This window comes from Cydia pomonella, chromosome 7 (genome assembly GCF_033807575.1).
Source record: "Cydia pomonella isolate Wapato2018A chromosome 7, ilCydPomo1, whole genome shotgun sequence".
Lineage (NCBI taxonomy): Eukaryota > Metazoa > Arthropoda > Insecta > Lepidoptera > Tortricidae > Cydia > Cydia pomonella.
The window spans coordinates 14,772,749-14,911,712 of NC_084709.1; the positions used below are offsets into that span (position 1 = coordinate 14,772,749).

Sequence of the window (138,964 nt, forward strand, 5' to 3'; positions counted from 1 at the left end):
TCCATATACCAAAAAGTATCCGAAAAAAACTATAAATAGGTAACGCTATAATACCTAGAATACTTGAGAAAAAAATCTAATCATAGACAGCGCACTTCATTCCGTCAATAACGCCTAGGTTTTTAGCTATTCTAGCGCTACTCTGGAGAGATTTGGAACTATTATTTATTGCTGACACACTTTTGCAACAATTCCGCCTAAGGAATTTCTGTTCCTTGTCTTTACCTTCCATACCTAAGTGGCTAGTCATTTCAACTGAACTTCAAAAATGTAATAATAATTCACTTTTTTTTTGAAAAATAAAAGAGTTCGAGGTAGAATGTGAGTATCAATTTTCATTGACTGTTAAATATTCATTGAGATAATTAGAATTCAATACTAAAAACAGTAAAAACATAACAAGCTCTCGAGATAAATGTGCAAGTTTTTTGCGACTAAGGCGGATTCTAGTTAAATTATGGCAGCTTGTTTGTCTAAAACTCATCACACGATACTGTCACATCTTCGAGTCGCGTTCACTTTCATTGATTTGCATGCTGAGTTTCATTAGCAGTTACTGTGCGTAAACATTTTTCTGAATCACGTGTATCATTTGAATAGTAATTGATTGAGCTGTTCGTTTTAATTTGTTACGAGAATTACCGGAGTAATAAATGAGAACGAATTGGCTTAGTATGTAATATTAAGCAGACAATATTTGCTTTCATGGAGTAGTAGCCAAAAACTCATAAAACTATTTACACGTTTTCATTTATTCAGGTTTATGTAAAACTTAGACATGCGCCTAATTTATTATTTATACTATTATTCCATCGATATGGTTTTCTACCTGAAATGATTTTATTTTGCAGATATTAAATAGATTACTATACGATATATTGTCAATGCATCCTAGCGGTGACTGCAGTTTTACGTGTGTGAGTGTATGTGCACGCTTGGGAGGTGCGAATGGATGCGTTTATATATAGGTAAGGATGGTCAATGTGGGGCGTCTTCACGCTCGCAACCTTGGATATGGACACGTTAACAAAATTACGTCATAAAATGTAAATTTAAACAAAATATATTTAAAAAATTGGTGATTTTGTTTTTGTGGTGGTGACAAGTTACCTGGATACCGAATGTCAACAATGGCGAGAGTGCTTGCATTGCTGGTAAGTAGTATTAATTAGGATAAGTGTTATTATACCTATAATATTATAATATAATTTAAAAAATGGTTAAATATTTTTAGGCCCTCTTGGCGCACCTATTAGTATTAACAAGCCAAGAAGAGAGTGTTGTCCTGGAAGAGGAAGTGAAAAAACACGATACTAATCAAGTGAGTAATTATAATGCCACACTTAATTGTTGCTTAATTACACTTACAATATCTTGCAAAGACTTAAGTATAGCAGGTTTAGATAAGATGATTTTTTCGGATACTATTCAATACAATTTTGATAGGTTTTAAAGTCACTTTTAAAACTTTACATTGTAATACATCCGGTTCCAAACTAGGCACTTTTTATGGAAAGCTTATTTGATTTCTATTATATAGAGGTAGGTAACAAACTATAACTTTAATGGAAAACTGATTTGATTTCTATTTTTTCTAAAATATTCTTATATCTTTTAATGTTCTACAGTTAATTCATTTGATCATGTAACTGATAAGTTACTATTTAATTTATAACCAACGTAATAAGAATGTTGAAATGACCATATGCCGCTAATGATAACAAGTGTGACAATTTGACACTGGCTACAAAGCCTGCAACTTAAAATGATACTTAAAATGTATGTCCATATCTATAACCTGGCTGCTCTACATAGCACTGTTTTTTTTCCTTCCCATGGTACAAAAAAAATGTAAGTTCTTCCAGCGACAGCGCGTGACAATATACTTATTTGTAAATGTTTTGCACCGAAATGCAGAGTAAATTTGCAAGCGGTGCAAAAAAATTACAAATGGCGATGGCGTAGTTTAGACAAATAGTCACAGGAAGAGCAAAGTTACCTAGTGTTTAGTACCAAGTCTCTTCCTTTCTGTCTACTTAATCAAATCAGTTTTAACTTTTTACCGTTTCAGTTCCGACAAATATGTAAATTACGAATTAACATCGATTAGTGTAATTGATTCAGGAAGCATTTTTCTTTGCTTTCATTGGATTTCGTTGATTTGGTTTTAACGAACTTATTATATAGCTTACGTAGTTGCTTCTTCGTGTTTACTCCTCGGGCGCATTGTAGTATCCTAAAAATTCCAAAAATAATTACAACATTTTGATGAAAATTTATTTGATGGTTTTTAACGTTTATTGATCTAACTTTCATTATATGAAAAAAGTTTAGAAAATATAAACATATAAGTATATATGTTCGGACCTTAACATATTATACCATAATATTTTTTCGTACACATGCGAAGGAAGTAGCACTATGAAAATAAAAGCAACTTTAACTCGTACGTCTTCATGTCCCAAAATTAAATTAGTAAGTGCTGAGTGCTCTCGTAACAGGCAAAATTAGGTTACACTCTTTCTGTTTTTGAAATTATATCACTTCAAAAAGAGATGATGCATAGAAGAGTGCGTATTTTTTTTAAAAGTACCTCTAATAAGTATACGTGTAGGTGTATATTTAAACTTTCGATCTGTATTCAAAATATCTACCTAAAATTTCAATTTTAGATTGCTTGAAGTTATGAAAATTTCATACATGTGTGCAAGTTGAAGTAGGTATGAGTTAAACTTAATCTGATATTATATTCTATGACTAAACTTGATATTAAATTATATGCCTACTCTCTAGTATGCCGCCAGGGCGTCGTCAATAAAATTAACATAAAAATTTCTTCTTTGTGCTATTTTATATTTTATTTGCATTTTTTGGGTTAACAGTATTACGCCCTTCAAACCTTCAAGAAAATAACGTACTCCCATCTTAAAGGCCGGCAACGCACTTACAAACCCTCTGGTGTTGCAAGTGTTCATTGGCGGCGGTAATCGCTTACCATCAGATGATCCGTCTGCTCGTTTGCCTCCTCTATCATAAAAAATATATATTTATCAGGAAATGTACTGGTAAACCAAGTAAATAAATCTATTAGCTACGAATAATTTCATACAACAGCATAATAACAATAACAACGCAAGTGTAGTGACCGCGCAGATAACCTCAAATTAGAGACTTTGCACATCACTGTGAAGAGATTAAATTTATCTCTTTAATTTTTAGTTGTAAAATAAAACTTATTAATGACAGGGAATCCTATACTATTCATAATGACTAAAATGAAGTACCTATTTGTATGACCGTACCTATATTTTAAACACATTTCGTCATTTTGGACCTGAGTAAGTAAATATACTTCCGATTTGTATTCCAACTTTACTTACCTGTATTTTAATAACTTATGATAACTAGTAGAAGTTAAAAATATACGTTTTTTTTCTTCATACATAAGTGACACACCCTGATGAATATTCATATTATATCCAGCAGTATATTCTTATCTGATATTGATAATTAATATAATTATAGTGAAAATATTATATATAAAACACCTGGTCTCATAATAATAATTACAATTTGCATTTCGAAGTATAAAAAAAAAAAACTGTCCAAGGTCTGATATAAAATAAATAATTCGTAATGTGATTATTGTACTCGTAGGTATGCGTCATCTTTAAAAAATTTAATAGCCCCACAAAGTATTGAGAGTTCAAATACAAGAGCATTAACATACCGGTATAACTGCAGTCTGCTGTGGCGAAACCCATAAGCGCCGTATTCGTGTAATAATTGTATTTATGCCACCGTCAGTGCTTCTCATAGGAGTTTTTTCGAAATGTCTGAATTGTGGGACAAAACACAAACACAACATAATTTAATAAGTGGTAGGTATTTTAGAAAGTAGTTTTTTTTTATTAGTTCTTCCTCTTTCTGCATCTTTGTACCTCTTTTGCGTGTATTTACTCATCGCGTTTTAAGAGTAATTTATAATGAAAATTTAATTAATTTTGCACAAAATATGCACAAACTACGAAACTACGATAACATCTTATAGTAACTTTTTGTACCTTAGATATGAAATTTTTAGCCGTTTTCTGGAAATTTCCAACGGGTTCTCTTTTACGGGTTTATTCTGTAATAAGCAAATGTCAAATAAGAAAATAAATGCATTTACTGTAATCAGTGGACACGGTTTTTTTTATTTTACTTAATTTAGGTTATTTAAGTAATCGTCTAAGTTTTAAAGTTATATTTTATTATAGGTTGAATATGATATGATATGATATATATCAATTGTTATGATATGATAGAATAACAATTGTTTTGTAGATAGAAAAAAAATCCAATAGTATTTTTCATCGATTAGTAGTTTAATTTTTTTGCGTATTTCATAATTACTGCAGCATATGCACAAACAGTTATGGAAAATGGTCATTCGTTGTCGCAACGAAAACGATCGATATTACCGCCGATGTAGCTCACCCACTTTTCTCCCACTCGACTCGACTCGGTCAGCCGCAGTAAAAGTACTCTGGCAACCAGTTTCGGCCACTTTTGATTTCTTTAAAGGTATTTGACCCTTAAATTGTAATGTGAACTATGTTTAGTTGGTCACTATGTCAAAATTCAAATGGAATTAGAAATGGAGGTTTAAAATATCGCGGAAAACATTTAATGAGCTTAATGTGTTCTTAAAAATAAAAGATGATCTTTTGTAACACACGCGTAATACGCTCTCTTTTCAACCACCTTCATCTCGGAACTTTTCATTCAATAACAAACAAAAGAAATCACGTATAACATACCTGTCAAATTAAGCCTTCAATCATTTATTTTCGATAAGCTATATATCGTATTAAGCATATTATGTAAAGATTACAAAATAGTGCGCACAGAAGAAAACGAAAGTAAAATAAACGAAAGCGATCCGTCATTGACATTGAGTAACGCGGCGCACGTGCCGCCGTCTCATCTTGAACTTGGCGAAGATGATCAAGTGACATTTAACGTCTGTTTACAAACAGAGATTGTACTAGTCGGTATGTTTAGTTAGCACTAGTTAGTTAATTAATTTGCATATTAGACTAATTATAATATCTAAGCGTGAACAGTGCGTGCCTATTTATTTTAAGGATTGGTTCTTTGACTTTAAACATTGGTTAATGACTTTATTAACAAAAAGCTGTAGAATTCATAATTCAACGAAGATAGTTTATATATAAATATCTTGTTTGCCAAAATTTTCTGTAACCTAGAATTAAAATTTAGCACATCATTAAACGGCGAAAACACAGCAAAAAAATTATCAAAAAAAGAAACCTCAAAGCTGTTAATTAATGCGCATTCTTATTAATTTATACGAACACTTAATTAGAATTTTCATATGGATGACTGTACTGACAGTGTGATTTTTGACGAATAAATATGAAAATAACAATGAACAATAACAAAAATTTCGATTTACCTAGAGGTAAATTTTGGTAGTTATCTGGAACGTAACATTCTGGTGCTTACATTTAACAGTAATATAAATAAATAAAAATATAGAATATTTGAGGACAATCTTACGCAGGTTGACCTAAGCTTAAACTAAGCACCAGTAATTTAATAAATTACTTAAATATTATTGGATAAATTATCAAAAAATAACTAAACTTAAGTACCTAATTATGAAATATCTTACTATTTTATGGTTTTATTTAGGTATTAAAAAAACCATTATGTACTAATTTGATGTATGGTTGATAGCTACCCAATGGTTCCCGCCCACAATCAATTACCTCCATTATACCACTCACATTCCACTCTTATGGAAATCATTAAACCGATCATTTATTATTCAGCATACTAAATTGTAATCGCCAAGCATGCGATGAATTGTCATAATGAGTAAAAGACGGCTCTTGCTCACGCGAGCTATCAATTCACACATTCTTTGGTTCTTTTTTTGTATTTAATAATTTAATTAACGGTATGGTAAAAACACTTTGCTTTCAGGGAAATCCTACTTATTCCTTCAGCTACGGAGTGTCCGATGCAAGCACGGGTGATGTCAAATCGGTATGGGAGTCCAAAGAAGGTGACACTGTTAAAGGTGATACATGAAACGGTATGTTTTTTTTTAAATGATTACACAATTTTAATTATAGTCATATGCCTTTTCTTTACAGGTCATTACAGTGTTGTTGAACCGGATGGTTCTATGAGATCTGTCGAGTACTCAGCCGGTCCTGATACCGGATTCACAGCCGTAGTAAAAAACGATGGGCAGTTAGTTGAAAAAAAGGGTCGTAGTTTGTTTGAAGAAAAATCTCAAAGAGATTTTGGGAAGGTTTACGACTTTTCTGAAGATTCAGAAGACGAAAGAGATTCTTATCTGCCAACTGATAGGAAAAGAGCAAAACACCCATTTGATTCACTATTCAAAGATTATTCCCTAAAAAAGCGGCCAAAGTATCCAAAAGATTTAGAAGCAAGTGACTTCACTCATAGCATTACAATAAAACATCCACTTGATGAAGCGGGAAACGAACCACATAGTCACCAAGGCATTAATTATGACCCAAATTGCAAAAACAAACATAACAAAGAAAACAGCAATTTTTATGGCAATTTAGTAGAATTTGATATAAGCAAAAGGTATCCAGTTAATAAACTTTTCCAACCAACATCGTACGATGAAGACTCGCAGAATTCTCCATCCAACTATGATGCAGAAAAACTTACCAGCCCATTTGGTTTTAATGGATACAAGTTCCCTACGTTATCAGAAGCAGATTTGAGGCTGTTAGCAAATAAATACAAGGGTCGTCCAAGTTACGAAAATGAACACTATCCTATACCTGAATTACCGTTACCGGAAAAGTATTATCCGGACGATATCCCTCCGCGACCGAAGAAGAAAAACAGGCCACCGAAAATCCCGGATTATAGCTATCCTAGCGATGACATAAACGATTACATACTTGTGCCGAAAAAGAAATTTAAGAATCCCCCGAGGATTCCTGATGATTACAGACACGAAGAGGATGATTACGAGCGTCCGCAATACTCTAACGATGATGATGATGATGACGACCGACACCGACAGCCGAACAAGGGCGAGAAAAAAATCGTCCGTAAAATAATTAAAAAGAGAAAGCCGGTCATCAACTTATTAGATATCCTTGATATTTAATTTTATATTACTAATTACAAACTAGGTAATAAAAGTGCTTGAAATAATTTCTAAGATAACAGATATTATACAGACCGAAATGCATTAAACTAACGTATATATTTTTTTAGTTCACTTTTTGCTAGCTGTGACATTAGATTAGACAATTATTTGATCTAAGTAATACAATAAAAGAAAAATAAATTCAGGTGTAGGCCGTTAATTCATTACTTTTATGAATTACCCATAATACCGCAATAATTTAAAAAAAAAAATATTTTTTGTAAATGAAAAGGTAAATTAAAATTGTGGTTTGTTAAATAAAATCAATTTCTGTTTAATTTTGTAATTGCATTTGGACGAGATACAATGTACCAAAATTCAAAATTCAAAAATTTATTCTGCAAGTAGGCCTTAAGGGCTCTTTTACAAGTCAATACCAAAGTATTAAACCTAAGTATTTAAACATTCCTTATTTATTGTGATGTTTGTTTAAATTTCATTTAACTCAGAAAGTTTAAATATAGTTTGTGAGAAGAAGGCACGATACGAAACATACGATGCTATTTTATAATTCATTAGTAGGAAGTATTAAACACCAATGTCGATGTAAATAGCATAATAAAACGAAAACTGTTCGATGGTTTTTTTTTTAATTAAGTATACCCCTACACCCTACAAAAATAATTAAAGTGGTTAAGAGTAGGTAAGTGGCAATTTTTTTTTGTTTTATTCTAATTGTGGTCTTAGTTTCAACGTCTTGAACGAAAAACGTTTTAACGAAATTTTTGTACAATCAAATTATATATGTACAATAAAACACATAAACATAGTCTCCATTGTCAAAATAAAGACATTCACGGGGCGTTTCTAAACAATTCTGTGAATGTGTTACTAATGGTTTTCGGCGAACTGTATCAGTTATGCTCTTGCGCAAGCAATCTTCAATGATAGCGAAAGTGCCAGCGCCGGCGCACGAGTGGAAGCGTTACGTCACAAGGACGTTGGGTTATTTATAACTTGTTTACTTTAAAGGGTCTTTTTTGTTTTACTGCAGACAGATAAAATGTAACTAGGTCACTACAGCAGGTTTAGGTAGGTATTTCTTATATCCACCTATTTTAATGATTTTAATTACGTAAAATCATAATAAATAGAGTCAGGTTAACTAGCTAACTAGCTCTAGCTCCCTATAATGTATTAAATAGTTTCTTAAACTAGATACGTTTGTAATTGTGAGCGATTAGTTACGTGTAAGTACAGTCAGCCTCAATAGTAGCAGATGAAACAACGCGCCAAAACCATCTGCCACTCTTTTCTTTTGAATATAGAGATATATTTCCACAGTTCGCGTTCTAAGGATTCTGTAATAGTTTTATTGTTTTACGTATACTGTATATGTTACGGGTAATGCTAGAAGATTACTTAAACTCAAGTTTACCCTGGTATCACTAGGTTTTTTAAAACTTTATTTTGTATTCTGCGTTTATCCGTATACATCCAGGACAGGTCTACCCAATACTGGGAGAGTAATGTCAGAAGTGATGATGCAACACCTAACATTACCCAGCTAATATTGGGTAGATCTAGATGTGCACGGGTAAACGCCGGATACAGATTAATGTTGTTTAAATTTTCGGACTTTACCCAAAAAGCTTATACTCAATATACTCATACACACTACATAATTATATGTACCTAGTAAAGTCAGATCAAGCTAAGTTAGCAACGATTTTGATAGCTCAACCTATGCAAGTGTTAAGTAAACGTCATAATTTCATAGACGTCGTTTAAAATAACACTTGCACTGTATGAACTATCAAAATCGCTGCCAACTTATCTTGGTCTGACTCTATAGAGATACATATCTTTATGTTAACAGGCCAATTCTAACGTGCACTGACAGATAACTGATATGATTCAAATATCATTTGAATATCAGTTTAATGTCACCGCACGTTTGACTTGGCTTGTAAGTTATAGAGAATGCCAATTCGAACATGCCGAAATTTAAATTATATTGGAATCATATCAGTTAACTGTGACCAAAACATGCACAGAGCAAAATGAACGCGCGATCGACAGCTAACTGATTTGATTCCAATATGACTTAAATATCGGTTTGAAATAAGTGCCCTTTTGAATTGGTTTGTTTGATGCGTAGCCTGGTTTTGATGCTGACTGTGGGTACCTACATATGGCCCGATTCGAAGAATGAGATACAATAACGATAAGTTCTGGTTTAGATAAGTTCTGATTTAGATATCGTTTGCATGTTGTATAATTGACAGAAGCAGCTCGATTTGTGCAACCAATGTCACTTTGGCGTTAGAAATATCGGAGATAGATCTTATTGGGATAACAGCGGAATCAAAATAAACGTCAATTTTGACAGTTATCGATCTTTTAAAGATCTTTCCAAGATCTTAAACGTGTCTTAATCATTCTTCGAATCGGGCCGTTACATACGTACATCTATATTACCTCAGTAGATTTCACACGCCAATGTGAAGGAAATCCGTAATGTATCTTACGATACAACTACGAAACAACACTAATCAATGGATCGGACAAAGCAGTTTGTGAAATGTTATTAGCACCAATCTGACTTCCAGCTAGACGGTAGATCCGGTGTATATCTAGTGCATACTTGTTATGTTTTATGAACCAAATCAACCTACTTCTGACAAATGCAAAATTACATTACGTCAAACGTAACGACACATTGTGTTTGATTTAGTATATATATCAAAATTTTATATTAATTTTAATTTTCACGGCCTCATGGCCTAGTCGGTAATGCACTACGAAGCAGGTCTTGGGTTCGAATCCTGGTAAGGGTATTTACCTATTTGTGTATGAATCACAAATAATTGTCCATGAGTTATGGATGTTTCCTTGATATATACTTAACATATATTTCTATTATTCTTGTATAAATATATGTATGTATATATTTATTATAAACAAGACATTGTAATTCCTGGCAAATAGGTCATATTTACTAACGGTCTAGTCATGTTAAATTTGGAGTTAGTATTTTGGTTATTCCCTGTCCCACCAAGTATTTGTTTACGGCCCGATTCAAACTTTAAGATACGTCAAAATTTCCTAAAGATACGATATGGATTATATATCAGTGTCATAACTGACGTATTTTAAACAAAAACGTTCGAATCGGGCCGTTAATAGATTTCATTGGCATTTAAAGGATGGCCATCCTTTAAAAAAAGTAATAAATGGATATTTGGGTTTCAGCACTATGCCTTTCTTATGAATGACTGACGAGAAAAGTGTAGCAAATAATTGCATCACGCTAGGAAATACTTGGTAGCTGACAAAGCGCCGTAAACACCTGTGTAAGTATGTAGGTTGAACTGATTCCATTTGTGATTGATGATTTTTTGCGTGCTCCGAAGGCGTTATGTAAACGTCAATAAGCTCAAAACGCATTTGTAATCATTTTAATTTATACAATCGTAAACGTGAGTGATGGCAAGATATTTATAAATTTATTGTTCCTTTAACTTTAATGGATCGCCTTTAAGTAAACATGGAGCTAATTATAACTTAGTTTTATCTCTTTTTTTAACCCTACGAAGAAAATGTTTCGAGACTAGACAGGCCAAACTATTGTTACGCTTGAAAATATGATATATTAAGGACCTATCCTGAAAACTAAATAAATTCAACTGAAGAAATATATATGTCGTGGCTAGATCATAGAATTTTATCATTTTATGAAATGCCATTAGAATTGGTCACTTCATGATATGGTTTGTTAGGTTTAACTTTTTTCATGATGTGGTCAACCGATCATTTCATGAAATGATTGCCACATCAAAAACTGGTCAATTCTAAGATCTGGCTACGACATATATGTAGGTACAACAACGTGTCCACGCCAGCTACATCAATGAAAGTCTTTCTATCAACTGTTACGTTGCCTGGCTCTGTTTGTCAAAATATACAAGTAGCGGTCTCGCTGTTGGAGAACTATAAATTGCCCGCTTTAAAGTTAGCAGAGATTTAATTGCCACATCAAAAACTGGTCAATTCTAAGATCTGGCTACGACATATATGTAGGTACAACAACGTGTCCACGCCAGCTACATCAATGAAAGTCTTTCTATCAACTGTTACGTTGCCTGGCTCTGTTTGTCAAAATATACAAGTAGCGGTCTCGCTGTTGGAGAACTATAAATTGCCCGCTTTAAAGTTAGCAGATTTAAAAAAAACTTAATTTTAAAGCCAATAAACATGCGAACTATAAAGTATGTTTTATTTAGTTAAAATTAACTAGTACTGTCACGTTCCCGTAAGCCAGCAACCCCAGTTGCGTAAGAGTAATTGGGAATTAAGTAAAAATAAGAAAGTGATCGGGTAGACGTTAATGCGGTTATTCGCGGTTATGTATACGGCGCGCGCACGCACGCTGGACATTCACCGGTGGGCGCGGCCGTGACACGGCCGGCATTGTCGCAATGCGGTGTATTCCACTCTAGTTTCAGTTTTTGCTCCAGTTTAGTTAGGTATTAATATTTATTTGCCAGTAGGGCTCATAACGACAGATATAAATCGGTGAACGTTCTGTCGTAATGAAAAAGAAGTAAACGCGAGGCCAGTAGTACTCAAAAAGGGCGTACGGGATTTTGCTATCACTGAATTTTTGTTAATTAAGTAAGTAAATGCGAATAAAAGAAGTTTAGCCGAAGTATTTCTGACTAGATAATATTTATATTGTGTATTGAAGGTTTGTATGAAATTTATTGTGGCATAATAAAATAAAGATATAATTTCAAAATTCACGACTCATTCGGACCGCCTAGTCAAAATTAATAGTCACTGTGCCCTATTCATTTTAAAATTCTGCTTGCTAGTTCCAAAATTTACATATCTACTGCGCTGCTGTCTCATTTGGAAATTCCCGAATTTGACCAGCACAATCGACTCCATCCTAAAGTCACAAATTGAATCCGTTCTTAACGTTAATTTTAGCGAGCAGGCCTGGACTCAAGCTTGTCTACCAGTAAGGTTCGGCGGCTTGGGAACCCGTAATATTTCTGGTGTTGCTTTGTCGGCTTTCCTGTCCTCCATCCACAGCACGTCTGATCTCGCAGGTAAAATCCCTAAAGCCCCAACGGCTACAAACTGCGAGATTGCGTGCTTGGATGGGGCCACTAATGCTTGGCTAGCTGGACCAAGTCCAAATTTTCCTCCCAGACCTAAAAAACAAAGGGCTTGGGACACGATAATCTCCGTTTCCACCCAAAATTCTCTTATAGCCACATCTTCAGGTAAGGACCTCTTGGCAGCATCAAAACCGGAATCAGGTCCTATCCCTCGCCCAACGCGGGTACTTTAATCGACCCTAGTACTCTGCGCATAGCTGTCGGTCTCCGTCTCGGAATCCCTATCTGCGCAGACCACAACTGTGCTTCTTGTGGGGCCCCAGTGGTTTGGTCATCACGGCCTTTCCTGCTCCTCGGGGGCCGGCCGCCTGTCTCGTCACTCCGCTCTCAACGACATCCTTAGAAGGGCTCTCATCAGCGCCGGTGTCCCCGCAGCTCTGGAGCCCCAGATCGTGCGGGACGATGGCAAGCGCCCGGACGGGATTTCGTTGATCCCTTGGAGGATGGGCCGTGCGCTGGTGTGGGACGCTACCTGCGCCGACACGTTGGCGGCGTCCTACATTTCAGCGACCAGCAGACATGCCGGGGCAGCGGCAGACACCCGAGAGCGACACAAGGCCAACAAATATAGCTGTCTCGGCGCCAACTACGAGTTCGTGGCCTTTGGCGTCGAGACACTCGGGCCGTGGGGCAAAGGTGCGCGTGGGCTTCACAAGGAGCTCGGGAAACGATTAAGGGAGGCAACAGGAGACCCTCGTGCAGGCAGCTGTCTCGCGCAAAGACTCGCTATTGCGATACAGCGCGGGAATGCTGCCTGTGTGATGGGCACTCTGCCAAGAGGCCAAGGGTTGGAGTGTACATTTTAGTTATTTTACTTTTTGAGTTAGGTTTAGTTTTATTAGTTTATTTTATAAGTAGTTATAATTCTTGTAACTTACATTTAATTTGTATATACATTATTTATATATATATGGTTTAATTATTTTCTCGTGTTACAGGAAACACCCGGTATATAAAGATGTAATTTATAAGTTAGAATATGACAAGTTCACGAATGAAAAAACTTTTATTCTATTTAAATTGACTTGATCGTCCGGAACTGGTTTTAAGTGAATGTATATTATTTTGACGCAATAACATTTATATAAAATAACATATTAGAAATGATTGGCAACAAATAGACTACCGTTAATGCTGTGTATGTGCATGTGTGTGCAGTGTAACAAAGTAAATGGTCGAATTTTACCTTATTTGATTGATTCATGTAATTTTAATTGATTACTTTCATATGATTTTGAATACCGTCGATACCTTAGCGCAGTACCACACCCAGGCTACACGCGCTCAGACCGGTGCGGCTGCAAGCGCCGCAAATACTAATCTTTACTGCAAGAATGAATTTGCGACGCTTACAGTCATATGAAATCCTTTATGAGGGCCCAGTCTACACAGCTGGTCGACGCCTCAGGAGATCGAAAGGCTGGGCGCTAACCTCTCTCAGCGTATATCGCAGGCAATACAGAACGCGGCCAGCGTTATGGGATCAAACACCTTCTGGACGAGGCAGCCCCCCACCTACTTAACATAAAGTATGGTGCTGAGGTATTTACGTACCTAATTCGAAATAAAAAAAAGAATTTACTACTTAAATCGAACCGAAATATAGATATGAAATGAAACAAACGCTTTAAAACAGCCTAGTTATATCATGTTCCTTAATTGAGAATAGATTGATATCGCTCACTTAAAATCTTAATGAACGATTGTCATGACATTTAAATGCAATTTCACAGTACCTAATTGTAGACTCGGAACTATAAGGTGAAAGGCGTTAAAAAAACGATCACAAGTGGAACACAACGGTTGCCACGCGCCATCGAAATTGTAGATTTGTGCCTCGATTTGTCCATTGCCTTACAAATCCGATACCATTATCCTAACAGCGACTGATAGACCAATTTATTCCATAACATTTAAATAATATAAACGAAACCTATAAATGTACCCGAGTGAATAGTGCCAGTCTTATTCAGCAATACGAATTCAACCTTAAACCTGGCCGAATATTTAATTTCCAGGTTTGATGATTTTCAACAGGAGCTTATTATCACAAAGTGATTAAAGTGAAATTACAGGACTTGGTTTGAAAACTAAAATTCTATTTGATGATAAAGGACGCGTTATTTTTAACTCTTTGAGCGTCTATTATCATACACACGTCACTGTCATAGTTCACAGCTGACGTGATATGCATTATATATGATTTACTTAATTATGAATAGATATCATGTTTTGTGACAGACTACTGATATCTATTTTACAAATACAAAATATAAAAAAACACATGAGTAATAAATTTTCATTTTTGGTTATAGACGGTTTAAGCAATCTCTGATATAATTTAAAATGAATAGTTTAACGACTTGCGAAATTGAGTCCTGGTTAGAGCCGTATAAGGATTTAAAATATGATGAAGAAAAGTGTTGTTTATTTTGTCCTTTATATGATGGATATTTAAAGCAGAAAAATAAAATGTTTATTGTTAACCATGTTAAAAGTATATCCCATCAAAATAACTGTGCTGAAAACAGCTTGTTGTTAGATTGGATAGAGCCTTACAACGAACTAGCAGTAAGTGAAGACAAGTCCCACATTTATTGCTCTGTGTGTGATATTAACTTGAAACCTAGAAAGTTGACATTATCGACAATAACAAAATATCTAGACTTTTCTTCATCATATTTTAACTCCTTATACGGCTCTAACCGGGACTCAATATTGCAGGTCGTTAAACTATTAATTTTAAATTATATCAGAAATTGTTTAAACCGTCTTTAATCAAAAATGACAATTTATTACTCAAGTGTTTTTTTTTATATTTTTTATTTGTAAAATAGATATCTGTAGTCTGTAACAACACAAGTATCAAAGAGGATATGCATATATATATATATATATATGCATATCGCGTCAGCTGTGAACTGTGACAGTGACTTGTTTGTATGATAATAGTATAGATTAAAGATACAATTAATTGCAGTCATAATAAAGTGTTTATTACCGATATAACAGCATAAATCGTGACATTTACTTCTTAAACGTACACTTTGACTGACTTCGAAAAAAATATTATAACATAATGGCGACTCCGTGGATTCTAGAACCACGGCGAGCATTCAAAAGTCCCAAGCCTAATGATTAGGTGAAGCCACAATTATGAGTCCAGTTATTTCCCAATATTTATCTGATCTTGTGATGAATTTATTTTGCTATTGATATTTGATGATTACTTTTGCCTTGACATTGTATATAATAAATAGTTGACGACCATAATATAAATTCGTATAGATAAGCTTAAAATAAGTTATATTGTAATTTTAATATTATGAAAGAAATAAATATAAATCTAAATCGATTAGAGTTTATAGCTAGGTAAAAAGAACCCAGCGCCAATTACATTTTTAATAATTATTATAAAATAATATTTTATTTTAAATAATAAGTACTGAAGCACCTAAACAAACCTTATAAATTAATAATGTACGAGTAGGTACCTTAGCTTGATAGCTAGTCTTATCTTAATACATTCACCGCCGAGTCACGGTCGTAGCGCTACATGCTAGCTGATTACATGCGTTTTCCGGTATGTAGCGGAAATGCTTCGTAGAGGCAAAACGACAACGTGTCGTGATTAGCGCTGAATGGGTTAAAAAATATTAATGGGAACTTAAATTTATCTTACATTGTATACATATACGACATATTTGACACTAAAACAGATCAAGGATTGCCAGTTAAAAGCCTTGTTGGTTCTAGATTAAATACTTGCGCTTACGATGGAAATAAATCCTTAGTTACAACGACAGTTACTCGCTTCCATACGTACGCCCTGAAATTATGAGTCGAAGGGGACTTGCTATAATTTATAGACATACATATTCAGTACAATTATTTTAATAGCAGCATTGGTCGAGTTTCATTCCACGGTATTTGAATATGTTCTCAAGTAGTTTAATGTCGTATGATAAAATATAAAATAAAAATATTTATAAAATAAAAAAATATAGGACGTAACCAATAAAATAATCTACTGTGTTTATACCAATTATTAGTGATTCCCCGAATAGTGGAATTGGCAAAATACCGAATATTCGGCCTCACTCTAGGCCAAAGCGCCAAATATCCGGTAACGATTGTGTACTATTGTGAGTCACATTTAGGTAGGTATTATGAACAATGAGCGGAATTCTTCATAGCAAAAATCAAACTGTCAGAGGGATTGACCTAACTGTTTTATCGACTTATCGATAAATATTTGTCACTTAACGAAACACAGGTGTCCCTAATTAGCTGACCGCCACTGTATTTTGGTATAATAGTAAAGAATAAAACAGAAAATACTTTTATGATGTAAATGAACGTAACATTTAGAGCAATACCTATATTGTGGAAGAATCTTCTTTGAAACTGAAATAAGAATCTTTCTGTATCCATTTGTTTTAGCATTAACCATTTTAGTAACACGGCACGGAAATCACTCATGAAAACTCAAGTGACATAAATGACATATGTGACGCTGACATGATTTACTTTAATACGGAGATGCAAGTTGCTTATCAAAGAGGTCAAATGTTACAGAATAATCTTTTAAGTTGATTATGGATACCTAATGCGATATTATTCCGTAACATCGATAAGTCGATAAAACAGTTAGGTAAATCCCTCTGGCAGTTTGATTTTTGCTATGAAGAATTCCGCTCATTGATTATGAAAACTGGTCGACTACTACGAGTATATGATATTTTTTGCTAAGATTAAAGTTTTCTTGCTCATTAGAAGTGTATGTAGTTTAGTCAAGCAAATCTAGCCTATGGTATGAAAGAAATCATTTGCAAGCAACAAATTCTCAAAAAATATCTTCATATAAGTACCTATGACAATTTCCTAAGAATACATTTTAAATATTAAATTTAATGGTTTGCGATATATTTAACTATGCTTCTTCATAAGTAGGTGTAATAGATATTCGGTATTCGGCCGAATAGTACTTAACATTCGGCTGAATATCGAATATTCGGCAAAGTGGCCGAATAGGCCGAATAGTTGCCGAATATTCGTGGCATCTCTACAAATTATCATAATGCAAGGGCCCACCCCTAATAAGGAGCACTTTCAATAGGCTATCAACTATCGAGGACCTACTAACTTAAAGGTTGGTCGATAATCAAATACATCTTGTAAACCACTTAATGGTAACTTACCATAGTTTTCAACTATATTTATTTTAACTACTAAAACTAGAAACTGGAATTATTATTCGTAACTTTTTATTACTACACGAGCGTAGAATAAATGTTTCTACACGTGATATTGCAGAGAATGCTGGTAACGACACAGTTTTAAAAGGCCATTCGATAAGAACTTTGTAAGCTCCAAATGGAAAGTATTTTTGACCTTTACACTTTTATAACTTTGACACTTGATATTTAAAACGATCTTGTTTTAAAATGAATCAGATTATAAAAAACAAAAAACAATTGTTTAGTGTTATCTATTATCCCGCCTGCGTAGTGCGTGTATTCTGAATTAGGTAATAAAAAAAGTATTTTTATGCTGAATATCAAATTATTATTTTATTCGTGTCAGTGAACGGTACAACGCACGAAGTTTTATAAAATTTCGGGTTAAATCTAAGTAGCCGAAACTACAAAAGCTAGAAAGTTGAATTTTGCACATCAGGTTTGGTTTATAAGGTATACGAGACATAAGAAGCGATTTTGAAAAATTCGACCCCTAAGGGGGTTAAAAAGGGGATAGCGGTTTGTACAACACAGATATAATTTGTATTATTTTTACTTACCTGTTGCACCTTGTACCGGACAAATGGCTGTCGGGCCAACTAGCAAGTATGTAAACATTAAAAGTACATACGAACATTACATTAACCCATACATTTTATTTATGAGAAAATAAGTACAGTAGGCGGCTCTGGGATCTTGCTCTATAAACACTAATCAATATGTATTATGTCAATGGGCCCTGAGGTAAGTAGACACGCTCGTAAGGGCCTTGTCTTTGGGAAATTATAGCTTAATGAAATTAACGGAGTTTAAATAACACTGTGTATATGCAGGGACAATAGATAGATACACGTATAAGTAAGTACCGCGTCAAAAGAACGCAATGTACCTATAGTAAGTAAGTAAATATTCTTTATTGCACCAACAGTTACACATTTTACATTCATGTAAAACTACAAATAAATTTTAAAGGAAAATAGAACCAGGTAACAACAGGTGGTCTTATCGCTAAAAAGCGATCTCTTCCAGACAACCTTTAGGTAGAAGGAAATGTAGAACTCATACAAAAGTTAACAGGTAGTGCAAGGAGCTAAAAATGGAGACTTAAACACAAACACACATACTACATACTACTTATATAAGTATTAAAACAATACCTAATACACTAATAAATATACAATTTAATATAATATATATTTATACTTACATATATACAATATATAAAATGGCAATAGTATATAAATAATTTCAAAAATAAACTTCTTAGCGTTAGCCCTCTTAATAAATTCCTCAGTTATAAGCAAGTTATAACTTGCGTTATTGCTTGCAGCGTTTAAAATTTAAACTCGACACTTACTCATATCCAAACGAATGCGGGCATTCAATTAGTTACTTAAAGTACCTGTTTTTATAGTATGTGTGTATAGGTGTGGCATTGCTTACTTTTGCTTGACGAATAGGTACACACAATTCTGCAACACACAATATCTTGAACCCTTTGCAAACGCTTTAAAAGGTTCGAAACGTCGGGATGTATTATAAATTAATTATCCGCAATATATTTAATCTATTTACATAGTTTTATTTCATACAAAACATACAGATTTCCATTAATTTATTGGCATGCAAACAAAACATCCGGCAACAATCGCACAAAAAACAACTCCATATGAATGGATCCTGGCTTCCTCTCGTTAGCTGCGTACACCTGGCGTTGTGTAACACGCCGTTACAAAACGTCTCAGAAAAGAATAGTCTGCGCAAGATACCTGGAGGTGTAGTGTTATTAATACTATTGATTTCCTACGTAATCTAGAATCGGATAGCCAAATACATCCGTTAGTTGATTATACTTCTCTTGTTTTCCATGTTATTGCATAGCCGTAACTCGGCATAATCCATCATTATCATCCTATTATTTATTTATTTATTAGAGCTTCGATATTCCACAGAGAATTTTATCGTTTGATATATATATTTATAAATATTAATTTTTATTTTTCTGCTGTAAAAGCCTCTGGTAAAAGCCTCCTCCAGCTGTTTCCATTTTTTTTGTCTTTTGCTACGCTTTGCCATTCCTTGCCCGCAGTAGCAACAATTTCGTCCTGCCATCTGGCTAGTGGATGTCCTCTCTTTCTAGAGCCCAAGGGGCCCTTCCATTTGGTCACCTTTCCTGTCCACCTCCCGTCATTGAGCCTTGCCACATGACCAGCCCATCTCCATTTGATGCTCTGCGCAAAGTGTAAGGCATCAGTTACTTGTGTCCTTTTTCTAATATCGGAGCATCTTATTCTGTCTTTTAGTTTTATGCCTAAACAGCTTCTTTCCATTGCTCTTTGGGTGGTCTGTATTTTATTTTTGGTTGCCTGATTTAATATCCTATCGGTATCATCCTATACCTACATATATATATTATGTTCCACCACTATTAAGGCATACATCTTATTGATTCCCTCATATTGTTTTTCTTCATTGACGAGTCATTTGTTTTTAAGTTACTGATCAATAAAATTAACAATGTATAATCAAATTTCGACTGTACAAAATTATTTTACCTACCAAATATGGTCAAAGATTTCGTGAAATCCTGTACAATAATTGTAGGTAAAATATATTATTTCATATTTCTTATCTACCTAATGTATTTACACAAATATAGAATTTAAGAAACACAGATACAAATTACCTACTTGAAGAGACTACACTGATATATTTAAATCCCTATGCACTCAATTTGACAAACCTGCTCCGCCATCATCGCGAAGCTTGTCGGAGGTTAACGACATCTCAGCATCGGAAAAGGTATCGGTTAGATGAGTCATTGCCAAGGCACAGCGAGACTTCCAACCTAGACGCCTTCTGGTTGCCTCGACATTCGGAATGGTAATGGAATTCAACGTCTGAGTTGCATAATTAACCACAGCGACTACTTAATCATATAAATCGGATAAATTATGTTTCATGGGTTCTTATAGGATGCAACCGAAAATGTGATATCACACGCATGAAACCTAACTATCCCGTAGATGAAGTGAGAAGTTGATTATTTATTTCGCAAGCTATTTAAGAACGTACGAGTGTTGTGGAGTCTGCAATACAATCTCACACAGCTTAAATCGTAATTGCATGCGGAGGCGTTGGAAATGCGTGTGCTTTGTTCCGAGGCATGCGGCATGCGCGCATTCAACCATTGTTATATTAATTACCTTGCTATCGAACCACCATAAACCACCAGACTTTTGGGATAGGCACCACTATTTTTGGAATGAGATCTTAGATAGGTCGCACATGTTATGAATACATTGTCTTAGTTAGAACATTTTCAAAATATGGATTTTGTTCAATTTTAGGTTCCTCTGTTTACAGAAATAGACATTTTTACAAGTTCCTCGTGGGCATTATCTTTTTTAAATCGATTTATTTGACATGCCTACATCGATTTATTTAACTTGGCGAAGACGAGCATTAAAACCAGCTGACTGATGTGTAGCTGCTGAAGATATTGATTCTCTTAGGGACGGTTGATGGGATAAATAAATACCTAATTAAAATATGTATACTTATCTGACTAATAAAGTCATCGTTGGCGTTTCACAATATTTGAATAAGCTTAACTGGTAGATAAAGTGCTAAGTTTTGCAGGAAATTTTATCTGGCAGTTAATTCGCTATCCAATACTTAGACATTGTGAAACAGACCCTAACTAGTGACGTTACAGTAAACGATTTACTTGTTATAGAAGACAAAAATGAAATAGTTTAGGATTGAACAGGCTTTGAAGGGATACTATTGTGCAGCAGCCTTGACACGCTTATAGAACCATAGAACAAGTAAACAGTTATAAAGCATGTTTTATTGTCTATAAAATCGATATTAATCTTAGATTATTTATAACCCATTAAAGTGAAGCAGAAATATAAATACGATTGGAATTTTAAAATGAAACTTCTTATGAGTAGATACTAGGTAATAAGAAATATCATTATTAGAAGCGAGGATATTTATGTAGACAGAATTTTACATTTGATGGTAGCTGGACGTTTCTAATAAAATAAAATAAATATCTTAAGCAACAATGACTTGATAGTGTTTATGCACCTATTGAAGGGAAACTAATTATTAGGATATTAAGTAGATTGAGTTACCTCCAAAATAAAGATTTTGAACACGGAATGAATGCTTTGTTACGCTGTATACAAATTAAAATGTAATTACAGCCAATTATATTAAACACCTTTTTCAAAATTTATCATATGTAGCTAATTGGACAATAAAACTTTGAAATCTTGGGCATCGCCCGCATTTTTTATGGTTTGTGACATGTTTATTTTGATATGCTTATTTTGGAAAAAGTTCGAATTACACGAAACCACAGTGAGGTTTGGCGTTGAGCGTATCCAGGCTAGTCTCACGATCTAGTTTCAATGCGGCCCCGCCCACAAAGCGCATACATACATTTACCTACACCAGGTATAGACATGCGGGACTTTGGGTTGTACCTATAGGACATATAGCTGCGGTATAAAAGGCTCAGTTATCTGACAATTTGGCACAAACCGAGTCCTAGCTTACAGTGAACTAACGTCCTAGACTAAGCTCCCACAATGATAGCCAAGGTAATGTGTATTTCAGTGAGGTTGTGCTAAAGGTGTGACTAGGACTAAAAAGTTAGTAGTGATAAGAAATGCAAGTGTGTTGATAACGTGTTGATTTTTTTTTTAATAACACCATTCATAATATGGAATTTCCACAAATGTTCATGCTTGAACATTATTCATAATTACAAATGAAAAGCTTGAAAGCTTTCGTGTCAGACGTTGGGTAGGTAGTACTTATACACGTATATACTTAAAACAAGATATCCACTAATGTAGTCATGTAAGGGATCAAATGAACCCGTCTCCAATTTCGGTGTAAATTTTCAATGTTATGGTTGATTTAGCTTCCAATTACTCTTTCAAAAGAGAAGGTGTTATATTACTTAAGTGTTCTTTTTTTTTGTTTATTTAATACAAGTTCATAAAAAATAGGTTGAACTATAATTAAAACGCACTTTACTATCAGTGTAATATCTGATACGGTAGATACATTTTAAAGTTTGAGATTAAACTTCATTAAAATGAAGGATTTAGGACATCAATTCAAACTAAGTACTTGCTAAACTTGATTGCGCGCGCATACTACTATTGAATGATCTTATTAGTGATACTGTTATGTTTAATTCATATTAGAATTAACTATTTTTGTTTTACGATTTTTTAAACAAAACAAAACATGATGACAGTAAAATTCGAACTCAGGATTACAATTGCATTTCGCAGTAAGAGTAACCACCGAGAGGCGGTTAGGTTGGTAAAGAGTTTTTATAGTCAGCTACGGACTGGATAAGGTCTTGCTGCAGGAAACTGATTTGTTTTATGTTAAGTAAGAAAAAATATTATGTATATTGAGTCCCAAAACTACTCTCAAAATAACCGCGCAATTTCTTAACCAACCAACTAAGATAAGTGATAGACTTACAAAGCGGCCGTTTAATGTATTCTCATGCTGTCAAACTTGCAGGTAATCCTCACATGTGCGCTGATCAGCATGGCGCGTGGAGGCCTGATCGCGGCCCCTCATGGTGCGCTGTCCTCGTCGAGCTTGGTGCTTGGAGGCCTCGGCCATGGACTGGCGGCTCCGGCACTTGGATTGGGATACGGTAAGATAGTTGGTTCAATTTGGTGGCGGTTAAAATTTTTAGTAAAAAACATATAGATTTTCTTCTGATGATTTTTTTGTCAGAGTGCCATTGCCTATGTATCCTGCCTATCTTAATCTACGGCGCCCAAGCTTGGTCATTAACAGAAGCTCAAAAGTCCCGACTCAAAATTTGCCAGCGAGCAATGGAGCGCAGCATACTCGGAGTCCGTAGAATCGATCGGATAAGGAACACAGAGCTGCGCTCCAAAACTGGTATCGCAGATGTGGGTGTGAAGGCCGCCAAACTCAAATGGGATTGGGAGGGACACATCTGTAGGATGCACCCGGACAGATGGGCTAAAATAGCAACCGAATGGGCACCACAGATCAGCCGAGGCAGAGGCAGGCCAAAAACGAGATGGCGAGGCGACCTGGACTCATTTTGTGGCGACTGGCGGGAGCATGCACAAAGCCGTGACGAGTGGCGGAAGACAGGGGAGGCCTTTGCCCAGCAGTGGGACACATTGTAGGCTAATAATAATAAAAAAAAGTGCCATTGCTATTAATATTAGATCCGATTGAATTCTAAAATAAGTAATGCGTCTAGATTTAAGAAGTAATCCGTAACGGCCCTTCATCATTAAAATTAAAGAGTTAGATTCTATGACTTTGTTAGCAAAGTCGTTTTTAAACGTCCCCTCTCTCTTTAGTACTCCCGTACTAGCTTACAACCAATTTTTCACTCTTTTAGGTTAGGAGAGAAGTTGCGGGATAAACATATCTTGTGTTATATAAATTAATTTTATAAATTTTGGCTTGTTTGAGCTAAAACACCCAATGATAACAATTTTGGAAAAGATAAATGACACTTTAAATATTTTGTTTCCAGGACACGGCGGGGTGGTCGCGCACGGAGCGCCGTTGCTGCGCGCGCCGATCGGTCTGGCGCACGCCGCAGCCCCTGTTGAGATTTATGTGAGTGCTTTTTTGTACCGGCTACATTGTGCGATCATATAATAATACAAAACCCTTAGAACACCCTACTTTTCGATGGTCTTTTTTATTAATGGCAAGAGTCTTTAGACATTTCTGCCAGCTTCACGTTAATTTCATCAGAAAAAAAATACGGAGGAATAACGAATAATTGACCATTGGCTAACTCAGATCTGGGCTGAAAAAACAAAGCTTAATGTTATTGATTAGATGATTAGTATTATTAATAATCTGTGAGTTTTAGTTAAAACACATAAAGTAGTTTAACTATATATTTTGTATTACATTTTATGTTTATTGACGTCTAGGAAAATTGCTAAAAATCTCAACACTGTTGGTTTGAACTAGAAATACCCTTTACCACAACTGTGAAATTTTTAGTTAACGTCAACGTGATCGAGTAAAAAAGATGCTTTGCGTAGCAACTAACCCCTTACTTTCATAGTAGCTAAGCGTTACTGACTGACTTACCTACAGGTCGGTTAGAACTTACATTGGTGACAAATTTATCATTCTTTGACTTCACTCAGTAGTATCATGTCAACAACAAAACCATGACGGATATCAAAAATCTGAATACCGCTCTTACTTGCCAAAGTATTGTGTGTTGAGTGTGGTCAATAAGACAACAGTATTTTAATTTAATGTCTGAGTGATGTACAGATTACTGAAGTAATGTTCGTTATTTCAAAATTTGCTTACAGTGGAACATATTTGGAGAATAGGAAAAAAATTCGTGACTAAGGAAAAAAGAAAAAGAAAATAATTGCACTCATCATATCGTCTCACTGATTCCAGGCCCACCCCCGCTACACATTCAACTACGGTGTCGCTGATGGCCACACGGGCGACCAGAAGAGCCAGTGGGAGTCCCGCGACGGCGATGTGGTGAAGGGCCAGTACTCGCTGGTGGAGCCGGACGGCACCGTGCGCACTGTCAACTATTCCGCTGATGATCATAATGGGTAGGTCTCTTAGAATGTTTGGTATACTTGAGACGTAGAATAAATGAATAGAAAATTATAGTGACGCCAATGTGGCTATTTACTATGTTAATTATGATCAGATCAGACAAGAACCATGAACATTGTAACTCAAGCTTATGGATAATAGGTAAAACTCAACCTCTCTCACTATTTTAAATATTTCAAAATCGACTTATATATCCAGAATAAGGCAAGACATTATTTTATATCAGGAACATATTAAAATCATAAACTGAAAGCTTCTACGGTGCAACCTGCACTAAAATTATTGTAAAGAAATCAGGAGGCCTAGGCAGAAGCCGTAGCCAAGATGAAAATCGTATTTTGGTTAACGCCGAATAGTAAAAACGTATTGAAATGCGAAGATATTTCACGTTAACATTTTTCATGTAAGTATTATATCAGTTTCAGACGGTTTTGTTAATAAACGATGTTACTTGTAGCCACCCTGTACAGAAATGACATTTGTTTGTTCAAAACAGCGCTCTTAAAAGTTAACATTGCTTAAGAAAACGTTCTTAAAAAAAAAACAATACATACAATCAGTGAAAAAAAAATCAACCTAAAACCAATCATCGAATTAGATAATTGTAAATCCGAATCTATTACAAGTCCGTAAAAGTGTAACGGCAGTAACAGCTCAGTTAGCCTCAAACCGTCGGCGATAATCGCTGCCCTTGACACTGTGGTTTGGTTTTCGGTTCATTGACTCTAGACTTGAAGCGTGCCAAACGGCCAGTAAAAAACTGGTGCGTGTTAAATGGTTGTTATAACAACAATGAAAATGGGTAAAATTGATAGGATTCGAAACTTAAGAGAAAAATTATGAAATGAATCATTAATAACCAATTTTTATATTTTGCCAAGGTGAACAAGCTGAATTAGCATTATATTTAGATATTCTAACTAGACTCTTTGTCTACAGATTTTAACAGTGTTTCGAGGACCTACTCTCAATATTTCCAGAAACAGTATTATTTGACTTAGTAATATTAGTTATTAATATAAATATTAGTTAAACATATTTCGAATTGACTGTACCTGCAGATGTTACTTGTATGGCCGATAGTTAAAGTTTCCTGTGGTTAAACTAACTCCGGTCTACCCTACGTAGAATTTAAAATAAGTAAATCTTAATTCGGGCTTAAAATACAACTTATAATGTTAAAATAAGCATTAACCATTTGCTGTTTCATTTTCAGATTCAACGCTGTGGTGAGCAGACAAGGGCACGCCGCGCACCCCGCCGTGCACGCCGCCCCTGCCGTCATCGCCGCCCCCGCCTACGGACATGGCCTCCTCCATGGCTAAACTCCCACCGCCTTCGACGACACCTATTTATTAATTAATACCTAGCTTAAGTACGGACGGAATGCGACAACGAAACGAGAATGCTTCACGGTTAACGTTCAAAGGCAGTCCATTGCACAGTCAGCAGCAGAAGTAGCTAACCTGGCGAGGTACTCTAAATGATCTTGCCACGACTTTGATGATAAGAGGAGAAGATTCTGAAGATTATTTGTTTTTGCTGATGACTGGACAAACATGAAAGAGGCTATGCGTTTCATAAGGTGTATCCATCCTGGGACTTGACGGCCCAAATTAGTATTATCATCATCAGTCATCCCCCAACATTAGAATTTAAACTTTTGTATTATACTTCCTTGTAGTTGTAAGTCTTTTCGTTTTCAAACTATGTAGTGTTGTACAAAACTCATCGATTTGAATACAGTTTATGAAACGTCACGACACAATGCCTATGAGGTGCTGTAAAGAACCGGTTTTTGTGACTGAAAATGACGTAAAATAAATATTACTTATACTTTCATAATATCTGCATATTTTATTGCGACGACATATCAGAATCCTGTCACACTCGCCAGTTTAAAAGTGATAGTCATTAATTAAAACTCGTTTGCACCCTTTTACAATATTCTTACGTGTCCGTTTGACATTACCTGTCGACCTAAAAGGAATTCAAGTTTTGATTTTAAAGTATAAAAACTAAAGCCACGTGCATATTCATATCATTCATTTGCTAAGTTCTCAAGACATAACACAAGCAACATGTTCAACAAAGTAAGTACGATGAATTAGTTACAAGTAATATATACACATAGTACTATATAAAATATTACTATACATAACGTAATAAAAAGCAATAAAACCGACAAATACATACTTGCTTATGCAATCTATACATACTCGTACTTGTACTTATCTGTAATTCTAAATTAACTATCTCTAAAAACAGACATCGAAATAAATGTATTATTCTAGAATAATAAATTCATACATTTTTATTAGATCGTCATCTTCGCGGCTGCGTTAGCGGCGGTGTGTGCCCAACAACACGGACATGGCCAGGAGCACCACGGTCATGCTGTTTCCTCCCAGTCCTTCGTGATCCACCAAGTGCACCACGAGCACAAGGACCACCATGCCGCCCCTGTACATCACGCTCCAGTGCACCACGCTCCCCATCACGAGCACGTCGTGGCTGTGCACCATGCTGCCCCCGCACACAGCTCTGCTCCAGTCCATCAAGCCGCTCCTTCACACCACGAACACCACAAAGAGGAACATCATGATTACTATGTAAGTTTTTATGCAATTCGATGAGTTTACCTTAACAACTACCTTAAGTACTATATTCGCTGAGTAAGATTTCTTTCATCAAAGTATTATTTATTGTTAATTATAATTGATGTTTTTTCTCCAGGCGCACCCCAAATACGAATTCTCGTACAAGGTGGAGGACCCCCATACCGGTGACCGCAAATCCCAGCAGGAGTCCCGCGACGGCGACGTCGTGAAGGGCGTCTACAGCTTGCACGAGGCCGATGGTTCCGTCCGCACTGTAGAATATAACTCTGACAAGCACACCGGGTAAGCAAAAAAACTTACTGTTTTCTGACATAGTGCCCAATTCGAACTTTAAGCTAAGTCAAATATGTGTTAGGTCTATATCCGGTCCATATCGTATCTAGACCTGATATTTGACGTATCTTAATGTAACAACCCAAAGTGGATCATGATATCCGATAAAGTTGGCGTCAGCGCGGCCTGTCTTGCACCTCTCAGTTTTCTACACGCAGACAGGTTCTCTCCAGAGCGGTACTAGAGTACTTTACTAAATGATTGTCAGCCTATACGGCGTCCTACGTTGGCTCTTTAATCCACCCTTTCTAGATGTTCAATCCGGTGGATACTAGCTTTCTAAAATAATATTGAATCTGATTGTGATTAGTCAGCAAAAATAATGATTGTTATCTTTTGTTTTCAGTTTCAACGCGTACGTGAAACACTCCGAACCTATCAAGCATGTCCAGACCCACCATCATCACCAGTAATCAAACTATGGATTATGCCGTGTGCATGTGATTGTTATGTTGTTGAACTTGTTAAATAAACACCCTAGTCCTCAAATCCACTTTGATTCTATTATCAAAACCTGGCTGTTCTTTCAACCCTTACCAATATACCTTGCGAGATAAGTGCGAGATATTAGTCAAAATAGTGAAACAGACAATTTTTTTCGCTATTCGAGATTGGTAGTATGGTAAAAGCCGTATATATTTATTCGCAAAGTATCGCTAAAGTTGGTGTAAATAACTTTGAATAGCCCTGTGGTGAAGAGCTTCTGATAAAGTTAAGTAATGGCGTTAACTTTTTTTGGCCTGAAACTATATAGGTACCTAATATAGTCACAACAAAAAATCAGCAAAATGAGATAGAAGTTGGTAAGTTCGGTAAGTATATTAAATTAAAATCAGTTTACAGTCCTTGAAAGGACTTTTTTAATACTATGTCGGTGGCAAACAAGCATACGGCCCACCTGATGGTAAGCAGTCTCCGTAGCCTATGTACGCCTACAACTCAAGAGGACTCCCCCCCCCCCCTCGTTGAGATATTGAAATATTAAATATATTAAAAACGGGTCACTCACGTATTTTAAGTCGAAAAACGCTTGACATGTTTTACTTCGTACCGAGGAGTGTCGTCAGGAGCTCGCGTTGGCGGACTGGCGCAGATTGCGAGCTGCAGCCCTCCACGCCCGATGACTCGGGGCGGGCACCGCAGCTCACTGTAGAATTTTAGTTTTCAATAATGTTTAAACTTAAAAACAATCTAATACGTTAATTAATATTTTTGTTCAGTAATTTAGTTGTGAGTGACTAAAGCATTACGAACTAGGCGCATTTCTTTAAAATATTTAAATTGATAACTCAAATAGACTAAAATTTAAAAAATATAATTTCAGCTGTCTGATATGAATAACCTCGGACAAACTCAAACAAAAGATGAAAGAGGTGAGTTGAAGGTGTTTCAATATATCTTACCTTTGTATTTTTCAGATCTTTACAATTCACACTTTGCAATTGCACTTTTGATTTACAAAACATGCACTTAGAAACATTGATAAATCCAAATATATAATAAAAAGCACTGCCAGAATACTCTAAACATATAGCAATAAAATGACAAAACTGACAAAGAAACGGCCTTGAAAACATGTCGAGGAATTTATTTTAAAATTTACTTTTAGCAGTATTTGAACCTGATTTTAACTGCTATTAAATTGACTTTTAGCAGTATTTTGGTATGCTATAAAAGCTCAACTGCTTATCTGAGGCCTAAACCATGTATTATGCAGTTGGTTAGAAGGGAAAATGAACCATTTCTTTCTCGGTGGTCATACCTCTAGCGTCTATAGTTGGCGAGATATGGACGCTGTGCCAACTTACTTTTGTGTTATTACCTCGGTCTCCCCTACTCTGAGACAGAAACACTTCTGAAAGCTTTATACTTACTTCTAAATAATTTTAAGAAAAAAAAAACGTTTTATCGCAACAACAGTCAAAAAAGCCCAGAAATTGTAATAAATATAATTTATTACAATTTCTGGGCTCAAGTTAATTATAAAGAGAGAACTATTAGAAAGTGTATAGCATTCTATCAAAAGACTTTAAAAAAATCTGAAATGGAGCTGATATGAATATTGAACGATTAATACTTGATTTTAAGATTGCTAACCAATATATGCTAGCCATAATGTTTAATTATGGTAAAAAGGAGGCACTTAATGGTAAAAGCCGGGGAAAATCCCTTCATATGAACGGATTTGCATCGGAAAAAGTTATAATTTGAAAGGTTGATCAAGCTTTTGACATGCAGTTAAGTTAATTTGTGATCGACCTGCTAAAATAAAAAAGAATAGAAAATAAGATCGGCTCCAAAAAGGTTCAAATACAAAAACGCTCTAATTACGTGCGGTATCTACTGAACTACTATTTTCTGTCAGTGGCCTTAAGTGGCATTTAGTAATAGCGGAAGACTATGATGCCAGTTGATAAAGAAACGTCCCATTAAATATTGTGTCAATAGGTAAGTATAAGAATATAAAACTTTTGCAGTCATAGGTATATTCTAACCGGCTTAACAGAAGCACAATGTTACTAATTCAACTGCACGTTTTTTGAAATATTTATTACGCGATTACTCCTCTAGTTGTATTATGAATAATTATTGTTTGTCATAACCAGACCTCGGATTCTAGGGGGCATAATTTATTGACAGATAGAGAGTTTTTATATCAATAAACTCAATTATCGATGCTTCTATCATATATTAATGATCGCTCCAAGTTTGTTTGTAAAAAATATAATTTCGTTAGATGTATTAACTTGAGACAAATTAATAACTAAATCTTGTTCATATTTATTTTAAAGGGATTTTTTAAACTTCACTCGTCATTATTTTTTATTTAGCATAGCGATCATATAAAATATGCTTTATGTAAACTTTATCGATTTTATAAAATACTTACAAATAATCAGTTACAAACAAAGCTGGGGGCGATCACCAGTATTAGAGAAAAGTACCTATAATTTAATTTGTCGATTTATGAACATCCTACTTATCAATAAAACGGTAAGCCATAAATATGTTTTGACTAAGGTGTAGCGTTGGTGAAATTAGGGCTTGTAGAGTTAGAAGCTTGGCTCTACAAGAGATCTGATAACTTTTTTGACAGTGCGAGCTCATTGTTTCATCTTGGCAACGTTTTACATGAAAATGTTTTTGATGGGATATTTTATATGAAACGACACTTATAAATACGATTATTAATGGACGGTCGCCAGTATTTGAAAATCATCGTAGACATCCAATTGTCTATTCTCAAAATCGATGGTCAAGATTAAATTTATCGACGGGTACTGTATGTATTTTAGAGTAAGTATACTATGTACCTATACATAAGATTATAACCAATCCAACCAAATTAAAATTAAACTCTTGGAATGGTAGTTAAACAATATTTTTCATATAATAAATAAAGTAATTCTTGATTCAGACAATATGCGTAGCTTTGTTGTAAGGTAGTTTCTTAGATTTTGTTGAAATTAACATCATATTACCTACACAGGTTAAGAGGATACATTAGTGGTAATTTTTTCATACAAACTTTTTGGACATTTTCCACTCTGAATTTTGGCCCTAGATGAATATTTTTTTATATGAGTTCAATATTACCAGTATATATACGTTTTGCTTTTTTTGTTATTATTGTTTATATAAGAACTAGATCAGGTACTTCAAACAGCGCTAAAAACGGCAAAAAAATGCGCCGTAATAGACGCCTAACGTACAAAATCGGCAACAATAAACGCAAAAATCAGAATGGTCAAACACAGATAATTTATTTCTCATTCCGTTCCCAAACTTTTGTTACGATTTGTTGAGCTTTGGATGAGGATAATGTCGAGAACGAAACCTCGATTTCTGAGATTTGTACGCAGGATTTTTTGCCTGGACCGCGGTAGTCCTATTCGCACTAATTTTAGGAGCCGTCCCCGTCAGCACGATGGAGATATTTACGTAATATTCACAAATTTGTAACGAGGATCAGTTGATATATCCTCTTAATTTAAAATTTCTTTCATAGATTAGTTTTCAAAAGGCACTATTTTAAGAATAAAGAAAAATGATAAAACTTTAGCACAAGTTTTTAATATCTATAGGTACCTCAATCAGCATTGAAGACAAAACCAGACATTTTCCTTTATTTTGAAAAAAAAAACTTGTATAAGTAGGTACATATGTCAATTTTCAAATGAAATACGTGCTTTACATGCTTCGAGCTTCTCTTGAATAATGAGCAATCAGTGTATTCGATCCTTTCAGTTACTCAATGGACGTAACGTTGAGTCAAAACTCGTTCCCCGCCCTCTTACATATACCAACCTGTTCATCCAGTCAAAAATTCAAGCTCAAGTTTTGACTATATAAAGCAACGGTACTTATGAGATAATATCATTCAACATCACTCAACAAGAGCATACACATCTCAAAATGATCTCTAAAGTGAGTCACATTAAAATAATAAGTGTATTTAATTAGCACAGAAGTTTTGCAAGCCAACAATTATATCATAACATAACTAGGTCGTATACCATGACCGGAAGTGTTTTAATGACAGCTAGTGATTCGCGAGTTTAACTCAGTGCTTTCTTAAAAAGTATCGTCATTTATTCCTCAGGTCCTAATCGTGGCTGTGGCGTTAGCGGCGGTGTGTGCTCAGGAGCATTACCAGCACGGACATGGTCAGCAGCAAGGGCATGGCCAGGAGCAAGGGCATAGCCACGGACACGCTGTATCCTCTCAATCCTTCGTGCTCCATCAAGTCCACCATCCTCACCACGAGCCTGTACATCAAGACTCTTACGAACACCACGCTCCCGCTCACTACGAATCGCATGAGCACCACGCTACTCCCGTCCACCATTCCGTCCAAGTGCACCATGCTCCCGTCCACCATGAACATCAAGTGCATCACGCCCAACAGGAGCAGCAAGTTCACCACGCTCCCGCCCACCACGAGCAAGTTCAAGTGCACCAAGCTCCCGCCCACCACGAGCATGTAGTCCAAGTTCACCACGCTGTGCCCGAGCACCACGCTACTTACGAGCATCATTCCGCCCCCGTCCAACAAGCTCTCGCTCAGCATGAGCACATTGTCAGAGTGCACCACGCCGCTCCCGTTCACCACTCCGCTCCCGTGCAACATGTTGCTCCCGTCCAACACGTTGCTCCCGTCCAACACGTTGCTCCCGTCTACCACACCGTCCAAGTTGCTCCCGCTCATCAGGAACATCAGAAGGAACAACACCATGAGGAGGAGCACCATGATTACTATGTAAGTCTTTAAAAATATCTGATTTAAACTTTCACGGTTGAACGTTCCAGTTAATAAACAAGACCAACTGCGGGTAGTTCTAAAAAGATGTTGAATCAACTTTTGCCAGTTTTCTCTGAGACCACGGGACAACGCCGTCCTCGAAATGTCGGAGGTAAATTTATAACTTAATACGGGATTAAGTCCGGTTTCTATAATTTAATATTGTTTAAAAATATCGTTATTGAAAATATGTGAGATATAGAATTTAAACTTCTTTCACATACTTATGTTTATCATGATTAGGTTTTTTTATGTAGCCGCCCATTGGCCACCGCCGCTGAGCAGAGTATCGCCCGGTTCTAAGTTAATCTCATCCAGAAATGATCGTGTTAAACGAAACAATATATTTTTCCAGGCTCACCCCAAATATGAGTTCTCATACAAGGTGGAAGATCCCCACACCGGTGACCGCAAGTCCCAGCACGAGTCCCGCGACGGCGACGTCGTGAAGGGCGTCTACAGCCTGCACGAGGCTGATGGCTCCATCCGCACCGTCGAATACGACTCTAACAAGCACACCGGGTAATTTTTACGGAACATCTTAACAGCAATTTTCATACAATATCCTACAGAGCTATTATTTACGTCACATATTACTGATGTCATACGATTATTTAATAGTAGTAAGTGAAAAGTAAAACAAGAAGTCTACATATCTTTATAATCTTATACTTTTTAACATGAACATTACTAAACCTACTAACTTTTCTAGACTTTTTTCCGTATAATCTAATGTTATCTTTAATTTCAGTTTCAACGCGTACGTCAAGCACTCCGAGCCCTCCAAACACATCCAGCCCCAGCAGCACCATTACCATCATTAAGTTATTGATTATTAACTTATTCTAAAGGACTGATTGTTATTAATGTTGACTTGTACATAAATAAAACTATTTCAAAAATATTTGTTGTTTTTGAAAGTTATTATTTTTTATGTTATAGGAACATTTCACATCCTCAGACAAAGACACAACACATTTTAATAAGCCTTACAATGTTATTCTAACCGTAATCCATACGTCCACACCAAAGAGTTTGAATGTTTAATACTTATTTGTTTTACAAGGGGGAAAAGTTGTTGTTAAACACGAGTGCAGCGGTTGGTTCGAGAAGTGGAATCTTTCGCTTGCTCGGGTTTCAAGGCACGAGGTTTAAACAAACTTTGCCTCCGAGTGAAACCAAAAATTTTTCACCGCACCAACGCGAGGAAAATAGTAACTATGAAATACCAAATAATTTAAACCAAATCAAATCTAAATGAACGTAATAAAAAATGTATCATTTAAAATCATAATTTTAAATTCGATTCCACCAGCTAATACGGAAACAACTCAAAATTTGCATTTGTGTGGTGAAAAAACTTTATACATTTACATATTTTTCATTTCGCCAGTAGACATTTATTACTTACATAAAATATTAATAAACTAAAGTTTATTTATTGTTATACAAATGAAATATTCTATAAATACGATATTTCAATAAAAACTGTTTTATTTATTTGGAAGAATACAAATGTCATTACCACGTTGGCTGTCGTAAGCAGAAAAAATTAAAAAGTAAAACCGGCGCCCGTTATTTTCACTCCAAACTTAATTGTATCAAAATAATTCACCTTAAATTGCAACTGTTTGAGTATTTTTGTATATAATGAGTTATTGTGTCTCTTTAACGTAACATAAAGTGCTGAATTAACAATATCATTCAAGTTCAAGGGGATATTCGTAACTGTAAGTGTAGGTAATACTCATGTGACCAATATTTATTTTATTCTGTTTTTTTTTTTTCGTAAAATGTATTCAGAAACGTTGTTCATGGTACGTGTGAAAGTGTAATTATATACTTGTCCCGCGTCTTTTATTCTTCTACGGCTAGGCCCTAGCGACATCTATCGTAAGAGTGTGTTCAAGTCCCACCCAAGCCAGTGAATTTTAACATACACACAGTTAATATTAAGGTCAATAAATGATAAATCTTGAATATAAGAAAGCATTTGAACGACAAAACGTTTCTTAATTTGAACGCTGAAAATGTCCCCTATCATTTTGTTCTACTACGCACCAGTCAATAAGATTTGGTAGAGACCAACCAATAGAAATCTTATATAATTGTTAACCGGGTCATACATATTTTATAGTATGCTTAATCCAACTTTCCTATAGATATCGCAAAGTTAAGGAAATCTAATGCTGCGCCCTCACAGGCAGGATAATTTTTTCAGTACCTGAGACTCAAGAAAAACAGGTATACCAACTTCGTTAACATTGCATGGCGGGACGATTTTCTAAAATGTATTTGATCAACCGTATTATCGCGCAAGTAATTCTAAAAGCGGACTAGTTTTCCAATGCATGAATTACGATTCTGATGCATAGAGGGGCTTAACAAGCGTGACATAACTGTTTTACACCGTTGTTTTATTACTTTAAATGAAAGCCTAACTCATGTCTTTTTAGAACAGGTTCTAAAAATCGGCAGATGCGTAAAATGAAACAAACTGGAACTGTTAACTTCGAGGTAGTAATAACTACAGACAGGTCACAGGCGTAGCTAGTATTTCATGCCGTTCATTTCACATTAAAAAGCCGGGCAAGTGTGAGTTCGTTTAAGTCGCGCACCGAGAGTTCCCTACAAAGTTAATATTATCGCATGTTACTATATACACGAAAGAATTTTAACCAGCAGTATACTAAGAATATTAAAATAGTTGTGTACAGCGCCATGTACCGGCAAATCAGCGAAATAATTTTCGCGGCCTAATATTATTACATGTATGTTGATTTTTCAGGGATAATACTTTGTGATGAGAACTGATTTCAACAATTTTTCTTTTATTTATTTCAAAGAGAAAGCGGTGGTGGCCGAGTGGATATGACGTCCGACTTTCAATCCGGAGGTCACGGGTTCAAATCCTGGCTCGTACCAATGAGTTTTTCGGAACTTATGTACGCTACGATATCATTTGATATTTACCACTAGCTTTTCGGTGAAGGAAAACATCGTGAGAAAACCTGCATACATCTGCGAAGAAATTCAAAAGGTGTATGTGAAGTCCCCAATCCGCATTGGGCTAGCGTGGGGACTATAGCCCGAGCCCTCTCGCACATGAGAGGAGGCCTGTGCCCAGCAGTGGGACGTATATAGGCTGAATTATTATTATTATTTATTTCAAAGAAGGTGTTCTTTAGTGTCCTCTCATAAATTTAAAGAATAAACAACACACCCAAAGTGGGTTAAATCGCTAACAAAACTTGAAAATGTATTTTTTTATTTAAAAAAATAGTTACCAAAACCATTGTGAAATAAGTAAGCCTAGAGTGGTCATACATCAGTTTTCTTACCAAAACGCTTATTATTTTCGTAGTTGACATCTAGCGTCAAGTGGTGGATTTATCAGTACTGTTACTGGACAATAGATGCCGTGACGAACGAAAAGTCTAAGGGTCAACAATTTTCAGTTAATATTATAACCGGAACTCTATTTTCAACTCCTGCTTGGAATATTAGTTCTAAAATTTTTAACAATACACCTTTCGTCAGTAATAGTATTTCCTACGAGTTTACATATATTTTTCATGTAATATTTATATTATTGTGTAAAAAAATTATAATTTTTCATTGGAAATAACTTTGAAAATAAGGGGTTATCAGTAAGATTTTCCTTCACAAATCTTTTTGTTTTCACTAAAAAGGAAATTGTTTTGTTATGTACTTAACTTAGTCACCACACTTTGAATTTCGAGATATTTAGCGATGTGACAAACAGACGGACGAACAGAGTCGCACCATAAGCAATCGTTTATACCTTTTTGGTACGGAACCCTATAAAGATTGTACCTGTTGTGAGAAACATGACCTGCCTCAATAGTTTATCTGTGGTAATAAGATGAAACCTGGACGACTGACCAGTTTGTTTGGAAGCTGACAAAATCGTGGTATCATACCCAAGTAACAATTTCTGGTTACCGCCTAATAGTTCAATAAAATACCTAGCTAAGCAGATTGTATTTAAGTGATATACGCCCCGATTCGAACTTCTTGAGTCCTCTTTTTATCGAATCACGCCGATAGGAGAGCTGTGGCAGTGTCAGTCGTGACCTTACAGGTCACAATATCAAATGGGATATCATTTGAAAGAGCTCAAATTGTACATTGCAAAACTATTTTTTCTTTTCGTTCATAGTGAAAAAAAATCCCCCCCCCCCATTGTCTCCGAAGTTTACCGAAGAAAAATATGAAATTTTACATAACATTAACATTTCTATAAACTTTACAGGAAACATAGAATCAGACCTCTCTCTTAATTACTTTTTTTTTATTAGCATAACACATTTCCGAATTCAGTTTGAATTTTAACCAACTTTACGTGTGTTTATTTATTGATTTAAACTTGATTGCACAAAATATATAAAACAATGTACAAATGGGGACTTAATGCCAAATGGCATTCTCTACCAGTCAACTATAGGGCCAAACAGAGATATCTAGAATTGGTGCAGAGAAAGAAAAAAATATTGAATGAATAAAAAAAAAGCAAACCATACTTATAAACTACGTAAATAAATAATAACAATAAACTGCCACATATTCATAGAATACATACTATAGATATAATTTTTTTTTAATACTACGTCGGTGACAAACAAGCATACGGCCCGCCTGATGGTAAGCAGTCTCCGTAGGCTATGTACGCCTGCAACTCCAGAGGACAATGATGGATATTATTCGAGCTCTTGTTTTAGCAAATGCTTACGTCACGCACTACTCTATACATTAATACATTTTAAAGAACAATTTTTGAAATTTTGGTTCACATGATAGAGAATTATTATCCTCGAAAAACCAACATAAGCATTACATGTATGGAAGGTAGAATTAAGGAATAGAATCTCCATGTACCAGATATGTCTGTCGAAAAACCATAAATAGGTGGCGCTACAATACCTACCTAGAACACTTGAAAAAAATCGATTAATAGACAGCGCAATTCACTCCGTCAATAATAACGCCTAGGTTCTTAGCTACTCTAGCGCTACTCTGGAGTGATTTGGAACTATTATTTATAGCTGACAGCTGGACACTTTTGCAACAGTTCTGCCTATGGAGATTCTATTCCTTGCCTCTACCTTCCATAATTACATGGCGTAAATTAGTTAGACAATTTGCCGATAGATAGCGCTGTACACACTTTCGCTGCGTATACTTAGTATATGTATATAGATACTTCTGCTCAAAAGTCTTTCGCGTTTATAGTTACACAAGATAATTCAAAGTTTGTACGGAACCCTCGGTGCGCAAGTAAATCGAACTTGTATTTGACCGATTGTTTATTATTGTATGACGTATTTGATTAATCGTTATAATCTTTGGAGTAGAAATTTGTTAGCGTAATCACATGTTTTCCTGAAAAAGGCTCTGCCTCTGAGGCCATTTAAAGTACATCGGTTGGTTAACGATAGGTACTAGTTTGGTGGCATGAAATAAAATTGTAAATATTCAAGCTGACCTTATTCTCTTATATTTATTAATAGGAAAACTTAGTAGAGTAGTAAAGGAAGGTTAATAAATTAAGTTATAATTACACATGTAACAACAAACAATAAAACAGCTTAAATTTTAGTTTTCGTGGTGTTGCTTGGTGTGCACATGATGACTCGGCGCCGTGTGCTTCACAACCGCGTTGAATCTGTAAAGACGGAATATGGTTATTCTACTGACCGATTTATTAAGATTCGGAAAATTTACGGTAGCTTTGTTTTTAAGTTAGTATGTTGGTCAATCAGTCCAAGGCGGCGAACTCCCAATTACATATGAAGTTTGAAGGCTATCTCTTGTGAATGAGCTTTAGGTACACGTTTGATATGCTACCTATATCAAACGTGCTATAAAAGACAAAAGGTATGATTTTATTGAGTAGTTGAAAGTTTTCTATCAAAGATTTAAAGCTACTATTTAAGTATAGACATGGACCATGAACATTTTATAAACAAATTTAGAATTAACCCCACTAAATTGCTCAGCTTCAATGGATCCTGATTGTATTTTTTATTTCTAGACTCTTAACACACAATATTTCTTGTCCCACAGAAATAATATGATGAATGAATGAGTAGAGCTACACCGTTATGATAGCTACTAACATTTGAATACTTAAATATATCTTGTTTGCTACAATTTTACGTTTTACAACGTTTTATAACTATTTTATGCAAACAAGCATAATACAAATATGAAGTAACGTTACCCGTTATGCTTGTCGGAAGTATATTCCACAGTCCTGATGGAGCCGTCGGCCTCTTGGAAGCTGTAGACACCCTTCACGACATCTCCGTCACGCACTTCATGCTGGAACTTGCTGTCTCCGGTATGCGGGTCCTCTACTTTGTACTCATACTGGTACTTAGGGTGAGCCTAGAAACATAAAATGTTTGGGCACGTCCTTAATCGTCCTATCTAAATGCGTACGACTAGGTAATCTTGATTAAAATGCGTGGGCACAACATTTGAGATAGAAAGCTGATTTCGAACCGGATGCTTAGTGACGAAGCACTTAACATTCTGATGTTTGTTTGTAAACTTACGTAATAGTCGATAGGCTCTTCATGGGATTCCTCGGAATGGGCTGCGTGGTGGGAAGGAGCGTGATGCTCAGGAGCAGCATGGTGCTGACCAGCGTGGTGATGGCTTAGAGCTTCGTGGCTGTAGTGCGACTCATAGTGTGACGGCTCATGGTGAGCTTGGTATTTATGAGTGGCAGGAACTTTTTGAGCAGCAGCAGCGTGCTTGTATAGCGATTGCAGAGAAATTCCATTATGGAAATGGACTGGCTGCTTTTCCTGCTGTACGTAGACGTACGCTGGCTCAGCTTCTTTTGCGCTGGTCAACTGGATTTCGTGATTAACAGCAGGTTGATGGTGAATGGCTTGTGATGACACGGCCTGTTCCTGGCTCTCTGGCACAGTTTGATATTGCACTTCGTAGATGGGGGCTGGTTCCTTGTGCGTCGAATGCTCCGGAGCCTGGTGGTGAGCATATTCCTTAGGTTCTTCATGTCGCACTAACGTTTTGAGAGCATAGTGATGCTCCTGACAGTAGGATGCCCCAACGGCAAAAGCAAGGATCAAAGCCTGAAACAAGAGTCACTGCATTAACACACATTCTATATGCACGAATATTTATGTGACCGGGCTAGATGTTACACAACGATGAACACGCACTTTAGCGAACATTTCGATCCTTCTTCTTTCACTTCCGCGGTGGAACTGTTGAATTAGCATAGTCATAAGCTCAATATATACCGCAGATGTTACAAGAGCGAATTGATTGAATTTGTTACTGCGGGCATCATGTCCGTAACGCGCCTGGCTTGCCATTGTATGACGTAATTTATAAAACCAATGTGAAGGCTGGCAGGTCATAAAACTAGTGCATAACGAATTATTTGCAAATGTCACTATGCCCAAATGCCCTTATTTAATTGAATGTTAACTTACTTAATTGTAGCCTTCAAATAACATTAAATACATAGGTACAAAAACTTGGTATAAAACTGTCGTAATTTTACAGATAATAAATATCTATCATTAGCCTGCATGTAAGCTACTTTAGCTGAATATTATAAATATATCAAATTTGAGTTTCAGAATCTTTACTGTTATGATTTATGTGAACTGTAATATTTAATTTATAAATTCGCTCTAACTAGCAAAATTTGAACAAATTCAATAACACAGCAGCAACATTGGTTAAAATTCTACTTTATTACTGAATTGACAGTAGGTATGCTGCAGTGAAAAATAATTAATTACTGTAATGTGACAGTCTGTATATATTGTTATCTCTTCCCGAATAACCTTTGAGTAATAACAATATTCCTTTAAGCTTAACTTATTTTCCGGTTGTTTCACTTAATGTTTTATTTTTGTAAATGCCATTATATTTAACGAAATTTATAATGAGTCAGACTATAAAAATCGAAAATAGAGGATATTCTGCTTTCTAATAATATACAGACAGGCTTTAACTGATGAGTGATGACGTATTTTTGAATAATTATGTAATATACATAGATCACGGTTTCCCTTCCAACACGTAAGAAAGAATATTTAATAAAAAATACCCTTTATTTAATTTTCATTTTCTATTAGTGGTACAAAATAGGATCCATGTAGGTATTGTATGTATAAAAAATAGGTACTAGGTCCCATTTTAATGCATAAACTGGTCAAAATCGTTTATGTAAACCGAGATATTTTCTGTGGACATTACAAAAGTTAATGATTTGGATACATTTTTCCAAAAAAATCATCTCACAAATTTTAAGAAGCAGAATGTTTTTATATATGCCTTTAAAGATAAAGTACGAGAGTAAATGTTATGTTTATGTTATGATGTCCACAGGACAGCCATATAACCGTAACACATAGTAATAAAGTTTGTGGCCCAAAAAAATTTTAATTAACCAATTGCATACCAATTTAGAAGATTTAGTGAAATTGACCTTTAAAACCTAGTAATATCTTTTCCATTTCCTAAAAACTTATAATATACTTACTGATAAATACCTAACAGTAGGTGTACTAAGTGCTAAAATTAGTAACACGTATTTACAATAATCCATGCACGAATACATGCCTACCACATTTTCTAGATCTAGTTAATTTTTGTAGGTACATACTTTTTATGCGATGTAGGTAATGCGGTTGTCAGCTTTCACCACTATTTATGTTTCCAGATTTCCAGCTTTGAATTTTAAACTGATATTTTAAGTGTTTTGGTCAATGTTTTTACCTATTTCTACATTTGTAAACAGATACCTATATTATATTGGCGTAACACTAAGCAGTTAATATATGTATCCATAGAAATAGTAGGTTAATTAGCTAATTTATTGATACTGTATAGGCAATTGGTTCAGCCGCGGAAATAAATTTTCATAGTTCATCATTGGAAATGTTGAAACCTTATTTATGTTTTGATATTATTATAATATTATACAATTAATAGCGGTGATATGATTCAAATTATGAGTGATAGCGAAATAACTAAGTATGAATACAGCTAGGAATACTCATAAATTTAGACAAATAAAGTAAATATTTATTTATTTAATAAAAACTTAAGGTAGGAACGACTACTTATAATAATAATAAACAAAGAGGTATTTAATCAATAGTATTGCAGGTCCAGGGCATTTAGTGATGGCTCTGGTGGTGGTCATTCTTCACGTTCGCGTTGAATCTAAAAATAGAAAATACAGTTAATTATATAATATTATGATAAGTTGCTATAGGTACTTATATCTTATTTCTTAATAACCCTTATGAATCAAAAATAATAGCTGTAGGATAAAAAACTAGGTAGGTATATACTCGTATATGCAATTGAAAATAATAATTTAAGAAAAACTATTTTAGACCGGTGCCGTTTTGGAATAGTTATTTACGATACAAGTGCAGAAAACAGGAAATTCGCAACGAGTGGTGATAAATTAAAACACGACCAAAGGGAGTGTTTTAAACTGACAGGAGTTGCGAATTACCTATTCGAAAGTGTATCGTATAACGTTGTACAGTACACATGGCTCTGAAGAGAAAGAGCCATATGTACTCTTTAAAGTTTCGACATATGCACAGAAAGTGCTCATTTCCGCACACGTGCGGGAAAGTATTAAATACATAAATGGTATCCTCGTAACCACCAAAACCACCTCGCCTTGCCTTTGTACTAATGATGAGTATTTTATTATTATTATTAATTAATCAGCCAGGCAGTTAAAACAACAGTTGCCTGCTGTATCTGAGTGATCTTCACTTAAAATGTATTCTTTGCGCTGGTTAAGTATTTGTATAGTCTATTCTTAAACTGATTGACATTCAGTGCTGAGACCACATCTTCTGGTAGTTTGCTCCACGCTTTGACCACTCTGTTGCTGAGAAAATGTCTGCGGGGGTTGTTTTTAGACAATTCAGATATTAACTTATATTGGTGGCCTCGCAGACGGGTTACTATTGCGCTTGTACAGGTCTTGAAACTGGTCTATATCGTAGTTTTGTTTTCATTTTTGTACAATAAAGGGTTTTACTACCACCAAAGGCGGCGAACAAAATTCAGCAACCATGATTGACTATTTACCGTGTAGCGAATCGTGGGCGTATCATAATAGGGAAAACACATTAGATCCTTTAATTAAGGATGATGAGGGCACTCAATAAATACGATGCGCAATTCACGGTTTTTACTGGACGAGACTGGTTGCAAATCATAGCACTCGTTACATGTCTCAAGCGTATATAGCAAACCAGTAGATCCAGGAGTCGCCACCGACGTCACCTTCTCCCGTTCCTTATCGTTATTACGATTTATATTAAAGAGTCAGGGTTACAAAAACATTTAAAAAAGATAATAGATATTTAATTGTATAAAAAAATGGATATAATATTTGTTTCGATCTGCTTAAAGAACCTTTTAAAGGCTTAGCAATAGCGTTTAGAAAATACTAGAGAACTTGTCTATTCGATCTCGTAAAGTAGATTTACATATTTTTTTTTTTAATTTTGCCTGTATTGTGTTTACACGCTTAATACTTACCTATTTAGTCGACGTATATGTTCTTGATACATACGTGTAAGTTCTTGGTCGGTTATAATAATGGCTCAGCATCCGGTTCATCAGCTTGATAATTACCTAATATAAATACTTACACGTTGTCTTCATCGTACCTCTTATGTGTTTTATTTTGGTTTTATCGATATCAAAATAGAAAGGAAAACCTTTTATTATTACACCGCCCTAAACCAGACGCTGCAAAGATTAATCTTTGACATTAGATACCTACTCCTATTGCATTTCGCTTGTATTTACAATACTGGTGTGGGCAAGATGGTCTGTGAGTGATATCAAACCAAAATAAAAGTTTCAAAGTTCAAATGCCGCGGAACGTTACGTAGTTGTTAGAGCCACATGTACCTACTCGTAAATTGGGTAGTGCGCACGTCCGCTGCTCTCCTTCGGATGTGCGTGTTTAAAATTGACGTGACGTGTGAGGCTGATATTGAACTAGTTCGACATTAAGTAGTCGATTTCTCTTGATTAGTTTACATTTAGAACCTTTTTTTGATAGTATGTCTCAATTTATAAATTTATGCAAGTACCTCATTAAATAAATACGTGAATGTACTTGCAATATATAAAAAAAAAAAAAAAATTATCATTTTGTAGCATGATTTTTTTTCTGTAATCAAAAATTATATTTCTAGAAGACTCTTGTAAGTTCATAAAGGCTACTTTTTTGTCTAGAATTTTTGTGTAATTAAGGAATTGTGTGTCATCAAAATAAAATTATTCGATTAATAATACATTTGAATTGGCATCGCATTTTTAGGGTTCCGTAGCCAAATGGCAAAAAACGGAACCCTTATAGATTCGTCATGTCCGTCTGTCTTTCCGATTCTGTCACAGCCACTTTTTTCCGAAACTATAAAAGCTATACTGTTCAAACTTGGTAAGTAGATGTATTCTATGAACCGCATTATGATGCTTACACAAAAATAGAAAAAAAAACAATAAATTTTGGGGGTTCCCCGTACTGAAACTGAAACTCAAAAAATCTTTTTTCATCAAACCCATACGTGTGGGGTATCTATGGATAGGTCTTTAAAAATGATATTGAGGTTTCTAATATCATTTTTTTCTAAACTGAATAGTTTGCGCGAGAGACACTTCCATAGTGGTAAAATGTGTCCAAAGTGGTAAAATGTTGAACAAGATCTAGTAAGTAGATTTTTTTTTAATACGTCTTAAATGGGACGGAACCCTTCATGCGCGAGTCCGACTCGCACTTGGCCGCTTTTTTTTGTAGTAACCCTAATGCAAAATTTTGCTGAAATGTGAGTATTGTTTGAACAATTTGAGATTCTTATTGAAACTTACCCGTTGTGCTTGTCAGCTGAATACTCGACTGTACGAACAGAACCATCGGCCTCGTGCAGGCTGTAGTAGCCCTTCACGACGTCACCGTCGCGGGACTCGTGCTGGGACTTCTTGTCGCCGGTGTGCGGGTCCTCCACCTTGTACTCGAACTCGTACTTAGGGTACGCCTGAAATAAACAGTAGGTATATTTTAAATATATTGTTCCATTCGTTTTTTGACAAAAATAGGAAGTAGGTAATGATTGTAGAAATAATACTGTATGTTTCCTTGCTTAAAGACAACGTCTACCCCAAATCATTTACAAGCACAAATGTGAGCTGTCCATCCACACCAACCAACAAAATTTAATCAAAATCGTAACTACAATAAAATACAAAGGTTGGAAGAGACAAAACAAGGACCTATTTCAGTTTTATAATGTTCTACGGGACATTAATTATATCATATTAATATAATCATAGTAAATTAATTAACAAAATACAATTCAATGCTTACGTAATAATCTTCATGGTGCTCTTCATGATGAGGTTGGTGCAATTCGTGTTGAAACGACGCAATATCATTATGCAAAGGAGTGGAGAAATGATGCACAGGAGATTCATAATGTAATGGATTAGACTCGTATTGAATCGTAGGTTGATGATGCAGGGATACTGTTTGGATTGCTGGGGCGGATTGATAGTGCAGGGAAACCGATTGTTCGACAGGAGCTTGGTGATGCACAGATACTGTTTGCTGAAGTACAGGAATGGGCTTAAGCGCTGGCTGGACAGGTTTGGCTTGGAAGTTGACAGGTGTAAAGTAATGTTGAACAGGAACCGGAGGTTCTTGGTTTTGGTGAACGGGAGCGGGCTCGGAAGGTATGTGGGTACGGACTACTGGAGGCGGTAGTTTTTCAACTTCTTCGGGAGTAGGAAGGATGTAATTAGGAACTTGTTCTTTAGATGAAACAGAAGATGATGAGAGTGATGAAATAGATTCGTGGTGGGTAGGTATTTCGTAGGTGGTATACGATGGGATATGATGTTCGATCTTCTTTGGCGCTTCATGTGTGATGACGGTGGAATATGAGTGTGAATGGTGCTCTTGACAATGGGCCACCGCTGTGATAGCCAAAACGGCCAATACCTACAAAAGTGTACAAAATTAATATAATAAAATACATATTTAAATATTATTAGGTAGTTTTGGATGTCCATTAGATTAAGGTGCTAGCCCGGCGTCTACATTTGAGTCATTTCATTTATTTGGTAACTGTCAAATTATGCTAAAAACTTTAATCAATTATTTTAATACGTTATTACCGGCACCCAACAATTCAAACATAACTAACACAATAAATTGATACGAATTTATTACGTACGTACCCTTGTAATCATAATGATGCTAACTAGTCTAAAGCACTTGCAAAATTAACTCTGCCTCAACAAAAGCTCTCGATTTTATACATCGCATAATTTACTATAAACTGGTTTGTTCAGTTTCGGAAGCCGACATACAATATGCATTTTTGCAATTCTGGTTTAAGTGGTGTAACCTGCATATGGATCGATTACATAATAATATGAGTAATAAATTAGGTCTCCATTATGTATTATTACTTTACTGCTTTGAAATATGAATTGATTGACGTTCAGTTTGTAAACGTTTGTCGAGATTGGTACTCTAAATTATGTTTAAGTTTACTTCTCCTTAATATATCAGAGGGGGCGTAAGACAGTTAACACAATAGCTAACCGTATATTTCCTGTTAGGTAAATAAACGGTTATTATATGTTTATAATTATGAATGAATATAAACACCTAAAACTTCCAGGATATTAGTTCATTAATATGAATAACCATTTTAATTATTTATATATTTCGTAGCAGGATATCCATAGCATGTTAGTGCGTGTATGGGTACAACTTAAAATGTAGTAATAGTTAAGTATATACTTGATAATTAACTTTTATTTGACGCTTACTGGCCACATTAAAAAAAAAACTTTGATTTTAACAGCAAACGTAGAGAGTCGTCTGTACAGTCAGCATCAAATATAATAAAGCTATAGTCACGACACAGTGACACATCAATTCACCTCGCGTGTTACAACAGTTATAACACGCGAGGTGAATTGATAGCCTGTTTTATAATATGATTTTAAATTAGCTTAATTTTATTTTTCTTAGGTATTCGGGGCTATTCCAATCGGAAATCAAAAATCGGAAGGAAGTTACCTAATTCGTAAGGCACCTGAAAATATAAGAAAATAGCTTCTCACTTCTAAGGGTCCCGTAGTCAACTACGAGTAGGAACACTTATCATTTTGTTACGTGCGTTGGTTTGTCCGCCTGTCCGTCCGCTCAGTAGTAAAATAACTATACTTTGGCATGGGTGCGCCAACAAAGTGGTCAAAAAAGGCCTAGTGGCCTAGTTGGTAGTGATGCCTATGAGCCCGATGGTACGGGTTAAAATCCCAGGGGTATCATCGTAAACAATAGGGGTGTTCAATATTAATTTTCTAATAGAGTGGATATTATATGTAAGATGTAAGTATTTTATCGTAAGTATATTATATCAATATGTATATATTAATTAGAATGTTTTTAAACAAACATATTTTAATATTAAGAATTCAATGTATCATTTATTATAAATATTTCCTAAACCTTGATTTCTGTTTGGCCCGAGGATTAACTGGTAGGGAATACTTTCTGGCATTAAGTTTCTGTGCAAATATGTTTAAATAAATAAAGAACATGATCGGTTATGCCATTTTTGAGTTTACGCAAGATTAATTTCTTACAAAATGCTGAAAACACGTAAGTGCTGCGCAGGTACTCCCGTTTTCATTGCATAATTTTCACATGTATATAATTTAAACCATAACAATAATCCAAATGATGTCATCTACAAACAAAAGAAATAGGTAAAATGAATAAATTTAAAACTAAATTAGACTTAATCTTAAAATAACGCCCGCAGGCGGAGTCTTATTTCATAATTATATCCGAAATAATTGGAAAATTGTTTTAATTTTTTTAGCCTTATTTACAGAGAAATCAATATTACCTTGATTGTCGGTTCATAAAAGAAGAATATCTGCAGATAATCTTCAGTATTCATCGTGACTTTGTTCTGTATAGGATTTAACAAAGATAATCCAAAATGTTTTCTAAGGTAAAAACTGACCTTTAAAAAAACAAGCAATAGATATATATTTTACTAATTGCTTACTTTTTTAATTAGATCTTGTGCTTCGCGGTTCTCGTAGCTGTGGCGGTCGCCCAAGAAACAGAGCATGGGCACCATGGACACGGTGTGGCTCGGTCGGAAGTACACATCAAGACGGTCCACCATGGACATGGCCCGCACCATTGGGTGGAGACGCATGGCCATACGGAGCATGGGCACCAGCATCATGGCCATGAACACCACGGGCATGCCATTTCGCATGTACAAGTCTCTCGCCACGATAGCCCCGGGCATGAACACCATGAACACGAACACCATGTAAGTTTTATGTTGATGAATGATGATGTATACGTTGCAAAAATTCTCTGCTAGTGTTACCTGTTATTAAAAAATATATTCAATAAAAAAACCGGTTATTTCTTGCAATAAAAACAGCGATCCTTATAATTAAGGAGGAATGTCTTGAAACTAAAGGAAGCGAAACAGGTATGTCAGGATCGTAGCAAGTGGAAATCCGTGGTCTTTGCCTACCCTTCCAGGAAATAGGCGTGATTATATGTATGTATTTTGTATTTTATTATAAAAAAGTGTAACCATTTCCTGTCATGCAATAATTAGTTAATTTCAACAAAAACATTACATACGTAAAAATGCATGTTTCGCAACCCACTCGTACTACAAAAAATGTTTTGATATTTTATTATAAAACCAAGTCAATAGAACGATAAATGGCTACTAAATACATAATTTATTTACCGTTTCATAGAACACAAAACTGTCATAAATTGTTACCTAATAATGATAAGTTAACTTTGTAATAACTTGTTTAACTGGCCACACCAATATTAGATTTTTTAAATAAATACTTATTAGTAGCTTTCTGTTAGCAAGAATAGGTAGCAATTAGGTAGGTTTGCTGACGACCTCCTGACGACCTATAATATTTATGTTATGGATCTGAATATATTTACAAAATATTGAGAATTTCATAGCTATCGGAAGACTTGTGAAAATAGGCTGACTCAAACAGCTACTCTGCAAGAACTGGCTCATTTTTACTTTCTATATTGAATGTGATGTTTCTGTTCTCAACCCTACTTAATAGACTCATCCCAAGTACGAATTCGAGTACCACGTAGAAGACCCGCACACCCATGACAAGAAGATGCAGCAAGAGCATCGCGACGGAGACGTCGTGAAGGGCCGCTACAGTCTGCACCAGCCCGACGGCCACGTCAGACATGTGGAATACCACGCCGACAAGCATGGGTGAGTCAAATAAAATATTAACCCTTAGGGAAACTCTGTGGGGAAACTAGTTGGGAACTCTTAGGTTTACTTTCGGATTCCAAGCGTTACTGTTGCAATGTTTGCGTTGTTGTTGTTATGTGACTTATGTGTGCCCTTACAGGGCGTCATGGTCTGACTTGTGTTTTATTGCATAACATCTTAATTACTATGCACATGACTACAACCAAGAATAAATAAAACGAAATAAAAATAAACGTTATTGATATTTATCAACGTTGAGGTATTTGACAAATTGCGTTGCTATCGTTGCCGCATTACTAACGCGATCCGACAGTCATTTAGTCAAAGAGATTGATATTGACAGTAACACCGCCCCCGTTAATAATGCAGCGGTAACGACGAAACAGTAATAGGTAATGCATCTGCAGTTTACATTCGAATATCACCTTTAAGGTATCGTTCGGATTCCTAATACAACAGCATTAGTGCTTCCGCAGTATTGCAGCGCGACATTAGTGGCGCTAATGTTAAAACCAAACGTACTGCCCGAAAGTTTGACATTTTCGGTAACAATGCAGTCTGTTGAGGTGGAGGATGTCACTGTCAAGTTGCCATCCACTTTTTTACCCAATGGCAAAAAACGGAACCCTTATAGATTCGTCATGTCCGTCTGTCTGTCCGATTATTTATTATTACAAGGGGAAAATACCTCTTTTTCATTTCATGAGAAGTGTTAGAAGCTCTATTCATAAAAGATAAAATGTAATACGGGTTGCGGGTATCATGAAGTTATTAACACAGGTCGGTATAACATTCACATAGAATCACAAGAAGAAATTTCTTTCGAGTGGATTTATAATAAGTAATAACGCTCGAAAAAGGACCAACAACATTGACAAACGTAAAAAATGGTCTTCTGGTGGTATTAGTATACTCGTATCTAACTAATTAATTATACTCGTAACTAACTAATAATTTTTAATATTTGTTTCAGATTCCACGCAGACGTAAAATACAGCCAACATCATGCTCATCATCATCATGGTCACCATTAGTGCTGATCTCACCTTCGATTTAACCCGATTTTAATACGATTTTGCTTTACTGCTATTTAAATTTCTTTGAATAAAAAATTGTATTTCATAATAGGTCATTGTTTCAATTTATTGAATTTAGTAATCTTTATTTCGTGATAGGTACAAAGTGCAAGTTTCGTAATACAAAGCATCCCACTAAAACATAGTATCGGCTTTACCTAGTTTCATGAACGGAAAAACCTATTTGAATTTAACGACCCAGATATTGTTAGATTTTGTTGGAAAAGCGGACTTCTTTTAAATTTCTTATGTTTATCTGTCTACATGAATTACTATGTAAACATCAGACACAGAGGAGAAAGATATTGCCGATATTTTTCGTCAGGGGCCTTTAATTCTAAGTATATTACAAGTGGTATTTCCCGTTTCCTAACTTTAATTCAGATACTGATCAAGCCCGATATTTTCCATTTATTATTGGCCTCATTGTATCCTGGGCCCTTATTCGACATGCTAAAAGTGACGTTTCGTGTTGATTTCCATTTGATGTGAGAAATATTGTGACTTGTCGAATTGCTATTATCACCACCTGTCAGTGAACAATATCCACACTAGAGGCGGGGCGTTGTACCGGAATAGTTTTTGGAACAGGTTATTTGTAATAGACTACTTTTAGCTTGTCGAGTATTAAAAAGTACGGACTTTGATTTCTGAAATAAAACAAATATGAAACTTTTATCACCTCGTACCTCCATTCTTACCGTTACTTTAGGTAAAATAAAATTTTGTTAACAGATGGTCGTCTCGGTGTCTGTTGTATCTAAAAATAATGTAATAATATATAACAAAAATATGACAATAGATTCATAGCCTTCACTCAAAACGTCACCATATTTCCGACCCTTACCGAAATAATAAGTCGATATTTGTATAAATAATCCTTATTTGTAAAACGCCTAAGCACGGCAAATACGTAAACTGCCTATTGGGGGTCATACTCGTAAAACTGGTATTTTAGACGTACTTTTGGTACGAGTAACAGAGACGTACTTTTGGTACGCAGTCCCAGCTCTAGTCAGGATTCTAGTTGTCAAATATAAGCGTGTCGAATACGTATTAGTTAACTGTCAAATGAAATTAGATCAACGGTAGACTTTTTTGTCGATGGGTATGGCTGCCATGTTTGAATTTATGACATTTAAAAGGGGATCCTAAGGCAGAGAGTAGTTTTACCTGTACGATTTTGATTCTTCTACTGGACGCAAGATGGAGTTAGCTGCCAAATTCCGATCAGGCTGACGCAACTAGGAAGAAAAAAGTTTTGTATGGAATTTGTTTCGCAAATCATTGCCAACGAAGAAAAAGAAAACGTCAGTGCTATTTATTCTGTCAAGTTTACGTCAAGTCTACTGTCAGCCTAATTGCTTTGTTTGTTTTGAAGGCTTCAATGTTTTGTTCGGGTATTTCGTGTAATTTCTTTATTATTTAGTGCAAAAATCGAAAATAGTCAACCGTGATCAGAGTAAAGAGCGAGTTTGTTACAATGCCAGCGAGAAAACGGTTTACTAAGTGTGAAATATGTGGCAAGCGAGCCAATCGAGAAACGAAAAAAGGGATTATTATGGCGAAATTTCCCTTGGATGAAGACTGGTAAGTATTGCTTTAGATACTTTTGACCTTATTTTGTTTGGGTCTGCAGGCTATAAACACATCGAAAATTAGATATTTTACATTATTTTTCGTTGTGAACTAGGGATGTACTATAACTATCGATAACTGTAGTTTTATTTTTATATCAGTGTAAATAATTAAATTAAATATGTGAAATTTCCTTGCAATGCAATATGACCATAATTAATTCGTCGAAGATTAATAATGCATAAATTATCTATTACTTATGCATTAATGGTCATTAGTTAACATATTTTTTTTATCTAGTGATTATTTAATATATTAACCTAAAATGTAAGAAAATTAATCTCTGTTTTTATGATAAATAAAGAAATATTATAGGACATTATTACACAAACTGACTTAGTACTAAAGTATGAATGGCATGTGTTGTGGGTACTTAGACAACGATATATATATATATATACCCACAACACATGCCATTCATACTTTAGTACTAAGTCAGTTTGTGCAATAATGTATATATATATGTACATAGACCTAATTTATAAGTATTTATAAATACATAGAAAATACCCATGTCTCAGGAACAAATATTCATGCTCATCACACTAATAAATGCCCGTTCCAGGATTTGAACCTGGGACCATCGGCTTCATAGGCAGGGTCGCTGCCAACAAGGCCAGACCCGTTCTCATGTGTGACATATAAATACATAAAAAGTTAAAGCATTGATAAAGGGTTGTTGATAACTGGATGCCGAAAAACATGATTTATAGATGCATATTAGCGCGAAATAATCAGTTGATCATCTCATTAGCAAACACATGGAATATAAACTGTAGATAAAGTCATGTTTTTCCAAGGCTGTATGTTTTCAGATGCAGGCAGTGGGCCAAATTTGTTGGGAACGAAGACCTGATACATCTTCCCATAGAAAAGTTACATTTATTCAAACATGTATGTGCACATCATTATGAAAATCAAGCATTTAATAAAATAAAAAAACACGACTTAAAAACTGTATTAAAATAATTCGGGTCCACATTAAGCCCGACCAGATAGTAGTCCAATTAAGAACTATCCACTATATAACATACAACTTAAATGTGGACTCGATGCTAACCTGATTTCGAGTACAAAATTTGTAGACAGGAGCCTATGTTTCAACCCTCCCCATTTTATCGATATCGATAAGAATCGTAAGCGTGTAGCGTACTACACTATTTAAATCGCTTATGTTGGTACTATGGTTCTTTGACAGTTCTTTGTCGTACATTTTGGTAATGATTTGCGAAACAAACTGATTCCACTCGCTAGTATAGTATGGAAGTCCCGTCTCTTAAAACGTAGTGATTATATGCTCTTTGACAATGACATGCAGTTGCGTCGATGTAGATCTATCATAAAAACGTACATGTGACGCATGTGACAATTGTCCAGGATGAAAGAAATATCTTGACAATTAACATTAAGCAATACAATACCACAAAATGTCAACAAGAAAACAGATTTATTATAAAAATACAAATTATATACAAAGCTTCATTTTAAAACCAATGGTCGTGGGTTCTAACCCCGGCTCTTAACAATGTGCATCTTGTAACATGTACCGATTGCTTTTCAGTAAAGTAAAATATATTATCATGAGGAAGATGGAGTAGCCCCAATAAGGTATATTTTCCCCTCTGGGTTAGAAGGTCAGATAGTAGTGAGACAGGGAGATATAGTGAAGAATGCGGAAAAACAAGCATTTATTGTGTTGTTAGGCTAGTTCTTTTTTTTCAAAATTTGAAAACGAACGCAACAGCATGCTCAAAGCTCCCTGTGAGTCAGAATCTGTTAAATTCAGGCGTAAGACGAAACAGGAGCTAAGCCCGTACACAAATTTGAGATTTTTAGGTAAAAGGTAAAAAATATCGCCGTCGCGCTGACGAGTGTGGCACCCCGTCCCCTAGAGACTATCCCTTGTGTGTGTACCAACAAACCAAATTTTAGACAAATATGATACGTCTTCTTCTTCTTTGTCGTTGTACTCTTTGCAGAGCGTCGTGGTCAACTGCTGATATCAGGCGCAGATGTTGCTTGCCGTACGATTTCTCGCCATTTTTCGCGGTTGGGGGCCATTCTGGCAAATGCGTTCAGGGGACCCTTCATGGCAGATTTGATTTGGTCAGTCCATCGCATAGGTGGCCTTTTGCGCGGTCTTTTTCCGTTTGCTCTACCCTGCACCACTAGACGCTCTATGGAGTCGTTGTTCCTCCTCGAGACGTGACCGAAAAAACTGAGTATGCGGGTCTTTACGAGAGTCGAAAGGCGCTGCTTGATACGGAGTTCTTTAAGGATGGAGACATTAGTCCGAAACTCGGTCCAGGATATCCCCAGCATTTTCCTTCAGCACCATATTTCTAGGGCGTCTATCGTCTTCTCCTCTGTCTTTCGGATAGTCCAGGTCTCCGCAGCGTATAAGAATATAGGAAAAACGAGGGCCCGTACAAGCCGAACCTTCGTGGTGTTTGTGACGTTTCGGTGATACGTAGCCTATACGTAAAAACTAGCCAAGACAAATCCTTTATAATTTCAGGATTTTCTACACAGCACAGAACATGGCACCCATATAGATCTCAATTCCGTTGTCGGCGAGTCAACAACGACACATATTCTTAATATTGAACTTAATTGGCTCTCATTTCACATTTATGTTTTAAATTAATTATAGGCATAGGCATACCATATCCTATTGTAAGTACAAAGTTTCAGAGCAATCTAGCAAGTCATTTTAAAATGAGAGCGTAACTACATTTGTATGGAGAACCGAATTTGCTGCGGACGTACAATGTAGCATAATCGGATTAGGACCAACCTCGAAATCTCTGTAACAGTCATGAAATGTATTATGTATATAAATTAAAGGCCCCTTTTTCATGCCCAAACCATTTAACATTTGGGGACCTCGAGGAATCCGAGCCATCTTGGAAAATGTGTACCATCAACACAACAGTCAACATTAAAACTTATTAAATTCTACACAAAAAAGTCCTCGATATCTTTGCAGAACAATACATCTTGTTATAGAGAATACTTGCTGAATCTAAGTTTAACGCTTATACACTTCCAGGGGACATTCTCTTAAAAGGAAACTCGGAGGAATATGAATTCTATTTTTAACTATACATTTGTTCGTGGTCTACCCCAATATTAACATTTTACTCTACTGTGACTAAACCAGAAAGAAGGGTTATGGGTATAAGTACTGATGATTCAGTACACCCAGTAGCTAGGTATTAGGATACTGGACGGATTTTTTTAAATGACGTATCGTTAGATCCTCTTGCCATTCACAACCTACTTTTACTTGTTCTATTAAAGAAAAATCAATACAGCCGCCTTGAGAGGACTCCGAATATTAAATCATATTTGTTCTTCTAGCGCCTAAACTATTGACCGGAGTACAGTAAAACAGACATCAGTAGATCCACAGTTAGTATACAAGTGCTATGCAATACAAAGTTACTAAAATTAACGGAAGAAAAAGGTTTAGGGCTAAATAATACGTCATTTAAAAAATCCGTCCAGTATCCTAAGCTACAGGGTGTCCTGAATCCTCAGTACTTATACCCATAACCCTACTTTCTGGTTAAGTTGCAGTCAAGTAAAATATTGATATTGGGGTAGATTATGTACAAATGTATAGTTAAAAGTGGAATTTTTATTCTTCCAAGTTTCCTATTAAGAATATCCCATGAAAGGGTATAAGGGCTAAATCTGGGTTTAGCAAGTATTTTTTAAAGCAAGATCATTTTTTTTCGCAAAGATGTCTTAAACTATTTGATGTCGAATTTTATAAGCTTGAATGTTGCCTTACACGAATATTGAATAAAGAACGTAGATTTAGAGTAAAACGCGAATTTCTCCTGGATGGTCCACATTTTCCAAGATGGCTGCGGTTCCTCGAGGTCCCCAAATGTGAAATGGTGTGGGCATGAAAAAGGGGCCTTTAAGGGGCGTATATACATACCAAATTTCATGACTGTTCAGACATTTCGAGCTTGGTCCTAATCCGACTGTGCTAATGCCACTATGTACGTAAACTGTAACTGTACTGCGGACTCAACCTTCACGTTATAATTTTTTAAGTAATAACGTTGACATAGTAACGAAAATAATAAACACGTCAATTGAAGTAAACAATATTATTATATGCAAGAAAATTTTGCAAAATAGGTACATTAATGATTAATATGTAAAACACCATTAATTATTGAATTAAAATTATGATTTTGTGTTAAAAAATATGAGACCAATTATACAGCCCGATTACACGGGCTACATATAAAAAATGATTATCATGGAAACAGTAAATATACACAGGTGAACAAAGTTATAGTAAAATAGGTGCATAATTTCAGAGCTTGCCTGGCCCACCTGTACCACCTACCATGACCACGGCCGTCTCCTACTATTATTTTTTTCTAATACCTATGGCCTTACTAGCGAATAGTATTCCATGTTCTTGATCCAGAATTTAAACCCTTAACTACATATTTGTGGCACTTGGGGTTGAATTTGAAACTCTAGGGCACTAGCGTGGCTCTATGAGAGCGCCTTATATAGGCTTCTGGTGACCAGAGGATCAGCATTGTTAACCAGCGCGGAAATGCACCCAGCCTTCTGGGCACCCTACCGAGCGACCAGAATATAGGGCAAATATTTTATGTATACGTTTTTGACTTAAGTGTTTTTATCATGTTTTATATTTAAACTTACAGATGTCGAACTACCAGCAAAGTTTTTCAAGAGGTGTAGTTTTTATATTTCCTGGTACCAAACTGATACAGGAAATTGGAACATCAGTAAATAATCTACACCGAAGACAATGAATTATAGTCACATAATACTTTAATGTTTTATTTTATTAAAGAAATCGGTAAAAAAATGTGTTAACTGAAAAAGATAAATTTTATTTTATTTGTAGTTGAATAACAAAATATGTATTTAATCTCCTTTTAACATAGGAATTCTCTTTGTGTAGGTACATATAAATAATAGGTACTTAGGTCTTGGTAAGTAATATAGACAGTACAGTAGGTCTTATCTTAATAATTTGAGATCTCATACATGCGTTCCGATATATCTGATGGCGACTGTACATACAATGGGGTCGCGTATACGAGTACAAAGAGCATTAAAATAGTTGTTAATAGACCAAGTGAGCGAGCTGCTATGGTACCTATCTTCATATCAATTTTATGCATTATGTAATAGCGCAATACAGAATTTTTTTTTGACAAATGTAGATTTATTTTTATAGTAATAAAGGTTATTCATGAACCATCTCGTAATTTAAAAAAAACGGACTTTATCTCTAAATCATATGCCTTATATTTACAGATGTGTTAGGTTACAACTTGGTTCGTGAATGTGGTTTAGAAGCAACTTGAGACTGGGTGCGGAGTAAATTGCATCAATTTTTTTTACAATTTTGAGCGTTTATAGGAGAATATGTGGAGCGAGCATTATTCGACGTGTAGGTGTGGGTTCAACTAAAAGATCGCATGTCAATAGTTCTTTATTGTCGTTAAAATTCAATTAATAATCGCCTTTATCGACCATCAACTGTGTGGTCACTTTTTAATTGATTGACGTTGTCAGGTACAGTTTCACTACTCGCCGCCGCATTGTTCATAGCGCATTACTTATCCTATCGAATACAAGATGTCGCTGATTCCTGTAAACTTATGTTTTAAAAAAAAAGACGCTTTACTCTATGCCATATATTGTAGGAAAGGAAGGGTATTCCCTGTCGTACGTCAAAAAATCCAAGATGGTGCCCAAGCCCATGGACAATAAAGTCTAGCAATAAAATCAACACTTGTCAAAATTTGACATTAGCAATCCACAGTCAGGTGACAATCAAATCAAACCGAACCACTTCGAGTTCAGAGCCATTTCAAACTATATAGTAGTAATAAACAAAGTTGATTTTTGTTTGATTATTTTTTCTATGAATGAGTTTTGATTGTTCCAAATGATAATATCCACAGTTGATAGAATCAACACTTGATACAATCAACATGCGATAGAATCAAGTGTTGATTTGATGTGGACGCGAAATTTGACAGTTGTGCATCTCGAATAAGGCCCCTGTTCTTTGCGAGGATCAAATGTAAGTATTGCATTAAAGAATATATGTGTAGTTTATTTTTTGTTAGAAATGCGCTTTAAAATAATGTCAGCAGTTTTTTAAACTTTATGTGCTTTTATTTAACTTGCAATGTACCTATGTAACTATGTTTGTACGGGTAAAATATTTCAAGCAAAGAAAGGAAGTGACCTTGGGAACTCTGTGATAAAACAACTTAACCTAATTGTTTCTGAGTTTGTTAGAATTGTTTTGACGAGTATTGTAAGTTGCCTATTGAAAGAAAATTACAGTTAGCGATATAAGCTTGCGTCAAAAATGATATTTTTTGACAAAAAACTTATTCTATAATCATTATGATAGGTTGTAATTTTTCTATCTATGTATCAAGCCTTTGGTTCTCAAAAATCTTATACCTTTAAACGAGCAATTCTTGTATATATATATATATATATATATATATATATATATATATATATATATATATATATATATATATATATTTCTGTGATCTCGGAAACGGCTCTAACGATTTCGCTGAAATTTGGTATATGGGGTTTTTTGGGAGTATACAATCTATCTAAGAAGCGGTGGTGGCCGAGTGGATATGGCGTCCGACTTTCAATCCGGAGGTCGCGGGTTCAAATCCTGGCTCGTACCAATGAGTTTTTCGGAATTTATGTACGAAATATCATTTGATATTTACCACTAGCTTTTCGGTGAAGGAAAACATCGTGAGGAAACCTGCATCCATCTGCGAAGAAATTCAAAGGTGTATGTGAAGTCCCCAATCCGCATTGGGCTAGCGTGGGGACTATAGCCCGAGCCCTCTCGCGCATGAGAGGAGGCCTGTGCCCAGCAGTGGGACGTATATAGGCTGAATTATTATTATTTATACAATCTATCTAGATTAGTCTTATGTTTGGGAAAACGCGTGTTTTCGAGTTTTCATGCGTTTTTCTTTCGACGCAGAATATGGTCGCTAATTTCGTGTTGCCGCCCACTGTCCGTCTGGTCCAGCGGGTTAAGATGCGGACTGCTAAACGAGTGTTACGGGTTCGAATCTCGCCCGGTGACTAACTTTTTTTTTTTATATATATTCAAGTTTAGATATAATTTTTTAATTTTTATTGTTTTAGACAAGTTTAATTTAGTAAAAAAATTACCCATGTAATAAGAGAAATTGACAATAAATGGCATTACTCTGTGACAAGTGCTGTAAGGTTAAAATCGATTGTAAATAATAATAATTGTCAGTTCACATTTTACTTTTTAAGTTTATGTAGATTATCACCTATACACCACCATATTACAATAAATAGTTATAACCGAGCAAAGCTCGGTCGCCCAGGTACTAAATTAATTAATCTGCCCACACATCTAATTATGTATTTTCATCATTACTTTAAAAACTAAACTATTTAAAAAACAACATACTTTAGCATTCCATCCTTCTATCACGGTAGAAGATAGATGATATTTTCATGCTGAATATTTGAGACATATTTTATACAAATGATTAACTTCCAATTACAGTACAAAAGAGTTGCATATGGTGAGTGTAGTGTAAGGACGTGGGTATTATGTTACTCAAAGGGCAAACGACCTCGTAACACTGCACTTGAAGTATTTTGAAGAAACTGGTTCTTATGATTGCTCTTAAATGAAATATATAAAAGCCGCAAGTACTAGATCTCATACATCAATTACCAATTCGTATTCGAACGTTCAACATCTTTAACTTTATTTTTAAAATGTACACTAAGGTAATCATAATTATTTCATAACATTAAAAATTATACGAAAGTTTCATAAAAAAAAAATGAATCACCTATCATTCTTATTCTTTTATAGATATTCGTGGTTGCCGCTACCCTGGCCGTAGCCCTTGCTCGACCACAAGAAGGGCACGGGCACAATGCACATGGACACGCGTATTCATCGCAGAGCATTGTCCTACACCAGAGCCACGGTCATGACCATGGACATGAGCAACTTGGTCATGTACAGCTTGGTCATGTGCAACTTGGTCATGTGCAGCACGAGCCCGTGCATCTAGTGTCATACCATGAGCCCATCCACACTGAGTCACATCATGCTCACCACCACGCCGTCTCCTCACAAAACATCCAGCGCCACGACGTGCCCGGCAAGGCGCCCGAAGGCCACCACGACTACTACGCGCACCCTAAATACGAGTTCGAGTACAAGGTGGAGGACCCGCACACCGGCGACAAGAAGTCCCAGCACGAGTCCCGCGACGGCGACGTCGTGAAGGGCTACTACAGCCTGCATGAGGCTGACGGCACTGTCAGGATTGTGCATTATACTGCTGACCACAAGACTGGGTAAGAAATAATCATAAATAATGCCATATTTAAAATATAAAAGAATTTCAATTTTATTTTTACCAATGTCCCAATGTTCACCTATTCTTTTAAATTCATAATAGTGAATAAAACGTTATCACAAAATTTGCTTTATAAATTACCGCTTGACGTTTCAATCTAACCCCAACTTCAGAATTGCTTTACTAAACCTGTATTTCGATTTTCATTAAAAAAATGTTGGGTACTTTTGATAGCGGGCAGATCTAATCCATAATTAAAGTTTCAGAAGAAATATCTAATTAAAATCAGAAACGGGCGTTGGTTTATTCGTGACGCCTTCAGGAAAATTATAATACTTCGGTACTGAATTATCTATAAGAAATATTGTTTGTAATAACAAGCCCTTTTTCCAGATTCAATGCCCAGGTCCAGCGTGAAGGTCACGCCAAGCATGTAGTGCCAGAGCACCATCACTGATTTACGTTGTGGATTCTAAACTAGTTTTGATTTGTGTTTATGCTTGTGATACTTGATTATGTAATATTATGTGTTATATTAGTTTTACAACATGTAAATAAATGCTGTTGCTTCGATAATGTTGTTTAATTACAATAGATGCCTATTCCAAACTCTTTAATATTGGTAAATTGAATTTGTTGTATTAAAATACTAATTAAGAGAATGAGTAAAGTTTAAATTTCATACATATCGGATCCAGATTGCAAACCCTACCTCCGGACAACGAAGTCGCCATTAACAAATTCATTTATTAGTAATTATGGGTGAGGATTATTGTCGATTTGGAAGTGAGTACATTTTGAAATGTTTTACATCGAATGCAAACCTTCTGTCTTAGTTCTCAAAATATTGATGTAAGGTAGAAGTACTAGTGCTCGACGCTGCACTAGTACTCGACATGGGCACTTTATGTCAAAGTGACAAGAATTAAGTTCGAATACAGAAAAATCTTCGTTGTTCAAATTTAACCTATATTTCCATGAAATAAAGTACCCATGTCGGTGACTAGTGCAGCGTCGAGCACTAGTACTTCTACCTTATAGTCAGGATGCATAGCAAAACACTTTCATTAGAGCCATCGTTTGAAATTAATATTGTTAAGTAGAACTACTCTCATATTGACGCCACCTGACTACAAACATAGATGGGAAAATTTTATTCGTATGAAGAATAATAATTAAGCAACCAAATCATTCGCGAATAACGAATACAATTTTCAAACTACTATTCTTATTCTATAAATGGCAAGTAAATTATTCGCAAATAATTTGTTTCGTTAATAAATTTCTCGCAAATAAGTATAGTCCACGAATAAATTACATATTCATAAATAATATTTGCCGCATACTTAGCTTACACTATAACTATTATGTTTTCTATCGTAATCATTTGAAAAAGCTAATCTTTTCCAATATTTAGTCGCTGGGAAAGGTCGAAAGATTTGGCTCACATTTGATATCAAGATAATGTTTTAGTAACGAGGTTTTTATCGTTTTATCATTCATCAGTCTCTTTTTAGTTGGCTACTTGTAATATAACACCTTGGCCCTAAAAAAGGCTGCAGTTGCTTATTGATGGCAAATCTGAGCGTGTAATAATATATCATTCGTGTTAACTAATAAAAACAGAGATCCTTTCAAAAACATAAATTTTAAAAGTCTTGCTAACCTGAAAGCACGCACGCGATTATTTTCTCACAGAAAAAAAAATCCGCACTGAGCCTAGTCTCACATTTTCCTCTAAAATTGAAGCCCCACGTTGTCATAGAAATTGATAAGTAATAGACGATGCTAGAGAGTATTGCGATAACGAATGTGACATTTATTTATTTATTTATATAATCCTTATTGCACAAAAGAAATACAACGTACAAAAGGGAAGATTAATGCCATAACCATAAGGCATTCTCTACTAGCTAACCTTTGGACAAAGCAGATAAGTTGTTGGCGGTAGGACGTTGGCTTTTATAAAACGAACCATATAAGATGTAATGTAAAATGTAATTTAACTAAAAGCTACTTAAACCAAATATCATTCTACCAAACGAAATTCTTTCTAAAATAATTTTACTAACTTAAACAGGTAAGGTAATGTAAAGGTCGCAAATGCAGGGTGGTCCATGAGAAGGAACTGTAAGAAGATATATGAAAGCAGAATTTACTGTAATGAAAAATGTTGGCGTTATCTGGACACTTTTACGGTCTTCCTTTAAATATCTTAGGTGGACTTTCCAACTAGGCACAATTTTTTTTTTAAAGAATGTAATCTATTTATTGACAATAACAATAACAATATAATATAATAATCATTACACAAAAACTTAAATAAAACACTACTATTACAAAAAAAAAAATAAGCACCACTATACAAACACAAACTTTTGTGTAATGATTTCTATTGATTATTAAAAGGGTTCATATTACATTTAAAAAAATATATACATAATGGATATATAGGTACAGATGATTGCTATAACTAGCTTATATCTAAAATAGACCCTTGAGGCATTGTACCAAGGATGCTGGCGGCATTTCCTCGTCGTATCGCAATACTGATACGTTGTGCGAGGAAGCCGCCAGCTCTAGGCACAATTAATTTTGTGGTTAGATATTTAGGAACTTAAAATTGTAAAGCGTTTTAAGTGCATTAAAATCGGTTATTACATTACTAAGTTATTCACTCGATACAGATAATTCAACTATATCTAATTTATTTCCCTAGCCTCGTTGAACTTGCATATGAATTCCAAAATATGAGTAGTTCATTTTCGTTCGTTGCGTTCATACTAGTGACATTTGCATATTTTAGAGACAAGGAAAGAGGACGAAAACTGCTTTTTTAGCTGTATTGTAAGCGGTAAACTTATACAAACACGAGATTTATAGTTTGTAGACGCCTGATATACGATCTTCCCAACATATTGACCTTTAACTCAATGCGGCGGTGCGTGTAACATTTTCACAAAGAACAATGATAGACAGAACTTGTATTTACAAAATTATATTTTTCATAAACAAACAACATTGTCAACAAAAATTGTCTAGGAGTATATAAAATAAGATAAACCACTCTTAATGATGATGATGTTTGGGAACAATGTGGTGGGTGCTGTGTTTCACCTCAGCGTGAAATCTGAAAAAAAAAAAAGTAATTTTTGGATATTGTAATGTTTTCAAATTTATTGCCTACAATTCCAGACTGTGTAATAAAAACCCTCACCCAGTCTTTTTGTCACTGTGGTAGTGCACGTCCCTGACGGAGCCGTCGGGCTCGTGCAGGCTGTAGAAGCCCTTGACGACGTCGCCGTCGCGGTGCTCGTGCTGCGTCTTGTGGTCGCCCGTGTGCTTGTCCTCCACCTCGTACTTGAACTCGTACTTGGGATGCGTCTGTTACACAATTAATTGTGAGTGTATAAGTCAAACAAAAAAAGGCACTAGAACAGATTTATGTTGCTTGGGGCTCACGTAGTAGTCGACGTGCTTCTCGTGACCGTGGTGGTCCTTGATGATGACTTCCTCCGCGTGACCGTCGTGCTTGGAGATGTGCTGCGAGGAGTGTGCGTGTTCATGCCCGTGCTGCGCGATCACCAACCCCACCAGAGCAGCGAGACACAAAATCTGTGTTAAAGTATTAGTAAGTGATATGCATATTTCAATTCAATACAACCTAAACTTTTAATTCCCTTAAACTGTAATTTACCTTGGGAAACATTTTTACAAAAGTATATATTAATGTTGTTCTCGGATTGAAAAACAGTTGCCAACTGATACATTTCCAATACCAGCAACTTCTTTTATAATACATGAATTACAAATCGATTGATATCGTAAGTGTAAAGAGTAATTTACTGTCATATAATAATTAAGATACTACCCAAACACAGTGTTGCATATTTAATTATCGTAAAGTGATCGAACATCTTCCATTCAATTTAATTGGAACAGTTGTTGTTTTAATTATCCATTATTTAACATAATACCTTTTTACATATTTTAAAGAAATATATTTTTAGCTACATTTAATACTGCAAGCTACTACAAGAAATACTCGCTACACATTCTATGAATATATCGCAATGCTATAATGACTCTATAATGTTTACAATTTTAGAAACCAATAGCTGAAAAGGTACCAACTTACAAATGTATAGCCATGTAAATCGCTTTGGGCCATAGAAATGTTATATTTATAATACCTTCTTCTTCCTCGCGTTGTTCCGGCATTTTGCCACGGCTCATGGGAGCCTGGGGTCCGCTTGACATTTTATCCCAAAGATTTGGCGTAGGAGCTAGTTTTTACGAAAGCGACTGCCATCTGACCTTCCAACCCAGAGGGTAAACTAGACCTTGTTGGGATTAGTCCGGTTTCCTCACGATGTTTTCCTTCACCGAAAAGCGACTGGTAAATATCAAATGATATTGCGTACATAAATTCCGAACAACTCATTGGTACGAGCCGGGGTTTGAACCCGCGACCTCCGGATTGCAAGTCACACGCTCTTACCGCTAGGCCACCAACGCCTTATAGTTATATTTATTATATATGGAAATTAAATAACGTAACTGTAGATTTAGCGGGCATTAATTAACCAATAAAATTCTAACCAATCTCTTTTGAATACGAGCAATACTATAAGTAATTGTTAATACACAGCAGTAGTTTCTTTTGAATACGAAAATTAGTTAGTAGGTTGGACTTATGAAAAATCTTCTGGACCATGAAAGCAATATATCGATAACTGAGTTCCCTACTCTCAAGTGTATCCTGCCTATCCTGAACTATGGTACTCAATCATGATGCCAAAGACAGAGAGATAAAAGGAAGATGGTACGCTAGTATTCAATCTGACTTACCTGGAAAGCCTTCGTATGAGAAGATTAAGACGGAAAGTCGTAGTTTTATTACCACCATCAATAGATTGAGGTTTGGTCACAACTGTGCACCAGCATACTTAGCCAGATTTTCGTTTATAGGCGATGGTACATGTCCTCACTGCCAGAATGGTAGCGTTGCATATGTTGAACACCTTATATTTAAATCCAAGTGTTTGCATTTGAAAGACTAATCCTTGCAAGTGAATTAAGTGAAGTGTTTAATAATAATGTCCCTCGCCGCCTCACAGATGTTCTTAAAAACGTTGACAGTTACGTTCCGTTATACAAGTATATTAAAAACACAGTGTTGAAGATTTAAAGTGAAGTGTTTTAACAAAATTACTAGTGCATTCTCTGCCATTCTTTAAATGAAGTCTTGTGAACATTACAAAACAAAGACTTGGCTTAAAGGACTCGCATCCAGGCCATAATTGTAAAAAAAAAAACAATCATGATGGTTAACTGACGATTAAAAGTCAAACTCAAGGGTTGCCAGCGAGTGATGAAGCGCAGTACACTAGTTACTTGCAGAACTGATCGAATCAGAAACACAAATATTAGATATAGGGGTCAAGACCGTAACGTGAGACTTCGCTGAGTATGTCTGCCGCATGCACCTGGGAATGTGGACCAAAATAGCTATTAAGAGCCCACACGGGACAGCACAGAATGATAGCCAACGAGTTAAAGGCAGACCGAAAAGGAGATGGCGGGACGACTTAGACGAAATGTTTATTTTTTAGCCGTTACTTCATACGTTACTAGCTATTCACATTAATAACAGTTGCAATAATTATCTTTATTAATATTCCATTAGGTTACGGATCTAAGTTGTATTTTATTAAGATCTAAAAAACGATACCTACCTTTTTCCAATTTGCTGATTTGTCAAGGACGTGAAAGTATTGAGTGCAGGTAATTAGCATAAAATAAATAAAGCAATATAAATACATTATAATGAATGAACATGGTATTGGGTAAACAACGAGAAGTTTACGAAATAGGTATTAGTATAACGCACACCTTTTATTTATACAAAGTCCTGAATATCAAAACTCAACATTTTATTAGTTATGGTTGCATTATTATCGGGTAACGGGTTATAAAAAGAGTGTGTGCTTTATAAATGAATCAGTTTAGTCTTATCTTCTCAGCAAACAACACATTTAAGCCAAATACCGATTTAAAAATGTACTTTAAGGTAAACTTATACTTATATCAATGAATGATTTTCGAAACGAAACTTCTGTAATAAAACTGTTCAACTGGCATAAAATACTTTACAATTGGCATATTATAATTATATATGAATCTCCAAAACCTTTTTTTCAATTTGAGTAGAATTGCTTATGAAGTTAAAGTTGATAGGTATATAACAATCTCATTCCCATCTGGTACAGAGAATATGCGTGCCCCACCTCGTATATATAATATTACGTATTTAAATATTTGTTAATAACGCTGTTACTACATTTATGCAAATAAGTGAAAATTCCACAAAGCAGGTAATATGTCTAGCTGCTTTTATCGGCATAGTGGTGTCACAGCACGGGCACGGGCACGCGCATTCGTCGCTGCACATTTCCAAGCACGATGGGCACGCGCAGGAAGTCATCATCAATCATCACGGACACGAGAAGCACGTCGACTACTACGTATGTCCCAAACAACATGCCTACAACTGTAATGTTCTCGTGCTTTCCGTTGTTTGACTTATGGACTGACAATTATTTGTGTTACAGACACATCCCAAGTACGAGTTCAAGTACGAGGTGGAGGACAAGCACACGGGCGACCACAAGACGCAGCACGAGCACCGCGACGGCGACGCCGTCAAGGGCTTCTACAGCCTGCACGAGCCCGACGGCTCCGTCAGGGACGTGCATTACGAGAGCGACAAAAAGACTGGGTGAGTTGTTATATTTTTTCAATTGTGACTCATGTATATATATTTTTGGGGTTGGTTAGTTTAACACTTTCAATGTCAGCGATCCGCTGGGTGCTTTTCGCTAAATACAGTTTTTCCCATGTTGCCAGCTACGCTCGTAGCGCGTAGCTCGCGCTGGCAGTGAATATCTCAATTTACATGCAAACACATAAAAATATACAAACATATTAAAATTCATCTTCTTCATACGATAGTTTCGTTTTAATCGATAATCTTCAAAGTTTACTATAAATTTATATGTTTGTCTTGTTATTTGCAGTTTTCATGCAACGGTCAAGCACAGCACCCACCACATCGTACCGGAACACCACCATCACCACTAATCGTCGGCTTCTACAATTGTTTTTTTTTTTTATATTAATCAGTATTTTACAATTTAATATTTTTGACAATAAAAGTTTGTTTTCTAAATAAAAAAACATGTTTTTTTTTTCAATAGTACGTAAGTACAAAAAAAATATTAGATACCAATTTTATGTTAAACGTAGAAACACTTTACATAAATAAACATAACAATTTTATAAAAATGAATTTCGTCAGACGATATATTATATTTATTTATTTAACCTTTATTGCACAATACAAAAAAAAGTACAAATGGCGGACTTAGTGCCTTAAGACATTCTCTACCAGTCAACCATTGGGCCAAACAGAAACTTACAATTGGTGCGGAAAAGAAAATCAGTACAAAAGTCACTATCTAAACACTACTATTATAAATAAACATGCATAAATAGAGATCGCTCTGTGGCGATAAGGCCGCCTGTTGTTTACCTCTATCTTCATGTTTTTTATGTGTTTCCATGTACATTTTTTTCAGAGGTTGTGCAATAAAGAGTATTTGTATTGTATTGTATTGTATACATACATAGTATTATAATAAATACAAGCATATACCATATATACATACATACATATTTGAAATATTGTACCCATTTAAAACCGTCATATAGTCTTACAGTTGTAATGTCTTATATTGTAGGATGCAAGATTTTTTTGTTTGACAATGCAAAAACTTGTGCGAATGTTGATTTAATTGTCTTGATAATACTTAAACTTCATGATAACGTCACTAACCATATAATCTGCTCTAATTTTATAGATAATGCCTTGATTTACATAACAAAATTAAACTACTTTCAAATTGTTAAAAGTGATAGTACACACTTAACATTTCTCAAAGGGCAAAGGACCTTGTAACACTGCAGTTGATATTGTATTACAATAAAACTGGTTTTTAAACTCGCACTTTATAGTCAAAACGTAAGTAAAAAATATAAAAGCCGAAGTATCTCATTCCATACATCATTTTCGGTTAACATTCGACCGTTCAACAGTTCTTAAAATGTATTCAAGGGTCAGTTTATTAATTCATTTGTATACTTTCAAAAAATCCTTAGAAGGTTTATATTATTTCCTTAACAGTAGGTACTTACTTATACTTTTAATAGTAAATTAATCTTGTAATCTCATTGCCGTTATTATTATAGATACTCTTGGTTGCCGCTACCCTCGCCGTAGCTCTCGCTCGACCACAACAAGGGCACGGGCACAATGAACACGGACACGCGTATTCGTCTCAGAGCATCGTTTTACACCAGAGCCACGGTCATGAGCAAGGGCATGATCAACTTGGTCATGTACAGCTTGGCCATGTGCAACTTGGTCATGTGCAGCACGAGCCCGTGCATCAAGTGTCATACCACGAGCCCATCCACACTGAGTCACATCATGCTCACCACCACGCCGTCTCCTCACAAAACATCCAGCGCCACGACGTGCCCGGCAAGGCGCCCGAAGGCCACCACGACTACTACGCGCACCCTAAATACGAGTTCGAGTACAAGGTGGAGGACCCGCACACCGGCGATAAGAAGTCCCAGCACGAGTCCCGCGATGGCGACGTCGTGAAGGGCTACTACAGCCTGCATGAGGCTGACGGCACTATCAGGATCGTACATTACACTGCTGACCACAAGACTGGGTAAGAATTTCCTCGTTTATTGTTCATCCCTTACTTTTTTTTCTAATAGTAAATGAGTGAACTGTAGTTTCATCTTAACATTAACAAAAATAGCAACGCCTCTTTATGGTGCAAGAGGTTCAGAGAAAATAGTTTATAAAAATCGTAGCGCTTTTTGGATCACAAAACGGTCGACATAAATTTAATTTGTAATCTTGACGCCTCACTCGAGGGTCTGTAACGATTAATATCCTGAATTTATGAGAAAAAAATCACGAACATAGGTCTAAGGTGCGCTTTAAAATTTTACATGTAACAAATGATAAACAAAAGCTAAAAATATGAAAATCGATTCTAAAAATCATACGAGGGAACGTATGATTTTCATTTTAACGTACAAACAATTAAAATTTGAAAAAATATTATATCCGCGCTCCCGGGCACGCACTTCCATCTCGCTCATGCTTACGCTGGCGCTAGCATAAAGGCATTATTGTTTCCAGATTTAACTTTAGTGTTGAAACAAAAGATAGTGCAGTGGAGTTACAAATATAATCATATCATCATTTAAAACAGTTTGATGTTGTCACCAAAAGTGAAAAAAGAAAATAAAGCATGTCATATCTTTCTAAAGATTTTTCGCAAGAATATCAAATATTTTATATTAATTGATTTTTCTAATAATGTTTTCTTCTCTTGCAGGTTCAATGCTCAAGTCCAGCGCGAAGGCCACGCTAAGCACGCAGTTCCCACTCATCATCATTAGTTCTGATTATGATTCCTAAATTATTATTTTTTAATTTGTCTTTGCCATTGTGATATTTGACAAGATTGTTATTTGTTTTAAATGTAATGTAATAAATGAAATATGTGTTACTGCAGAAAAAACTGTATTTTCATCACCCATATATTCAACCCTTTTTCCTTTCCATTTATGGGCCAATAAATAACAGTGGTACAATCACGGTCTTTAATCAGCTTAAACCCTAAATGGCTCAACAATTAAATACCGTTGTAGGTACATGTGTAGGTTTACTTTTTGAACCAGTAATGAATTTTAACGTTCTATGTGTGTGTGTGTGCGGCTCGACTCGATAAGTATATGTAATATTGCAGCTCGCTGTAGGGTTAATTGTCAATGCCAGGCTGTTTAGCTAAGATGCTGCAGTAGCAGCAGCTTAAAAGCGTGCTATGCCAGTCGATAACGACCTCACATCGACCCATTAAATCTAAGGAAACATTTCACCTCCTTATCTATCGCCTATTCAACGAGTTGTGTTCAGAACTGTTTAAAACGAGCCCGGTTTAGAACTTTTAATAATAGTAGTAATTAGTATTATTTATGAAATGATAACGTATGTATGAAATATAAAGTGTATCAAAAAGTATTACGTGTGTAATTTAATAAGCGAGCATACCATTCAAATTCTAATAATATTAATGATTATGTACTAACGTTGAAATCTGTGCGTGCTATGACAGTGACACTTAAGTTTATTTATAGTCTATTTTATTAATTGGAGTGTAAAATGTATCCCAATGTTTAATTATTATGCATGTACAAACTGCATCATTATTGTTATGTTGTTTAAATATGATCTCTATATCCTAACAAAATAAAATATACTTTTTTTTAAATACACTTACCTTTGGCACACAGAAATTACCTTAAAAAAACTGTGATGAAATTACATGACTGATTTACAATACAATACAATACAAATATACTTTATTGCACACCTCAATACAAATGATGATTTAATGTGCATTATTAAGGTATTTAGAGTTTTAAAATGTTTGTTAGTTTAATTATAGCGAACAAAATTATTCTCCTTTGATTTACTTGAATTTCTTTAAGAGTTATTTATTAAAACTTTACTCAAACTCTCAACGCTTATAGTGAATTTTAAACATTACTAATTTGATTTGACAATTGATTTTCTTCTTTCAGTCATATTTCAGTTTTGTTTTAAGTATGCCTTATTTTGAATAATAAAGTTAAGTTTTTTATTGAAAATGAGATGAAGATGCGACATAATTCATAAAAAATGTACACTGGAACGAGTTATGATAAATATTAATCTGTTGATTCAAACTTAAAACCTTTTTCAGATGGTATATTTAGACTAAAACAGGTCGGCAAAGTATTCAATATTCAGATAAGAATATTGAGTAATATTTATTTATTTGAAACTCTAGGTGCATGGCGTCCCAGCGCGCACAATTTTTTTGAAGAAATCGCGAAACGCCTGGTTGACGTAACTGGTGACCGAAGGTTGGCAGCTTCCTCGCACAACGTATCAGTATTGCGATACAACAAGGAAATGCCGCCAGCATTCTTGGTACAATGCCTCAAAGACCTATTTTAGATATAAGCTAAATAGTTATAGTAATCCTCTGTATATATCCATTCTGTATATTGTTATTGTAAATAAAGAATATCAATTTTTTTGATTTAATAATTAAGAAAAATATTCTGAATAAGTATTTTGATAGCTTAGTATTTTTGGGTTAAGTATACGAATTTGATATGATTTCTTAGAGTAATTTTGTGACAAAGACTTTATTTGTGTTAATTGTGTTTGTTAAAAAATAACAAGAAGAGTATGGAGTACTCGGCCGCATAATTCATGTAACATTTTCCCACCTCACTATCACTGGGTTAATTTTAACTAGTATCGTCGCCATGAGGCTGGCCGTTAAGGTTTAAAATTCCTAAATTTAAATATAAACAAGAGTTGTATTGTGTCTAGGTAATAATGTATTTCATAAAAACAAATATATAACAAAACATCTTTGAGACTAATATGCGTCATAATTAAACTTAAGGTACCCTTAATGGTGATGATGTTTAGAAACTATGTGGTGGGTGCTGTGTTTAACTTCCGCGTGGAAACTGAAAAACAGAAAGTCCTTATTTTAGTTTCATTATTTTCATGCGTACACTATTTTATTATAATGTAACAATTTAAAAACTAAATCATTACCCTGATTTTGCATGGATCAAAAGAAATTTAACAAATTCTCACCCAGTCTTTTTGTCGCTCTCGTAATGCACGTCCCTGACGGAGCCGTCGGGCTCGTGCAGGCTGTAGAAGCCCTTGACGGCGTCGCCGTCGCGGTGCTCGTGCTGCGTCTTATGGTCGCCCGTGTGCTTGTCCTCCACCTCGTACTTGAACTCGTACTTGGGATGTGTCTGTTACACAATTAATTGTTACATGTGTCAAAAAGCAGAAGGCACTAGAACAGCTGTATGTTGTTTAGGGCTTACGTAGTAGTCGACGTGCTTCTCGTGTCCGTGGTGGTCCTTGATGATGACTTCCTCCGCATGTCCGTCGTGCTTGTGGATATGCTGTGAGGAATGCGCGTGTTCATGCCCGTGCTGTGCAATCACCAACCCCACCAGAGCAGCGAGACACAAAATCTGGGTAAAAATATTTGTTTAGTAATATGCAGTTACATTTTTTGGATCTCACTCTAAGCGAAATTGTGCAATTAGGTACCTTGGGATACATTATTTTTATAGTATTTTTTATCTTGTACTCAGCTTAAGGAACAGTTGGCATCTGATACATTTCCAAAACAAACAACTTCTTTTATAACACGTGGATTACAAATCGATTGATATGATAAGTTTAAGGAGCAATTTACTGCAGATAATAATTAAGACACCGCCCAAACACGGTGTTTGAGATAAAAATATCGTAAAGTGATTGACTCAATTCCACATTCCACGACTGGAATTTAATTATGTTAATTGACCACTTTACATATCATTTCTAGGTAATATCTTTTTGCATTATATATTTAAAGGAAAAATTAGGTATATACTCGTGTATAAATAAATGTGTGCAAATATGAATGGAGGGTGGGCAAATTGGTCTATTTGACCAATAAGGGCAAGTGTGCATAAATAAATGTGTGTAAGTATGAAAGGAGGGTGGGCAAATTAATAAAAAAATGTGTGTAAATATGAAAGGAGGGTTGGCAAATTTAAAATAAATGTGTGTAATTACGAAAGGACGGTGGGCAAATTGGTCTATTTGGCCAATAACGGCAAGCTGTATGTCACCGGAAAGGTTATTCTGAGTTGTAAAACTTTTACTATGGTAGGTAGTCCCAAATCTTTGTGTGAAAAAAGTTATCGACGCAAAAACTAGTGTGAGTTAAAACGGAACTATATAGTTTTTTAACCGACTTCAAGATTTCAAAGGAGGAGGTTATCAATTCGGTATGTATGTTTTTTTTATGTTTGTTACTCCATAACTCCGTCATTTCTTAACCAATTTAATTCAAATTAGATTTTGAAGACAAATTTTTGCCAAGTTCGAGTTCTGACGATGGGGTCCATGAGGAATCGAGGGAACTCCTCAAATTTTAAAGGCATATATATAGTGATCTTAGTATTTTCATCAACATATCAAGTATTTTCATTTGTAGAAGTGACATTTGATGAAGTGGAACTGCTGATGATGAATAGAACGGAACTCTTCAACTATGCATAATTAGTTCACGTTTGGCAATTTGTTCTCTTTGCATGTTTGTCAAGCAGTTAGGTTTTCAAGGCACATTTTTATATTTCTATCCTATTTAGTTTTTTTAATAATTATCTGGTGCTTTATTTCGTGCATGGTGTGAAATAATTTATCTTAAATACAGTCGAATACCCTTTTGCGGGTATCTTACCACTCAACCATAGAGCAAATCTGAAATGTGTCAAGGTGGGTGCAGTGACAAAAAAAAAACATGTTACCTCCTTTTCTACATAAGTAGGCGTAGGACGCTGTCTTTTCAATTTCATTGTTTGAAATCCAAAATCAACAATAATCGTTGTTTCACCGGTCTCCCTCATTGAAGTCAGTGTTTTTTTCTTAAAAATTATTTACTATATTATAATAAGTTTCTGTGTGGCAGATCATGAAGGTTTTGTTATTATTGATAATTTTGTGTCATGATATTTTAGTTTTTTATTCGTTTTATTACACTTTTTTTGTTTTTTTTTCTTTAAACAGAGATTTGTCAAGTCTTGCCATAAAAAAAAGTATATAAAAAACTTTTCCGATGGTATGTCGCTTATTCTTATTAGTTCATAGGCCAGTGTAACAAACCTGCCCATCCTACTTTGAAAATTTCATGAATAGATCGCATAAATTGTTATCTCCAATTGTCTAAACTAAACCAATAGCCGTATATTTATATGATTTGCCCTATATTACTGAGAACAATACAGGTATTTTATTGTATCTTCTTCCTCGCGTTGTCCCGGCATTTTGCCACGGCTCATGGGAGCCTGGGGTCCGCTTGACAACTAATCCCAAGATTTGGCGTAGGCACTAATTTTTACGAAAGCGACTGCCATCTGACCGTCCAACCCAGAGGGTAAACTAGGCCTTGTTAGGATTAGTCCGGTTTCCTCAAGATGTTTTCCTTCACCGAAAAGCGACTGGTAAATATCAAATGATATTTCGTACTTAAGTTCCGAAAAACTCATTGGTACGAGCCGGGGTTTGAACCCGCGACCTCCGGATTGCAAGTCGCACGCTCTTACCGCTAGGCCACCAGCGCTTCACACAGGTATTTTATTGTATAATAAATATTAAAGATTTTAGCTGATTTGGCGGGCATTAATTAAAAGTCCATACATCTACGAGTACAAACGAAACATAATACTGATGACATTGTTATAATCATAATACAACCGGCAAATATTTCAAACATATTTTATTAACATTCCATGAAGTCCCAGACCTCCCTATGGCTGTATATCACTACATATTATAAAACAAAGTCCCCGCCGCGTCTGTCTGTATGTCTATATGTTCGCGATAAACTCAAAAACTTCTGAACGGATTTTCATACAGTTAGGTATATTGTTTAACTTGGTAAACGCAGGGGTAAAGCACATTATCATTATTACTGCATTCCGTGATCGAATGCGTTCCAAGCTGCGTTTATCGCATAAAATAACCACGCGCTTTATACCTACACGCTGCAACTTGAAAAAAGATTTTTCCTACTCCTCTACTGTTATCCGTCATTTATACATTCATTAACACGAATATAAGAACATACATAAAAGGTTTCAAGAAAAGTGTATATTGTCTATTCCTCATAACAGCACTTGTGCTTTAAAATTGCTATAACGTTACTGCGATTAATGGCTCCCACATAACAAATCAAAACTAATACAGTTTCAAACTAAGTATATTGCTGCCAACTTACAAAATATTCATTTGGTTGCATAGTAGAAACAATTGCTTCATAAGTCAGAAATACGCATGTAACACCCCTAATATAGCAACACCCATAGACTACGAAGACCGCTTAGCGTTGCTTGTTAGTCTCCATGTGGCCAAAATCGAGAAAAAAACTCGCTCTAAAGAAAAAAGGTGTCGCTGACCGACCGGGCCGGGGCGGGCCAGGCGCGTAACAAGGTATGCTCGCGTATCTTAGCTTTATACTTTTGCTTTGTTTACCTAAATTAAGATTTATTTTTGTTGACTCGTAGGAAAAGTATTGTATGCAACGTTGTATAAATAGGTCAAAAAACTGGATCTCACGCCACTCTCCTTTTTTGACCCTTCTTATACAACTGTTGCATAAAATACTATAATAATTTTGCAGTATTAAATTAGTTTATTTGAAAATGCTTATTATGCTGAACCGGCATGTTGGATTTTCCGGGTCATTCGTTTCGTGGACCAAAATAGTTTATTAAATGTACTATCGGTTCAAAGAAATAATATAATTGATTGACTTAAATTGACAGCGCCACTTTAACAATAAATATGGAATTGCTTTAATTTTTTTAAAGTGATAGTAGTTGTTTTGCATTTCTTAAGTAAAGGGTTAAGGACCTTGTAACATTACACTTCATATTGTATGAAACTGGTATTTTACTCGCGTTTTGTGGTCAACACGTAGGTAAAACATATAAAAGCCGTAAGTGTAAGATACCATGCATCATTTTCGGTATACCTTCGACCGTTTAACAATTCTTAAAATGTACTCAAAGGTAAGTAAAATCTACCAGTACTATTAAAATTAAGCTTAAAATAAATTCTAAGATTAATAGCATCACCCGCAGACATTTTTGCTTGGTAAAATTTACAATACATTTAGATCAAACTACTTAACTTATTGAACTAATTTTATAATTAAATTGACTTGTTTATCATTTTTGTAGATATTCGTGGTTGCCGCCACGCTGGCCGTAGCTCTTGCTCGTCCTCAAGAGGGCCATGGGCACAATTATGAACACGGGCACGCGTACTCGTCTCAAAGCATTGTTCTACACCAGGGCCACGGGCATGAGCACGGACATGAACATGGACATGAGCAACTTGGTCATGTTCAGCTGGGCCATGTGCAACTTGGCCATGTACAGCATGAGCCCGTGCATGTAGTGTCATATCAACCCATTCAAACTGAATCACACCACACTCACCACCACGCCGTTTCCTCGCAAAACATCCAGCGCCACGACGTACCCGGCAAGGCGCCCGAAGGCCACCACGACTACTACGCGCACCCTAAATACGAGTTCGAGTACAAGGTGGAGGACCCGCACACCGGCGACAAGAAGTCCCAGCACGAGTCCCGCGACGGCGACGTCGTAAAAGGCTACTACAGCCTGCATGAGGCTGACGGCACTGTTAGAATTGTGCATTACACTGCGGACCACAAGACTGGGTAAGAAGAGAATCCTTAATTTTATACGGGGTGTGTGCCTTTAGGCATGAAACATTCAGCAGCAGTTTCTTTACTTAGCACATCTCGTATTTCTAACGTATGTTTGCAAAGTAACAAACAATTTTCATTCTTGAGTTTATAAATGTGTATCTTCTTTTACAGATTCAATGCTCATGTCCAGCGCGAAGGCCACGCCAAGCATGCAGTTCCTACTCATCATCATTAATTCGATAGATACTAAATTATTCTTTATGATATAATCATAATATGACTAGATTGTTATTTGTTTTACATTTAATTTAATAAATGAAGGCTGCTTTTAGGAATATGTTGCCGTAAAACATCGGTTTTTAATCGCCCATTTAACCTTTTTAAATCACTCACCACTTAATAATAAAAGATAGTACTGGGTGTCCGTTTATCCAGTTACGCCTCCTTTACATCTAAGTTATGGTCCAATATTTCAAAACATAAGTTCGACTACATAAATATAATATTATGGGGCTAGTTAAGCGGGGTTCCATAGAAATCGCAAATAATATAAACAATCCAATTTACGTTCATTACTTCGCAATCGCGCAACCTCTTAGGAAAATCATGGTCCTTTCAACAGTTCATACCTACACTAAAATATTTTATTTATATCAATTTCTAGTTTATAATACATGATAATTATTAACAATAAACATTTTTGCTGGATTGTGAAAATAGCCTTCTTAAAAATGTTATGTTATATGTCAAGTGCTAGCAAAATCTGTCATATTTGTTAACTTACATTCATTGCCATTTCTATTGAACTCCACTGTATGGTTGGGGAGCTCAAAAGGCGATTTTTGGAGTCACTCGAGCATGTCAGATTAATATAGGAGGATACATTGCATCCTATTGAGTACCTCCACCAAGTATGAGTCCTTGAAACAGAGTCGTGAGCCCAGGACAGCCCGTCAGAATAGAAAAAAAATCGCCACCTTGAAATACTCGAGCGAGTTAGATTAAGATATAATGGATGCTGACGATTTTAGTGAGCCGTAAGCGAGTGGGAGGATCCCAAAGTTGCGAAAAAAAAAACGCGACCTTCACTTACTCGAGGGCGTTCAATTTTATTTTTGTTTTGAATAATGCCGTTTTGCGCAAGCTAAAGTGACAAAAATCGTTTATAAAGTTTAGTGCGCCCAGTGCTTTTTCCCTTTCACTTTTTGCTATCTCTGGTCCCTATTTGTAAATTAAATAAGTACACTTTTAGATATTGTCTAGGATAAGCTTGGCTTTAGCTAGAGCATACGGTTATAAAATTTAATTTTAATTTCTCTTGTAAATTAAAAACCTATTTATTGACAATAACAATATACATAATGGATATATACAGATGATTACTATAACTAGCTTATATCTAAAATAGGCCCTTGAGGCATTGTACCAAGATTTCTCTTGTTAGTTAATTGTTGGAATATTTTCTTTCCCTCTCACATTGTCCCAATATAGCCCTCCGTTGCCATAATTTTAATAATACGCTTTTAACTAAATGATTAAAGTATTGCTAATAGTAGGGGGAGTGTAAGATGCTAATATAATTGACAACATTTCATTTATATAAAACCTGAAATGTTACATATGATTTGGAAGTATTTGCTTCCTGAATACTGCAATATATTAATATAAATTTAATATCGCTTATTACGAAAAATACAAAAGAATAATAAAAATGTTGTGATTTTACCAATTCTACGGCACAACAAGTGAAGTGCCATTCATCACGAAAAAAAAAAATTTTGCTGTAAATTTTCAACAATTAGTTTTCAACAATTAGTTTTGTAAATTTTCAACAAAATCATTTAAATAAAGTTGATGAATGATTTGCCGTGGTTTGATCGTGAAACCACATTGGTGGCCCCGAATGACGATCACTTGAAGCACCATACCAAGGGCCTTTATATTGTATTACGCCACGGAGTTAAAACCTTTGACATCGGAAGTCAGTTAAGTCAACGGAAAAACGGTTACGGTTACGATAGACCGATTGCAATTGACACCAGCATACTTAGCTTGAGTTAGAACGGAAACTCAAAAAATCTTTTTTCATCAAACCCATACGTGTGAGGTATCTATGGATAGGTCTTTAAAAATGATATTGAGGTTTCTAATATCATTTTTTTCTAAACTGAATAGTCTGCGCGAGAGACACTTCCAAAGTGGTAAAATGTGTGCCCCCCCCCCCCGTAACTTCTAAAATAACAGAATAAAAAATCTAAAAAAAATATATTATATAAATTGCCATGCAAACTTCCACCGAAAATTGGTTTGAACGAGATCTAGTAAGTAGTTTTTTTAATACGTCATAAATGGTACGGAACCCTTCATGGGCGAGTCAGACTCGCACCTGGCCGCTTTTTTTTTCAATTTTGTTTACATAGTATCTAAGTATTTTTGAGGTATATTTTTTCTTCACAAACTTTGGACCCTAATGAAGTAAGTAGTGATTTTTAATATTACTGAATATGATATTGTACCTACTAATGGATCTGTGAGCTGTAGACCTCGCGAGCCGAACTTAAATCTGAGTAAATGTATGGCTCTGTCATTTTGCAAAACTAAAAAAAAACTAAAAACTGAATAGACTTAAAAGTATAATATTTATTATATATAGTTATGGTTAATATACAAGAAGAAGATACATTTATATCTGAAAATTTAATCATCAATCCGGCTGTCAATAATGATATAATAATTCAGCCTACATCCGTCCCTATACCGGGCACAGGCCAGGGGGCCTACCGCGAAAACCGAAATTCGCAAATAGCGGGGATCTTTCTCTTTTACTCTCACTAAGTCGTAGTTAGAGTGATAGAGAAAAAAGCCCGCAATTGACGAACTTCGATTTTCGCGGTTATAGCCCTGACATCATGCGCGAGAGGGCTTGGTCTTAAAGTTCCCCCGCTAGCCCAATGCGGGCTTGAGGCAAACGAGCAGACGGATCACTTGATGGTAAGCGATACCGCCGCCCATGGACACCCGCAACCCGGCATTTAAGATGAGAGTACGCTCTTTTCTTGAAGGTTTAAAGGTCATATCGGTCCGGATACTTCACAATCTTCACATACACTCTTAAATTTCTTCACCTATGTTTTCAAATGTTTTCAAATTTACCTCGATTGATCATAAATTACGCAACTAGCCATGTCAATCTTGCCGTTCATTGTTGAGAAAAAAAATTGTAAATTACTACCTACGTTTAAATTATACACAAGAGGATTTATGTAACTAAGATATGTATTTCACAAAAACAAAAGTTATAACAAAACATATCTGAAACTAACAATGCATAATAATTAAACTTAAAATACCCTTAATGATGATGATGTTTAGGAACTATGTGGTGGGTGCTGTGTTTTACTTCCGCGTGAAAACTGAAAAACAGAAATATTTTTTTACTATATTGTCATCATCGCACTATTTGATCATCATTTAACAATTTGCAAATAGTTTTTAAATTTCTTTTGCGATGATCATACGCACATTGAACAATAACACGTAGTACATAATTACCCCGATATTTAAATGGATCAAAAGTCAATTGAACAAATATCTTACCCAGTCTTTTTGTCACTGTGGTAGTGCACGTCCCTGACGGAGCCGTCGGGCTCGTGCAGGCTGTAGAAGCCCTTGAGAACGTCGCCGTCGCGGTGCTCGTGCTGCGTCTTGTGGTCGCTCGTGTGCTTGTCCTCCACCTCGTACTTGAACTCGTACTTCGGATGCGACTGTAACATTTTTCATTCTCAGTATACAAGTTAAATAGAAGAAGGCACTGGAACAGATGTATGTTTTTTGGGGCTTACGTAGTAGTCGACGTGCTTCTCGTGACCGTGGTTATCCTTGATGATGACCACCTCCGCATGACCGTCGTGCTTGGAGATGTGCTGCGACGAGTGCGCGTGCTCATGCCCGTGCTGAGCGATCACCAACCCCACCAGAGCAGCTAGACCCAAAATCTGTAATGTTGAAATCTTGATTTAGTATCCAAATTTTGTAATCCAAAGTAAAAATTCAAAGCAATTTTCGGATACCTTGCAATACATTTTAAAATTATTGTATTAATTCGTTGTATTCGAACAAAGGACAGTTGTAAACTGATAAGTTTTCAAAACTACCACTTCTTTTATATTTTAACTCGCAGATTGCAAATCGAGCGGTATCCATAAAAGAGTAAGTAATTTATTGTAATGACATATTCGTAATTAAGATACTGCCCAAACTCGAGTGCAAAATTTCGTAAAAAAATTGTTGACAACTCTCAAACTCCTTTTAACGTTGTACTAAACAGAGCCCCTAGTGTAAATTTATTCGATTGCGAAACGTGACGTACGCTTTTGCGTTAAGTCTCATCACGGGAATAACTCCCCAAAAGTAAAAAAAAAAATTGTGTTACACTGAAAGAAATGTTTGCATAACTGTAACAAAATTTTGGTTACTGTTTACACAAAAATTGGGACTTGCGAACTATGTGTTATATGTTACAAAACCGTGTTTGGCTATCAGTGTTCAGGTACTGGGTATACACTACAAAATAAGTTTGTAAATTTATGCAAAGTTTATTTTCTTATAACCGTAGTTTAGTTATTTAGTAAAGTTACAAAACCAGTTCGGCTATCTATTTTTTTCAGTGTACCCACGCCGAAAATCTTAAAAAATCATCGTACGAAAATTTTCACAAGTTAATCCGTTGAAAATGAAATAAAGAATACTTAAAATGATGCTACAATGTAAAACCAATTGATATACATATGAAACAAACTGTATCCTTCTTCTAAAGAGTTCCATTTTTATATGTTATATATACAGTATGTAAATTAACTAAAACCATTTACTCAAACCCGTTAATATTGAGGTCATACTGAGCAATTTTATTATGGGGCCAACTTCGAAATCGCGAAAAAATTATTGACTCTCCCATAGAAAATTGCAACGCCAGAGCAGACAAAATGAACGAAGTAGCCTTATTTTATTTCGTGACTTCAGGGTTGGTCCCATAGTAAAAGTTACTCAGTATGATCTAAACACTAACGGTTTTGAGTAAGTGGTTTTAGTTAATTTACATACTGTATATTTTTAATAATTCCAGTACATTCCAAATACATAAGTAGCAGCTCTCGTAAACTATACCTACTTATTAATCGTTTGTCAATACAGTCGTGCAGTTTTTTACTAAACAGTATTAATTGATCGCGACAATGAACTTGTAATAATAATTTTGTAAACGAACGTTTGCAACACATACCGCAGTTTTACGAGTACGCTCACAGAGCAAATGTTTTGCGAAACTGTACACAACAATGCCTGCATTGGGTTGTGGCTTAATTTTAATTACTAATAAATAATATGCATATCGATAATATCATGTCTTCGGTAATATAAAAGAACAGTTTTCTTTGCTACACGTATCAGTTAACAGTCAAACCTCATTGGACTAACTACAACAGAACAATGTTCTTTAAGGTGGGCGATACCAGAATAATAGTTCTACAATTGATGAAAACAATGCGTGAAGTTACTGTTAGCTTTCAATTTAAATATACCATAGAAAGTTAATTCTAAAAATAATTTTAGGTTGTGAGTCTTCTGGCTTTAGCCGCGGTGGTGGTCGCTCAATACGGTCATGAGCACGCTCACTCATCGCAGCACATCTCCAAGCACGACGGACACCCGCAAGTGGTCACCATCCACGACCACCATGGACATGAGAAGCACGTCGACTATTACGTGAGTGGCTTATTCTGACTTTTTATTTTTATTTTTGTAAAAATAAAAAGAACCGTTTGACCTAATCTCACCGGATGGATCGGCTCTTAAGCCGAATGTGGTCCAGGATGGAGCATGCTTATCTAAAAAATCTTTGATACCTAAAAGGTCTCTTCACTCTCGATTTGAAAAGATTTAAGTTATAGTGGGCTGGGAATAGATAAGTAAGAAGCGAGTTCCACACCTTAGCCATTAGCATAACAAAGCTGGAAGCAAAGCGTTGGGTGCTAATCAGTGCCAGAGTAACAACGTAAGGATGGAACGCAATTCCGCGCCTAGACCCTTGCTAGCAAAACGGAGATAGGGGCATTAGCTCCTGTAAACCCATCGCATACTCTCCAAAATGTATCCTGTAAAATACCGATAAAGAAGCAACTTTTGTACGGTGCTAAAGGCTCTATGATTTTGACTCGACCAGATCTGTATCTCCAATAACATTTTTAGCGCGTCTGTCGATTAAATCTAAAAATATGTTCGTATGTTTTTATACAATTTCAATGACTAACCATTTTTTCGTATGGCTTAGACTCATCCCAAATACGAGTTCGAGTACAAAGTGGATGACCATCACACGGGCGACCACAAGACCCAGCAAGAGCACCGCGACGGCGACGTTGTCAAGGGCTTCTACAGCCTGCATGAGCCTGATGGTTCCATCAGACACGTCCACTACCACGGCGACAAGCACACTGGGTAACCAAAATTCTTTTTACACCACTTCCCAAAAACGGAATCGAAAATGTTCACCTACCGTAAATTTTATGTTTTATAACAACGTACTTACCTTGTAAATATGTTATACAGTCAGCATCAAAAGTAGCGGATGAAATAACGCGCCAAAAGTATCTGATATTCCGGATAACTTTTCCAAATATAGATAATTTTTAAAAATTCGCATTCAAAATTACATCTTTTACAGTCTTAGTTGTTCTATATTAAATACATCACTTTTTGTTAAGCTGTTACAGAATGGTAGATAGATACTTATGAAGCGTTATTTGATTGATGCTGACTGTACTTATTCATGTTTCCTTGTGCAATAATTCAATATAATAAATCCATTTTTAATGCTACTTGTAAATACATTTCTAACCGAGTAATGCAACAAAAATGTCTGATGATGTTTCAGTTTCCATGCCGATGTCAAACACAGCACCCATCACATCGTTCCGGAGCATCACCACCATCACTAAATGAACGAATTATTCGAAGCTTAAAAAATAATGTTGATCTATTCTTAATCTTCTTGCGTAAGTTGTTTTATGTATTTGTTATTTTTTGTAAATAAAAGTATACGAATAACGTATTGATTTTTTAATCATTTATTAACTTATATCTTTAATAAAAATATTCTATTTATTGACAATAACAATATACATAATGGATATATACAGATGATTACTATAACTAGCTTATATCTAAAATAGGCCCTTGAGGCATTGTACCAAGGATGCTGGCGGCATTTCCTCGTTGTATCGCAATACTGATACGTTGTGCTAGGAAGCCGCCAGCTCTTCGGTCACCAGTTACGTCAACCAGACGTTTCGCGATTTCTCCAAAAAACTTGTGCGCGCTGGGACCCCATGGACCTAGAGTTTCAACGCCAAAAGGTACAAAATGGTACTCTCTACCGAGGCTCTTATATTATCATTATCCATATATCTTTAATTGAAAATCATCATTATCATCACGGGGCCTTTGGGTAATCCAATCTTTGATGAAAGCATCTTCCGTCTTCTTTCTCTCCTGTCGATCTTGTGCCCGATTCATCCAGTCCCGACCTCCGTGTCGTTAGATGTCGTCCACCCAGCGCTGCGGTGGTCTAGGTACCGATCCCTCTACATTCTGCTCTGGGCATTCAAGGATTCGCCTTGTCCAGCGACTCTTATCCATTCTCGCCGCAATGAAAATATCATATTGATCTGAAACTCAAATTTAGAGAGGGTGGGAAATAGTAGGAAGTCGTCAGCTGCATGGTTTTTTTAATTAAATTTTCATGAAAAAGACGAAGTTCAAGATGGTAAACACGTTAGGGACTTTAAAAACTTGCAAAAAGTAAGGGAGAGTGAGGGAATCTGGAACGGCGGGTAATTAGAAACGGTGTGATGATAGTACTTTTAACTCCACAAAAATATTTTGAGTATGTTTAATACAAACAAAAAGAGACCTCAATGTGGCTAAATGACTGTCAGATTCAGACGCTACGCACATGTGGCCACGATTAATCGAACAACATATTTTCAACTTTTGTTATAATTTGGAGTGTATAATCAGGTTTGTTAAAAAATACAATCACGAGGGACAGCCATTTTACATACTGATTAAAAGTCCAATATTTTTTAACTTTGCAAATAATTTGGTAAATAAGAACAGCAACGTTTTTAAACAAGAAAAAATTGTTTTTTATATGAAATAGATAAGCACCACACCCTACATACAACATAAGACAAGGACATAAGTACATGTACCGGCATTTTGAACTTTCCGTCATCGCGTTGAAACAGTATCATGTTTTGTAATAATATTACGCATTTCAAGAATATTCGCTAGATGCACGACTAGTGCTGGCCTCATATTGTCGGCTGTTCTACGTTAATGAAATAAAATGTTTTTTATTCCAGAAATAATATTCCATGGGTATTTACAATAAAATTAAGCTATTTAAACTAAGGTCTACAATTAATAATACAACTAAAATAACTAAACAAGACAGTTATAATAGGCCTAGGAGCAGTACCAGTAGCAGCACCCCGACTTCATGGATTTTAAATATTATGGAGTAAAATTAGATCCAACGGCTGCCGCTAGAATTAATGTTTGACATTCCATAAGATTCCATGTGTTTGTGACAATCACCGCCGCTTCTCCCTCCACTGACTACGAACCTTCCCAATAGATGTCAGATGATATCAGATGTCAGTGCCTTGCGTTGAGTTGTTTTACAGAGAAATAACACAATTTGAAGAAATTTCAGGATGGACAGAATAGATTAGTAGTAGATATTTAGAATTTCAAAATGTTTATTAATTTGCCTAATCATTGAAATTCATGAAATCTTTCTTTCATATTTTAATTTACTTACTCACCTTTTAATTTCGTTTAAATAGTACCTAAGTATTTTAAAGAAGTTTTTTGGTTCCCTATTTCCTCTTCACAAACTTTGAGCCTATATAAAGTAGTGATTTTTTAATATTACTAAATTTGATATTGTACTAGACTGCCCTCTTAATGAAGAATGTAGTAATCGACAAAATTTCGATTTTGACTTTTTATGGAAAAAAAAATCGGTGAAGATATATTTATATATATTTAAAATGGCTGTAACCCAGAATTTTAGTTACTAAAAATGCAGTATTTGTTCAAAAAACGCTTAAGACACAAAAATGAAATGCAGCATTTACTTCATACTAAAGTAAAATGCAGTATATTGTTGTTTACTGCATGTTGAAACAACGTAATGAAATGTATGTACCACGCTAAACTAAGCTGAAAAACAGCAAGTGCTTTTGCTGTTTTTTACCTTAAGTTAGCCATAGGCTCGGCTGGTCGCTTGCGTCGAAACTGCAGGTAAAACTAGCAAATCACTCTGTGATTATCACTGATCGGAGAGGTCCTACCTAATTAAAAAATGATATGAAAGTGCCTAATGTTTCCTGCTGCATTTCATCCATAAATATTAATTATACTAAAATAATTTTACTAATATGAAATACAGTTGTATATGTAACCAAGATATAAATGCTAATACTGCATTCATAGATAATATGTATTTTTAGCATTCGTCTGTATACCAATATACAAGTATACTATACTGCAGTACTCGACATTAAAACCAAATTTTTGCACAGATTGTAATCAATAACTAAACAATACGGCGGAAAGTACAAATTCAAGTTTTTATAAAAATATTAATATTATAATTTTAGCTACTTCAGTTAATAAATTCACAAAAAATCCTTTATTCACCTTTTTCTCGAAACTTCGTATTTACAATTATTGCATTTTTCATTACGAGGGCAGAAAGTGGCTCCGTGAGCTGTAGACCTCGCAAGACTGAGTAATGTATAACCCCGTAATTTTGAAAAAAAAAACTATAAACTGAATGGACTAAAAATAATAATGACATAATAATTCAGCTTTTATAGTCCAAATCACAGGCCTGGCCTCATGCGCGAGAGGGCTTGAGCTAAAAATTTCCCCGCTAGCCCAATGCGGATTTGAGATTTCATATACACCTTTCAATTTCTTCACGTATGTTTTTAAATTTTCGCAAATTTACCTTTGATTTGAATTGATCATTGATTATGAACTATGCACTTCGCTTCCTACTTTTTAAGCGGCAAAGTCAATTTTGACACGCATTTTTGAGAATAAAAAGGTGCTAAACAGGTTTAATTGATAAAGAAGAGGGTTTATGGAACTAAGATATGTATTTCACAAAAACAAAAGTTATAACACAACATGTCTGAGACTAACAATGCATAATAATTAAACTTAAGGTACCCTTAATGATGATGATGTTTAGGAACTATGTGATGGGTGCTGTGTTTTACTTCCGCGTGAAAACTGAAAAACAGAAATATTTTTTTTATAATATTGTCATGATGATGATCATCAAATAGTACACTATTATATTTCGTTCGTTGCATTCTTCAGATATAACATTTACCAGGTAGTCCTTTAAACCTACAGGCGACTTTTTCGAGTGAAACGACTCATATAATAGTGATCGAACTTCGCTCGAGAAGTTCGTTTGATCATCTATTATAGGTAGATCATCACATAAAAATTTGCAAATCGGTTTTTAATTTCTTTTGCGATGATCATACGCCCATAGAACAACAACACGTAGTATATCATTACCCCGATTTTAAATGGATCAGAAGTAAACTTAACAAACATCTTACCCAGTCTTTTTGTCACTGTGGTAGTGCACGTCCCTGATGGAGCCGTCGGGCTCGTGCAGGCTGTAGAAGCCCTTGAGGATGTCGCCGTCGCGGTGCTCGTGCTGCGTCTTGTGGTCGCCCGTGTGCTTGTCCTCCACCTCGTACTTGAACTCGTACTTGGGATGCGTCTGTAACATTTTTCATTCTCAGTATACAAGTTAAATAGAAGAAGGCACTGGAACAGATGTATGCTTTTTGGGACTTACGTAGTAGTCAACGTGCTTCTCGTGACCGTGGTGGTCCTTGATGATGACCGCCTCCGCGTGTCCATCGTGCTTGGAGATGTGCTGCGAAGAATGCGCATGCTCATGCCCGTGCTGAGCGGTCACCGACCCCACCAGAGCAGCGAGACACAAAATCTGTAATGTTGACATTTTGGTTTAGTATCCAAATTTTGAGGTCCAGAGTTTATTGAACGCACTAGTTAAATTTGTAAAGCAACTTTTAGATACCTTGCAATACATTTTAAAATTATCGTATTAATTCGTTATACTCGAATAAAGAACTGTTGTGAACTGATACATTTTCAAAACCAACTAGTTCTTTTATATTTTAACTCACGGATTGCAAATCGAACGATGTCCATTAAAGAGTAAGTAATTTATTATCACGACATACTCGTAATTAAGATACTGCCCAAACTCAGCAGGTACGCGAGATAAAAATTTCAGAAAAACCTCTTTTTGTATTTATTTATTGATTATTATTATCATAACACAGTACAGAGCTTATAACTAGACATGTCCCTGCAAAACTGTATTTACAGTTTGACTGCATGTAGGAGTCCCTACAACACATATATTTTTAGTACGAATTTTAAGTTATTATTAAATCTAAACACTTAAGTGGCACTTCCACATGTACAATTGTCATTCAAGTTTGCAGTAGGTACAGTTCTGTTTTAAGGCGCTTTTGAATTTTTTCTTATTTGGCTCATGCTGAATGTTCTCGGGTATTCTACTATTCAAGAGATACGGGAGTCTTTTCCATAATTAGGGTTCTGACACTATGTAGTTATAATAATAAGACGTTATGAAGAAACCAGTGAGATTAGTTTTAAGAAAATTACGGGAAGAAATAGGACAACCACGGTACCTCGAAATATTAACCGAGTAAAATCGATTTATAAGGCTTTAACGTCCGTTAGAGTGGCAGCGCATACATTAAAAATATCAAAGTGGTCTTTCGGGAAAAAGAACTATCTAGGTCTAAAGAATATGAGGAACAAACTGTTTCTAGATACATAGAGACCAAGAGGAATGTGTCAAAAGAGAGCCGAATAATTTATAAAACTAAACTGAACAAAGCACTGAACGATTTATTGACGATTGTTGAATAGAACCCATGTTCCGGAGAACCCCACTGATGTTCATGAATGAAGGCAATATTTCCATAAATCCATTCTTTAATTTCCATTCATTCATATAAATGTGTCTACGATTTTTTTTCCAAAAACGAAAATTTTGTATGGCCAAAGGAGTGGCTGTAAAATCGTGAAAAGCCGTAATGCGACGGGTCCTGAACAATCTAAGAAAAAAATATCTAAACATTTAATTAATCATGTTACCGTTGTCAAACAAAATTATTAATTTTAATGTTTACCGTATATTACATACTTTGAAAATAAACTTGTCTCTTTATTTCCGAGAGACCCCAATATTAGAGGGTGTAGTTACCTAAATTAATTAGGGACATAATAAATACAATATAACAAAAAAAGTTAAAAAAAACACTGTTTCAATAACAGCCGCACAATATCGATAGTTAAATTACAAACGCGTTGCCGCCGATAGTTAAGTTCCCTGATAAGTTTTGCTGTTTCCAGTCACCAATCAATGCTATAACCTCGCGGCTAACGCTATTTTAACCTCCGAGCTGTACGTATTCTACCGGCCGGTGAGGAGAGTGTTACACTGAGTCGGAGAGATGACAACTCTCGAAAATGAAATGAAACTAAATTCAACTTTGTCTATTCAGGAATTTCAAGACGTAGCATGCGCAAGGCAACCTCCTCTGTTACCAAATAGATGGTAATCATATTTTTTTTCTATGATAAATATTTAAGTTGAGTTTACTTATTCAGAAACGTTGACAACCGTATGGTATTTTTAACATTCGCGCTTGTTAGAGAAACCCAAAAGCGAATAGAGGTTTGATGAGTAAGGTGGCAATTTTTTAGAATAAACTGTACCTACTGAGTAAAAAGTAATGGTTTGTCAAAAATGTCATTCAATTCTGTACTAAACAGCTATTAATTAATCGCGACATTGTACTTGTAATAATATTTATGTAAACGAAAGTTTTCAACACACGCCGCCGTTTTACGAGTACGCTCGCAGAGCAAATGTTTTGCGAAACTTTACACAACAATGCCTGCGTTGGGTTGTGGCTTAATTTTAATTACTAATATAATATGCATATCGATAATATCATGTTTTCGGTAATATAAAAGAACAGTTTCCTTTGCTACACGTATCAGTTAACAGTCTAACCTCATTGGACTAACATCAATAATCAATAAAAATGTTCTTTAAGGTAGGTGATACCAGAATAATAGTTTTACAATTGATGATAATATTGCGTGAAGTTACTTTTGTCTTACAATTTAAATAGACCAGAGAAAGCTAAAAAATGGATAAATAATTTTAGGTTGTGAGTCTTCTGGCTTTAGCCGTGGTGGTGGTTGCTCAACACGGTCATGAGCACGCTCACTCATCGCAGCACATCTCCAAGCACGACGGACACCCGCACGTGGTCACCATCCACGACCACCATGGACATGAAAAGCACGTCGACTATTACGTGAGTAGCTTATAATGATTTTATTTTTATTTTTGTAAAAAGAGAACCAATTGACCTAATCTCACCTGATGGTAAGCGCCGATATGGTCTAGGATGGAGCATGCTTACCTAAAAGATGCCTTTACACTCTAGATTTGAAAAGATTTATTCTATAGTAGGCTGGGAATAGATAAGCGGGAAGCGAGTTCCACACCTTAGCCGTTATCATAACTAATCTGGGAGCAAGGCAGAGTAACAAAGTAAGGATGGAACGCAATTCCGCGCCTAGTCACATGGTGGCAAAACGGAAATGGGGGCATTAGCTTATGTATGCCCATCGCACACTCCCTAAAATGTATCCTGTAAAATACCGATGTTCAAGGCTCTGTAATTTTGTCTCTACCAAACCTGTATCTCCAGATTTCTAGTGCATTTATTTCAAGCGATTTCAAGAACTAACCGTTTTTTCGTATGGCTTAGACTCATCCAAAATACGAGTTCGAGTACAAAGTGGATGACCATCACACGGGCGACCACAAGACCCAGCAAGAGCATCGCGACGGCGACGTTGTCAAGGGCTTCTACAGCTTGCACGAGCCTGATGGTTCCATCAGACACGTCCACTACCACGGCGACAAGCACACCGGGTAATCAAAATTCTTTTTACATGATTTCCCAAAGAAGGAATCGAAATTGTTTACCTATCGTAAATTTTATGTTATATATAACAAGAACAAGGTACCTTTTAAATATGTCATTTATTTATTTAAATTTTATTGCACAATAAAAATACAAATGGCGGACTTAATGCGTTAAGGCATTCTCTACAAGTCAACCATAGGGCAAAACAGAAATTCTCGAATGTGGGTACAGTGGAAAAATAATTCAGAAAAAATGACAACTAAGTAATTTTGAAAAACTATTTACAATTTCATATTTGTCATATGTTTATTCAAGTTTCCTTGTGCAAAAATACGGCAAAATGAATACATCTTTAATGCTACTCGTAAATACAGTACCTAACAAAGTAATGCAGCAAAAATGTCTGATGATGTTTCAGTTTCCATGCCGATATCAAACACAGCACGCATCACATCGTTCCCGAGCATCACCACCATCACTAAACGAACGAAATTATTCGAAGCTTATAACAATGTTGATTTTTCTTAATCTTATTTCGTAAGTAGTTTTATGTATTTGTTATTTTTTTGTAAATAAAAGTATACCAATAACGTATTGAGATTTTTATAATTTATTAGCTTTTATTGAAAAATCATTATCATCATCATCATGGTGGCCTTTTGGTGATCCAATCTTGGATTTAGACCTCTTTCCTCTTCTTCCACTCCTGTCGATCTTTTGCCTGATTCATCTAGTCCCAACCTCCGTGTCGTTGGATGTCGCCCACCCACCTCTGGGCCTTCGTTCAACTCGTCTCGTCTTGTCCAGCGACTCTTATCCATTCTCGCAATGAAAAAGTCATACTAGTCTGAATTTATATTTAGAGAGGGTGGAAAATAGTGGGAAGTCATGAGCCATATGGTTTATTAAGTTTTTATGAAAACACGAAGTTCAAACTATTAAACATGTTAGTTACTTTAAAAACTTGCAATTAAGTATATTATTTATAACTAATAGTATCATATTATTACTCTATTTAACTTAAGCTAACCTACCCCAACATATATTTACGGTTCTGCTGATTAAGTGGTTTAAAGTATTTTCCCCAGTTAACGCTCCACCATTATACTCGTAGTATTTACTCTTCAACATGTTCTTCCTCCTAAGGATGGAGGAAGTCGTCTCCTTATTTTCCTGATAGATTTAGTTTTATAGTCTGTGCTCACTGCAATGCAACATATCATAATACCATGACCGTAACCCCCCGTGACGGGCATGGAAAGAACCTTTCTATACACTAATTTGAATACTGCAACGTATACAACCGTATAAAGCATATGTACTTACTTACTTCACTGGCTCAGTGGCCCAAACAGGATCTTAGCCTCTGACACAAGAGAGCGCCACTCTTCCCTATTCTGCACCACTATACGCCAGTTGAGTATTCCGAGGTCGGACGGGTCTTTTATGGCTTCGTCACTCCAGCGGTATCTGGGACGCCCAGACGGATGTTTACCACCCTTGTGCCCCACATATGCTCTTCTCACAGATGATCTTCTTTAATCCAGGTGACCTTTGTGTCCAGGTCACTGAGCTAGTGGAGTCTCTAACTCCGTCATTTCTGAACCGATTTTGAAAATTATTATTTTTTGTTAAGTAAATTAGATTTTCAAGACAATTTTTTGTCAGGTTCGAGTTCTGACGATGGGGTCCATTAGGAATCGAGTGAACTCTTCAAATATGAAAGGCATACATATAGTGATTTTTGTATTTTCTTTAAGAAATAAGCATTTACATTTTAAAAAGTGACATTTGATGAAGTGGAACTGCTGATGATGATCAGAATGGAACTCTTCAACGACACATAGTACACGTTTGGCGATTTCTCCTCTTCGCTGTGTTTGTTAAGTAAATTAAATTTTCAAAACAAATTTTTGTCAAGTTTGAGTTCTGACGATGGAGTCCATGAGGAATCGAGGGAACTCTTCAAATATGAAAGGCATACATATAGTGAATTTTGTATTTTCTTTGACAAATAAAGCATTTACATTTAAGAAAGTGACATTTGATGAAGTGGAACTGCTGATGATGATCAGAATGGAACTCTTCAACGACGCATAGTACACGTTTGACGATTTCTCCTCTTCGCTGTGTTTGTTAAGTAAATTAGATTTTTAAGACAATTTTTTGTCAGGTTCGAGTTCTGACGATGGGGTCCATGAGGAATCGAGTGAACTCTTCAAATATGAAAGGCATACATATAGTGATTTTTGTATTTTCTTTAACAAATCAAGCATTTACATTTTAAAAAGTGACATTTAATAAAGTGGAACTGCTGATGATGGTCAGAATGGTACTCTTCAACGACGCATAGTACACGTTTGGCGATTTGACCCTTCGCTGTGTTTGTTAAGCAAATTAGATTTTATCTTACCAGTCAACCATAGAGCAAATCTGAAATGTGTCAAGGTGGGTGCAGTGGCAAAAAAAACATGTTCTTTTCTGCATAATTAAGCGTAGGACGATGTAATTTTAATTTCAATGTATGAAATCTAAAATCAACAATAATCGTTCTTTCACCGGTCTCCCTCAATGAAGTCGGTTTTTTTTTCTTCAAAATTATTTTGTTAAAAGCCTGCGCCTACTACTGTTTCTGTTTAGCCTGGTAGTTGACTGGTCTAATGCCTTTATACATACTTTATTTGTTATATTGCAGTAAAGTTTATATAGTAATAAGTTTTTGGCAAAAATTTCATTTTTGGTACAAGCTTTTATCGCTGACTGTACTTTTCTTTCCACAGGCAACTAATACTCATCGAGCAAATTCTAAAAACCCCAAACACAATTAGGTTGCGTTATTTTATCACAGAGTTCCTATGTCCACCTCTTGTCTCCATCATCAGATCAGCTCGATGGTACCATAATATTGCATTGTTACCCGACTTACATATGTATGCAAATTTTCAGCTCAATCGGAAACCGGGAAGTGGATCAAATTTAACTTGCAAGATTTGATTACAAACAGACAACGGTCAGGTGAAAGTAAATAAAAGCTTGTAATAACAATAAATCGCAGTTGTTAAGGTTGAAACACTGTTCCCGTATAGGAGTATTGCCCTGTCCGGGTCTAAGATTCCGCATATCTCGGTTAAGGGTGGAATAGGCACAAAAATATATTAGGTATGTTCATTATGGTTTAATTTGAAACATGCTTGATAAATAATTTTGAATAACAGTGTATATATAGAACATTTTGTGGCATTTAAACTTAATTAATAAGTGTTTTAGTGATGATGGTGCTCAGGAATAATGTGCTTGACATCGACGTGGTAGTTGGACTTGGTGTCGTCGCCGTCGCGGTGCTCGTGCTGCGCCTTGTGGTCGCCCGTGTGATCGTCGTCCACTTTGTACTTGAACTCGTATTTGGGATGTGTCTAAAATGAGAAAATATCCTACGTTATTAAATAAGTATGTAATTATCTTATTTAAAATGACCTGCAAAGGATACATTTGGAAGGCGATTGCAGCAGCATTACTGTTGCAACGTTACTGCTGCAGTAAGTTTTTGTCAAAAATTTCGTTTTTGGCACAAGCTTTTATCGCTGACTGTGACTAAGTAAAATTAGATTGCATTGTTTTATCGCAGTTCCTATGGCCACCTCCTGTCTCTATCATCAGATCAGCTCGATGGTACCATAATATTGCACTGTCACCGGACTTACATATGTACCTATGAAAATATTCAGCTTCATTGGAATTCTGGAAGTGGGTCAAATTTAAGAGATCTAATAAAAGAGGGGGCTACCACAAAACCATATTTTTTTTTGACACAAACAATTTTTGGCCTTTGTGTGGAGAATTGGTCGGCTTGGACGACCAGCCCCATAGAAAAAAAAATTGTCATCAAAAAAATTTTTCTTCTACTTTTTCATATGAGCACGATACCTAATATGCCCTTAAACGGATCCCCATTATTTTTTACAACCTTTGTAAAAAAATATTCTCCTTTGATTACACACAAATGGAAACATTTGTTAAAAGCATCAATTATAATTATGCACGGTAAAAAAAATCTACAGCCTGACCAGTAATATATGATCACGCGCCATATTGCGGAATTTCATCGGAACTATATTTTTTATACTAAACTGGACTGTCACCCTATACATGAGAATAACAGCGCCCTCTTGAGAATGATTATATATTTCCGCTCGGGCTTTATAATGCATTTTTGGGCCGGCTTGTAACTATAACAACTGTGCGACATTCAAAAATACAAATTCGCACTGCACTTACATAGTAGTCGACGTGCTTCTCGTGACCGTGTTTGTCCTTGATGGTGACGACCTGCGCGTGGCCGTCGTGCTTGGAGATGTACTGCGAAGAGTGCGCATGTCCGTGCCCATGCTGAGCCACTACCAAACTGACTACAGCCAAAAGACTAACAACCTAAAATAATACTTTAGCTTTTATCGTTTGAATTCCGTAATAAAACCACCCAAATTAGTCCACATGTATTCATTCAGGCGTGACTATTATTTGAATTTCTTAGTTCTAAGGAAACATATTTGTATAAATGGAAAAAAAATATAGACAAAACTAAAAAGAGCCCATAGGAAACATATTTGTATAAATGGAAGAAAAAATATACACAAAACTAAAAAGAGCCCATTGATATATTTAAATTATTTTAAACTGGTCACTCACACCAACGACACGCTTTTACTTGAGGGTAATAATTATACGTGAGTGACCTGTTTAAAATATTTTTTATAACTTAGAGTCTCACGGGAGTTTTATAGTTAAAACTGGTATTGATACTTAAACACCTACGTATTGGACTTGTGAAGCAAACATAGTTGTACTTTGATTACTGCACAATATTTGGATGGTTTTAAGGTTTTGTAATTTTTTATGTTAAAAACAGTGTCTGATTTTGTCTATTACCTTAAGCAACATGTTATTAAAATTTTAGTTGATCCAATGAAGTGAAACTCTGAACTGATACGTGCTCCTCAGTTTTTGTTTCTTTTATAATACCGACCACATATCGGCGTATCTATATCGGCGTAATTTATTGATAATTAAAATGTAAGCCACAGCCAATCGTCAATTTTTGTAACATTTACCAGCTAATGTAAGTATGTTGCACACCTTTTATGTACTTCTTTGTTACAATACCAATTTCAGCTGCAAACTGCATATTTGTGTGAAAGTTTTACATAAAGTACCTACAGGATTATATTGTAGTAGCAACAAAGTCACTTTAGAAAATGGCCTAGGAATCAAATTGTTTGACTGTGGTAGTTGTAGCAGTAGGTAAACACTTTATTGCACAAAACAAGTACATAACACAGAGAGAATACAGTAAATGTGTACAAAGGCGAATTTATCCCCTTAAGGGATCTCTTCCCTGAGGGAGATACATATGAAATGGTTTTAATATATTTTCAGGTTGTATGTCTTCCGGCGTTTGTCGCTGTTGCGGTTGCTCAACATGAATATAGTCACGGGTTTTCCTCCCAGACCTCCCATCTCTCTACATCTCTAATCACGACGAACACGCACAAGTAGTCACCTATTAAGGAGCACCATGGACACACTATGTACTGTTGCGGTCGCTCAACATGAATATAGTCACGGGTTTTTTTATTTATTTATTAAAAACTGATCGGCGATTGGCTCTAGTCACACCTGATGGAAAGTGAAGACAGGGCCTAAGATGGAGCTCACCGATTCACTAGTAGCCTATTCACTCTTGCTTTAAAGAGACCGAGGTCATATTTATCAGGGAATACGGAAGGCTAAAGAATGGAATGCGCTCCCATTCCATTCTTTAGCCGTCCGTAACAAAAAAGAGGAGGCAAACCGTTTAGTGCGAACAAATGGAATGTGTACCACGAACGGGTGCATTCGCTCCCCACGCCTGGACGTCCGATGATGGAAAGGGGAAGGTGGGATCAGATCGTGCAGTTCCTGTGCACACTCCCCGAAATGTATCCGATAGAACACCGATAGGCTAGCGACTCGACGGCGATGCTCAAGGCTCTGTAATTTTGACTTGATAGATGGGTCATCGCCAAAAAGTCTATGAGCCCGGCGCTCTATCGAGTCCAGGGCCGCCAGCTGATATTTGGCAGCAGTTTCCTCCTCCTCAGCGTTTTCCTCCCAGACCTCCCAGTACATCTCTAATCACGACGGACACGCGCAAGTACTCAGTATTTAGGACCAACATGGACACAAGAAGCATGTCGACTACTATGTACTGTTGCGGTCGCTCAACATGAATATAGTCACGGGTTCTCCTCCTAGACCTCACAGTGACACTAGAGGTAGGCCAGCCCAAGAGGTAAAGAACCAGCATAACATGACCCCAGTAAAATAGCTAATTTAAGTTTTTTTTCATAATTGTTTGACATTTTCAATATTGTTAGTATCAGTATCCACTTGGAAAGCTCTTAAAGATAGATTTTTCCAACATATGTGTACAGGCATAATTAGTTCAAATCACAAAAGTTTCCAATTCGGATTTTTTCCGCAAACAGTGGAGCAACAAAACGGCTGGATAGTTCAACCTCCACAATACCCATTCATCCAAAATCACAAAGTACTCGTAGAAATGCTCAGTGATTTGTTGCATAAATAAAACTAAGTATTTATACTTAAAGGTGACAATCGGATGACAACTGCAGCAGAAGCACTGTTGTGGCTTTGGCGTCAGATGATGTTGTGAGGAAACCGGACTAATCCCAATAAGGCCTAGTTTAAACTCTGGGTTGGACAGTCAGATAACAGTAGCTCGTAAAAACTAGTGTCTACTCTAATTCATGTGATTAAAAACATTAACTTCGGTCGTGTTTTAATTTATTGCCACTCGTTGCGAATATCCTAATTTTCGCACTTGTATCGAGATGCACTATTGTGTAACACGGGAGTTATTAAAATTGTAAACTCAGTCTACAATTTTAATGGTGCTCAGTCAGTATTAGACATGTTACACTTTCAAAATTATAGTTACGTATTTATCTTACCTACCCTCATTGATTAAATTATTAATTTTCGCTACCAAAAGGTTGTCTAGAAGAAATTGCTCTTCAGTAATAAGACCGTTAATGATCTGTTTTCGTTAAACTGTATCTCTTACTGAGGTGTGCCAATAAAGAGTATTCTAAATATATATCTATATAATAATTAATATTAAATATTAAATATTAATATTAAATTGAATAATTTTATTTGTTTTTTATTTAACAATAATGTCGAATAACATTTATACCATTAAAACTGGTTAACAACTGGCATTGAAAACGTAAAAACTGAGTAGTTATTCCCGTTTAGTGATGATGGTGCTCAGGAACAATGTGCTTGACATCGACGTGGTAGTTGGACTTGGTGTCGTCGCCGTCGCGGTGCTCGTGCTGCGACTTGTGGTCGCCCGTGTGATCGTCGTCCACTTTGTACTTGAACTCGTATTTGGGATGAGTCTAAAATTAACATAAATTAAAAAAAAAAGTCAAAATACATTTTTGATGTAAGTTTTGATGGCTGACTCTACTTTTATTTCAACAGGCAACTAAAACTTATCAAGTCAATTCTAACAAACCCAAACACCGGTGTTTGATACCGATTAAAACTATTTAGAAATATTAAATAATTGTTCTTATTGTACTTACGTAGTAGTCGACGTGTTTTTCGTGTCCGTGGTGATCTTTGATGGTGACTATCTGCGGGTGTCCGTCGTGTTTAGATATGTACTGGGAGGAATACCCATGGCCATGTCCATGCTGAGCGACCGCCACAGCGACTAAGGCAAGAAGACCCACAACCTGAAAGTATAACATTTGATTCCTTTTTTTTTTTTCAATAATATTAAGTAAATTTAGATAGCGGGACGATTTTGTGGGAAAACACCAATGACAGGGTCGAATGGAGAAAATAAAGGGAAGCCTTTGGTCAGCAGCGGAACACGATGTCAAGGTGACGTTCGGATGTCAACTGTTACCGCGTCGCTGTTGCTGCCGCTGTATCTGTCAATTTTCTGAGAAAATGACGGAATGAACGTCACAATCATAGCAGTAATGCGGCGGAAAATGTCACTAATTTTACAAATGAAATTGACATATACAGCTGCGGTACCAAGGACGCTGCTGTTACCGCAGCTGTATAACGTCACCTTTAAGCTGATAAAAAAATAGGTATATTAGATATAGAAGTAGGTACATAAACTATTTACTTTAAGCATCATTCTGAATAAATATACGCAGTAGTGCAGTGCAGTTGATCTAATGAAGTCAGACTGTGAACTGATAACTACCCTGAACAATTCTGTTCTTTTATAATACCGAAATCATAACAATACCGATATAGGGGCCATTTATTGATAATTAAAAAGTAAGTCAAAGCCAATCACCGAGTTTGCAACAAAGAGTGTGTCGCAAATATATTTCCTCTCCCACCATGTTGCAGCTAAGTGTAGTGCATACCGTCTATGCTTATACATTTATCAGCTATCAATGCAAATGCATTGCAAAACATGTAACTATGTCCAGCTTAAACTCTACGAAAAAAGTACAGTATTAAAGATTTTATAAATGATGGTGAAACTAAATCACTTATTACACTTAGATTGTATTATTAAATGAGAAACTAAATGGTATTTTAATGTTATGAATATGCGACAGTTTAGAGTTTGGACAACGCCATCGCCAGCTGGCTACGTGCGAAGTGCATGGTGGGGGTAAGTAAAGCGGTCGCAGCGCACGCGGTGGTGAAAATTGGAACTAACCAAGGATAGCATCTTTAACATTTCGTACATGTTATATGGCTTGAAATGGAACTTTTATTTACGGTTACTCCTGAAATATTCATTTAAATTGTATGGTGTAAGGGACGATTGTAATCTTAATGAAATGTTTAATGTAAGTAACGTATTTAATTTAATAATTATTAATACTGTATCCGTGTAAATAGCTTTGAAAATGCCACATATTATGTGATCTTTTTCTAGAAGTTAAGAATGTGTATAATAAGTTATCCTAAAAAGATATATATTCACCATCGCGGACATTTTGTAGACCCATGAAATAGAGACAACCCCACCATACATTGTGTTGTTATAGCTCAAACGGATTAGGCAGCGTTTTCGATTAAAGCTGTCTGGCCAGCGACCGAAGCAGCCTAGCGAGCGTGATTTTTTCCGTCAACATCGTCATATTTCACCCAATTTACACAAAATCTTAACAAGTTATATACCTAAACCTTCCTCAAGAATCACTCTATTGATAAATGAAAATCCATTCAGTAGTTTTTAGTTTTGCAGTACTTTTATAAGATGTAGTTAATTGACGATTTCCCTTAGATTAAAGGCTAGATTTTACGAATCTACGTATTTACGTTTTTACTAAAGTGTGCCAATAAAGAGTATTCTATCTTCTACATATTTATGTCTGCGTCATCATGGATGCTAAAAATGTGCTAGAGCGTGTTTGTGGATTTAAGTTTTATACAACTAAATACGTCGTAAGTAATTTCTTTAGACTTTCATCCCTATTTAATTTTTTTTTTAACAGAAGACGGTTTTTAAAACTTCTGTACGTCTTCTCCAGGGCCCATATTCATTCTGAAATGCAAATGAACCTATTATAAAAAGTAGACAATGTATTTACATTATGGAAATATCTGAAGGTACAGTAATTAAATCATACAAAAATATAGGCGTGTCTAATTTTTACTTTTCGTGACCAATTTTCCACGTTCACTGGGGAATAGGGTCGAGAGACCCCATGCAAATTATGCTTAATCACGAGTTACAAATTTCCACAGCGAAGGTGTTATGATCGTAATATAAAATATAAAAATATTAGGTTAACTCTAATTAGACCAAGTTAAAACTTTATTCAGGCCAAGGCATATCTCGCGCTTGCACAATTTTGTAACAATCACCATATTCATTTTATTTTTTGCGGTCAACATATTAATGTTCAATTACTATTGCAAAGGTAGCTATCGGTAGACAATATAAAAACAACGTTTTGTTTTCAACAGGTATCAGTTGGACTACAAACTTCAAACGCTTCTACACTTTATTAAAAATGTCTCTTAAGGTAAGGAAAACCAGACAAGTGTGAATCGGACTCGCCCATCGAGGGTTAAAGCTGAGAGAACGACTTAACAATGAACAAGCAAATACATAGCAACTATATTAACAATAAACATGCACTAATTAAGAAAGGGATTATGATTTAAACTATATGTTGTGTGTTAGGTTTTGTGCCTCGCAGCCGTTTTGGGAGTGGTGGCAGCCCAGCACGGACACGGCCACGCGTACTCCTCGCAGCACATATCCAAGCACGACGGACACCCTCATGAGGTTATCATCCACGATCATCACGGACATGAAAAGCACGTCGATTATTATGTAAGTAAACTCAGTCCACCTGTGGTGATTTTTAGTTCTGAGTACCTTTACCTAATTTTTTTTTCTAATTCTAGACTCATCCCAAATACGAGTTCGAGTATAAAGTAGACGACCACCACACTGGCGACCACAAGACTCAGCACGAGCATCGTGATGGCGACGTCGTCAAGGGCTTCTACAGCCTGCACGAGCCCGACGGCTCCGTCAGGGACGTGCACTACCATGGCGATAAGCATACTGGGTAAACAATTTTCTAATACAAAAATAATAGAAATGTAGATATCTGATAGGTAAAAGTAATCTTTCAGCAAATCAAAGTAATATTTCCCATCTGAAATATAATGAATAATTATATAGTAGGTAGTGATGGTTTAGTTCACCGAAAGGCTGTTGGTAAATATCAAACAATGTTTCATATTCGTAAATTCCGAGATAGTGTTTGGTTCAAGGGATTCGAATATAAAGACTTACGACCTCTGATTTGAATGCCTTACCGTACCATTTATTTAGACTACCAACGCTTAAGTATGAATGCATGTATCGTAGTTAATTTTTATTCCGTTATTTTTTTTTCAGTTTCCATGCGGACATCAAGCACAGCACCCACCACATTGTTCCTGAGCATCATCATTACCACCATTAATGTATAATTACTGTGTTAATGTTTGAATCTGTTAATCTGTGTTCACGTTCTGTTATTTACAAATAAGCTATGGATTGAAATAAAATCATAGTTAATAATTATATTTTTGTTTTTGACGACCGGTCTGGCCTAGTGGGTAGTGACCCTGCGTATGAAGCTGATGGTCCCGGGTTCAAATCCTGGTAAGAGCATATATTTGTGTGATGAACACGGATATTTGTTTCTGAGTCATGGGTGTTTTCTATGTATTTAAGTATTTATAATTATATATTATATATATCGTTGTCTAGGTACCCACAACACAAGCCTTATTTGAGCTTACTGTGGGACTTAGTCAATTTGTGTAATAATGCCCTATAATCATAATATAATATAATATAATTACTAATTCAAAGTATCTAAATATTCCAATAAGTAGTTGGGTAATATTACAAGCTTTTATTTAGTTTCACCTGTCCCGTTGTCTGTCTGTCGGTCTGTAATCAAATCTTGCAAGTTAAATTTGATCCACTTCCCGGTTTCCGATTGAGCTGAAAATTTGCATACATATGTAAGTCGGGTGACAATGCAATATGGTACTATCGAGCTGATCTGATGATGGAGACAAGAGGTGGACATAGGAACTCTGTGATAAAACAACGCAACATAATTGTGTTTGGGGTTTTTAGAATTGGCTCGATGAGTGTTAGTTGCCTGTGGAAAGAAAAATAGAGTCAGCGATAAAAGCTTGTTTGAAATTTTTGCCAAAAACTTATTTCGCAAACGAATGAATTAGCACTTCTGATTTTGAAAGAAATAACTACATAAACACGAGCTGAATAAATATTACTACCTATACCAATATTAATCCAATATTTTAGTAATGGCTGTTATAAAATGTTACTATAACATAATGTGACGGGGACATTATAAAACACTATCAATACTATCGTGTTGTCCCTGTCACACGATGTTATATAACAGGCAGTGTGGTACCACTATAAATTCTATTTTCCTATCTATTAATAGCTCAAACAAGTTACCTATAAATCAGTCTATCGGCCCGATTAGAAGAATGATTAAGACACGTTTAAGATCTTGGAAAGATCTTTAAAAGATCGATAACTAAACGACATGTCAAAATTGACGTTTATTTCCATTCCGCTGTGGTCCCAATAAGATCTATCTACGATATTTCTAACGTCAAAGTGACGTTGGTTGCCCGAATCCAACAGCTTCTATCAATTGTTAATAGTATACGGGATTTAGGGGTCACAATTGACCTTCCATGATCACATTCTTGGCGTGTGTAAAAAGGCTAATAACAACCTGGATTTTATCATGCGGACCGCTTCCCAGTTCCGAGGTACTAGGATTGCATTAGTCTTGTACAATGCTTTTGTCCGTAGCCGGCTGGAATTTAACTGCATCATACGGGATCCAAACGACCAAAAGTATTGGGATATAATTTAGAGAGCCCAAAAAAAATTCGCTCGGTATCTCTACAAGAGGCTATCCTTTTCTCTATCCCTCGTTGTTTGTGGCAGGTTTAGTCGCAATGGAGACGCTAGAGTTTCGGAGGAAAATGCTTCTCGTGATCCACTATGTCTTGCTTTTCCGGGGCAAAGTGGATAATCCTTGTGTGCTCTCGAGCATACGGCTGTTCGTTCCCAATGACTATGTGCGCGCAGGCGCTCGACGCCGGCACGCACTGCCCTCGTAGCCAACGTGCCTATCGTTCATGCTCCGTGGCGAAGGAAACGCAACTGTCACAGTCGCACTAATAAAGAAGAGTGATAGAGAGAGATGACTACGATACGCTACGGAGCGTTAACGATGTAACGTTGGCTACGCGGCCCGTTGTTTTTTTTATTCTGTTTATTTGTGTATTTGTAATTAATATAATTTTGTATATACGTTTTGTCATTTTTTTTCCATGTCCCGGCGTCTGGCCTCCGCTGTGAGCCGGACATGTGTTTAAAAATAAATAAATAAATAAATAATAATAAAATTATACTAACAAACAATATCTAAATGAAAACTTATCTAAAGCAGATTCGAATCGGGCCGTATGTATCAAAATCTATTAGCATGGTGAAAGAGATGTTACTGGGATAGTTAATTTTCCTATAGGTATTGATACTCAACTCTGCACAAAACTATCGAAATTATTAGAAATCAGTTTTACGGGGAAGGTGGAATCTAAGAGAATTTCTAAGTATTTTATATATATCATAAGGGCAGGGATACCCTAGGCGACAAATGTCCCACTACACGTGTCGACGTCGGGTGATGTAGCGCGACGCCACTGGCCACTTGTCGCCAAGTAGCGTTTGTCTCCTAGTGTATCCCTAACTTAAATCCTCTATGATGCGTTCAAAAGCCACAAAATGACGACCAGCATAAAAATAAACTGTTTTGTCAGAATAATTTTCTTATTTTGTGAAAATGTTATTATTGCGTGATAATAATCACAAATTCAATTTAATAATAACATTCAAATTTCGAACAACTCTGAAAAACGACGGAATTTGACCTCAATTCTAATACCTATCAGAGGCCCTAGCTAAAATGCCAATCGTTTGCGCCATGGCGAACGAAATCTCTATCACTCGTCTATATTAGTGCGACAGAGAGACATTAGCGTATCGTTCGCTACAGCGCAAACGATTAGTATCTTGGTTAGGCACCCAGTAGAGATGACGTTTAGTAATTATTACTTACTATAATTACTAACATTTCAACCGCTTTAGGTTTCGGTCTGGCAATCAGATTTATAAAATACTTATGATATTATAATTAATCTAGTATTAACCTTTCTGTGTCCCCAATTGTAAACTTGTTTCGCATAGATACTCGTGCGTTATCGCGGCCCGCTTTGCGGGCGGTCGGTTATTAATAAGTATTTTGTAAAACTACCTGTTTTAGTTAAGTTAAATGAAATATTTAAGTTATTTGTGCGCTCGAAACAAAATTTAATATACTGTTTTGTATTTATCTCGATAAGTGAATTGTAAATTCTTATGAGAATAAATGATCTTAAACCTAAATGAGACGGATTGGTTATAATGAATAGAGAGAAAATCCATGGCCGTTCGCTGTAATATGCTCACCCGTAGGTTTGCACGATGTACGAAACAGGTTAAGGTCACTCTTTTTAAGGCCTACTGTCACAGTTTCCACACGTGCAGCCTGTGGGTGAGATATTCTATTAGTACCCTTATTACACTACGGGTACCTACAATACAACAAAACATTTAGGATGGAGCTGCCGCGCTACTGCAGTGCTTCAAGTATGTTCACAGAGTCCAGGACAGATGGCTTTCACGTCATTATGCGTAAACGTGCGGCGCGGCGTGGGTAGGTGATGCGACGCGTGTGCGCTAGCTCCAATATTCTACTACGTGTAGTGGCCAGCAGGCTGGATTGCCCATTCCAGCACCACTGGATAAAATTACATATCCTGTTACAGTTGGGATAGGAAATTATTTTTCCTTTTTGTTTTAGCCTTAAGTAACACTAACATTATCTTTATTGTTTTTTTTACACTGTTATTGTTAAATATTAAATCAATAACGGTTCAAATCTGAATTCCACTCTTAGTTTCATTCGTATTATTTTTTTGTAGTACCTAATAGATTTTTTGAATTAGGTACCAAAAAGTTTTTACCTAAACGATATTATCTATAATCAAACTGTCCCCATTCAATTATTAACTTTATTCTCATTATTTCTTATTTTCCAATAGCTCTTAGGTCTGTCATAAGTAGAATAGTGAATCCAACAATATTACGTTGCTCATTTTTATTAATGTAACTGTTTGGTATACAATAAAATATTCTTGCGAGTAATGTGTATTTTGGGCTGCAATTAGCAACCAAAAGTCCAAGGTTAAAATGTAAATCAGAGCTAGGTACTTTACGATTTCACGTACAAACTGGTTTGTGACATTTCATGGTAAGTCAAAATGTGGACCGTGTATAAAAGACATATCAATCTGATACTACGATATCAATACCTTTTGAGCCCTTACAGCACAAACATCTGTTTTAACATTAACATCATGTACACAAAGGTGAAATATTTGATTATACCCATAAATTAGCTTCATAAAAAATCTAATATGTAAACTTTTAAAATCAATTTTCAGTTTTTTTTTTCGTTTCAAATGTCCTTTGTCTATTAATTTGGGATTGCATATTTATGCTAAGCGATAAGTCTATATATAATCCACAATCATTTATTATTGTCAATAAATAGTTTATTCACAAATATCGTCAGTAAAGATAACATATTTTAATTTTTTAGAATATGTTTAATGTTTTCTAATATTGAAATTGATATATTAAAGAAAAACAATTGCAGGTGTTCTTGGTTGCTGCAATCTTCGCTGCAGCAGTAGCTCGGCCGCAGGAGAGTCACGGACATGAACATGAGTCCCACCACCACGCCGTCTCCTCGCAGCACATCCAGCGCCACGACGTGCCCGGCAAGGCGCCCAAAGGCCACCACGACTACTACGCGCACCCTAAATACGAGTTCGAGTACAAGGTGGAGGACCCGCACACCGGTGACAAGAAGTCCCAGCACGAGTCCCGCGACGGCGACATCGTGAAGGGTTACTACAGCCTGCATGAGGCCGATGGTACTGTCAGGATCGTGCATTACACCGCCGACAAGAAAACTGGGTAAATATTGCTTCTTTATACCTACTGCAACTTAAGTAAAGTTCATTTTAGTTCATGTTTAACTGTATCTTCATTTACAGTGACGCACTTACTTACAACTTGGATAATTTTCAAACCTTATGTTTGACTTTGTCAACAACATATAATAAATATATATCAATATCGAGAAATGCTTCAACAATACCTTTCTTATGTTTCAGATTTAATGCCATCGTGGAGCACAAGGGACATTCCAAACATGACGCCCCTAAACATCATCACTAATTAGTTCGTAAATGAAGTACTTATTCAACTTAATTAAGTTCTGTTACTTATTGTGTATGCAACTATTTGTTATTCTATTATTAGATCAAATATACAATTGAAAACAACTACTAGACTTTTTTTACCTATGTACAGTGAGCTGCAAAATGCATGCATGGAGAAATTATGAATGAATTCACTGATAAAGTCGCCGTGCACTTTTACAGCTGATGCCTTTTTATTCTAAAACGTTAAAAAATAGCTAGTAAACCATGTTGGAAAGCAAAGTTTTTGCATAATAAAACAACATGAGAAAAGTCTGATACCATTTATATTTATAATTATAGACTAGTAACTCTGTCATAACATGTTGTATAACATAACACGACTTCTTCTTCTTCCTCTTTGTCCTCGCCTTGTCCCATTTCAGTTGGGGTCGGCTCTCCTAATCAATCTTCGCCAGGCCATTCCATCCTGGGTCGTCTGTGGATCTAATTGGGCTAACTTTAGATCTTGGTTTATTTTAGATGTCCACGTGTCTCGGGGCCTGCCTCGTCCGCTCGGTCCGGTTTCAATGTCAAGCACTGTTCTCTTTTGGGCGTCTCATTCCATGGCCGTACCACCTGAATCTCCACTCACATATTTTCTCCGGAATTGGTCTTAAATACTCGGAAAGTATGTACTCGTTTCTTAGTTTGTCGAGCAGAGTAACGCCTCCTGTAACCATCGTAGCATTTTTATTTCTGCTACGTGCAGTTGATCTTTCTGCTTCTTTTTAAGGGGCCAACATTTCGCACCAAATAGCAAGGCTGGTCTGACCGCAGTCTTGTAGACTTTTCCCTTTACCTTTTTCTCTCCACTTTATCCATCCGGTACTGATGCGATTCGAGACGTCGGGTTCTATGGTTCCATCGCTTGCCAGGATAGAACCGAGGTATTCAAAGGACGCAACCTTTGATAGAGGAGTGTCCTGCATATGTATGGTTGCGTTGCTCGGAGACTTTGAAAAGTTTACGTTAAGTCTTATTTCTGCTTATTTCCCGTCCAGCATTTTTCAGAGTTTCTCGCCACTGCTCTAGTGTTGACTCCAGTTCTTTCAGGTCTTTACTAACAAGTACTATATCATCCGCATACAGAATGTTCCATGGTGTTTTTTTTTGGATATCAACAGTGAGGTAGTTCATAAATTAACACGACACTGCTTATAAAAAAGTTTACCTCATATCTGATTGTTGTTCTTCCTAGCAAAAGAAACAAAGTCTTGAGCATTGCTTTGTCTATTTTTTTCGGCTTCTTCGAGTACCTATCAAAATTGAACAACTCATATTGGAGAAAGGCCACACTATGATAGAAGTTGACAGTGTCCAATTTGAACCTAAAATTTATTAATTTAACATAATTCAAACTTCCAATTTATTCAACAACTGACTAGGTACATAACCTGCATGGGGCACGCAAGGCCTACTCAATCTTACAATTATAAATTATTTAGATCCCATATTTTTTTATTATTATGAAACTTTGCCAGATAGTTTCTTGAGTATTATGCCTGATAAAAACAAAATGCGACAAACCGCCACATTCAAGCTCTTACCACAACGAAGACATGAATAGAATGAAGCTAATGAACCAGTAGGTACCATATTATACTCGTCCAAAAATTGATCCAGCGAGATATAGTGGCTTACAATCATTAAAAACATATATTATATAAGTACACAAAGATTACCATTACTTTTACGATAATCTTAATGTGTAAAAAATGTAAATCAACTTGAGTTTTTATAATAATAATATTATTAAATACTAAAAAAATAAAGTGTGATTGGTTCAATGATTTTGAATAAGAATACGGGATTTCTTAAAATAAATATAAATTATATATATAGGTACCAGGTATCTGGATTTATTCCTCTAGTTTGAGTATATATCTTACGTTTGTTCTGACAGTAATGATACTTTTACTGATTTAAGTAAAAAAGGAAAACTACACATGTAATTAATAACTAAAATACTTTAAAATGATAAAAATCAAGCAACAAAACTTGTATTAACTCATTATAATATCCGCTATGTAACATCTCCTGTGCTACAGAACGTTGGCAACAAATCGCCATGTATCAATTTCGCACATGACTATTTTAAGTGAACCAAACTGAAATCGCTATGTAGCCAAATTCTGGTTTTTTATTCCTATAATAAATTACTACGAAAAAACTGTTTGTTTTCTTCATGTTTACCATGTAAAAACCATAGATCGTTTATATAAAAAATAAAGGTGTAACAAATATGTTACGTACAGAGAAATAAACAGTTTTTTTCGTCTCCTGAAAAGTAGCTCTAAAACACATAGCGATTTTTTAATTCGCACCGACGATATTTAGTTTAAAATTGGCCTTGAAAGTTGCATAATTACCCTCTCCTTTGTGTTATGTTAAGTTGAAATATGTATTTCTCAGTAAGTGGTTATTTGTAATCTTTTGAGAAATAAACATCTTAAACCATAAACCATATTAAGTTACTAATGGATTTTCAAAATTTGAAACGATACGATGCCCCATGAGCTCTTGCATTTTTTGACACCACTGCCTGAATTACGTTCCCTCACGAAAACGATATGATAAACATTTTCGATGTTTAAAGAAATTACCTACCTCAATCTATCGATGCGAAGGATTCAAAATTGGATTTTTGAATCTTGACCATATATTATTATTATAAGCCTATACGGTGTCCCACTGCTGGGCAAAGGCCTCCCCCTCTCGATTTCCACTCGTCTCGATTTTGAACAATCTCCGGCCAGTTGTCGCCCGTCTTGCGGCACCCATACCGTGGTTATTTTGGCCCACCTCTGTGGGTGCATGCGGCAGACATGGCCGGCCCAGTCCCATTTCAGCTTGGTGGTCTTAGCTCCATCATCAGTAATGCGTGTTTTCGAGCGCAGCAGATTCGGTCAATCCGTTTTACTCCTACTATGCTGCACTGCATAGCTCCTTGGCAAACCTTCAATTTGGTCTTTTGCCCCTCGGTGAGTGACCACGTCTGAGCACCGTAGGTTAGGACAGGCAGAATACACAAGGTGGCCCTTCATCAGCTCCTCCATAGACCAATAACTACTCTACGCATTTTGGATACGTCTTTCGACTTCTTTATCCTGTCTATGGCTGAAGGAGACTAATACCACCATATTACCTCATCGAAATTATAATCCTCGAACTACCTCGGTTTTACATGCAATGCTGAAGTAATTAAGACCGTTCACTTAAGTTTAAATTACATAGTATAGCACCTTGCATAATTAGTTTGCAACAAGATAATAGGTCCATAGGTACCACACACGTTTAGTGTCGGTTCAATAGTTTTACGAAATCGATTAATCTGTATTCCCCATTCGGAGTTTTAATTACCAATAAAATAACGTAACGAACGATATTGTCCCCGTTATCTGTATTATAAAAGAATTGAAATTTTGGTAAACAATTCAGTTTACATTTGAACTCAGTCGTATCAGGGTTTGAAAAATTATTCACAGAAATGCATATTAAGGTACACATGAACATTGTGATATTTCAAATGTATCATAACACATTATATCTTCATAAAAATACATTTGATAAAATAAGGTTTACTTTGTTAGGTCCTCTGCGTTTTCGCCCTTATAGCAACAGCGGCAGCACAGCATGGGCACCACGCGCACTCTTCGCAGCACATATCCAAGCACGACGAACATCCCCAAGAGGTGACCATCAAGGATCACCACGGACACGAGAAGCATGTGGACTACTATGTGAGTAAAATACAAAATATTATTTATTTATTGCATCTGTACAGTCACAAGAGACTACAATATTATTTTGTGTTTACAGACTCACCCCAAATACAAGTTCGAGTACAAAGTGAATGACGAGCACACGGGTGACCATAAGACTCAAAACGAGCACCGCGAGGGAGACTCCGTGCACGGTTTCTACAGCCTGCACGAGCCTGACGGCTCTGACAGACATGTCCACTACCACAGCGACCATCACACCGGGTAAGATTTGGTGACTAGGCATAAAAACATGAAATTTTTTGAATTAAAGATATATGTGTGTATGTATTATTCTATGTATGTATGTATGTGTGTATATTGATAATACCATTGTTTAGATAATGACTTTTATCATCTGTGCTGATTTTCATTTCCGTACCAACTGTATCTGTTTGACCCTATTGGTTGACTGGTAGTTTTCTTGTATTGTGTAAAGTTTAAAAAAATAAAATACATGAACAAATTATGTTCAAAACTTAAATTTGTCGTAGGTTTGGTACTATATCTTACACACAACTTATAGCCCTTCAAGCCTAAAAAACAAGAAATAAGAGTAACAATTTTTTTGCAGTTTCCACGCTGACGTCAAACACAGTACCCACCACATCGTTCCTCACCATCATCATCATTAAACTTAAGCAATTTGCTTGATGCCAATCATACTTGTTCAAAATGTAACTGATTTGTTTTGTTTCTAGTACTATTATTATTTTTGTAAATACACCTATACCTCGTACTTTTGTTGGAGTTTATGTAATGAAGATGCGTTTGCATACCTACTTATTTACGACACCCTAGAACGACTGCTAAACTAAGAGATGCTATGACTAGTTTTGGTCAAAAACATAATAGCAGCGCCAACTGCCGCAGCAGGAATGTATTTTTGAAATTTATTTCATTGAGAGATAGTTTAAATTCCTACAACTCTGTTGAAGGAAAAAAAGATATTTAAATGTAACTTATAGGTATATACATTGCCACAAATCGTAGTAGATTTGAAGATTTTCTAGAAAGCTAGCTTAATGCTAATTTACAAAATTGTGGCCATATAACTTCTGGTCAGGTTGACCCCTATAAAACCCGTTGAAAAATTTTGCTAGACGTTTTATCCAAAGATGCTGGTTCAAACGTGATTAAGTATTGGCTGATCCAAAAAATACTTTTTGTACTTATATATCATTCCATCGGAACCCTTACCATTTCCTCCAGCCAAAATGGGAGATCTGGAATTAAGTACACTGATACTTGTATCACGGCAATAATAAGTTGAGAAGAATAATTTATTAGGCTTGATTCTGTTTTAGTTAATGATGTGTAGTATAATATTCCAGTTGGTCCAAATAACCTTTTTAATGATTAATATTTTTTTTAATATAACGAGTTCATTCCCACATTGATTCCAAAATGATTTTATTGTTACCTTACCCAGCATAACTATTTACTTGCAAATATGAAAGAAACATTGTATTGTTAACGTGAAAATACAATTAAATTTCTGTTAATATGCGAAGTACTTACATATAATCCAAATATGTATAAATTTATAAATAAATTCAAGGTCGTAGAAATACGTAATTCATTCAGTTAGGCAGGTTATGGGCGAACTTAAATAAACAGGTTTGAAACTTTGGACATGCAGTATTGATACCCAATAAGCCACTTGTTTAGAAGTACCGTTAATTATCGCAAATATATTATTTTAATTAACGACGTGCCAATTAAATAATTAATGTAACGTAACTTCAATTTAATTTATCGAATATCAAGTAGGAGTCTATTAGATCATATCTTAAAAGCAATAAATAATAAGCAGTATGTGGGTCAAAATTATTTCCGTTGTCTTATTTCTAACTACTCTATCACGCTGTTTGTGTCTTTAAACAAATTTTTCTTCCTCGCGTTGTCCCGGCATTTGAGCCTGAGCTCATGGGAGCCTGGGGTACGCTTGACAACTAATCCCAAGATTTGGCGTAGACACTAGTTTTTACGAAGCGACTGCCATCTGACCTTCCAACTCAGAGGGTAAACTAGGCCTTCTTGGGATTAGTCCGGTTTCCTCACGATGTTTTCCTTTACCAAAAAGCGACTGGTTAATTAATACCAAATGATATTTCGTACATAAGTTCCGAAAAACACATTGGTACGAGCCGGGGTTTGAACCCGCGACCACCGGATTGCAAGTTGCACGCTCTTACCGCTAGGCCACCAGCGCTTCTGCCTTTAAACAAATAAATCAAGGAAAAATCGAGTGCTATTGCATGTTTTTCTAGCTGTATATTATAATAAACATGAGAAAAATAAAAACGAAATTTCACCCCATACAAAAAGCTCCATTTCGTCACATTTTTTGGGGCCAAAAAACGAGACAACGAAAAGAATTTTGACCCAAGTATAAAACATTGGTTTAGTAAATATTTATTACTTATTACCTCTAGATCAAATTTGTTGCCGTTGCGTTAGCCATGGCTGTTGACCGACCCGACAAGTGGGGCATGGTCATGGCCACGGGTATTCATCGCAGAATATTGTACTTTATCAGACCTAGAGAAACGACCAAGGACATGAGCACTACAGCCATAGACAACACATACCAGTTCACCACCAGCCTGCTCACATCAAGTCCCACCACGCCGTTTCCTCACAAAACCTAAAAAATGCAGACTACTACGCGCACCCTAAAAACGAGCTCGAGTACAAGGTGGAGGACCCGCAGACTGGCAACAAGAAGTCCCAGCACCATTCCCAAGCCGGCGACGTCGTGAAGGGCTACTACAGCCTACACGAGGCTGATGGCACCGTTAGGACTGTGCGTAGTGTACATGTTCATTACTCTGCGCCCTCAGCGGATAAAAAGACTGGTTGAGTACCCATTTTTTAAATAATCTGTGCCAATGCTATGTTTTGGCTCAATAGCCCGGTGGCAAACATTCAACTGGGATTTCTGACACTCTGTGAGTGACCCATGTTTGGGCACCGTAGGTTAGGATAATATTAAAAGAATATTAAATTTTATAATTGTTAGTCACCATTCGCTTACCCTCTTGTCCCATTCACTTGGGATCGGCGCAGCATACTATGAAATAAAATTGTAAAATGAATCCTTTACCAAATTTTTTGCTATTCAGTCAGCTATCTTACAAACCTACTTTGAGTTACATAGACTACATTTTTATCAATTTGCGCCGATTAATAAATTGCTAAAAGTCACTGACAACTGTTGGGGGTTGGGTTATTAAGACTCATAATCAAGAGCCGTGTTAGAGAAAAAAACGTGTTAGAGTTTTTTTATTTTTTTCACAAAACAAGTTCTGTTATACGAAAGTTTTAAAATAAATAGAAAAGTATAAACACTTTGTTTTATTTTTATCCTTAATTACAAAAGTAATTATTCGTGTATCTACGCAATTTATTTTTAAATTATCTTACAATATCACCGAAAAATGCCCGGCGCACTTGGGTGGTAGCCTTCCCGTCAGCTGGTAGAGCGAGGCAGCCATTTTAACTTACGGCGTTTATTAGTGACAAGCATGGTGTTAGTTAATGTGAGCAGGGTGTCTGTGTACACATACGCATATTAAAATTTATTTATTCATAGAACATTCATCATTGGCCACAGTACCTTGACAGATGATTGTTGCAGCGACAGTTTATTGACCCTTTGAATGCTTTATGTCGTAACACAAACATCACTCAAAAGCCAAGATCCCGGGCGCAAGGGAGCTAATGTAAACCTTACTCGAAAGTATGCAGGTTACTTTGACAGCGTCGGCCATGACACGTATACGTGTCCTTGGCGCTGTGGGCATGACTAGAAACGACAACTTTACGGGTTCCTGGCGTTCAAAGGGTTAAGAAGAGGTCTGTGCGCCGTCGGAGATCGGAGATGCAGCACATCTTTTCCTGTGGCTGTAAAGTCCAATCGCAGCACGGCACTTCCTGAATCCTGCCACAAAGATCGCAGGTGAAGCCGAATCTGTTAATGGTTCCTATGAAGTCTGAAGTCTCATAAAACAAAACTTAAAAGCTTAATACCTAATATTCATCATGAAAAAAAAATCTTAGCACTTGTCGATTAACTGGGGCATCATGTCGTTTGCCAGCGAAATACGACTCATTTTTTCAGTCCGTTCCTAATCCGGCGGTTTCTTGGCACTATTATCGTATACGCAATACACGAATCTTACTATGAATAAAGCGGGTGCGGCAGCTGAGGCGACCCAGACCCTCAAGAGGCGGAAATATGTAGATACGGACATAGGTTGGTGTTGCCGTCATGCACTTCGATCTATGAAGCCCTATGGAGTGGGTATTAATTATCAAAATTATGCCACTTGGCTTTCGTGAAGTCGTTGTCACCGGGTATAAAGAAGCTGTAGCTTCGTAATTTAATTTAACCAAAATAACAGTTAACATGCCGTATACATATGTTTGATTATTCACCATTAATCTGTTGAAACAAATAATGTTATAATTACCTAATTTTACAATTACCAGCTTATCTCTTGCATCGACTTGAATGTAAAACATACAATGGTAAAACATGTATCAGTTTATTTTCAAGTAACTCTTGATTTAAAACATAACGACAAACATTTGCCCATTATAATTACAATGGCTTTGCCCGCCATATTTAAAACGTTGCTTGTAATTAAGACCGTTTACGTTCACTTAAGCAAAATCAGTATCGCATTTTGTATAATTAGTTTGCAAAAAGATAATAGCGTAATGCCACACACGCTTAGTGTCGGTTAAATAGTTTTACGAAATCGATTAATCTGCATTCCTCGTTGGGAGAGTTTTAACTGCCAATAAAATAATGCAACGAATTTGCCCCCGTTCTTTATTATAAAATAATTGGATTTCTGGTAAACAATAGCAGTTCACATTTGAACACAGACGTAGCAGGGTTTCAAACATTATAAAAATGCATACCAAGGTACCTACCTACACATTTAAAATAGTAATACATTCTAATCTTCATTAAAATTAGATTATTTTAAAAAAGAGTTTTACTTTGACAGGTCCTTTGTTTTTTCGCCCTCATCGCAGCGACTGCTGCTCAGCATGGACACCACGCACACTCCTCGCAGCACATCTCCAAGCACGATGAACATCCTCAAGAGGTTACCATCAAGGACCACCACGGACACGAAAAGCATGTGGACTACTACGTGAGTACAAGTTAAAACTTTTTGAGCCTTTGTACCTGTACAGTCACGAGGGACTACAACTTTGTTTTGTGTTCACTAGACTCACCCCAAATACAAGTTTGAGTACAAAGTGAATGACGAGCACACGGGTGACCACAAGACTCAGAACGAGCACCGCGAGGGAGACTCCGTGCACGGTTTCTACAGCCTGCACGAGCCTGACGGTTCTGACCGACATGTCCACTAGACATGTGTAAGTAATCAGTGCCGGATTAAGAAATTTTGATGCCCTAAGCATTTCTAGATCTTGGTGCCCCCTCTGCCTAGGCTCATCCAGATTACATTGACAACATTGTTTTTTTTTGGTAAACTAAGTGACGTTCTTGGTCGCATTACTGCTGCAATTTGTATTTTCAATCCATTACTTATTTTATCAAGGAAATTGACAGTGCTGCAGCAGTAACGTTGCAACAGTAATGCTGGTGCAGTCGCCATCCTAATGTCACCTTTATCAAAGCATGCGTGAACTAAATGACTGAAATTACCTATATCTATGATTGTGTACTTGCCTTCCCGGCTAACTATGTGATTAAAACCTGCTTTGGTTCACTTCACAAATAAACCCTAGAAGTAACATGACCAAAAGTAACCCGAAAGTTACATAAGGACTGAGGCCCAGAGGCAATTGTAAATTCGTATGTGCGACAGGGAGACAACACGTCGAACGTGGTTCACGGTTGACACTCAGTTGTTTCTACCGTGGCGGGCAATCGTGCGAGGCCGAAGGCCGAACTGCAGGATAGCAGTGCTTGGAATTGAACCAATGGTGGAAATAGTAAAAAAACGAATCCAACGGCCATACTCATAAGGTTGAAGATCCGGAGTGCCCACTTGGCGCTTCCGAGCAAGACCTCAAGGCGGAGTTGGGAGAGAGCTGGGTTTTGTGACTGAAAAATAGCCAGTGTAAGCGAGGACTAAGGTCGAGCTCCACACAGGGTTGAAAAGAGAGCTTTTCTGAGAAGCGCATTCATGTGAGGCCAAAGGTCGAGCTTCAGCAGGGCCGAACTCTGGCAAGAATCTATGGCCAAGTGTCTTAAAAAACTAAGTCGAAAGCTGAGCTCTTCATAAGGCTGAAAGCGCGGTCCGATCGGCGCTTTTACGTATGAGGCCAAAGGCCACGCTGCAAGAAAGCAGAACTTGGAATTGACAAATTGTGTGAATGAGGCCGAAGGCTGAGGTCCTCATAAGGTTAGACGCCCGGGGAGTCTTATGGCGGCGCGCTATAAAAAAAAACCAATGGCGAATTGTAAACAAGGCATAATGCACAGCCACGAGAGACTAAAAGCCTGGATTTGGATCTGGACACATTTGGCTTAAGGCTAACTTTTACGTAAAGTAAAAAGCCGAGTATGAATAAGACCTAACGAAATCGAACCAATTTTATCATGGCTCTCCTGCTGCTCGGCATTTGGCCTCGCTCAAAAGGGCACTTGATTAGAGTTAGTTGCAGCCGATGAAATAGGCGTTTCGAACCGAAGAATTTCTTTGGCAGGATTGGCCCCTAGGAGTTAGGACCCAAGGGTTGATTTAGTTAAAAAGTGGAGCCACCAAGTTTTGTAGTGTACATTTTTAGAGGAGGGGGTGGGCTCTCAACTTTACTCGTACCTTGATATCTACATCAGTTAAGCTAGTAGGCTATGTTTGGTATCGTTTTCGTATAAATCGGGAATGCCGAACTCATTTACGAGTATGGTATCACATTGACACCATTCCGAAGTAGAAACATGTAAAATTTTCATTTTTTTTTTTATATTCCTCTTCACGCTTCAACCGCTGAACCAATTTAGTTGAAATTTGGTATAGAGATGATTAGTTTAGTCCCAAGAAAGGACAGCATAGTTTTAATCTAAAAAAATCATCGCTAAGGATGTGTAAAGGAGGGTGGAAGTTTATGTGGGGAATCAATAACCGCTGCACCTATTTGAATGAAATGTGGTATGATCTATATTTTAGATTTTGTCGACAATGAGAACAAACGTAACTTAGAATCTAAACTTAAACAGTTATTGACCTCCGACTGACCGACTTCGCCGAAGCTAAAATAAACCTGAATCAAAAATCTGGGTGGCATCACTTTTTAATTACATCTTAGGAAACCGAATATTAATTCTGCTAAAGGAAACCTTTGGTTCAAATAAAACCGTATGCTTTTGGTTTTCGACCTTCGAGGGGCCCCGAACCTGCACTTTAGCCTTTGATTCCGTCATCAGTTTTTTATAATAAAACTTTGACAATTAGTTCGCACGAGCTTGGCCGTGTGCAATACGTCGCAAACCAATCTGGTGTGCAAGAGCTCGGGCAGCATAAGTGACAAATTCCGATCCTCGAAAATCTGTTAAGACTTCGGTGCAAAGCCGAAGGCCGAGTTGCAAGAGAGCGAAATTCGGACACGACATAATTATAAATTAAGACAAAAGTGTAGATCTACTATTAAATTCGACACTGAAGGCTGAAGAACAAGCTCCACGTAGGTTTGAAGACGAGTAGATTTCTAAAACTGAGCTCTACGTTGTGTGTAAGGCCCTTTGGCCCAAAGGCTGACAGATTTGCAGAATGCCGGAAATCAAAAATCAACCACGAACCAATAGGTAAAGTATGATGAAAAAATCAGCATATTGCAAGCCTGATGGAATGGGCCCTCGTAGGGGCAAAGGCCTGCGTTGGAGACGCACTTACGTGCCCTATACACGACGCACAAAGTTTCATGTACAAACTACCCGTTTTTTTTTTCCACGATTTTGGTGCCCCCCTAGACGTGGTGCCCTAAGCAAGTGCTTATTTTGCTTAATGGTTAATCCGGCACTGTAAGTAATGCGCGTAACATCACAAATGAGATATCACTCAAACGCGTAATGTTGCATTACGCATCACTCCGAGAAACCAAGCATTACTTCAACTTCAAACATCACTCGAGCATATGACTGGCCGAAGCGCGCGTAAACTCGTAAAGCATCAATATAGATTGACGCGCCGGTAGTCGGTACGAAAGGTCCGTTCAAGTAGAATCCGCGTAATGTATAATGAGCAATGAGACGTGATGGTGTGATGTGTGATGTTTGGTTGCCATGCTATCATTACTTTGCTATCCCGCTCGCACCCGCACTCACTGCTCGCTCGCTCTCATTCCGCAATGCTTTCGGAACACTTCGGATCGGTCCGCTCGGCCGGTCGGTAGCAGTCGCATTTGAGTTATTGCAAATTTCATTAAATTGATACGATAACGGATTTTTGCACCTGCAATCGATTTAAAACTGTAATGCGTTAACATAGAGCTTACAATGTTTTTAGTATTTTACCTATAAGGATGCGGCAAAATGATAATTCGCTTGCGAGTTTGAATTTGACGAACAAAAACGTATTTACTGTTTATTATTGTTGTGAAATGTTTGGTTTGGTTGACTTTCGCGGCAAACTAAATTAAGCACGAGTGAAGTTACTTATTTATCTTTAATTTAATAGTGAGCTAGTGTTTACAGTACATTCTCGTATCAGTATCATATCATAATTTTATTGATATACCCAAATAAAAATACTACTACGTGACTCTCGATGGCGTTATCTCATTAATTAACAGATATTTTCTTTTCTTTTTTATCTATGATGCATATTTTACGACTATAAAAATAAAAACATTAACAAAAACGATCTATCACATGGCGGTGACAAAACGCAATGCCTAATAGATCGACGCGCCGATATGATACGCCCTAGAGTCCTAACACTCGCTGCGTAATATAGTTAGTACTGTGATGACTGTGATGAGTGTGATGTTGCCATCACGCGCGCGCCCGCGCGCTGTATTCGTTCGGGTAAATGTTTCGTTTCGAGTGATAAGTGATGTGATATCTCAGTGTAACATTACGTTTTCGAAAAAGTGATGTGATATAGCATTACTTTTTGAAGCACTGTTTCGCGCATGTCTAATGTCCACTACCACAGCGACCACCACACCGGGTGAGAATTTACCACTGCAAATAAAATTATGAGATTGTAATGTTCAAGATTATTTCAGTCTGACGGCTTGCTTGATTTTGTTTGTTTCTTTAGTCACTTAATTGGACAAAATATGACTTCTCACTTTGTTACAAACGGTAAAAACGATGAAAATGTGCAATATCCTTCTTCCTCGCGTTGTCCCGGCATTTTTGCCACGGCTCGTGGGAGTCTGGGGTCCGCTTGACAACTAATCCCAAGATTTTTCGTAGACACTTGTTTTTATGAAAGCCATTGCCATCTGACCTTCCAACCCAGAGGGTAAACTAGGCCTTGTTAGGATTAATCCGGTTACCTCACGATGTTTTCCTTCACCGAAAAGCGACTGGTAAATATCAAATGATAATTCGTACATAAGTTCCGAAAAACTCAATGGTACGAGCCGGGGTTTGAACCTGCGACCTCCGAATTGCAAGTCGCCCGCTCTTACCGCTAGCCCACCAGCGCTTTTGAAAATGAGCATATCAAACAAAAAGTAACATAAAGGATACATGTAGGCCTACATTGACGACATTATTTGTTTTGCAGTTTCCACGCCGATGTCAAGCACAGCACCCACCACATCGTACCTCATCATCACCATCATCATTAAACTTAAAAAAGCCTTTTTGTTGAAATTGTTAGATATACATTTTTTGTTTATATCCAATACGTTATTTTGATATTAAATGTTTTGATTTTTACCAATCAGATTTTATTTGGTTTCTGTCCTCTTACAGTCCCACCGCCATGAACGAAATATTTGTGTCAAATGACAGGTCTCACTATTGGTACTTTGCTTTTTGTTGTGTCAATTTACAGCATACTTACCTATAAAGGCATACTCATACTCATACTCGTTTATTGGTGAATTTTACATGTGTATAAGGTAAGGTAGTAGGTAAGGTGTGAGTGTATAAGGGAGAAGTAGAAGAGGGAGCTGGAAGGGGTAGACCTCGGCGACTTGCTCTGATCAAATCGGGGAAATCCTGAAGAAAGGCCAGGTCAAGAGCACCCTAAACCGACGAGCGTGTCATGAAAGTGAAGGAAGCGAAATAGGTATGTCAGGATCGTAGCAAGTGGAAATCCGTGATCTCTGCCTACCCCTTCGGGAAATAGGCGTGATTATATGTATGTATGTATGTATGTTTACATGTCAGCAATTAGTACAAGAACAGTGTCAAGTAAGGTGAAATTTAATACCTATACAATTAACAATTATTTAGTTGTAATAATGTAGATCACATTACATTACAAGATACAAATACAAATAAAAATATCTAGTTAAAAATCAAGTAATTATCTAGTAATTAGGATAAATTTAAAATCATACAATTATTATTTTTAAAGCAATATTATCTAAAATTGTTACATTTGAAAGTTAAGAAATTCGTTAATATGATAAAAAGCTTGGGCAGTTAACCATGTAAAAGGTTTAATTTATTGTAAAAGGTTGAGTCACACTCAATCTGCCTTAAGTCATTGGGTAGTCTTGTATAATATACAAGACTACCCAATAATTGTAGACTTCTGGTCCTCTAGCAGATATTATTTTAGACGATTTAGCTAGTCGGCAACATGTTGTAGATACTCGTAACGTGTTTTTGTTCTTACTCGCAATCCTTGTACTCTCTGTATACGCATATTGCCTGTAAATAAATTATTTTATCCTCACCCGTATCACAACTTCTCTACTATATGTTCAGAAACGATAAGCTAATTATTGCCCATATTAGAAACCTATATTAGAAATGTGTGGTTACAAGTAATGTTTACTTTAAGGTATCGATAACCCATACTTTACATATATTCAAATTTAGATTATCTCTCAGTAACAGAAATTTTATTTGCCTCTATTCTATCATTTCAGAAGACGTTTTATACGAAATATGGTGCCAGTTGCAAACAATTTTGACAACTCTCGTATATTAATTGATATCGAATGATACGGTAGTCGGTCCCCGACTCTAGTTTGTCTCTGAATAAAAAAATACAAAATAAATGGGGGTCAATTTTGACTTTCGCCGTGGGGTGATGTTGGATAGGTATTTCCAAATGAATAGGGGTCTTGAACATGTCATAACATTCTTAGGTAGAAAATAAAGCTCGACGTACAATTTTCAAGTTGTCAATCCAGAAATACAAATGTATTTTGAGTATTATTTTGATAAATTATTTTTGACTTTTTGTTAGATATATGATTTCTAAAAAGCCCTTTCTAATAACTTTCAGTGTTAGGTACCTATATACACACAGCTGCAAAAGTACATACCAACCTCAAGAATAAAATTCATTCATAAAGTGGGTACGCACGCTGCTCGCTGTATTTTATTACAATTATTGAGCTCACGGTCTTAAAACGGACCCACAATACTCGCATAGCAGCCGTGGCGAATACACATGAAGCAATTGTATGAATTTTCAAATGGCTATTACGGCTGTTAATATAACTAAGTTTAAAGAATATGATAAAAAATTCATATAAACCAACAAGGGAGGTTTGCACAGTGACTGATGATTGTCTATCACGGACTTATTAACCACTATTATCATTATTTGTATGTCTTTCCATATCTCGGGACCACGGGGTCCCGGACCTTTGGGAGGCATGCGTGGGGCCGAAGCCAACAGCACAGAGGCCCTTTAGACAAATTTGATGTTATGTAATACACCAGCTAAAAAGCGCTGGTGGCCTAGCGGTAAGAGCGTGCGACTTGCAATCCGGAGGTCGCGGGTTCAAACCCTGGCTCGTACCAATGAGTTTTTCGGAACTTACGTACGAAATATCATTTGATATTTACCAGTCGCTTTTCGGTGAAGGAAAACATCGTGAGGAAACCGGACTAATCCCAACAAGGCCTAGTTTACCCCTCCGGGTTGGAAGGTCAGATGGCAGTCGCTTTCGTAAAAACTAGTGCCTACGCCAAATCTTGGGATTAGTTGTCAAGCGGACCCCAGGCTCCCATGAGCCGTGGCAAAATGCCGGGACAACGCGAGGAAGAAGAGATGTAATACACCAGCTAGAACCCATTCACGGGTACAAATAGATACCCGTAAATCGGTCCCAGCTGGTGTAGGGGCTATTGTAAATAAAGTAGAGAAGAGGGCCGGTTATAGTGTTGAACTTTGGCTGGTCAAAAGATTGGGCTATTGTAAAGAGATCTGGACACCTGCCATAACAATGCTTAAAAACGTTATCGAGGCAGGCGGTGACTTGCCGCTGACTAGATGGGCCCCTGAAACTGCCGTCGTAAAGACGACCAGGAGCAACACCGGTGTGAGCGGCTCAAGGCGAGAGGTGTGCGCTGCTTTCTACCCAGTGGCTAATAACAGCCACTGTGCCAATTCACGTCTTATGCATCTTTCACTTCCACCCCCGGAGCATATAGCTCTAACGATTCCTCTCTGGACGGCCAATGAAGGCAAGCCAGAGCTGAGAGTCCTGCGGGTCCCCTTGGGGTCCACTCCGACCGACGAAGACACGCCGGAGACGGAGACCCTGACCGACTCTATTATTATTATTTGTATGTCTCTTACAAATTCTCGGGACCATGGGGTCCCGGGCATTTGGAAGGCGTGCGTGGGGCCGAAGCCAACACGTAGAGTCCCCTTGTAATAAGACAATTTACTCTAAAAGTAATGTGACACCAATCGACGATTATCCCTGTTCACACTATAGCAGTGCACCCACGGATAAGCCCCGGTTAGTGTAGGACTAGACTAGGAAGGTACAAAAAGAAACCGGGCTATTGGGTTGAGTTGCTAGTGGACTGGTAACCGAGACTATGGAGGTGACTATGGCACCTGCCCTGATCATATGTTAAAAAACACGAAAAATGGACTGGTGGTGACTCGCCAACTCACAATATGGATCCCCGAAAACGGCCGCTCGCACAAAGCGACAAGGGGACAACATTGCGTGAGCGGCTCAGAGTGTGGAGAGGTGTGCGCCATTATTATTATCATTTACAAAATAATAGAAAACTGACTTCAAAAGACCTCTCTTTTATACACAGTGCTGCAGTGCCTAATGGGCACTGTGAATGTCATCTATATACCTACCGCACAAAGTGAGATGACATTCACAGTGTAGGGCACAGCACAGCGGATGTCATTCCAAATCTATAGCAGAGCTCAAACGGGGCAGTACCACCACCTTACAGAAAACTGCAGTAAAAAAATCTAGACCCTACTCATATTGTTGTGTTCTTGCCAAAGCTCAACGAGGCTGCGGAGTGTTAGGGTCGGCAACGCGCATCTCTGGGGTTGCAGGTGTCTATAGGCCACGGAGACTGCTTACCATCAGCGGGCCGTATGATTGTTTACCACCGTCGTAGTATAAAAAATCCTATTTAAGTTTAATTATGCGTTACTAACTCATATGGTTGAAGTCGGTGCCAAGCCAAATATTAGTAACTCCTTTCAAACAAAAACATAATTAATCAAATCTGAGGCTCGGAATATTTGGTGAACATATATTTATTTATAGATTTCTAATTGATTTTGGAAACCTAAAAATTCGCCCGTCGGTCCGGTTCGAACTTTAAGATACGTTAAATTTTTCCTAAAGTAACGATATGGATTGGATGTGTCAGTGTCGAAAGTGACGTTTTTGTTTGAAGAAACGTCACTTTTGATACTGACACTTCTAATCCATATCGATCTTTGGCAAACGTTTGACGAATCTTAAAGTTCGACACGGGCCCCATGTCCACATGGGAGTATAATTTATTCGATAATGGGTGAAAGACACTCCAAATATGTGGCTAAAAATAAATTCAAGGTCCAATGCAAACGTAACTTAAGTGCGGTTGTGCAGGGTATGGACGACATTAAATAAACAGGTTTAAAACTCTGAGCACATTTTTGAGACCAAATATGTAGCTTATATAAGAGCTCCGTTACTTAATGCAAATATATCATTTATCATTTGTCAATTAAACAATTCGGTACAAAATGTATTGCAAGGTAATAGAAATATAATTTACTGACTTAAAAGACATTTCTTAGTAAGTATGCTTGAAATTAAAATAAGGGTCAACACAAATAAGTTTTATTTAATATCCCTTTGTTTATTATATTAGATCATCTGCGTAGCCGTTGTGTTGACCTTAGCTGCTGCTCGGCCTCAAGAAGGGCATGGTCATGGCCAGGCGTACTCCTCGCAGAGCATCCAGCTGCATCCAAACCCACGGACATGAGCACCACAGCCATGAGCAGCATATTCCAGTTCACCACCAGCCTGCCCCCATTCAGTCCCACCATACTCACCACCACGCCGTCTCCTCACAAAACATCCAGCACCACGACGTGCCCGGCAATGCGCCCGAAGGCCACCACAACTACTACGCGCACCCTAAATACGAGTTCGAGTACAAGGTGGAGGACCCGCACACCGGCGACAAGAAGTCCCAGCACGAGTCCCGCGACGGCGACGTCGTGAAGGGCTACTACAGCCTGCACGAGGCTGACGGCACTGTCAGAATTATGCACTACTCTGCTGATAAAAAATCTGGGTAAGTGCTGTACGGCAGAACAGTCGGCAAAAATAGTAACAGATAAAACCGCGCAAATTTTTCTAATTACCACACTTTATTTTAGAAATAGAGGTATATTTTGACAGTTCGTGTGTTTAAGGATCGACACTCTAATTGGACCCAAATATTTATATTTTATAAAAAAGTTACACAAACAAACAAAAACAGTAAGACATGTATAGTAGGCCCATATTGGTTAATGAGGTTCTAAGTTAGGTATACACTCTCTAATTTTATTTGATATTCCTTCTATATCCTGGCCGTAGTTAAAGGATTAATTGGCTGTTTTATTAAAAAAAAATATTTTTTAATTTTGAGTTTATTTTTACAGATTCAACGCCGAAGTCAAGCGTGAGGGTCACGCAGAACACATTGCACCCAAGCATCACCACTAGTTCTAATTTATTGTTATCTACTACCTACTTGTTACAATGGGTATTTATCATTTATTTATGTATTACTACGAGTACAATATAAAACAATATAATAAAGTACATGTTTTGTTTATTTATTGCCTGCTATCTACCTGACTTCATGTTCACACGGGCATTTATTCGTTGGATAATACAACCGTATTATGGATGGCCCTGGATCGTCATTAATATGCATTAAAAGACATACGAGTATATCAAAAGCCTTACTGGTCCGTGGGGTCCGAGCGCCCTTAACCTGTTTAAGGAACTATCTGAACTTGAAATGCTGCCAGCATCTACGGCAATATGCTGCAGGGGGGTATAGTTTTTAGTAGTTTATATTAAGATTAGTATTTAATATTTTTAGATCTAAGTTTAAGTGTTTAGTTATTTATTAATATTGTTAGTTAATTAAAAATATATAATAAGGTATGTTAGATAAAAAAGTAAAGTAAACTCTATGGAATAAGAAACTTTTATAGGTTTAGTACATTAAAAATAACTATTAGTAAGATGGCATGAATATAAAATTATATATTAGTCAACCCGATCATTTTATGTTTTTATCTTATTATTTATTAAAACTTCTATTTCAAGGTATGGACTGCAGTTATGGAAACAAAACATTTAAAAGTGAGGGGGGCGAAGTGTGCCTGCCGTATAAACGCGACTCCCTTAAATATATCTATATATAGGCAGTATAGGCGCTCTTACACGGCAGGCGCTCTTCGCCCCCCTCGGCCTCCACTTTGTAGATCCATTTGTAATTCTAAATAATTAAACTTTAAAGAACAAACTTACATTAAATTCAAATGTTCCTTTTAGCTGAAATGGTTGATAATGATAGATGCGTAAGAAATGTCTACTCAAGGATCCTCAGCAAGCTCGGTAAATACTCCATACAAACGTAGTTACGCTCTGATTTTAAAACGACTAGCTAGATTGCTCTTAAAGCTTTTACTTACTATATAAAAAGGTATATCTAGTCGTGTAATTAGCTTATGTAATAGCTTCAGATACCATAGTTAAAAACCTAAATTTAGGTTTTTCATACAAAACTTGTTTTTGTTCCATTTCGTTTGTTTTATAAACTGGAGCTATATAAACCAGTTACAGGATTAGATATATCTCGCGTCATTATATGTGCAAATTTTCATTATAATCCAACTCGTAGTTTTAAAATAAGAACGAAACTCTGTTTGAATGGGAAGGTAAAATTCGGCCGAGCTTGCCGGAGACTTTTAAAATTAAAAATAAATGCTACATTCGTTTTCGCCTTACAGGCGATTAGCATACTTTTCCCTAAAAAAAATACCCAGTCTATGACTACTACTGAGCCAAATACGCTAAAAATCACCATACTCCGTGCAGTAGGGATTGTCGTGCATGTTATTAAATTGACAGTAACACCGACGGCAGGGGGGGAGGAGGGAGTAGGTACGCTCAGGTATGCGACGCTGGGCTATTGGCCAACACCTCAAGTCCATCATACACGTCCCCGTCGTCCCTGCATCTGCCGCCGCGGATCAGGGCCGAACCCACCCAGGGTTTCATTGGTGGGTGGGTCGTCCCCCCCGGGCAATGCTAGTGGTCGGAATGGGCGTCGCTACATTTACCAACTTACCCCAGACCACTAGTAGCCAAGTATGAGGGCCTCGCCTGGTGTGGGCCACGCCAAACGATGTGGCATCCCCACCCGTCAGGTGTTCCTTTTCCCACCCCAGAAATCCAGTCATTAATCCCATGTTCCAAATTGTCATTTCCTGTCTGTTATTCCCGTCTCACCTTTCCTTCTCCTGGGGTTTGCAGTCCGGAGCCTGAATGTGCGGAATGATATTCCGCACATTTGGGACCCGGAATGCAAACCCTAATAGGTTTCCTTTTACACCACTCCTATTCCACTCCAAGAGGAGACAACCTCTACAAAAAAACCCCAATCTAAGGTGGACCAATCGTGCCGAGAGATGCGTGGCTGAGGGGGAGCTCAGTCGCTAACGATGACCCTCGATACCGGGCAACCTCGAGGTGTATTTTTGCCTTGTTCCGGCAAGCGGGGCTCTGCTGGAAACTGACCACATTTTTCCCTAGCTTCTCGTGGGATTTGTATGGAGAACGCTAACAAAAAAACTGAAGGTACCCTGGAAGACCTATGCCAGGAACTAATGCCCCTGATGGTAGGTGCGGAAGACTCTGCCCAAACATCGGAGCAAGCCATGGAGGGAGTGGAGAGCGCCGACACGGTTGAAAGGAGCGATACTCATTGCCCAAACAACCCAACGGAGGCTCCCAACCCTGATACACGTAAGTCCGTCAAGAAATTGACGGGCTCTGCGAAGGGCCGCTATAAAGCTCTTAAAGGACTAGGAGTAGCACACGAGGAAGCGCTACAACTGTCCGCAAAGAGCTTTGCGGAACTTAAGAAATTGGGGTACAAGTTTGGGTCCACACATTCCAGACCCGAGCCTAAACCGGCCAAACGGCCGCGCTCGGAGGAAAAGTCACCGCAGGGTAACATTTGTAAGAACCCAAGGGTGAGTGTGACCCCCCCAACCCAACCCCAACCTTCACAACCTTACAACGAGGTCCTCAGCCAAGTCCGAGTCGGAATCAAGGATTCCAAGCCGATGAGTGTCGCGCAATTGGAGTCCCTCTGCAACACCATCTTGCTAAAGATTGCGACTCTGGAGATGGACGAGGGACCGAAGTTCAAAGGTTATTCTTACAAGCCAGGCTGGTTACTCATCACCTGTAGTGACCAAAGATCTAAAGCCTGGCTTGAACAAATAACACCTTCCCTAAAACCATGGCCGGAAGCCAACCTCGGGGTCATCCCTGAAAATGAGCTTCCCAAGCCGAACATAGGGATGGTGTTCATTCCAGAGATAGACGACTCTAAGGTAAAGCAGTCGCTATCTCTACTCTATGCACAGAACCAGGGGCTGTACACAGAGTACTGGAAGATTCTCCACACCAAAGTCGAGAAGAGTGGGGTTATGGTAACCCTATCTCTAGACGACTTGTCTGTGGAGAATCTACAGAAAAAGGGCCTAAAGGCAAACTTAGGTTTCCGGGAGGTCCAGTTTCGGCTAAAGGGCCACCCAAAGACCCAACAGTCCGAAACTCAACCTACCCAAGACCCACCACCGCAGTCTGCAAACCCTACCCCACCCAACACCTTATCCCAAAAGCCTGCCCGAAAGGTGCCTTCTGGTCCAAAACGGGCGGCTCCTTCAACCTCCAATCCCATCCCAGGACCATCGGGCATGCAGCGGTTTCTCGCCAACCGGGGAGGCCACAGGGGCAACAACCGCCCAAGGGGTAATGGGGACCGAAGACGGCACCAAGGGCACACCAGTGCCCAGCGCAGTGCCAAGTAGTAACGACGCTTTAGAGGGTAGGGGGGTGAGGTTCCTACAGGCCAATCTACATCACGCCATAGCGGCCACAGCGGTCGTGGAAAGACTTTTTGGCGAAAATGGCCTGGACATCGCCCTCATACAAGAACCATGGATCAACACTAAGTCCATGGCATCAGGACTGAACAGAGCAGGAAAGGTACTGATCTACGAAAAAGGTGCTAAACCGAGAGCCTGCATCGTATTTAACAAAAATATTAACTTCTTGCCTGTTACAGAACTATGCAGTGAAGACCAAGTAGCTGCCTACGTCGATCTCAAAGGGAGAGGAGCACTCAAGGTAATAGTCTGCTCCGCCTACCTGCCCGGAGAGAAGCAAGATCCCACAGAAGAACTGACTAAAGTGCTTGAGTACGCTCAAGCACAAAAGGCGGAACTTATTGTGGGATGTGACGCCAACGCCCACCACACCATCTGGGGGAGCACTGGAATCAACAAAAGGGGTGAGTTACTATCCCAATTTATCTTTACTAATTGTCTGCACTTGTTGAATAAGGGTAATATGCCCACCTTCGTAACTAGAGCTAGGCAAGAAGTACTAGATATAACCTTCGCTACTGAAAAGGCGGCAAGCTGCCTAGCCGACTGGCGTGTCAGCAGCGAAAACTCAATGTCGGACCACAAACATATTTTGTTCAGTGTTAAAGGCTCTCTAGTTAGGGAACCACTTACGCGTAGAAATCCAAAAGAAACGTCATGGGAAGCCTATAAGGCTGACCTCGAAAAACGTCTAAAGGATGTCCCAAAATATGTCAAAACACCAGACTCTCTTAACATGGCAGTTAACCTAATATCTGAAGGCATAAGTAGGGCCTACGAACAAAGCTGTCCGCTGAAAGAGTCAAAAACTACTAACACAACGACGTGGTGGAACAAAAGGCTAGAAAACCTCCGTAGGTCTACACGTCGCATATTCAATCACTCAACCACACCGAATGAGTGGGAAAGGTATGGTAGAGCGTTGACTGAATATAATAAACAAATCAGGAAGGCAAAAAGAAGGTCATGGAGAAGGTTCTGTGAAGAGATTGCCCAAACTCATAAAGGAGCGAGAATTCACAAAATACTCTCCAAGACATCAACCAACTATCTCGGTCTCCTGAAAAGACCAGATGGCACATTTACGAACACAGAAGAGGAAACTCTTGACTTGCTCAGAGGCACACACTTCCCCGGTTCGTATACAACCAGTAACACACAACTTTGCGCCCAAAGGAATCCTCAAATCCACAGGGCACGCAATATCGACTGGAATTTGGCAACCAACATCTTTAGACCAAACAAAATTAAATGGGCTTTAAAAAAATTTCAACCATTTAAATCAGCGGGAGAAGATGGAGTGTTTCCGGCGCTTCTTCAGCAAGGACAGGATCTCCTCCTCCCGCATCTGGCCAGAATATTCCGAGCAAGTTTCGCGTGGGGAATTATACCAGATAAATGGACTCGGGTCAAGGTACGATTTATACCAAAAGCAGGGAAGAAGGACTACTCACAGCCTAAATCCTTCAGACCTATTAGTCTAACATCGTTTCTACTCAAAACGATGGAAAGAATCATCGATCAGCACATTAGAGCCCAATACCTGGTGGAAAGACCACTAAGTGTAAACCAGCATGCTTACCAAAAGGGAAAATCTACGGAGACTGCCCTACTTGACCTGGTTGACAAGGTGCAGAAAACCCTAGAGGACAAGCAAACCGCTCTATGTGCGTTTCTTGATGTAGAGGGTGCTTTCGACAATACACCCACAGAGACCATACTTAATGGTATGAAATCAAAGGGTGTTGACGAAACCACCACCAGATGGGTACATAGCATGCTCTCGAACAGAGTAGCCACTCTGACCCTCAATACTATAGAGCATGAATTTTATACCACAAAAGGGTGCCCACAAGGAGGCGTTCTTTCCCCTCTATTATGGACCCTGGCAGTGGACCAACTTCTTGCAATTATGTCAGGCCAAGACTATGACACACAAGGATATGCCGACGACCTTGTAGTCATCATCAAAGGCCCTTGCCTCCACACGATATCAAACCTAATGCAAGGAGCTCTAAACACAATATTCAAATGGTGTAGAGAAAATGACTTGTCCATTAATCCGAGCAAGACGGTAATAGTACCATTCACAAGGAAACGAAAGCTCGAAAAGCTCACAGAACCAAGACTTAATGGACAAACAATACCATTCTCAGACGAGGTCAAGTACCTAGGGGTCACTTTCGACCAAAAGTTAACTTGGAACCCTCACCTAAGAAATATTATACAAAAAGCGAAAATGGCCATGTGGTCATGCTGTCGAATGGCAGGAGCAAGATGGGGCATAAGACCCAAAATTGCTATGTGGTTATACACAGCGGTTGTGAGGCCCATAATTACCTACGCCTCCGCAGTCTGGTGTAACAAAACCAACCAAAAGACGGCAATAGAAACTCTAAACAGCCTGCAGCGCACGGCTTGTTTAACAGCAACAGGCGCCTTCTCCTCGACACCGGGGGCGGCCCTAGACGCACTGCTGGATATTATACCACTCCACTTGCAGGTGCAAAAGGAGGCTAAGCAGTGCGTCTACAGAATATGCACGCTAAACAGGCCAAAATGGCGCTCTCAAGCATTAACCAAACTAAAGGCCTGGGTTTTTGCAAATAGAACCCTTAGCATGCCCACCGATGACACGCACACTGAATGTCAGTTTACTAAACTGTACACAGTAGAAATACCTCCTAGAGACAAATGGACCAACAACCAAATGTACGTCGAAGAGGGAAGCCATATTTGGTACACGGATGGTTCCAAGAAAGGCATTGATGTAGGATGTGGGATCTATGGTGAGAGACCTAAGCTCAGAGCCAGCGTCAGCATGGGCACACAGGCCTCAATCTTCCAGGCTGAAGTCTACGCCATCAACAAATGTGCGGAGATTAACCTGGATAAAAACCTACGACACCAACATATCTACATCAACTCAGACAGCCAAGCTGCTCTGCTGGCACTAGAATCCCTTGAGTCAAACTCAAAACTAGTCCAGAACTGTAAAACAAACCTCAATGCACTGGCAAACTCCAACAAAGTCACACTTAGATGGGTACCAGGGCACTCCGACATTAACGGAAACGAAGAAGCGGACGAACTTGCTAGAAAGGGCGCAGACACACCCCTGGTCGGCCCAGAACCGTTCTGTGGAATCACAAAACGGGATGCATATTCACTGCTCAGCAATTTAGAAAAAATAAGGGCAAACGATTGGTGGAAGTTCGTAAAAGGACAAGAACACTCGAAAGCTCTAATCAAAGGGTTCAACAGCAAAACTGCTAGGGAGCTTCTAGGGCTCAAAAGATACAAAGCCTGCGCGGTGACCAGAATTTTGACTGGACACTGTAAATTGAACAAACACATGTTTCAAATCGGAAAGAAACAAGACGCGACATGCAGGTTCTGCCATGAGTCAGAGGAGACTGCAATGCACATTCTCTGCTCCTGTGGACCACTAATGTCAAAAAGAAGTACCCACCTAGGGCGGCACGTATTGCAACCCTATGAGGTACAGAACATTACGGCCCAAAGAATCTGGAATTTCCTGGATTCAACGGGCATCAGTAATGAACTTTAAAGGGCTGTCACAATAGACCAATGCCTGGTCGACGTGGCATTCAAAGGCCCACAAACTACAATAATAATAATAACACCGACGGCGTTCAGGCCGCTACAGGGCTATTACCGCGAAAATCGAAGTTCGTCAATTGCGGGCATTTTTCTCTGTCACTCTAATTACGTCTTAGTGAGAGTAATTGAGAAAGATCCCCGCAATTTGCGAATTTCGGTTTTCGCGGTAGGCCCTCAGTAATGCCAGGACAGTAGTGCAGCTGCGGTCCGAAACGAAACGTCACCTTTACGTCGGTTAAAGCCGATAGAGTTCGTTGAAGCTAACTCTGCATCGACTTTATTGGCAATCGCCGGAGTAGGTATGCCATCCAAAATAAACTTGAATTCCTGAGAAATGTTCATAGTGGAGTGCCACGATTGGTCGCTTCAAAGTAGGTACAGAGTTAGAGAAGTCGGATTCACTACTATGGTATAGTCTATCCGTTTTTCTAAGATCAAGTACGCCACAGTAAATTAATAGCGAACTTGATGTTAGACATCGGACAGGCTATACAAATATAGTGTTTGAAGTTTAGTTCGTAAGGTCGTACGGTCACGTCTGAAAATATTAATACGAACAAAGTACCAAACCACCACCGTACCATATATAAGGTCGTGTATACATATTTTTGGCACTTTGTTCATATTTATATTATTAGACCTAATACATTTATCAAAAGTTTTACTCCTAACGTTATTTTGTTATGCCCTTTGTGTTGGACAGCAATAAGGTGTACAACTGTTCACGTCTCTCCTGTGGAGAGATATTGACAATAAAAATTGGTCTTTAAAAATGGGTTAAATTTAATTATTAGGTACTAAGAAAATTAACTAGGTACCAATTTCGTAAATCCTAGATATTGAACCTAAAAGAAATCCTAAATTCCTAGATTTCGTACGAATTCAATGAAATCTCACAGCTAACACCATAGTACGCAATGAAGATCGTTTTTAAAAATGTGGTCTTTTGCCGAAGTGTTCGGCAACTAGACCGACGTGTGGACGATACCACGCACAAATAAAGAATGAAGAGCGCAGCGGTCGCCGCACGCAGGTAACCAGTAAGCGGAAGTGGGCGGAAGTTGGTTTTCACAGCTTTAATCAAAATAGTTACTCTTAAATGTGTGCGATGCTATCTCTACAATAGGGAAACTACATGGTTGATATAAAATTATATCTGAAAAATGAAGTGACGAAATATAAATGTAAATATCTTTATTTACAATAATAATATGCATAATGGATATAGGTATACAGAGGATTACTATAACTAGCTTAAATCTAAAATAAGCCTTTGAGGCATTGTACCAAGGATGCTGGCGGCATTTCCTCGTTGTATCGCTATACTGATACGTTGTGCGAGGAAGCCGCCAGCTCTTCGGTCACCAGTTACATCAACCAGACGTTTCGCGATTTCTGCAAAAAACTTATGCGCACTGATGGGACCCCATGGGCCCACAGTTTCAACGCCAAATGTTACAAAATGGTACTCTCTACCGAGGCTCTTGTATGTATTTTAGTAAATATTTTAAAACTACACTTATAAACAATAACTATGTATGTATATATAAAACACCTCATTATGAAGCACGGAGTTGCCCCTTTGCACGGCCAGACTTATAAGTTATAGTTCAGCAAAGAAGGAGTCCACTCTGTGGTCGCTCGAGACATCTATTAGTCAAACCGACACTTCTTTTATGATTTTATTCGTGTTAGTCGACCATGAGCCCATGCTTTTATTGCAAGCGCCGCCATTTGCGGGGCTTGAATATCTGAGCCTGCCCGCAGACCCTTCAACGTGGAACGGGTCTAGGTTATCAAGCAGGTAGCGTCGCACGCTAAAGGACGGCCAAGGCTCCAAGGCACAATACTGTAGCCATCAGGTCTCCTGTGGTCATCAGGTGTAGCCAGACGGCTCCGGAGTCGCGGGTAAGGAGGCGGTGATAAGAGTGCCTCGGATCAAGTTCTTTAATGTGGCATGCCTGTACAGTCGGCCTGCGCTCATTTGGTTGTGCCGTTCTAGTACGCCCGAAAGCGGAGAGTATCAACTACAGGCATGGGGCTCGCATATCTTTAAGCCCAGGTGGAGGCAAACAGTGATGCGGGCTGGTGCCTCTAGATTAGAGCCAAGGTTTCGTGATGGAAGTGCGTACAACCAATGGACTGATTCCTCTTCTAAAACGGCTAATAAATAGCCTCGCCCGTACGTGGTCGTTCTCATGATTACAGTTTCGAAATAAGTAGGTACCTATAGGTGCATTTTTATGTTTATGGCGTCCCAGTTGATTTAGTGTCAATATCCTGCCTAATACACATACATATTATCCTATTTCACATTATAGATTTGTATAGATTTATATATAGGGACATTCTTACACAAATTGACTAAGTTCAAACCACACCAACCACAGTAAGACAAGAAAGCTTGTGTTATGGGTACTCAGACAACGATATATATAATATACAAATACTTAAATACATAGAAAACATCCTAGACTCAGGAACAAATATCTGTGCTCATCACACAAATAAATGCCCTTACCGGGATTCGAACCCAGGACCATCGGATTCATAGGCAGGGTCACTACCCACTAGGCCACACTGGTCGTCAAAATTTAATCTAAGTGAAATTGTTAAAAAAATGTTATGAATTAAAATATTCCATGTAGAAACAAATACTTTATAATCTACAAAAATCTTAAATTTAACTCGGGCATAACCAGTTTTCTCAATCGTTATCACATGAAGCTGTTAATGCAAATTGCAAATAATGATGAGGTTTTACGCGACTCCAACATTCAAATGAATTACACAATTTTTACAAAACACTCTACTTTAGGATATGATTGTGTTAATGACCAATTATGAATATTGAAATCGAATTGGTCTCAGTTAAATAAAAGAGCTGTTTTTTGGAGAAACAGTATCAGTATACAATTTGACTTCATTTCATCAGGACAACAGGAGAATTTCATTGAAATGATAACAAAGGTTAGTAAAAAAACTATTTAAAAACTATGCACATTTAATTGAACCATTTAAAAAAAACACAAAAACCAAATGATACCGTAATGATTGAGTTCAACTTGTACCGTTTGTGTTTTAATAAATAAGACAATTTTTTGACAGGTAATATTTTTCGCTGCTGCAGTACTTGTGGTCGCAGCACAAAATGGGCACGAGCATAAAATTGCGCATTCCTCCCAGTACATAACACGCCATGACGGCCCAGTGCTAAAGGCATATATAAAAGAGCATAAGCCTGAGCATAGTTATGAGCACAAACATGAGCATGGACAAGAGAACAGCCACGAGCATAAGCATGAGCAAAGCCATGAGCACTGGCACGAGCTGAAACATGAAGATAGTCATGGAAATAAGCATGACCATGGACACGAGCACTGGCATGAGCAGAAACATGAGCATGGACATGAACACTGGCACGAGGAGAAACATGAGCAGAACCATGAACACAAGCATAAGCATGAGCTCGAGCATTGGCATGAACACAAACATGGACACGGACTTGAGCAAAGCCACGAGCACAAGCATGAGCATGGACACGAGCATAAACGTGGGCACGGGCATGAGCATAGCCATGAGCATCAATATGAGCACAAACACGAACCTGCCCATTCCTCGCAACACATTTCCAAGCACGACGGACATGCGGAGGTGGTCACCATCAAGGATCATCACGGACACGAAAAGCATGTCGACTACTATGTATGTATTTAGTAAAATATATTTTTGATATAGTTTGAGATACAATTGAGATACTTACATATTTAATATGATTATTTATATTGTAGACACATCCCAAGTACGAGTTCAAGTACGAGGTAGAGGACAAGCACACGGGCGACCACAAAACCCAGCACGAAAACCGCGACGGCGACGCCGTCAAGGGCTTCTACAGCCTGCACGAGCCCGACGGCTCCGTCAGGGACGTGCACTACCACAGTGACAAAAAGACTGGGTGAGGCAAAGTTTTTCACGGTACTAGGTATTTTTTTGCTTTCCCATCTTTTTAATATTAATCGTTTTATTTTATTTTCTAGTTTCCATGCTGACATCAAGCACAGCACCCATCACATTGTTCCTGAGCACCATCACCACCATTAAATAAATTCCTGCGGTTGAGTCATTTTTAAATAATGTTTTAAGATTGTTTTTATGTTATTTTATTTTGTTATTGTTCATAATTTATGATAAACGGCTAAACGTTATAAACAGACTTGTTCCAAAACTACTTTTCTATTATTAGTCCTATCATCCTATTTGCAAATAAATAAGATGAAAATAAAAATTGAATAAGAGCATTGTAAATAATTAAGCCGAAATATATCGTTTTTAACATGTTAGTTTCGTCGCATATTTATGACCAAAAATACATACCTAGCTGCCAATTAAATAAGGCTAGTAATGAGTAGTAATCAATATTTTTGAAAATAGACTAAATTCGCATCTGAAACACAATTTCATAATTTGATAGGTATTCATTGATATAATATCATGATAAAAGCGCTCTCATTATTATAAACCATTAACTCATATTTCGTACAGGTAATTTATTTTATTTTAAATCTGAAAATGTGAAAAAAAAAATCCGATTCCTTTAGACAAAACTTACAAGGGCGGATCCACCGTTGTGGGCACGATGGGCATGCCCACAACCTATTAGGGTTGTGGGCATGCACCATGCATGTGGGGTGCCCTATTAATTCCTCGAGTAAAATTATGCCCATTTTTGTTTCGCAGATGCTATGGCAGAGGAATCTTTGTAAAAAATTCATTACACAGAGTAGTTAGTTGGTTGGCATAACATTGATACGCGGATTTACTTTTCGTAAATTGATAGTTTGATAACTGTCGCGCTTACCCAAATCGAAAACAGATCATCTGGTGTTAATTAGAAATTCTCGCGAATTTTACGTCATTGATGTTGCAGGCCCTTTTAGCGTTCGAAATTTAAACTATCAGTCAATGGTAATAATATTTTAAGATTAAAATAGGTATACTGATTGAATATTTTAGATGATATTACAGAAATGAAAGTACTGCAGGTTCCCTATTTGATTTTGGGCGTAACATCAAATGACATACATAATAGGTACCTAAGTTTTCAGGCGCGGATCCAGACCTCAAAAAAGGTTGTGGTCACAGCACAGCCACCCGAAAATCGGCCAAGTGCGAGTCGGAGTCCCAACTCGTTCATGAACAATCATGACTCTTAAACGATCGTACTACCGATCTCAATAGACTGAAAGTGTGACGTCACAAGGCTATTAGGCTACCTTATCAATTTTTCGCAGATACTCGATTCTCAGACGTTTCGCAGGTCAACGTTTCATAGAGGGATTTATT

At 36.9% G+C, this 138,964-nt stretch overlaps 19 protein-coding genes across 22 annotated transcripts; 14 read left to right on the plus strand and 5 right to left on the minus strand.

The window, feature by feature from the left end:
• The first annotated feature begins 722 nt into the window (after positions 1-722).
• Positions 723-9,830, plus strand: LOC133519907 (uncharacterized). Its single transcript, XM_061854103.1, has 4 exons — positions 723-1,154; positions 1,235-1,321; positions 5,995-6,091; positions 6,168-9,830. The coding sequence occupies exons 1-4, from the start codon at positions 1,122-1,124 to the stop codon at positions 7,172-7,174; spliced, it is 1,224 nt and encodes a 407-aa protein (XP_061710087.1). The 5' UTR covers positions 723-1,121; the 3' UTR covers positions 7,175-9,830.
• Positions 9,831-22,104: 12,274 nt separating this feature from the next.
• LOC133519945 (cuticle protein 7-like) lies at positions 22,105-27,079 on the plus strand. Its single transcript, XM_061854157.1, has 5 exons — positions 22,105-22,201; positions 23,148-23,286; positions 24,157-24,242; positions 25,059-25,225; positions 26,449-27,079. The coding sequence occupies exons 1-5, from the start codon at positions 22,190-22,192 to the stop codon at positions 26,555-26,557; spliced, it is 513 nt and encodes a 170-aa protein (XP_061710141.1). The 5' UTR covers positions 22,105-22,189; the 3' UTR covers positions 26,558-27,079.
• A 127-nt stretch (positions 27,080-27,206) lies between these two features.
• LOC133519942 (cuticle protein 8-like) lies at positions 27,207-28,679 on the plus strand. The gene is made up of 4 exons (XM_061854154.1): positions 27,207-27,325; positions 27,554-27,844; positions 27,969-28,135; positions 28,533-28,679. The coding sequence occupies exons 1-4, from the start codon at positions 27,314-27,316 to the stop codon at positions 28,597-28,599; spliced, it is 537 nt and encodes a 178-aa protein (XP_061710138.1). The 5' UTR covers positions 27,207-27,313; the 3' UTR covers positions 28,600-28,679.
• A 3,835-nt stretch (positions 28,680-32,514) lies between these two features.
• LOC133519918 (histidine-rich protein PFHRP-II-like) lies at positions 32,515-34,392 on the plus strand. Its single transcript, XM_061854122.1, has 4 exons — positions 32,515-32,614; positions 32,790-33,446; positions 33,844-34,010; positions 34,240-34,392. The coding sequence occupies exons 1-4, from the start codon at positions 32,603-32,605 to the stop codon at positions 34,310-34,312; spliced, it is 909 nt and encodes a 302-aa protein (XP_061710106.1). The 5' UTR covers positions 32,515-32,602; the 3' UTR covers positions 34,313-34,392.
• Positions 34,393-38,983: 4,591 nt separating this feature from the next.
• On the minus strand, positions 38,984-41,293 carry LOC133519923 (histidine-rich protein PFHRP-II-like). Its single transcript, XM_061854132.1, has 4 exons — positions 40,706-41,293; positions 40,070-40,615; positions 39,733-39,899; positions 38,984-39,174 (listed from the first exon to the last, which is right to left on the minus strand). The coding sequence occupies exons 1-4, from the start codon at positions 40,904-40,906 to the stop codon at positions 39,105-39,107; spliced, it is 984 nt and encodes a 327-aa protein (XP_061710116.1). The 5' UTR covers positions 40,907-41,293; the 3' UTR covers positions 38,984-39,104.
• Positions 41,294-42,565: 1,272 nt separating this feature from the next.
• On the minus strand, positions 42,566-47,260 carry LOC133519920 (uncharacterized). 2 transcript variants are annotated; one of them, XM_061854125.1, is made up of 4 exons: positions 46,788-47,257; positions 45,916-46,548; positions 45,420-45,586; positions 42,566-42,728 (listed from the first exon to the last, which is right to left on the minus strand). In XM_061854125.1, exons 1-4 carry the CDS (start codon positions 46,797-46,799, stop codon positions 42,683-42,685), a joined length of 858 nt encoding a protein of 285 aa, XP_061710109.1. In that variant the 5' UTR covers positions 46,800-47,257; the 3' UTR covers positions 42,566-42,682. The 2 variants fall into 2 exon arrangements, with proteins under 2 accessions (XP_061710109.1, XP_061710110.1); XM_061854126.1 differs by lacking the exon at positions 42,566-42,728 and having other exon boundaries at positions 45,416-45,586; positions 46,788-47,260.
• Positions 47,261-48,479: 1,219 nt separating this feature from the next.
• Positions 48,480-50,997, plus strand: LOC133519947 (histidine-rich glycoprotein-like). Its single transcript, XM_061854160.1, has 4 exons — positions 48,480-48,583; positions 48,653-48,916; positions 49,704-49,867; positions 50,844-50,997. Exons 1-4 carry the CDS (start codon positions 48,572-48,574, stop codon positions 50,902-50,904), a joined length of 501 nt encoding a protein of 166 aa, XP_061710144.1. The 5' UTR covers positions 48,480-48,571; the 3' UTR covers positions 50,905-50,997.
• Positions 50,998-60,247: 9,250 nt separating this feature from the next.
• Positions 60,248-61,586, plus strand: LOC133519937 (histidine-rich glycoprotein-like). Its single transcript, XM_061854148.1, has 3 exons — positions 60,248-60,426; positions 60,515-61,008; positions 61,404-61,586. Exons 1-3 carry the CDS (start codon positions 60,415-60,417, stop codon positions 61,465-61,467), a joined length of 570 nt encoding a protein of 189 aa, XP_061710132.1. The 5' UTR covers positions 60,248-60,414; the 3' UTR covers positions 61,468-61,586.
• Positions 61,587-63,600: 2,014 nt separating this feature from the next.
• LOC133519494 (uncharacterized) lies at positions 63,601-73,747 on the minus strand. Its single transcript, XM_061853499.1, has 11 exons — positions 73,297-73,747; positions 73,065-73,217; positions 72,823-72,989; positions 72,630-72,689; positions 69,589-69,795; positions 67,672-67,787; positions 67,428-67,602; positions 64,708-64,771; positions 64,473-64,625; positions 64,228-64,394; positions 63,601-64,140 (listed from the first exon to the last, which is right to left on the minus strand). Exons 1-11 carry the CDS (start codon positions 73,306-73,308, stop codon positions 64,080-64,082), a joined length of 1,335 nt encoding a protein of 444 aa, XP_061709483.1. The 5' UTR covers positions 73,309-73,747; the 3' UTR covers positions 63,601-64,079.
• Positions 67,214-68,275, plus strand: LOC133519957 (cuticle protein 19-like). Its single transcript, XM_061854170.1, has 3 exons — positions 67,214-67,537; positions 67,625-67,791; positions 68,090-68,275. Exons 1-3 carry the CDS (start codon positions 67,358-67,360, stop codon positions 68,151-68,153), a joined length of 411 nt encoding a protein of 136 aa, XP_061710154.1. The 5' UTR covers positions 67,214-67,357; the 3' UTR covers positions 68,154-68,275.
• On the plus strand, positions 69,104-70,681 carry LOC133519938 (histidine-rich glycoprotein-like). Its single transcript, XM_061854149.1, has 3 exons — positions 69,104-69,187; positions 69,321-69,814; positions 70,496-70,681. The coding sequence occupies exons 1-3, from the start codon at positions 69,176-69,178 to the stop codon at positions 70,557-70,559; spliced, it is 570 nt and encodes a 189-aa protein (XP_061710133.1). The 5' UTR covers positions 69,104-69,175; the 3' UTR covers positions 70,560-70,681.
• A 4-nt stretch (positions 73,748-73,751) lies between the features above and the next one.
• Positions 73,752-78,407, plus strand: LOC133519933 (histidine-rich glycoprotein-like). The gene is made up of 3 exons (XM_061854144.1): positions 73,752-76,808; positions 76,980-77,485; positions 77,648-78,407. The coding sequence occupies exons 1-3, from the start codon at positions 76,752-76,754 to the stop codon at positions 77,709-77,711; spliced, it is 627 nt and encodes a 208-aa protein (XP_061710128.1). The 5' UTR covers positions 73,752-76,751; the 3' UTR covers positions 77,712-78,407.
• Positions 78,408-79,923: 1,516 nt separating this feature from the next.
• LOC133519495 (histidine-rich glycoprotein-like) lies at positions 79,924-90,613 on the minus strand. The gene is made up of 7 exons (XM_061853500.1): positions 88,431-90,613; positions 88,186-88,352; positions 87,794-87,844; positions 83,832-83,967; positions 81,319-81,471; positions 81,074-81,252; positions 79,924-80,889 (listed from the first exon to the last, which is right to left on the minus strand). Exons 1-7 carry the CDS (start codon positions 88,596-88,598, stop codon positions 80,829-80,831), a joined length of 915 nt encoding a protein of 304 aa, XP_061709484.1. The 5' UTR covers positions 88,599-90,613; the 3' UTR covers positions 79,924-80,828.
• LOC133519958 (cuticle protein 19-like) lies at positions 82,884-84,584 on the plus strand. The gene is made up of 4 exons (XM_061854171.1): positions 82,884-82,975; positions 83,087-83,239; positions 83,805-83,971; positions 84,408-84,584. Exons 1-4 carry the CDS (start codon positions 82,964-82,966, stop codon positions 84,469-84,471), a joined length of 396 nt encoding a protein of 131 aa, XP_061710155.1. The 5' UTR covers positions 82,884-82,963; the 3' UTR covers positions 84,472-84,584.
• Positions 90,614-90,713: 100 nt separating the features above from the next.
• Positions 90,714-102,785, plus strand: LOC133519496 (uncharacterized). The gene is made up of 9 exons (XM_061853501.1): positions 90,714-90,759; positions 90,874-91,026; positions 91,486-91,652; positions 92,066-92,124; positions 94,915-95,033; positions 101,625-101,729; positions 101,891-102,043; positions 102,118-102,284; positions 102,620-102,785. Exons 1-9 carry the CDS (start codon positions 90,748-90,750, stop codon positions 102,684-102,686), a joined length of 1,002 nt encoding a protein of 333 aa, XP_061709485.1. The 5' UTR covers positions 90,714-90,747; the 3' UTR covers positions 102,687-102,785.
• Positions 98,844-100,107, minus strand: LOC133519963 (antifungal protein-like). Its single transcript, XM_061854179.1, has 3 exons — positions 99,860-100,107; positions 99,300-99,452; positions 98,844-99,110 (listed from the first exon to the last, which is right to left on the minus strand). The coding sequence occupies exons 1-3, from the start codon at positions 99,869-99,871 to the stop codon at positions 98,961-98,963; spliced, it is 315 nt and encodes a 104-aa protein (XP_061710163.1). The 5' UTR covers positions 99,872-100,107; the 3' UTR covers positions 98,844-98,960.
• Positions 102,786-106,091: 3,306 nt separating the features above from the next.
• On the plus strand, positions 106,092-107,724 carry LOC133519950 (histidine-rich glycoprotein-like). Its single transcript, XM_061854163.1, has 3 exons — positions 106,092-106,740; positions 107,031-107,353; positions 107,554-107,724. Exons 1-3 carry the CDS (start codon positions 106,633-106,635, stop codon positions 107,615-107,617), a joined length of 495 nt encoding a protein of 164 aa, XP_061710147.1. The 5' UTR covers positions 106,092-106,632; the 3' UTR covers positions 107,618-107,724.
• Positions 107,725-109,982: 2,258 nt separating this feature from the next.
• Positions 109,983-121,617, plus strand: LOC133519959 (cuticle protein 7-like). Of its 3 annotated transcripts, XM_061854173.1 has the most exons (5): positions 115,328-116,343; positions 116,429-116,578; positions 116,658-116,793; positions 120,541-120,571; positions 121,139-121,617. In XM_061854173.1, the coding sequence occupies exons 1-5, from the start codon at positions 116,332-116,334 to the stop codon at positions 121,200-121,202; spliced, it is 393 nt and encodes a 130-aa protein (XP_061710157.1). In that variant the 5' UTR covers positions 115,328-116,331; the 3' UTR covers positions 121,203-121,617. The 3 variants fall into 3 exon arrangements, with proteins under 3 accessions (XP_061710156.1, XP_061710158.1, XP_061710157.1); XM_061854172.1 differs by lacking the exons at positions 115,328-116,343; positions 116,429-116,578; positions 116,658-116,793; positions 120,541-120,571 and adding exons at positions 109,983-111,142; positions 111,234-111,383; positions 111,463-111,629; XM_061854174.1 differs by lacking the exons at positions 115,328-116,343; positions 116,429-116,578; positions 116,658-116,793; positions 120,541-120,571; positions 121,139-121,617 and adding exons at positions 109,992-111,142; positions 111,234-111,383; positions 111,463-111,629; positions 111,979-112,143.
• A 3,037-nt stretch (positions 121,618-124,654) lies between these two features.
• LOC133519955 (cuticle protein 7-like) lies at positions 124,655-126,620 on the plus strand. The gene is made up of 2 exons (XM_061854167.1): positions 124,655-126,105; positions 126,458-126,620. The coding sequence occupies exons 1-2, from the start codon at positions 125,729-125,731 to the stop codon at positions 126,519-126,521; spliced, it is 441 nt and encodes a 146-aa protein (XP_061710151.1). The 5' UTR covers positions 124,655-125,728; the 3' UTR covers positions 126,522-126,620.
• Positions 126,621-138,964: the final 12,344 nt, after the last annotated feature.

Bases quoted from the DNA above. Each gene is read 5' to 3' on its own strand.
- LOC133519958 (XM_061854171.1), top strand. The intron at 83,240-83,804 runs GTGAGTGGCTTA...CGTATGGCTTAG, and splicing joins AGAAGCACGTCGACTATTAC to ACTCATCCCAAATACGAGTT. The intron at 83,972-84,407 runs GTAACCAAAATT...ATGATGTTTCAG, and splicing joins CACGGCGACAAGCACACTGG to TTTCCATGCCGATGTCAAAC.
- LOC133519933 (XM_061854144.1), top strand. From the start codon at position 76,752: ATGCATCATTTTCGGTATACCTTCGACCGTTTAACAATTCTTAAAATG. The intron at 76,809-76,979 runs GTAAGTAAAATC...TCATTTTTGTAG, and splicing joins TTCTTAAAATGTACTCAAAG to ATATTCGTGGTTGCCGCCAC. The intron at 77,486-77,647 runs GTAAGAAGAGAA...CTTCTTTTACAG, and splicing joins ACTGCGGACCACAAGACTGG to ATTCAATGCTCATGTCCAGC.
- LOC133519959 (XM_061854172.1), top strand. The intron at 111,384-111,462 runs GTGAGTAAAATA...TTGTGTTTACAG, and splicing joins AGAAGCATGTGGACTACTAT to ACTCACCCCAAATACAAGTT. The intron at 111,630-121,138 runs GTAAGATTTGGT...TTTGTTTTGCAG, and splicing joins CACAGCGACCATCACACCGG to TTTCCACGCCGATGTCAAGC.
- LOC133519937 (XM_061854148.1), top strand. The intron at 61,009-61,403 runs GTAAGAAATAAT...CCCTTTTTCCAG, and splicing joins ACTGCTGACCACAAGACTGG to ATTCAATGCCCAGGTCCAGC.
- LOC133519963 (XM_061854179.1), bottom strand. The intron at 99,111-99,299 runs GTAAGTACAATA...TGTTAATTTTAG, and splicing joins AAAAACACGTCGACTACTAC to ACTCATCCCAAATACGAGTT.
- LOC133519945 (XM_061854157.1), top strand. The intron at 24,243-25,058 runs GTGAGTGCTTTT...CACTGATTCCAG, and splicing joins CAGCCCCTGTTGAGATTTAT to GCCCACCCCCGCTACACATT. The intron at 25,226-26,448 runs GTAGGTCTCTTA...TTTCATTTTCAG, and splicing joins TCCGCTGATGATCATAATGG to ATTCAACGCTGTGGTGAGCA.
- LOC133519496 (XM_061853501.1), top strand. The intron at 91,653-92,065 runs GTAATCAAAATT...ATGATGTTTCAG, and splicing joins CACGGCGACAAGCACACCGG to TTTCCATGCCGATATCAAAC. The intron at 92,125-94,914 runs ACTAAACGAACG...TAAGTGTTTTAG, and splicing joins TCCCGAGCATCACCACCATC to TGATGATGGTGCTCAGGAAT.
- LOC133519494 (XM_061853499.1), bottom strand. The intron at 67,603-67,671 runs GTGTGCTTGTCC...AATAATTGTCAG, and splicing joins GCTGCGTCTTGTGGTCGCCC to TCCATAAGTCAAACAACGGA. The intron at 64,141-64,227 runs GTGAGGGTTTTT...TTTTTTTTTCAG, and splicing joins CACAGTGACAAAAAGACTGG to ATTTCACGCTGAGGTGAAAC.
- LOC133519938 (XM_061854149.1), top strand. The intron at 69,815-70,495 runs GTAAGAATTTCC...CTTCTCTTGCAG, and splicing joins ACTGCTGACCACAAGACTGG to GTTCAATGCTCAAGTCCAGC.
- LOC133519942 (XM_061854154.1), top strand. The intron at 27,845-27,968 runs GTAAGTTTTTAT...TTTTTTCTCCAG, and splicing joins AGGAACATCATGATTACTAT to GCGCACCCCAAATACGAATT. The intron at 28,136-28,532 runs GTAAGCAAAAAA...TTTTGTTTTCAG, and splicing joins AACTCTGACAAGCACACCGG to TTTCAACGCGTACGTGAAAC.
- LOC133519950 (XM_061854163.1), top strand. From the start codon at position 106,633: ATGTGGACCGTGTATAAAAGACATATCAATCTGATACTACGATATCAA. The intron at 106,741-107,030 runs GTGAAATATTTG...AAACAATTGCAG, and splicing joins TTAACATCATGTACACAAAG to GTGTTCTTGGTTGCTGCAAT. The intron at 107,354-107,553 runs GTAAATATTGCT...CTTATGTTTCAG, and splicing joins ACCGCCGACAAGAAAACTGG to ATTTAATGCCATCGTGGAGC.
- LOC133519923 (XM_061854132.1), bottom strand. From the start codon at position 40,906: ATGACCTGCCAGCCTTCACATTGGTTTTATAAATTACGTCATACAATG. The intron at 39,900-40,069 runs GTAAGTTTACAA...TTATGTTTCTAG, and splicing joins AAGAGCCTATCGACTATTAC to GCTCACCCTAAGTACCAGTA. The intron at 39,175-39,732 runs GTAACGTTACTT...CCGTCTTTACAG, and splicing joins ACTTCCGACAAGCATAACGG to ATTCAACGCGGTTGTGAAGC.
- LOC133519947 (XM_061854160.1), top strand. The intron at 48,917-49,703 runs GTAAGTTTTATG...CCTACTTAATAG, and splicing joins ACCATGAACACGAACACCAT to ACTCATCCCAAGTACGAATT. The intron at 49,868-50,843 runs GTGAGTCAAATA...TATTTGTTTCAG, and splicing joins TACCACGCCGACAAGCATGG to ATTCCACGCAGACGTAAAAT.
- LOC133519918 (XM_061854122.1), top strand. The intron at 33,447-33,843 runs GTAAGTCTTTAA...ATATTTTTCCAG, and splicing joins AGGAGCACCATGATTACTAT to GCTCACCCCAAATATGAGTT. The intron at 34,011-34,239 runs GTAATTTTTACG...CTTTAATTTCAG, and splicing joins GACTCTAACAAGCACACCGG to TTTCAACGCGTACGTCAAGC.
- LOC133519907 (XM_061854103.1), top strand. From the start codon at position 1,122: ATGTCAACAATGGCGAGAGTGCTTGCATTGCTG. The intron at 1,155-1,234 runs GTAAGTAGTATT...AAATATTTTTAG, and splicing joins CGAGAGTGCTTGCATTGCTG to GCCCTCTTGGCGCACCTATT. The intron at 1,322-5,994 runs GTGAGTAATTAT...CTTTGCTTTCAG, and splicing joins AAAAACACGATACTAATCAA to GGAAATCCTACTTATTCCTT.
- LOC133519495 (XM_061853500.1), bottom strand. From the start codon at position 88,598: ATGTCAACATTACAGATTTTGTGTCTCGCTGCTCTGGTGGGGTCGGTG. The intron at 81,472-83,831 runs GTACTCGAACTC...TCAACATTACAG, and splicing joins GTGTGATGGTCATCCACTTT to ATTTTGGGTCTAGCTGCTCT. The intron at 81,253-81,318 runs GTAAGCCCCAAA...TACTGAGAATGA, and splicing joins AGAAGCACGTCGACTACTAC to AAAATGTTACAGTCGCATCC.
- LOC133519920 (XM_061854125.1), bottom strand. The intron at 45,587-45,915 runs GTAAGCATTGAA...TGTTTATTTCAG, and splicing joins AGCACCATGAAGATTATTAC to GCGTACCCTAAGTACGAGTT. The intron at 42,729-45,419 runs GTAAGTTTCAAT...TTCTATTTTTAG, and splicing joins TCAGCTGACAAGCACAACGG to ATTCAACGCGAACGTGAAGA.
- LOC133519957 (XM_061854170.1), top strand. From the start codon at position 67,358: ATGCAAATAAGTGAAAATTCCACAAAGCAGGTAATATGTCTAGCTGCT. The intron at 67,538-67,624 runs GTATGTCCCAAA...TTTGTGTTACAG, and splicing joins AGAAGCACGTCGACTACTAC to ACACATCCCAAGTACGAGTT. The intron at 67,792-68,089 runs GTGAGTTGTTAT...TGTTATTTGCAG, and splicing joins GAGAGCGACAAAAAGACTGG to TTTTCATGCAACGGTCAAGC.
- LOC133519955 (XM_061854167.1), top strand. From the start codon at position 125,729: ATGGTCATGGCCAGGCGTACTCCTCGCAGAGCATCCAGCTGCATCCAA. The intron at 126,106-126,457 runs GTAAGTGCTGTA...TTATTTTTACAG, and splicing joins TCTGCTGATAAAAAATCTGG to ATTCAACGCCGAAGTCAAGC.